The sequence below is a fragment of the Styela clava genome, chromosome 1 (assembly GCF_964204865.1).
Source record: "Styela clava chromosome 1, kaStyClav1.hap1.2, whole genome shotgun sequence".
Classification (NCBI taxonomy): Eukaryota; Metazoa; Chordata; class Ascidiacea; order Stolidobranchia; family Styelidae; genus Styela; species Styela clava.
In genome coordinates, this window is record NC_135250.1 from 24373194 (window position 1) to 24507443 (window position 134250).

Below are 134250 nucleotides of genomic sequence, written 5' to 3' on the forward strand. Positions count from 1 at the left end.
TTCACACGGAAACCATTTCATTTGTGAGTACGTTTGGTACCTAAATAGGAAAGTTTGGATACCATTTAAGGATTTGGATAATGCTTAATACATTAAATTAAAATATCGTTAATCATCTTTATCGACATACATGAAAAGAAGTTTTTTCACAGTTTGAAAGAAACCAGAACAGTTCCTGATTTCAATGCCGACCCGAAATGTCCAATCTGTCTCACAAATATTGACCAAAATTTCATTAATTTATCAAAATATAATTTGGCAACATTTACGTCACCCACACCGATTTTACCCAGCCCTGAAAATAAAACAGTTAAAAATAGGTAAATCCGCATTTTTCTTAATAGTAATCTACGTGCTCCAGCACGTCACGACGTTCCTATGACAACAAAACAAGCAGTATAATTACCGGAAAGTGTAAAATAACTTTCTATTATCAAACAATCAATAACTACTTCTAAATTGCTTTGAAGATATCACGGTTCCTCTCAAGTGCCAATCCCTTGCAAAATCTAGTTCAAATATTGGACCGAAATTAGTTACAAAAAGACAAACAAGGCGCGAAAATGTACTACTGTTCTTTCCTTAATCTAATTTGCTTGAAGCAGGCCCATAAAACGAATATATATATTAAAAAATATTATCTTATTAAAAACCAATTATTTTGTTATGCAATCTCTTTTAATAAAGAACCGTAATTTCACTTATTATAAAAATTGGTAGTAAAAATGACACACACCCAGGGGTGTGGCTAACACGTCGACCGCGATCGACCGGTCGATCGCCACATCGCAGGTAGTCGATCACGTCTGATGTTGAGTGAATTTAATATAGTACCTCAAAAAATTGACTCGAACCATTTCCATGCAGACCATGTGTGTTTTAAAACCCCACTATTAGCAATGTTTTTTGCGGAAATATTAACACTCACGACTAAAAATTAGGCAGGTGTTTGATCTGACTTGTATGATATATCTGCATATCCGGTACTCATTCGTTTTTGTATCAGAGGGGCTTAGTTTGGGGAGGGGGAGTTTTTAGGGTGTCTTTTATTTTAATTTATCAAAAAAAAATTGCAAAATAGAGAATTACGAGATATTCAAATATACAAAATATGAAAATCGATATCCATTTACTTATAAATAACACGTTTTCCACTCACATGGTTTTAAATGATTTATCATTTAAAAGGTGCAGAAGAGATTTCTTGCTATCGATTAGGTCTAACAAAAATTCGTGCTTTCGACTGGGGACCTAGCCAATAAGTCTTTTTTAAAGAAGAGGGCTCAGATTGAAATCATTTTTAAAATTCAGGCTAGATCCTTTTTTTTTTCAGGCCAGGGTTTATTTTCGAGGAAACACGGTATCTTCAGTTATAGGTTCAGAATTGCGACATGGTTTAAAAATTTTGCTCATGGAATGAATTGTGTATTGCCAAAAATCACGTCATATGTGTTTGTGAATATTTTTCTCGTGGGTTTGTTCTATTTGTTGATTTACACCCAGAGTCTTTTCTAATTTTAAAATTGCGGCTATATACGCAAAACCCCAAAATTTCAGTCTCTCCATATAGCAGCATACTTTATCTCGGTGAAAATTTATGGAGGTGAAGTTATGATTATGGCCGTGTTAGGAACAAAAGACGAATTTACCTCATAGAAGGAATTCAAAGAATGCAAAATGTCTGTTATTCGAATCATTCCGAACCCAAGCCTGAATGCGACCCCGATTTGCATCTCTGTCTCCAAAATACCGATATGAGTTAATACAGACAAATAACAACAGAAGTTAAATTAAACCTCGATTGAACCTTTTATTAAGAAGATCTTATTTCTATTTATTTATTCTGGATGGGCGTGACATCCCCCACGCCATATATTGCAGTATTAGCCACAGTGCAAATAAAATATGGCGCGCCACCGGAGGCAAACCGATTACGTCATAACGGATTAATAACAGATATAATATTTATTACATTATGAAATATGAAGAATATTAAAATTTCCTTCTCGTTTGCCCCGATTCACAATATAAGCCCGCGAATTCAGGAAATCCCAACGGTCAAATATCCGGTAAAAACAAGACTTTTGGTTGAGTACTCGTAAGGTTGTGAATTTACATCAAGTGGATTAAATATAAAGCAAAAAATGAACGGTGATGGTCTCTCGGTGGACAGTGTTTCGACTCTCAGAAATAAGCAATAAGGAGGCTTCTGCCAATTCAATAGTCAATAACAATGGTTTGGTGAGGACCGCGCTGTGACTATCAGTGTTTACCAGTCCAATCCATCGCAGCATCAAGTTAGCTGACTTTATGTCTTCAGTTACAAACTTGCCCTTACCTTTCATTTATCCCACAGAACCCATGCGGGTTAGACAATATCAAAAATTCCTATGATTTTCCCAGTCGAGAATGAATTTGTTGTTGTTCAATTAGCATAATATACTTTGCGGTTAATGTGTTCTCTAAATGCCGACATTGAATAGAAATTGACGAATTCTTCAAATGGTCAACGTGTTTAAAGTATTGAGAACGGGGTTCTGTCCCAAACTGTTCAATTCATTAAATCGATTTGCGACCGAACATGAAACTTGTATATTTGTTTTGACCTTCTTGGAACTTCATATGTGGGTAGTTAAAATTTCTCCTCATATATGCAATAAGGTTTTGTGTGATTCGACTGAGCAAACTTATAAAGCATATTGAAATTTAGCCAACGTCGAGATGAGGTAGTATGTATGAATCATACACAATAAACGCGACCGACCAAATAAAACAAACAAACTCTGGAGAAATGAAGATTTGTTGTGTATCTTACGTAGATAATATGATTCAATACAATATAGATCATCAATAGGAATATGTGAACAAGTAGGGCTTTAGGGAGAATTATTCCGAAAATTCATTAACTTATCATATTACATAACATATCATAAACAAGAGAGCAATGCCCGATGTACCTGGATGGAAGGCTATAGATAACGGTGAGCAAGGTTTTTGAACCAGAGGCCAAAAATTTTGCTAACCTAAACTGCCGGGTCATGTAGCCTAAGTACGACGTAAAAGTTACATTTTATGAACAATATTTACAGTGTTGCAAATAGAAAATTGGAAAATAATAAGCCTCTTGCCAAAACTAAGTTTAATAGCAATTTTAACAAACTCCCCAGGCTATTTTTTTCTGAAATATCAAAATTTGATTTTAGTTTGAATGTGGCAGCACTAGGCGGGCCAGATTGAATTATCCAGAGGGCCGAATTTGGCCCGCGGGTCGTGGTCTGCCAATGTCAGCTATAGATTGTGATGCAGACAAGGCTGCGGAGATGGAGGAAATTTACATCCTACCCCAGTCTTCAGGTTGGGATGAATTTTAACTTCAACACAGATATCCGACTCCGACTTCACTGACACCGACTCTTCATCGATAAAAAGTCAGACACCGACTTTGTCATAAAAATGTTGACGTATGCAAGAGTTCATAACAGGCATTAATTAAAAACGATCGGTTAACTTATTTTTCATGAATTTATCCATAAAATTGTGGCATTTTATCAAAAGTCAGAAAATGCGACTCCGACGAGCTTGATGAGGCCACACAAATCAACAAATACAAACTGCAACTCCGAACTCCACAAACCTGGATGCAAGCAAGATGGCAATTTTGCATTACAGACAAATTGAAATTTAACTTTAATAGCAATTAGCCCACACGCACGCCATATTTTTGAACCCATAGCGTACAATTACATAAGCAGGAATAACATTAATAATTTATATAACAGATATATCTCTTGTCATAAAGTATTATTAGAATCTAATATTTGAGTAAACGAGTTATTTTCGTGATATTACCAAATAAGATTTAGTAATGAAACCACAAATTGGTGTCTCCTATGGACGCACCCTAAGCAACGGCGCCATTCAATAAGGTAGAGTCTACTTTCGAATGTAGGACGTTGCGTCAAAACATCACGCAAATTACGCGTATATTGCTACCGTATACAATGTCACTCATTGACGGTACGATTTTGGGTACTCCCGTAGTGTGTGTTCCAAGTTAGGGTTAGGCCATAATTTTATTCCTATTTTTCATATTTTAGTTCTATTACGAGTTTGGGGACTGTCTGTGTTAGCCAAGTAAATATACCCCCTGCCTATAAGTTTCAGTCCTCTTACACAACTTGATGTAAAGTATACGAACAAAATTAGTTTGATCCATTTTGATACACACACTTTTGGAGCGCTTGATTTTGTTCCATATAAGCATCCACCGTGAGGATTATATCTGCGGTCGATAAATAGAGACAATTTTCATTCAACGCGACTATAAAAATTCTCAAAGTGAATGAAAATACAGGTTGTTGGCATAGAAACCATTTGTATTTGTTGTGAGTAACCAAGCATATGGAGTGAAGAAATAAGCATGAATTGTACTTGCATGTGTATCCACAAGTAATTTGTAACGAAAGCATACATCGCCAGAATATTGATATATATAATAATAATTGCAAGTTTGACCATTAAAAGGAAAGACCAAAAAATACCGATTGGATTAGCGAAAAATAGTCGAAGATTAGGGTATTCTGTTTTTATTACGATATTCCATTTCGAATTTAAACATATTTCCTAAGATTTTTCATGATTGGAGACATACTCCGAATCTCCGATTATTAAAGTATAGCGAACATATATATATATATACAATGTTCTTGAGTTTTAACTTGAGAACCGACATCTCAGAACATGAAAAATCGATATGTTTTATGCAGATGCATATATATATGGCTTGCCACTGGGCTCACAACTGGCGGTCACATTAAATGATCGGCTATGAAAATATTGTCTCTTTTTATTGAGTTGTGGCAACGACATTCTTTGCATTACATGTATCTATTTGAATAGTGGCAGTGGGTGTACCAGGTTAGGGTTAGGCCATAGTTTCATACCGATTTTACTTATTTTAGTTCTATTACGAGTTCGGGGACTGTCTGTGTTAGCCAAGTGAATATACCCCCTGCCCATAGGTTTCAGTCCTTTACACAACTTGATGTGAAGTAGGCAATCAAAATTCGTTACCTCCATATTGGTACACATACTTCTGAAGCGCCGAATAGTGCACGTGGCTTCCAACAAATCAGAAGGAAGTAGACTATATGTGTAGTACATTAGGATCCCAAACCATAAGTCGACTTTTGTAATATATATACATATATATTTTGTTCGCCTACTTTACACCAACCTATGGACAGTGGGTATATTTACTTGGATAACAGTCCCAGAACTCGTAATAGAACTAAAATAGAGAAATTCGGAATAAAATTATGGCCTAACCTGAACCTGGTACACACACTACCGGAGTACCCAAGTACCCAAAAGTGTTTTATTTACTACAAAGATGAGTTCCATTGCAGCAATAGTATTCATTTTGAATAAATTGAATAAATAAACGATACCAGGTAATATTACTGAACATTCCAGGAAATCTGAATATTTTTATTACCGTTCCTAAAATAGAATTACCGGATGGATTTTTGAAGGTCAAAAATATTAATATCATATTTTATTAACTATAGCTATAACCAAATATAGGACGAAATTAATTAAACTTGCCGGACGAATTATCTTATAATTTCGTATTCCTTGGTTATTTTTGCAGACACTTTCATTTAAATGAAATTAATTGTCATATAAGCAGATTATAATCATAATCACCCGTTCACAACGTGGAAATTCAAATAAATATGTCTTCTTTAAGTTATGAATGAAGATGTTTTTTCTTGGTATAGAATAATCATAATTGGGATGCACTTTTTGTGTCGTGGGTGACTCCATTAATTTAAGTAAAAAATAAATTCTTGTATTTATGGACACTAATGTCATTAAAATCCCATGCAATTATTTAAAGAATTGTAACGAATGTCATATGACGGTGCTTTGTAATTATATAAACCAGAAAAAATAAAGATAAAAGCAATAACCTTTTATCGACTTTAGATAGTGAAAATTCGGTCTCCATTTCTCAGTCAATTAGTTGCTACCAAAATCCATTTTTCGCCATCCAAACAACAACATCAACAACAATTTTACAAAACGACTTCTAGGCACACTTGATGAATAGAAGGCACATCGTTCCCCAAAACTGACCACGTTTGTTTCAAGATCAACAACAGGGGTTCATTTCCAATAACGTACTTCATATTCGCGATTCAGTAGCCTAAGACATACAGCTTTTACACTTTTGTACGATGTCTATTGTCTATGAGGTATTCACTTTCGTTTCAGGTGAATTTTCCAGGATTTCACTCCAATAAATTTTTACTTGAGAAAAGAACACAATCACAGTTCACAAAATAATATTCGCATGACTATTACAATTCCCTTTATCGCTATTATGAGCCTTAAAGTAAATTTATTTCTATAAATCTTCTTTGTCTTTGTGCAAATAAGGGAACATAAATTTCTTGTCACATTTTGATCGAATTAAATAAACATGACGTCACCAAAACATCGTAAAATTTAGTCATATCATATATCAGTTCAAAGTCGGTACTGATATTATTAAAATTATTGGTATTTGATTTATAGATTATTCCTGCCATTGTGATTGTTAAAAGTTTTCAAAACAAATAAGTAAGTGGACAATCTGCCAAAGGTCGACTTAATATTTGAAATTACATATAATGTACACATAAGTTCTGTTCACAATTACAGTATTTGAGAAATTGGCTTGGTGGGATATAGCTTTTGCAATAGCATTTTTAGATTGTTGGTTGTGTTATTATTGACATTATATTTATATATAAAGATTTGCCATAAGTATGTCATAAAAATTATAATATATTATATCGCCGACAACCTGATTGTATTTATTCATTTTAATGTGGTTGTGGTAACAGAAAACAAATGTAAATGGGTCAATAACGAGTCACCTCAGGCAACACGCAATTTGGCACGCTTGTATTTTGAAGACATATATTTATTTGTCTTTATTTAGTCGACCATCACATAGTCATAGACCACCCGCTTAAAGGGAAGATCCTACTTTTATTCAGACAAATTAATCGAACATTGCAGATGTACGGCCGCAATAAATTTATTTCAAACTAATTAAAGCGTAATACTGTACTTTTATCTTGACTGGTTATTCCGAAATCACTGAAAGGAGAGAAATGCATCAACGCGAGAAATGCAGTATTGTGCAGAAACCCCTCCAACTCGTCGTTTCCGTAGTGTAGTGGTTATCACGTTCGCCTAACACGCGAAAGGTCCCCAGTTCGAGCCTGGGCGGAAACAAACTTTGTCTTTTTAATAACTAAACAATTGAGATTTGCCGAAAATTTCTATACTTTTAGGACGTGCTTAGTTTACAAAAAAGAGGTTTATTTAAATACATAATTTAGAGTTTCAAATTTTGTGAATTAAATCGGTATTATTTCAAAGGGCTCCGTTAAATAGCCTACAAAATGGTAGCAAAATAGGGGTCTGGTGTAGTTTCGTACCTAAAGTACTTCTAGTGGGCGTAGAATAACAATTTTTGCATATGTTAATAGACAATTTTTTATATTTAGTTCATGACGGTACACCATAATTTTCTGACGTGATGCACAGATTGTGATTGATGACTAGGCCTGCTTGTATTTTAATTAGCGTGAAAAGGATATGAATATATCTTCATTTCCAAGCTACCGTACATCGCAACAAAAAGAAAGCAATTGGCTATCTATCGATACTAATTGCTTGTTCTTGTAGTCAATCAGTATTATAAAACGTTACAAAAATAATATTCCAGCAGTAATATACTGCGATTAGAAACACTGTCTTCCCCAGTAAGTTTGGTCCTACTGGCAACCCAGTGCAATGAATGCGCTAATAGTAATATTCTGCAATTGTTTTTGTGATTCAATTTCTTCATTACTACGAACCATTGCGGTCCCTTTCAAAATGCATATTAAATATATAAATAAAACTATAGCAGTAAATACCGAAATCCCAGTAAAATTACAGCTTAAACGAATTAAATTCGTTTATTACTACATATCCATGAGGTATGTGACAAAACTAGGAATGAATGCTGGATACGGTAAATATAAGGACTCAATGTCACAAAAATGTTAAAACACGTGAAGGGAATGGATTGCCGGTCTATTTCACATTTGTAATTCTGGATTTATGATCGAAATCGGTCAAGTTTATTCTAACAGATTGCAATCAAATCTGGTATGGATGCGAACAATAAATTTTAGCGAAGCCTCCATCACAAAATGCCAACTTTTTACTTCAGTAAAAACACATTTTTTTCTAGTGGTTTATAACAGTTTTACCACGAAACAACTGATGAAAGATTTTATTCTCATTTTTTTATTGTTAAACGAACTCGGGGAAATAAAAATTCTTGCGTTACGAAATAACAAAAACACTTGCCCCAAACAAATACTTATTGCGCACTCAAGTGGAGAACGCAAGTATGTATGACGTCAAGAGCATCAACATATCGACTTTGTGACGCTAAAGTTGAAATTTATTAGAGAATAATACGACAGAAGTGAGCTATTTTAGAACCCAATCCTCTTTAGCAAGACGAAAGAGCGACTTGATTGAAGTGATAAAGTTCTGTCAGATATATTATTTGTGGTTTGAGTAATCTCTTTTAACTACTTTTCGGATCTTGTTTTGAACTTTTGTGAACCTTAAAAACAATGTAATTTTACGTATGGTTTCTATTTTTGAAGGGAGTTTTTTTTTTTTTTTGGGCATTGCCTACTAAAATTCTTCAGAAGACAACACCATTTTGAACAAAAAAGTGCTAACCAGCAACAACTTTTGTGGGATTTCTCTCTCGCATTTACGGCAAAAACATGCATTCGAATATTTTCATCAACACAGCAGTTTTATAAAAATATTTAATCAAATTGTGAGAGGTTACGAAAATTTAATTTCTGCATATAAATCTAAACGTTTTGGTGGGTAAGTTCAAGAAACACTTTAAAAGATTCGACAGCGAATCACGATGCCTATTTGACATACTATACCCTGAAAATTTGTTACATATATATATGCAAATATAGAGTATTCACATGTTAAATATACAGATATTTATAGGCCATACAAAATGTTAAATTGTATTTGTAAAGAGTGTCATTCAGGCTGACCTGATGACAAAATTAAATACCGACTTTCCAACATAAGAGACTATCATTGTATTTAATCCTTTCCACTCAGGCTAGTATTCGTTCCGTAGATGATGTTATTGAGAATCCCTTGAAATATTTTCACGTGATAATCCCTCCCTATAAAAGCACTGAAGCAGAACTATAAAACGAAATTGATTGTAACTCTATAGAAATCAATTTCAATAAAACACCGAGGACCTGTCAATTTTAGTGTGACGTATTGAGAATTTTTAGTAAAATTTTCGTCACGTTAGAGTGAGTGATAAATTTGTCCTAAGGTGACATAACCTATTTTTATCTATTTGTTAATATATATGTTTTTTTGGTATAAAATATCGATAACAATACGGTCAAAAACAAACTATCATTCACTTGTTTATCGCTTCACAATTGAAAACGTTACATATGTTTTTCATGTTCTTATCTTATTTTGATAACATTTCTCTTTCTACGCACCTTTGTGCTTGACAATTTAGATAAAATCTTTGTTAATGTTAGTCATAGTATTCCGGGTATAAATATGTGTTTCATTTTTTGTAAGAAAAACAGAATAATTTAAATTTATTCACTGTAAAAAATATATACAATATACTGTGCTCATATTTACGAATAATCGTTTGAGAACCCGTGTCAATTCAATAATATTATTGTCATATGAGAAGCAATTATGGATGCATTGACTTTCGTTATGTAGTTCTCTCTCTCGACGTTAGTACATTATGTTAGAAGGTCTTACATTTGTTGTGTCACAAACGAAACAAGGACGATGACTCAAGTTGTGAATGACTAAGTGAAACATTTGTTTTTTAAAAGTTATTCATTTTTTCTCATTCATTATATCTAAACAACACGGAAAAATGACTTTGTAACAGTTATCTGATCTATATAAATATATATTCTATATATATATTTATATACTCTTGTCAAACAAGGGGTCACAGTTATTTATTTTTCATTCCAGCATTTAAATAAAGAAGATCCACAGTCAAAATCAAGTGAAAATGAGGCAATTAGTCGTCCGGAATATCTCTTTCATTTCATGCCTCAAAACTGTATCAGAAGTTTTTCTTGCGTGAAAAACGTTACTGTGAGTTGTGGTTACATAGCGCTCTTTAGTGTCAAAAGTTTTTGAAATATGAATAATAAAGATACCGCGATTCAGCCACATTGGTTCACTTCGAATAATCCCACTAGCAATTCCCTTGCGTAGGCTTGACAGTAAATTGACAATACATTAATCATTTCAAGTTTTTTCAGTATTTTTAAGACAATTTTTCTTAAGGCAATATTTGTATATTACCTATACATTATTATAATGCCTATAGGTTGCTCCTGACAATTTATATAACAATTGTGCAACATCGAATTGGGCTTGAACTTATTGATCTATCTCGCGATGACATCTGTCCATTACCTCGTCGAGGCTATAGTTTCAATATGGCCGTGTAAACCGGAAGACTAAATCACCACGAAGTATAAGCGCAATGTCCATATTTCTTTCGAATATTTGACAGTGATAGATATTTTGTTTTAATTGCATGCGATTGATTAGACTTGGTAATTTTAGTTCTATAAATTCTAATTCTCATTATTTTGGTAACAAGATGTAAAAAATCACAACAATCTTCTGTATATTTTTGACACTGAGCTATTCCTTTTAAAGTGGACTAATATATTGCATTCTGTATTATAACAACGTCGATGCGTTGTGATATATTGAGCTAAGTCCGATACAGGTCAGTGATAGACGCGTAGATTTATATAATATGTCCAGCATATATATATATAACAGAACACAGACATAAATGGTAATTGTTTTATTGATATACAACTGGAAAATGTTTTGTGTGTAGCGAATAGCGTGTCTTCAAAACATAACTCTTGTTCTTCGTTCAGTAATCAGAGAAAAATTACTCTCATGTTAAATTGTAAACGATGTAGTTATGTTATATTTGCGGTTAGACTTGTAAACGGAAGGAGTTTTTGGTCCATATCGTGTCAGCATCATAGTCATAGTTAGGCGAAGCGCCAGCGTAGTTGAGATTGAGTGTAGCTTTGTGTTGAATGTGTGTTTGCGGTTTCTAATTCGCCGAAGTTACAATTAAAGAAAGGATGTAACAAGAATTGTATTGCAGAATCAATACATACGAAGCAAGGGAGTAGTACGTAAAGATAGCTTTATAACATCGCTGAAAGAAAATATCGCCGGCCAGATTCGGCTTCATTGTAGATGTATCTCACGAAATGTTAGTATTGTAGAGTAAAGAAAATTACTGATATATATATTTACACAAATGGAGATGTTGTACGTCTCCGGATAGATATTAATTCTGAAAGTCCTCAAGTCTTTGTCTATATACTGTCGATTGTCTAACAATGGAATGCGTTACTACAGGGTAACGTAAAAAACAGAATCCAGGTCGTATGGAACCTATTTTAAAAATGGCATAACTTTTGTACAAAGATCCTTAGATTACTGAAACGTTTGGGTGCATGCAAAAAGTCTTAAGTCTTAAATAATATTTTATTATTTTTCGTAGATTTAATTGAGAAATTTATGGGCTTCGTTTTACTTGGTCAACCTATAAATTGTCAGTATTCTTATGCGCGAAATTGCAACGACGATATTGTTTAAAATATTTTTAGTTTCAACCAACACTTAAGCGTATAGTCATTTAAATTGGTCTATTGCAATGAAGCTAATATGTGCAGGACTTCCGAAAACAGGCACGAAAACTATCGCAGAAGCTTTAAGAATACTTGGATATAACGTGCATGATGTATTCGAGCAGTTTATGAAGGACAGGGAACTGTGGGACAAGGTGACGTTAATCATAGTGCAGTGTAGGGTTGTGGAGGAAAATTTGCAATCGACTACGACTTTCAGTTGAAAAAAATTGGACACCGAATACGGATTGTAAAAAAATTGGTATTCCCTTTGTATGTGTACCAGGTTAAGGTTAGGTCATGATCTTATTCCGATTTTCTATATTTTAGTTTTATTACGAGTTCGGGGACAAAAACCTGAGCATATGCAAGTCTCCTTTAATTAGTTCTGGGTACCTGTAAGAAAATTTTGACTTCTATTTTCATCATTGAATGTATGAAATTCCGACTTCCAACCCGGGTAGTTTAAAACTACGACTCTAGCTCCGACATAAGTAAGAACATCCCAAACCTTGTCTCCACAATCCCGTTACTCGGCTCCGGTCGCGACCTTTTTAATTTTATCATTACCTAATCAGATAGTCAACAACACAGTTACCACAGAAGATTACCAACGGGTTCTTGGAGACGTTGATGCAGTGATGGACTGGCCTGCAGTTGCAGTTTGGGAACAAATTATGGACGCATTTCCCGATGCTAAAGTGGGTAATTGGTAAAACTAAATACTTTAACTAGAATTCTCCATGAATTGTATCTATAATAAAAATTGGATTACGGATACTAGACGTGTATCTACGTAGGTGGGCTATAAATGTGCTGAATAAACGAGGTTGTAGTTAAAGGTCGTCCCTCTATCACAAACTATATTAAATTGCATTGGCTTAAATTTCACCTTATAAATAAACTATTCTGACCCGTTTTGATGTCCTAGTTTTCGCATTTTCTTTTAATTGCAATGTTTATTAAATTTGTTTTTAACAGTCATTTGTTTTGCGATGATTTATTAATGTTGTTTTTACCTATCTTGACTGTTTTACATACAGGTCATACTGATGGTCCGTTCAAGCGAAGATGAATGGTACAAAAGCATGAAACGTCACTCGGGAATCATTAATAAATATGTGCCGTATGTAATATCTTTATTCATAGAAAATAAAATAAATTAAAGCGACGCAATTGAAACCGACAGTAGGAACTTTCGTTTGAAGAGTAATGCAGTTCTAGGGCCAGGATGGCATATGATACGATCTATCACTTTTTTGCCTATCGTTATAACAGTTGTCAATGTAATGTCCTAATAACAACTCGATGATACATTGCTCACTTCGATTTTATATAGAGTGGTAAGAGTCGCGATCAACAATGTCTGGTTTGACTTCACAGTGTTAATACATATCATAGAAAAATCTTAGTCTTCTTTTAATAGCTTACCTAGAATGAATTTCATAAATAAAGCGCATTCTTTCGAATTTCTTGTTCGATAGAAGAGGTTTTGCCTAACCTGCCAATATAAATGTGCTACATCTACAGATAAATAATGAAAGCTAATACACTCATTATGAGCTTGTCAATAACAAAAATACCTTGAAATCTTATTGGGCACGAAATGAATCTATGATGGATAGTTTTGTTAAATTGTTATTGTTGTTGTTAGCATTCCTTTTTCTTTTGTTGTTGTCTCTTTAACTAGTGGACTCCACTTTGAAATTTAGCAGCGGTCAAAGATTGTTGTTGTCGCCCGAAGGCAACCACTTTATTTCTTTCAAAAATGTTTCAAATCGTTTTTTAAGTTTTGAAGTTATGTGTAATGCTGTCATCAAAATTATAATTCGCAATGTGTGGTAGTTTGGCCAACGCATTGCAGCGATTTGTTGTCCAGAAGTTCTTTGATAGGGAAGACTACCGGTAGTGTAGGATACGATACTACTTCGTTTTGATGTTCGTGTATGTATATTTGAGTACATCTGTCTTGTTTTCAGAACAAATGAAACAATACAGCAAATTCTGTTTGGCCTGGTGTCTGGACCAGTTGCAAGTCAATTTTATAAACTCGAGACAGCGTTCTGTTCTGCGTGCCTTGGTATACCAAGGATGTATGGATCCGTTGTAACAGAAACATTTCTACGGTAAGAACATTGATATGCATTTCATGTTCGTTCTCCGCGTGGTGGAGCTCTTGACTCGGTATATAAAAGAATGTGAAGGGGTTTGGTATCCCCTCAATCAAGGATTGTTAGCAAACCCGTTCTTGTTTTGTTATATACATCATACCACGGCAGCAAGTATAGGTAACGTGCATCGTAGCTGGCGACTAGCGTGTCATGTTAATGCAGCTTACGTGGTGTTTCCCCGAAAATAAGACCTAGCCTTAATTTTAATAATGATTTTAATATAAGCCCTCCCCTTAAAATAGGACCTAGTCAATAGCTCACATTTATTTTTTTGACCTATTCGATAGTAAGAAATCTCTCCTACACTTTTTAAATGAATAACAATCTATGTTTAGCGGTTATTTCATGAAAAACGTGTTATTTATAAGTAGATGGATATCGGTTTTCATATTTTGTATATTTAAAAATCTCGTAATTCTCTACTTTATAAATAATTTTGTTTTTGATAAATGAAAATAAAAGCCATCCCCCAAAATAAGCCCTAGTGTTGTTTTTCGAAAGAAAATTGAAATAAGGCCGTGTCTTATTTTCGGGGGAACACGGTATTCTGAAATGAGGGAACATGTTGTTCTTTAGTTGATACAAAAGAGAATGCGTTCTTAAAAGTTTTAATCCCACCACTGTATATAAGTATACAACGTGTATAGAAAACCGGATAACCCTAGAGAAAATAAATATTTGTAACACGGCTCTGAGAACTTGCTTAGAAAAGAAGCAAAAAGAGTTGGATCTAACGTTTGGAATGAATATATCTATCCTGAACGTTTCACTTATTCGGTATGTTTCAGATCTCGGTATCGCCAACACAATTCTTACGTGAAGTCGACTTGTCCTAAGGGAAAATTACTGATATACAACGTTAAAGAAGGCTGGGAACCACTTTGTCAATTTCTGAACAGAGAAATCCCAGATCAGACGTTTCCAAAAGTTAATGTTAAAGGAGATCTCACTCGAAAAATGGTGAAGAATAATTGGAAATATGATTGTGGTTTGAAACAAACAATCAGTAAGCAAAGGAGAATACGACTGGCTAAAATATGCTTTGTACTTATTGCGTTAATATCTTGTCTAGTGTACAATCTGATGAAATAATAATAAATTTTACTGCCGAGTAGATTTACAAAATTCTCTTGCGAACTTGCTACAACCGGCACCTTATAATGTTACTGATCACCGAGCTAGAAATTCGATCGTTCTGTCCTAGGCTAATTTAATTGATCAGCTACCTGATCCTTATTGGCGTGTATAGTACCACGGTACAATTTTAATCAATCAATATGTTTGCTGGCCAACTTTTTCAACCAATATTTCAATAGAAGCATGTCAGATATGGTTTTCTTCAGTTTTCTCTCTCGGTATTATATTATTCATTTTAATAAGTTATACATGGTAAATTATGTAATGGTTATTCAATTTAAAACAGATTGAAAGTATCAGCCATACCGCCGTGCTCGAATTGATTATTAGACTTGAAATTTCCGCGCTTCAGGCCCGTCGAACAATTATATATATTATAATATGTTGCGTATACGTAATGGTCACGTCAACCGCCTGGAGGTTGAATAATTTGGTAATCTTTGTACCGGAAAAATAGCTTAATGCTGGCATAGTATCATGGTAGTGGCATAAACATCTTCATCGCTGCTTAAATAGTTCAGTTTTTTAGAGGCAAGAGATAAACTTAGTTAGCTCGAGTATCAGACTATCTTATTATATTTTGGTTATGCCCAAGGGATTTATTCTATCGTCCTTCTAGTTTTTAGGCTACGGAGACTGTGCGGAGACATTTGAAGTTATCGGATGATTTACTAGCACATACATTTCGTTGAAGCTCCACTACGACAGGGTGTTCAAAAAATAACGCAAAATTAACAGAAGTTAAGATGAAATGCTACCTAAAACATTCAACGAATGACACCTTTTAACAGTATTGAATTACAGTGAAAAATGCCATTCAAACATTTCACGACTGACGCTTTTTAACAGTTACTTTTTTAACGTTGCCATGACGAAAAATTTCACCTTAATTTTGCGTAATTTTCTTAACACCTTAGTGCGGTCTTAGTGCGGTATTTCGTTACCCAGCGATCCATGATCGTCTGAAAATTCGGCAGTGTAAACAAAACTATCGATCTGTGAAACTTTCTGTTGTTCTGAAGCTCAATATTGACACAAATTGTAGTTTGCAGGTCATCGGCTATTGAGTAAATATCCTAACCAAACGAAAATGGACAAAGGTTCGTTTTAATAAGTAAAGGGTTCGGATAAAGAATTCGGATCACGAATTCAATCCTGAGTAAACTTAGTGGAAATAGTCTATCGCTATGAAGGTAATATGTGCAGGACTACAGAAAACTGGCACAAAAACTATCGCAGAAGCTTTAAGAATACTTGGATATAACGTACATGATGTGTTCGACCAGTTTATGCTGGACAGAGAACTGTGGGACAAGGTAACGCTAGTCTTGGTATTGGAAGTATCGTGAGTGTAACTTTGGTATGCAATCTCAGCGTCATGAAACTACTTTGGTACGTGATTTCACTTGCTTAACGTCATTGATTAAGGCATTCTTATAGAATTCAGTTCCTAACCCTGTCATCGCTGGGTTAGGATTAAGTCAGAGGTGGGCAATTACCCTTCTGAGTGGGCCATTTACACATCCTAGACTTGATTACTAGGCTCAAAACTATGAATAGAAAACAGTTTATTTACAAAAGGTAGTCCAACAGCTAGGCTAACGTTTATATTAATAAGAAGCACAATGTAACAATTGGGTTCATTTTGACGTTATTTTCATCGATATTTTCAACGAAAATTTATATCCACGAAAGCATAGTCGAAATTTTAGCACACATAAATGGGCCGGGTGAAACACTTCGGTGCCGTAAATTGGCTACCCGTGGGTTAGAGTAATACTAAAATCACTGCGACCATACACTGAGATCGCATACCGAAGTCGCACCGTTTTGGGTTTCAAGCGCGACGTCTTAATTAAGTTGATGTATCATTTGAAACCTAGATTGTAGCCAACACAGTTACTGTGGAAGATTATCAACGAATTCTCGGAGATGTTGATGCAGTAATGGACTGGCCAGCAGTTGCAGTATGGGAACAAATCATGGAAGCATTTCCCGATGCTAAAGTGGGTAATAGGTCAAACTTAACAATTTGTTTATTTACTGGTAGGTGGTACGCGTTGTTATGCAGATAGCATCTCTAAATCTTGTCCAAACAAGATTATTATTATTTTCAGTAGATAACGCATGACAATGTGAGATATCTTGTTTATTAGAGAATTAATCTCAACTATGCCTGCCTCGCTTGTTATATTCATTCCACTTCAAGGTGGTATACGAAACACAGCTGATTATTCAAATGCTCAAAAAGGGAATTGGAAATCAAATCTTACCGCCATGACAATTTGTATTGGTACCAGGAAGGCCACAGTTGAGTGTTCTCTGTCGGAAAGATGTTCGACTAGTCTGACGTCACAGCATTGTCACGTGACCCAATATTCACATGGTGAAATAGGGTGATTTTCCACACAACGACAATTTAGTTAATCAATCCATTAGTACTCTTCGTGTCCAATACTATAGGATTGGGTGTCTTCACTCCATCAAATATCTCGCGGGCTTTTGTCTGTGTTGTTCCTAGTTTATAAAGTTAAGGGTTTACATAATTGAAATCTTAAAATGAAATCTTTTCTTGAAATCTTTCATCGATACTTTTCGTTTTTGTTATTTTCAGGTTATATTGATGATTCGTTCGAGTGAAGATGAATGGTACAAAAGCCTGAAAAATCACTGTGAAATTATAAATAAATATGTACCGTATGTATTATTTGTCTTTTTGTAAAAACATACCTATCCAAGGCAACGTTGAGGAAACTAGTCAATTGGTTAATTATTAAAGAAAGTAGTTGATCCAATTGAATTTGAACTAAATCAAGAAGCGCATTACGTTTTGATAAAGGCTCGTTACAGTATTTCAAAGGCGATACTTTTGCGGTTCATTTATTCGGTTAAATATTATTCTAAAATCAGTTTAAAAAGATACGGATTGAATAATGAGTCCGTACAATAATAATTATTTATCTATAGAGCAATGTTAGTTGGATAATTTGCCAAATTGGCATATATTTAAAGCCATAATAATATTTGAAAAATCCTTATAACTGCCTGATAAAATTTTTTCTATGATTTATAACATTTCTTCAATTGACCCTAGAAGTTCCCCATGTATAAGACGTTTTGCAACTTTGCCCTGGAGAAAGTTCTGTATGAACAGCCTCATAGAACTAGAAATATACCAATTGTGGACGATTATTTCTTTTTCATTCACTGTATTTAGATGGGAATCTACCTGACACCACATTCTATCACCTGCGATACCAGTATAATATACTCATAATTAAAATTATTATTTTCAGATCAAACGAAACCTTACAGCAATTTCTATTCCATGTAGTATCTGGGCGGGTTGCAAGTCACTTTTATAAACTCGAGACAGCATTTTGTTCTGCGTGCCTTGGTATACCGAGAATGTATGGATCCGTTCTGATAGAAACATTTTTAAGGTAAGAATATGGGTATCATGAAACCTGGCACCTTGATCCAAGGTTGCTTTTTCTATTATCGGTTGCGATAGTTGTCCTCAAATTGTCCAGATTTGATAATATTTCTGCATCATATCTTTCCGGGCGCTCCAGAAGTTCTAATATGGAGGTAACTTATTTTGTTTGTCTACTTTACATCAAGTCGTGTAAAGGGACCGATGGGCAGGGGGCATATTCACTTGGCTAATAATTTTCCGCAACCAGATACCCACAAGCGCAAAAATACGAAGTTACTCCCGAAGAGACCGGAGTGATAATTTATGTTGATATATTGTTTCAGATCTCGGTATCGCCAACATAATTTGTACGTCAAATCAACTTGTCCGAAAGAAAAATTATTGATATACAACGTTAAGGAAGGCTGGGAACCACTTTGTCGATTTCTGAACAAAGAAATTCCAGATCAAGCGTTTCCGAGGGAGAATGTTAAAGGAGATATCACAAGACAAATGATGAAAAATAATTGGAAATATGATTGTGGATTTCAAGAAACAATGCAAAAACAAATGAGGATACGATTGGCAAAAATATGCTTTGTGATTGTGGCGATTATATCGTGTTTAGTGTATTATTGGATGATATAATGATTAAGAGATGCATTATTAGCAGTTGCAACCTCCTAATTTTTTTAATCAACTTGTAGTCAATTTTTATTGTAGTGAGGTGCAATTTAGTGAGATCACACATGATTTTTATTTTTGAAAAATTATAATTATTTTTTATTGGAATTATTTGATTTTTGACACAATATTAAAGATGTCATTCTGCTTGATTAAATTAACAATTTCGCTCCAATTGTGAGAGTTGCTGTAATTGGTTCTTGTCGAACGCAATATTTTAAACAGAAATGCATGTTCACAGTAAGATGGTACAAACATATATATCAGTCGAAAAAAACACGAGTACATTTTACACGCGACGAAACAAACATGAGCAGTTGCAAGTCTATATTTCTTTTAGGAGTTACTCAAATATGCTACCAACAAGCATCAGGTTGTAATATGTAAAATGTGACTATTGTTTCTGAATTGGTAGAGAGTGACCGCTTGTGGATGCCAGGTTTATGTAAGCCTTTCTATTAGAGTCTGACAAATGATACCCGAAAATGATATATGTTTGCATTAAGACTTAATTGAATAAATCAGGCTAAAAACACAATTCCCATTTTGTATCCAGTCATTGCAGCTTCACACCCAAGCCTCATCCTGCCAGACAGTTGAAAATTTCTTTAATTTTAAACTTTATTATTTTAACCCTTTTACACCCATTAATATATCATCAAATAAATCATACATAAATTTAACCTTACATTATATAATATACCAAACAAAAAATAGCGTGATGAGAACAAAACAGATTTCAGCCATCCTCCAAAGTGTTTGTCTTTCTACTGTTTTTTGGAATCCACAGTCGTATTTCCATTTATTGTTCATAAGTTTCTTCATTATTTCTCCTTTAACATTTACCTTTGGAAACGTTTGTTCTGAGATTTCTTTGTTTAAAAACCTACAAAGTGGTTCCCAACCTTCTTTAACGTTGTATATCAATAATTTATTTTCGGGACAAATAGATTTGACGTACAAATTATGTTGGCGATACCGAGATCTAAAAAAGATAAAAAAAAATAGGCTTGGCATCTATTACATAGCAGGTGTGTTCAATCTTTAATACAGAGAGGCCAGATACAAATGACTGCGTGAAGCCGCGGGCCGCACCTTTATTCAAAGTTGCAGGCACACATATTTTGGTTATTGATCTTATGACAAGCGTTCGGTTTGCAGGTATGAACATAGGAAATGGAATTACTCGCACATGCCGGATCGAACTAAACTAAAAACTCGTTTCGCGGGCCGTACGCCGTTTGTACAATTTTTCGCTGCGGGCCGCAGGTTGCACACCCGTGAAGTAGAAAATGGAGACTAACCTCCGTAAAAATAAATTTTCATGAATGTCAACACATCTAAATTAATTGGCAGAAACTCTTACGTAAGTATGGGTCGGAAAGAATTTACCGTGAACCGACTTTTCTATCTCTTAAATTCGAAATCGGTTGTACATTTTTACCAAGAGATATTTAGCAAAATATCCACTGCGTGACCAGTAATCATACCCTCACCTCAGGAATGTTTCTGTCATTACAGAGCCATACATTCTCGGTATTCCAAGACAGGCCGACATAAACGCTGTTTCAAGCTTATAAATTCAGCTAGCTAATGGACCAGCTATTACATGAAATAGGAGTTGTTGCATTATTTCATTCGTTCTGAAAATAAAAGATAATATTTCTTTAATCGTTGATTTGTAGACCATGCGCTGTTGCTGCGTACGTACTGAACCCTCATAAGTGAGAGGTTTCATTATTTTTGCAATCAGTACATTTGCACCAGCGTACTTTTGCGTTCGCGCACATGTGCAACAATAGACAAGTGCACCCGCAGTTTTCAGCACCCACATACAGATTGCACCCATAACCGCTCTCAGGTACATTTCCATTTACGTAGACTACTTTTGCACCAACAGGCATCAGCACTCTTGGCTGCAAATTTACAGTCAAGGTGCTGAATGCTTTCATCTTTCAATGTAAGTAAAATGACAAGAATACATTTTGTCCCGGTTTTCTGGAGCCCTGCACATATTATTTTCATTGCGATATCGGTGATATAGGTGAGAATACACAATTTTTAAAACAAACTTGGTTTTGTCAACATTTCTACGTATCACTACAGAGCTTCCGAGCGTATAAGCCTTTATTACCTTTCACGCAGTCCAGTCACTATCGATATTATCAGCTTAGCAATAAAATTGAAGGCTGCATAAAATTTCACAATCCTGTGACAAGTATCAAATGCATGCAAATTACAATACCAATATATACTGTGTACTGTATATGACTTTTGTAGAGACACGTGAAGAAATCATTAGTTTGAATGTCACTCTACCTTACGCAATAAAAATAAAAGTTACGATATCAACTTCATAATGTAATATACAGGGTGGCCCAAAAGTAGGTATACAGTTATTAAACTATTTTATATGCTTTGAAGCTACTTGCAGTTCACTTTATGTTACTTGTTAAGTACCACAAAAAATGCTTATTTTTTAGATAATAAATCTAGTGTGAATTTTGCATTAGTTTTCTAGCTGCTTGGAAGGTAATACATTTTGTAAATCTTTAGCCAACAGTCACTCATCATAGAGCGTTCATTTCTTCAGTATGGATAAGTAGTTAAATTTAGGTATGATTTGCATTTTACATCAACCGACAGAATGACAAGGAGATTAACCCACGAAATGAGGTGCAAAATTGCTGTTTGGCAAGAAGCATATAAATCAGTAAGGAAACTCGCTATGATGAGTACCAGAAAAGCAAATAAAAATTAAAAGTGTATACTTACTTTTGAGACACCCTGTATGTATACATATCACATTGTCCTCACTCCTAAGTTTTTTGAAACAAAATTTTATGGAATGACTACTAATTATTAATATTATTTGATGATTGTTTTATAGTCATTACAAATTTTGATTATTTTCATACGTTCCAATTCAATTTTTTTTGCTTCGGGCTACTATTGTCGGACTCGGCCACGGTTCGCGCTAAAAAAATAAACCGATTATGTTTTGGCGTTCGATTTTCATTGACAAGCACGTTTTTGAATTCTTTATAGCATGTATTGCTACTGTTATTAAATTAAACTGCTTTTTATATCCTGTGGGCATAAGCGTGAGGCACTGATTGACCAGTTCGTGTGAGGCTTTCTTTCTTCAATCGAGTAAAGTTTCATCCCTTGTTTTGTAGTTTGTAAATGAAATTTCTATCTGTGCCTTTTCACAATAAAGATTATATGCACTGGTCTTCAGAAAACTGGCACAAAGTCTATTGCGAAAGCGTTGAGAATACTTGGTTATAATGTGCATGACTTGTACGAGCAATTTTTCCGCGAAAAAGAATTATGGGACAAGGTAACTGAAACATTTGGAAAAGGAAAATAACATTTAGTTTTATGTAAAGCCTGGCAGGATAAAGTATCTCTCATGAAAATATACATTAGTATGACGGAAGCTGTTGTTAATGGCTTCGATACAAAAGTGGACTCAGAATAGGTTACGATTTGCATATTTATTCCGGGGGAGAGGAAAGCCGTTAGGACGGCTCAACCATATGACGAACCTCGGCCAGCGGTTACGTAAACCCACCTACGGCGGCGAGGAGTCCAGCAATCCTCTCGCACATGACCATCCCACATGGGATTAGAACCTGCGAACCCACGCATGGTAATCAGAGGTGCGGTGGCGAGCGTATTCCTAACGCTTAGCACGATGAACCACACCGCCGTGTCGGTTCACTGTCGGTTGTACTCGAAATTTTTTATCCCATCACTGCCTTCATGTTTGTTGAACAGGTTGTTAACACGACAGTTACAATAGATGATTATCAACAAAGTCTAGAAGATGTTGATGCAGTAATGGACTGGCCTGCAGTTGCAGTGTGGGAACAAATCATGGAAGCATTTCCTGATGCTAAAGTAACAATGAGGATTTTGGTTATTCTATGTATATCCTCATTATCTTTTTGCCTACATGGGTATATATTTCTTACAAAGGCCGAAGTTTATATGGCCTGCCTATAATGTTTCCAAAGGGCACATCACACATCCACAATATAAAGATTCGGTTCATGCATCTGAAACTAATACCTGATCAAGATTCCAATACTCGTCACGAACTGGTAACCGGACAAGATGTCGCTAAGTTATTTAACTGTCTTATCAATCAGACCAAGATCAGACTTCTTCAGACATACATAGTTCAATATATTTGTGTTAGTGTGCAGCAAGAATCTGGAATCACTTAGGATAGGTATCTGAACTCTTGCTACAGCATCCTTGCAATATATGCATACGGATCGGCCGGCACAAAAGCATAGAAGAAGGATAAGTAGTATAGTCTCGCAAAAACCAAATCATTAATACATTTTTGGGTAACGCTTTTTGCATTACCGAAGATCAAAATTACAGAACTATATTTTTAACAGGTGATTTTGACGATTCGATCCAGTGAAGACAAATGGTTTGAAAGCGTCAAATACCAGTATGAAGTTGGAAACCAATACGCACACAATACGGAAACCAGTGGCGTATTTAGGATGTGGCAGTCATGGCTTGTGCTCGTGCCAAAACAGCGAAAAGTATTAATCATAAAAATCAACAAAATCATTTCAAATTGGGAATAACTGAAACTCGTAGTTCTAATCAAATAAATACGTACAGGTATCTCAATTCAATAATTGTCATTATAAATTGCAAACAACTATCAAAGGAGCGCATTTTTAGACTTTGCCATGGGCGCCATTTTACGCCATTTTTACGCCATTTTTACACCACTGATTACAATAGAAAGAGAGAAATGGAAAAGGACACAAGGGTATAGTGGATAAAACGTTAGACTTAACGATGATGAAATCTCAGGTTCAAATTTTGGGTTCACACGTTCACCCCCTCACCTAGGGTGTAATAACTTGGGTAGGCAGTGGCAAACCAGAACCTATATTGTAGCATTGAAGACGAATAAAAAGTTGAGAGGAACGAGATGAAAAGAGAAAAGAAAGAACACGTTGATGAAGGATGTAGAATGTACAGGGGCCTCCTTTGAATCAATTCATATATATTTTCATTTAAATTTTTTTTTTTCAGAAAAATTGATTTACTCTTGAAAATATATCATTTGATTGTGGGTTCAGTGTATCGCAGATTCCTAAAACGAAGCTTTCTATTTCTTAATGCTTGTCTTGGAATTCAACAATTTTCAGGAACACCAATTGAAGCTTTTATGAGGTCAGTTGCTGCTAGGCTTGCACGTAATTGACAAAAATCAATTCCGTAATTACGGCAAAATCAATTACGTAATGACCCCGTAATTGCGATATTTTTCCACGCATTTAAACCTATCGTAACAACCAATTGAATCCACTTTTTTTCCGAATGGGACATTGAAGTTGGGTTTTCCTATTCTTGGCAGTACTACACGCCGGCGGCAGATGTTAAAGACAACTATCAAGGAGTGAATTCAAATTAATTTTATTCTGATTTTTATCTTTTGTGTTAGCTTTGGTTTTTCTTTATCACCTTCGCAAATTAACCGTCCCATTTTTATGCGATCAATTTTATTTTATCATTACCGACACTGGTATACGGATATTTATGGAAACGATAGTTTTTTAAAACCACCTGAGTACTGAATAAAAATTACGGGTTTCTAATTTATTAACCAACAACGATTTCCTCGCGACGAAGACTTGTTTTTGCAGCGTTTTCTGCATTATCCGACATTACTGCCTTGTTAGCATTTTTATAATAATAATTATTGATGTCGACTTATTGACGATATTCCTATTACCATGCTTCATTTTACATTCAATCATTTCGCGGACTGAATGTTTATAACATTATTTGCGATAAATTTAGATCAAATATTATTTATTTGCGTATAATTTAAATACCGAACTTATATGACATGCCTTCTCCGAAAATACAAAGTTATATCGCAAAACAATGCATTTTGCGACATTTATTTTACACTCACAACATTTATTTGCTAACTCAAGTCGGCGATCCTATCGGCCAAGATTGACAAAAGTTTGGTCGAGTGCCGGTGGTATTCAAGTCGACGATAAATCAAAATAAGTTGCCGCATTTGGTAAGACAGTTAATCATATATGGCCGAAATATTGAGAGGAATTGTGAAAAACATCATGAGCAAGGCCAAGTCCGGACTGATATATAACGATAAAACCGTTAACAGAACATCAAGATTTTGTAATAGAAAATGGATCTCGCACAGAATAAACACACAGGCTCATATTTATTTATATATGATAGCAGTTAAATTTTCAACGGTCCGCGAGGAATCCGTCGTTTTGGTTCATTACGCAATCTCTCTTTTGTCGTCATATTGCTATTTGATAAGCGCGACATTAATTATCATGGCGAGGTATTGGCGCGAGTGATCAATCGCTCTTTTCGCTTATTTGGTTCCAATTCGTCGCGAAAGCTCTTCGTTAAATTTCACAAGATAGTCGTGTTGAAAGGTTATGGATATTTTCCTGTTTATACCCCAAGTCTGAAATGAAACAGCCAAAAATAATATGATATTCCATGTTCATATATCCAGTGTTGATATTAACAATAAAGAATGGTTAAGCATTGCTAATCCACACTTGGTGGGGAATTCCCACTATTCAAACGCGTGACTATAAAATAGAATAAAATAGAAACGGAACATATATACCATAAGTAACGGAAAACTGGAACAAGTAAATAATAAATAAAAGTAAAATGGATACAAATGTTTGATAGACCATGTTTGATAGATTGATCTCCTGCGTTCATTAGTCATTTCACCCGAAGAAGTTGAAACCGGGCGTGTTAGCGTCCATCTGTCTTAACACAATTCTTCCCCCTATCTACGGTTATATGTACATTGGCCATGGCCATGCTAGATAAGATGCGAGAGAAGTTGAAACCAGGTGTGTTGGCGTCAATCGGTCTCAACGCAATTCTATCCCTTATCTACGGTTAAGTTGCGGGAGAAGTTAAAACCAAGTGTGTTGGCGTCAAACGGCCCTACTCAGTTCTTGCCCATTAACTACGTTAATAATTTACATTGGCCACGCCAGATAAATTGATAATAGGTTAGTAAATGGCAACGCGTCATGCCTTCCTTCACCTACGTAACAAGAGAGAGAAAAACGGCTGCGAATACCGGAACTCTAACTTCTTCTACTTGTTGAGCTTTCATTTTCGCAATCGACGAAATTGACTGCTTTGAAGAAAGCTCGTTTCAATGCAATAATTACGACTTTACGTAATTCGTAACTTCCCTTCCGTAACTCCAAATAATTACGTAATTCCGTAAATCCGTAAATTACGTGCAAGCCTAGTTGCTGCTATTAGATTTCTAACCAGTTCAAGTCGATCTCATCTCAAATTAAGGTGAACAATTTCAATTTTAATATGGGCTTGATTTCGTTATAACAATAAAAATTAGGTACATTGTGTCCAGAAAATATATGACCAGAACCTTTTTGTGCTACCTAACGGTTAAAAAACAGAAATTTTTATTTCCCAAAATGAAAGAATATTAATTTCATTATTTTCAAATTTTTCTCCTATGAAGTCCTAAGGAATTTGATATTGGGAAGTACTTGAGAATCCATCGTTGCATCTCTCAGGCCCTTACTTTTAGCGCATCACTTTTCAGGCAATCAAGTTCTTTCCTTATAAAGTCTAAATATTGCATCTAACATTACAAAATGTATCAAAGCATCTAACCCAAAAAGTATACGACGCGGTAACAGACGGTCACGGACAGGCCCGGTGTTTACAGACCACTGCAATAAACCAATCAATTTCTCACCCGATTGGTTCTTACTTTATCACGTAAAGTTCGACGCACAACGTAATTCTACATATGAATATTTCACTTGTACGCTTTTGAAATCAATATCATTCTTTTTCATCAGGTCCCGATATCGGCAACACAACTTATACGTCGAGTCAACATGTCCGAGTAGCAAACTTTTGATTTATAACGTTAAGGATGGCTGGGGACCATTGTGCAAATTTCTAAATAAGAAAATCCCGGACAAACCTTTCCCAAGGGAAAACATTAAAGCCGAAATGACCCACAAACTGTTGGCCAATAAATGGGAACACGATTGTGGATTGATGGAAGATTTACACAGACGATTCACAATACTATTGGGAACACTGGTTTTCCTAATAATCGCGATTATATCTTATGTTGTTATGAAAGATTTTGAAAATTAAAAGTCCCTTTTCAAATATATTTATATATACATCGCCAATTCTGAGTATTTATGAACAGTGCTTCATAGATTCAAATGATTCAAGCCTCAAAGTGACTCTCCGACCACCTGAACGTGATTTAACTTTTTCAATTCCGCCGGGACCTGAAATTAAGGACCGATCCTGAAAAGTCGTGCCGAAAAAGCATTGGGATGGGACAAGATGGTATTCTACCAGAATAGCTAGCTTATATATTTATCCGCCAGCATGTCTGGAACTGCGGTCAGAAATTTTCAAACGCCTGGTAATATGGATTTCTGTTGTTCAATCCCACTGGGACAATCTCAAGAATAAATACCGTTAGCACACATATGTTCCAAAAGGGAAAAATATGATGAGAAACAACATTAATCCATGTCAGATACCTTATACACTCAATCTGATTTGTTTTCAATAATTATTATAAATCGGCATTGGGAGGGTATTAAGCCTCGGAAAAAATTTTGGGAAAGTTTTTGAAGAGTAAAATTTGATTTACCTCCCCGATTAATGTCGTATTAAAAATTGTCGAAAACTCTCTAACTTTTTTTAGCTATAAATTTTGATAAAGAGTAATGATACCGATGTATATGTTGTCGAATACATGAGTAATCCCAGTTTGATATGATGAAATAACGTTGATTAACGTGAGATGGAAAGTTTCGTGTCATAATGTGAAGGGGACTCATATTTTTTTCTTTCGCTCGAGCCTCTGACTCATTTAACTCATTAGTATTCAGTTGTATTATGGCAAATAAATGGGATGTCCCGGGAATTTACAAACTTGTTGACCGTCTCAGACTTTCAAGCCGCGAAAATTAACTTTGTTTTCATAATTTCAACATGGAATTGGGTACATTTGGGGATTAATTGCTACAGTATTAAACTCGTTACAATAATGTGATGCAATGTTTAAAAAATAAATAAAATTAAAAACATAAATACAAAACATTTTATACAAAATCATATTAACATCCAAAAATATTCATTGGAATTGTAACAGGAAAATTTGACAATTAGTGGTATTTGTTTAATTAATGTAAATTTATTTAAATGCAAATCTAAATCAATAATTGTTTCTTTAATGTGATTCTACATATATATTATACAATTTTCCTCCCCCTTTTATGCAGATATTGCTATTAATCTAGGGCACTCAACATTATTGTTAGATTTGAGAACATATTTATGTTTGCATGGATCGGAATCGTCAGGCATCGCTTCTTACTCGTCTGGAAGAATGGCAGTTTGCATGCTGAAAAACATAAACATAGACAGTTATTGTTGCGTGCGCTACAGCGGTACTAAGGTTACTAATTTTACATTCGGTAAAAAGATTATTTATGACAATCATCATCATAACTAACTGCGTGTAACCTATCCAATAATTAAATTTGATAATCACTTACTTGTTACAGCAAGATGTGGCAACAGTTTCAATTATTCGATAAACTATGAACAGTTGAGATGGGAGATGTTCATTGGAATTTTTTCATTTTGGTGAAACCGGGTGGACATGATGGTGGAAGATTATTACGATCAATATCTTCAAATAAGGTTTCAACTTCATCAGGTCCAGGCAATCCATATGCTGTCAGTAGCGAACAGTTTAGATGAATCTGTATAAATGTAATAAACAAATGTGTTTAAAAGGTTATTTTTGTTAAACAGCAATCCATGAAAGAGTACAAATACATACGTGATAAGCTGCAATGTTGCATCGACATTCAACGCAAGGTCCGACGTTCCACACCTCACCAACTTCATAGAAATTCGTAAATATACCTAAAAAAGATGTTGGAGTGTATTTACACCTTTTATCTCCTGATATATCGTAGGTACAACTGGCGCTGATGCATCCAACAATCGCAAATGAGATCAAAGTTATGAAAACAGCTTTTAACAGAGTATTTCATCTTGTTTGTAAGAAACAAATTCAATATTTCGAGCAAAACAAATTTTGAATCTTCAACACAGTTCAGAAATCAGTGTGGAGAGAACTAATTTATACAGAAATAATTTCAATTGTGCTGTGTTGGGCATAATCACTGTCTTAGCGATTTTCTCTGTTTTCAGTTTGTTCACAAATCACGAGAGTGCAAGTAGTCACTTTTGTTTTTTGAAATAGATACCTTTTACGATGAGCTGACGGAAGTAGTTTAGAAAGTCCTAATTTATTTATAGAAACATATCTCTGTATTACTAATCTGTTTACCAAAATTTTGTAATTTCTTTCTGTCGGTTTTATGTTTTTATCCTAATACATTTAGCTTTTTATTTTCGATATGGAAAATTCCAATCGGATGAAATCTCGTAAACAACTTTCATTTGGGTCAATTATTTCACTTTTTGTAAATCTAATTAATACTGATCACTACTAATTTGAACCGAAAGTAAAAGCTGGAAATCTAGTATAAAAGTTATTTATAATAATCTGTAATTCTGTTTATTTTTACACTGTAATGTTTAATTTGGGAATTAAAAAGAAATTGAATTAAAAAAACACATTCCATCATACAAAAACATTCTCGTCAATGAAATCCAAAAGCAAAGTCGGTTCATTTCTTTGGCGCCAACATCAGCCGAGCGCAACAACAACAGTCCGAGGCCAAAAATGTTTCATTGGAACATGTGAAAACAATCAAAATTTGTAGTAACTAATAAACAATCACAAATATTAATAATATTAATTGTCATTTTGTTTCACAAAAATTCAGAATGAGAACAATGTAATACAGGGTGGGCCAAAGTTGCGAGGTTGAAGGGCCGCAAAAACTTTTGAATAGGTCTCGCGGGCCGCAGTCGTAGAAAACCCAAAAGTGATCAAAACATGGCGAGTTTACTCACTGTAGATATATTTAGGAATGAGAATTTAATGGTTCTAATCAGTTTTTCAAGGAAACTATATAAAGCCTTTAGTTATTTTTAAAAAAAATTCCCGAGAAATATCGTGGTATTTTCGGTATCTTTCGTGTTTGCTTTTGTAATGTCGCTTAAAATTATATTCTTTCGTGACAAATATTACTTGAAAACACACCAGACACTGTGGGTAAGGAAATACGTTTACTCTCAGTTTACTTCGGTCACCTTTTTGTACACTCATCGCGTGATGAATGTTTTACTTATAGCGTGAGCAGGCCTAGTGCTACCGTCAAAAAACAACCCAGTTCGTCTAAGTTAGAACCTCGGACCCGGATAAAAAAAATAACTGGATCGCGCGGCGCTGAGTCAGATCTGCGGTTTGTCACTGCTTTCACATGGCCAACGCTTGAAAATAGAGGAATGTTTTAGACGTTTATAGATACAACAATGGAATTCCGTAATTTTAACAAACATCAATCCCGACATCTGATCAGGAAAAGGACTATTCCTAGTTGGAATAGTTTAAAAATTATTCAAAATTGTTCTGCTAATTAATACAAGTATCTGTCAATGGTTTAGTAGTGTACGCTAAAATTTTTCTGCGGGCGGCACGGAATGTGTCCGCAGTTTGGACCACCCTGATGTAATATATATCTATATTAACTCAATTCAGATTCTACCATTATTATGAACATGAAGGCTTGAAGTTTTAGATATGCAGTAATCTAGTTGTCGCTGTATAGTTGTTTTATTATTATACTACTAAAAACGAAACGAAGACAAAAAATTGAAACTTTTCCATAATATTTCTTCAGTTCTGACGCTCACAAATAAATCTAATTTCGTATCTTACGTGAAACTAATTGGAATGTAACTAAAAGTAGTCGCAACTATAAAATAAGAAACTATTTCTAATTTATGGAAAACAAGTGAGTAACGTTTCATTTATTAGAAAAGTTCTTATCCCAGAAACATATAAAAAGAATAAGTGTTTTTACTTTCGTTATCGTGAACGAAAATAACACGACAGACCGAATCGCATTTATTTTTTTCCGTTCCGGGAAAGGTATAAGAGGCTGCGAATATGTCAAATACAACACAACTAAACTTTTCTGTGTAAATTGAATAACTTCAATAGTTTTCAACTTTCTGAACTGTCTTATATAATCGAAATCCTATTTGCTTGAGTTGCTGAATTCGTTTCTTACAAACAAGATGAAATACTCCTCGATAAAAGCTATTTTCGGATCTTTGATCTCATTTGCAATTGTTGGATGCATCAACGCCAGTTGTACCTACGATATATCAGGAGATACCTGGTGTAGACACACATCAACTACTCCTACAAGTAGATTTACAAATTTTTATGAAGTTGGTGAAGTGTGGAACGATGGACCATGTGTTGAATGTCGATGCCATCCCGTAACTTACAGAGTATGTATTAGTAAATATTGACTAGTATTGGACACAAAGTCCATATGCACTTCCTATAAATTGTTTTGTTTTTATTATGTTGATTTTGTTGTAAAAAAATCTCCTTTCTCAGCAACTACAGGTACAATTGCTTTGAAATTTTCGGAGGTTAAAGATTGTTGTAATCATTAGAAGGCTAAAACTTTTATATTCTGTGGGCTCTATGGGATTCCTTTTTCAATCTGAAGTTTTAGGTGATAACGTCATCAAATTTAAAAAGTGCGCATTAGGCCGCATTTCAGCGAATTAGGGAGAACTACCGTTAAAGATTTGATACCGATACTACTCCGTCTTGGCTTTCGTGCCCTTATCTTCTGGCATTGTTCTCTTGTTTTCTTGAGAAAATATAACGTTTTTAAAATGTCATTCATTAACTTTGATACAGACTCATTTAAACTGTTCGCTACTCGTGGAAGATGGAAAGACTGGACCGGATGAAGTTGAAACCTACTTTATAAATCTTGGCAACGTCTATCCAACATCATGTCCGTTCGCCTTCACCCAAGTTACTGACTCCAACAAACATCTCGCATCCCAGCTGTTTGTTGTTTATCGATTTGTTGACACTGTTGCCACATCTTGCTGTGACAGGTGGGTAAATCTAACATTTAATGGTAGAGTTACGTGCGCTTTAATTTAATGCAATTAATTCTGATAGACTATGAAACTTATTGTATTAGTGAAGTATGTGTACAGTCTAGGCTTGCACGTAATTTACGGATTTACGGAATTACGGAATTATTTCGAGTTACGTAAGCGAAGTAACGAATTACGTAAAGTCGTAATTATTGGTCGAGTACTTTCGCGATTGAAACGAGCTCTCTTCAGAGCAGTCAATTCCGTTAATTGTAAAAAATTAAGTTTAATAAGTAGAAGTTAGAGTTCCGGTATTAGGAGCCGTTTTTCTCTCTCTTGTTACGCAGGTGGGGAAGGCATAACGCGTTGCCATTTACTAACCTATCATCACTTTATCTAGCATGGCCAAAGTACATATTAAACTTAGATAAGGGATAGAATTGTGTTGAGACCGATGGACGCCAACACACCTGGTTTCAACTTCTTCGGGTGAAATGACTAACGAATGTAAGAGATCAACTTATCAAACATGGTCTATTTGTAAATGCCGTGATAATTAATGTCGCGCTTATCAAACAACAATATGACGACGGAAGAGAAATTGCGTAATAAACCAACGCAACTTACTTAGGTAGTTTTTTCGGCATCGGTAAATCGATTGAGACGGCAGAGAAAACGAAACGACGGGATTTCCCGTGTTTATTCTGCGCGAGAACCATTTTCTATTACAAAATCTTGATGTTCTGTTACCGGTTTTATCGTTATATATCTGTCCAGACTTGGCCTTGCTCAATATGTTTTTCACAATACCTCGCTATATTTTGGCCAAATATGATTAACTGTCTTTACCGAAAGTGGCAACTTATTTTGATTTATCGTCGACTCGAATACCGCCGGCACTCGACCAAACTTGTGTCAATCTTGGCCGATAGGATTGTCGACTTGAGTTAGAAAAATAAATTAATATTTTCGTGAGTGCAAAATAAATGTCACAAAATGCATTGTTTTGCGATATAACTTTGTATTTTCGGAGAAGGCATGTCATATAATTACGGTATTAATATCCGTATACCAGTGTTGGTAATGATAAAATTGATCGCATGAAATTGGGTGATAAAGAAAAATCAAAGCTAACACAAAAGATAAAAATCAGAATAAAATTAATTTGAATTCACTCCTTGATATTTGTCTTTAACATCTGTCGCCGGCGTGTAGTACTGCCAGGAATATGGAAACGAAACTTCGATGTCCCATTCGGAATAGAAGTGGATTCAATTGGTTGTTATGATAGGTTTAAATGTGTGAAAAAAATATTGCAATTACGGGGTCATTACGTAATCGATTTGGCCGTAATTACGGAATTGATTTTTGTCAATTACGTGCAAGCCTAGTGTACACATCAAGTCTATAGAGGTTTTACAACACTTTTTGTCGATAATTCATTTAATATCTGGTTTATGTTTTGCAGAATGCAACTTGCCGTCCTACCAGACGACTGCGAAGCAATACCTGACGATTCCGATCAATGTATATTTAAATTTGTTTTGAAATCCAACAATAATATTGAGTGCTCTGGAAATATGGCAATGTCTGGATAAAAGAGAAAAGTCAAATTTTAAGAAACAATCAATTTACATTAAATAAATAGTGTTAATTATCGCACATTTTTTAGTTGAAATTTGTGTGTAACAATATTCCTTGGTTCGTACGTTGATATATAGTACATGTGCTCAATAAAATTAACAACAATAACATTATGAAACAATTAAATACCAGTGAGTTTTATATTGTAATAAAAAGAATAGACTTTACATTCATTTTATCTGTTCAACGTAGGATTATTTGTGTTAACCAGTGTTTGTTTGAAGGTATTAAACGCCATTTCGAGTCACAGGTTATCAGCGTGTCGAGTCAAGTCAGGGTCTAGGAAAATTTCGATTCATAAGTTAAGTCTTTTTGCTCACACGATTCAAGTAGAGTCGCAAAAATCTCAACTGACAGGTCGAGTTAAAGGCATTCCAGACTGATCGAATCACTTCGAGTGTTTAAATAACGTGACTCGAGTCATTCATTCGAATCACTCCAGTACTATTAATAACCATTAGAAATATGAGTTAGGGCTGATAGTTTGTTATATATTTATAACATTTAATCTTCAAAATATCTCATAACATCATAAGAAATAATTGCGATTATCAGAAAAATCAGTGTTCCCAACAGGGTTTTAAATCGTCTATGAAAATCTTCGATCAATCCACAATCGTGTTCCAATTTGTTGGAAAACAATTTGTAAGTCTTTTTAATGTTTTTCCTTGGGAAAGGTATGTCCGGGATTTCTCGGTTTAGAAATTTGCACAGCGGTTACGAGCCATACAAATAAAACTTGTTTACGCAATTACAACCATCTCACACATTTTGTTACTTTACACTTATAGTTTCAATTACTGCTCTTTCTAGATTATCGCTCAAGTTTCAAATATAATATTCTATAAATATGAAAATGAAAGCCTTTTTTTTTATAGATATACAAATGAGAGGAATAATGTTACAGGCACAATGCTTCTGATAATCTACGTTTAAACATAAAATAGGCAAAGAATGGATTTCAAAATCAATAAATATTCAGTTATCTATAGATTGGATAAATACAGAGTGACGCCAGAAAAAAAACAATGTTTGTGTATAATTGTACCAAAAGTTATATTAGTCTAGAACGCTTCGCACACGCTTTGTTATGATCTCTATAGAATAACCTGGAGTCTGTTATTTTATTTTTTTCTTCACCCTGCAGTAATAAGCTATTATGTTGACGAATCACGTAATAGAAAGTTGAAATTGTAAAATTTACAAAGCTGATTGTGGGATTAGCTACTTAGAATACCCGGCTATAAGCTTGAGTCGCGACTCGCCTTCTAAGGACTTCACTCCAGTTCTACTCCACCTCCACTGAATATACATTCTCCTAAACTAAATAATTTAAATAAATATAAATTCATATCTATTTTATTATATGTAATATCTAATTTGATGGTATTTAACTGTTTAATTAAAACAGTTGGTTATAACAATGTGATACAATGTTAAAAAGCAAATGTAGTACTCATCAACATACAAAACAATAAATACTGTTATAAACAAATATATTTATTGAAATTTTAACAGAATAAACGAGAATATCGGTCGAAGACAGAAGACTTATCGATCAGAGATTAGGGGATCCCCAAAACAGCGCTCTTACTCCATAGTGACACCGTGTGTCCAATCACTAATTAATTAATAACTCGCTAATTATACGACATAATTCATCGAAAATCAATAGGCTTCTGTTCCGAACTATGATGAATACACATGCCAAATTTGGAGCAGATTCAACCTCGCTTCCGTGAGATATCGCGTGTATCTAACAGACAAACAAACAAACAGACAAATACCTATCAACATACTTACCGATCTTAAGATCGATAAGTAATAAATAATTTAAAGCATTCGTTTAACGTTAATTCATTCATATTGAAATTCAAATAAATCTTGTTTTCTTTAAATGCAATTTTTTCTAACGACTGTACATGTTTCTCCTCTTTTTATAAGGACATTGCCACAATCCCAGAGCACTCAATATTATTGTTAGATTTAAGAAAATATTTATTATTGCATTGATCTGATTCGTCAGGTATTGCTTCACATTCGTCTGGGAGAATGGCAGTTTTCATGCTGCAAAACATAAACGAGATATCTAAAGAGTTATCGACAAAAAAGTTTTTGAACAACTTTATAAACTTGTACTCCTATTTTTCTAAGATACTTAGTTTCCTATTTCAAATCCGAGTTTGGTCATAATATATAAGGCTACTTCGATCGACCATGCCTGGATTTAGGTGTTCTTGAAAGCCAACCGCATATAAATTGAGTTAGATCAGCCAAAATATCGATTCACAAAAATCAAATCTTCGTTTCTTGCCCTACGTGAAACAAATACAAGCGAATAGAAGCAATTGGACAAATTATACTGTAGCGGCTTGATAGATATCTTGGCTTTTATTGCATGATCGTTATTGTGAAGATTTTTCCAATTCTGCTGTGGGGATTGCAGTTTTATTCTCGAGCTCGTTGTAGACGACATAATTGAATGTTAAATTTAAACAGCGAAGTTCCAATTCGGGTTAACCATAATATAAGTTCCTCCTCTATAGGTTTGCATACGCTACTGCAAAGGTCATCTTTCCTTGGGAAATTCCTATTAATAACCATAGTTTTTCCAGTCAACATTCGGAAATGAGGATTATTTATCGCAATTATCATCACATTTAACTGAATTACTCTGGCGTTAAATTTTATAATTACTCCCCTGTTACAACAAGATGTGGCAACTTCGTTAATAAATCGATAAACTACGAATAGTCGAGATGCGAGATGTTCAGTAGACTTTTTTATTTCAGTGAAGCCGACAGGACATGACGATGGAAGATCATCATCATCAATATCTATAAATTCGGTTCCAACTTCATCAGGTCTTGTCATTCCTTTTTTTACAAGTAATAAACAGTTCAGATGAGTCTGTATAATAAAGGATTTATTAAATGAATGCGTTAAAAACTCGATATTTTCTCAAAGTACCAATACATACGGAATAAGGTATGATACTGCATCGATATTCAACGCATGGTCCATCGTTCCACACCTCGCCAATGTCATACCTATTCGTAATTCGAGTTGTGATTAAAGTATACAAACACTTCGTATTTAATGATATATCATAGGTACAACTGGCGTTGGTGCATTCAACAATTGCAAATGAATGCGATTCGTTTTGTCGTGTTATTTTCGTTCACTATTTTTGTGACTTCAAAGCGGGACGCCTCCAAAGACAACAACCCCTTAGCTGTGATTTTGTAACTTTACATTTTTCGATTTCACAATACAAAGGCCTACATTTAAAGCAGAGGTGACCAACCTGAAACCCGCTAAGGAATTTCATGCAGCCCGCGAATCAATCAGGCGATTCGGTGTATGTTTGGCTTGAAGTCATAAACCTTTAGGGCTGTTCAGAGAAAACAGGAGCCCAGGATTACTTATATTACTGGCAACGCTATTTCAAATAAATCTTCAAATCTTGTTTTGTTGGATCCTCGATATCTTTATCAATGGATCAAAATAACCATTGTCTTATAATAGTTCCGCAGTTAGGCAAGCGCATCGAGATTAATGGAGGTAGGATAACCTTAGTTTGTGAAAATGTGATGTTTTGGCGCACGGGACATCTGGAAGTAATAAAAAGTTTATAACTTTAGCTCAATGATTAAAACAATGAAAAATCTTGAAAAATGACTACGTTTTAAAAACCGGTTAATCGCCACAGGATGGATTCGTTTAAAATTTCTGTATCCGAAGACTTGCGAAATACGGATCTTTTGTACAAAGCCTTCGCCACTAATGTGAAATTTGAGAAAATTTGAGAGTTTCTAAATCGTCAGTTCGTCCTAATCAAAAACGCTTAGTGAAGCAAAAAAGTTTTCATCTCACTAAGCAAAACATGTATTGAATGTTCTATTTTTATTTTATGCTGCAATATATCATTAAATAACTTCAGGATGGATGGATGGTATGTATGGATTAAGTTGTTCGTTTTCGTTAATGAAAATTAATAGGTATTACCATAGTATGACTAAAAAGTTGTGCGGCCCGCTAAGTCAGCGTTGACTGATAAAATAGCCCGCGAGAGCAGATGGGTTCGTCACCCCTGATTCAAAACAATCCCACCTGTCTTCATTGACCATATTGTCATCGAAAGTTTATGTGCATATTCTCTGTCTAAATATCGGGTTCAGTTCGTAAAATAAAAAGGAATTAACGTTAACGATATAAAATAATTCGAATTTAGATTTTTTATGTACAACAAAAGGAAGAAAGAATAATGAAATAGTCTGCGGCTTTCAAGCACTGAGAATTCGCCTAATCATACTTTTCTGTAGATAACACCTTCTTTAAAAAGACGTTCAATGTTACATCCACGTAAAAGTCAGAGCAGGACCACTTAGTATTGATTTTACATGTGATAGGTTCGCTAACTACGAAACAAACAAAATAACGCATTCACCTTCAGATAGTAGGCTAGCGCTGCGCTGCAAAGCAACAGCAGTAACGAGAACATGTTATTGGTAATGTTCGTGTATTATGCTGGATGGATGAACGCCAAAGCGGGAATTTGACTAAATTTCAAATTGCTTATCATTTTAGTTTTGACTACTTTCGGTTATATTCCAATTAGTTTCAAGTAAGTCACGCAAAATGTATCGGCGAGCGTTTAAAGTGAAGGTTTAAGGACCAAGTTAAGACACCTATATATAAATCACACGTAAAATTAATGAAATTTGTCGCAGCCACCATCCTTAACGAAGTAGACAAATACATAAATTGAAAATTTCATTTCCTACGGGATATACAGCATTGTAATTTCATATTTCGTCGTCATTAGCGATGCCACAATGCCGGTCATAATTGATAGTTATTAAATTCTCCATAAGAGTTGAATAATTAACACGAATGAAAGTTGTTTTCGAGATTTCATGCAATTGGAAGTAGTCACATCGAAATTAAAAAGCTAAATATATTTCATACAAATTTTTCAAGACGAAAACATAAAATCAACGGAAATAAAATAAAAAACTTTGGTAAACAGATTAGTAATACAGACAAAATATTTCTATAAATAAATTAAAACTTTCTACATTATTAAATAAACTTGTAATCTTGTCGTAAAAATATCTATTTTTTAATCACGAATGTGAATACTTGCACTCTCGTGATTTGTAAACAAATTGAAAATGGAGAAAATCACTTTATCATGTGCTCAGAAAAGTATATAAGACTGTGATTATGTCAGATACAGCACAATTGAAATTATTTCTGTAGAAATTAGTTACTCCGCTGATTTTCAAATTTCTACGTTGTGGTTTAAAATCGAAACCTTATTTGCTTGAATTATTGAGTTTGTTTCTTATAAACAAGATGAAAAATGTCGCGATCAAAGCAGTTTTTATAACGTTGATCTCATTTACAATTGTTGGATGCATCCACGCCTTTCCGTGCCTTTCCCACGGTACAACAGGAGGTAGAAGGTGTGAACACACTCTCATTAGTGCTCCAGTGTTTGAGGCTACGAAATTTTATGAAGTTGGTGAAGTGTGGGACGATGGAATATGCGTTGAATGTCGATGCCATCCCGTAACTTACAGAGTATGTATTGGTACTTTGTCATGGATTGCTGTTTAATCAAAAATAACCTTTTAAGCACATTTGTTTATTACATTTATACAGACTCTAAACTGTTCGCTAATGACACGTCATGGAATTCCTGGACCTGATAAAGTTCGATCTTTTTATGAAGATATTGATATTCTTCCATCATCATGTCCAACCGGCTTCATCGAAATGAAAGAATCTAGTAAACATCTCCCATCTCTAATGTTCCTAGTTTTTCGAACAATCGAAACTGTTGAAACAAGATGTTGTAGTAGGTAAGTGATAATAAAACCTAATTAAATAAGTTACACGCGCCTAAATGCAGTTAGTTATGATGATGATTGTGTTACATAATCCTTTTACAGAATGTAAAATTAGTACCCTCAGTAGCGCACGCAACCATAACTCTCTATGTTTCTGTTTTTCAGATACCAACTTGCCAGTTTCCCAGACGAGTGTGAAGCGATACCTCACGATTCCGATCCATGCAAAGACAAATATGTTCTCAAATCTAACAATACTGTTGAGTGCCCTGGAGTTAAAATTTTTATATAAAATAAAATGCTTTGAATTTACATATAAATATTCAATTTGTTCAATTTACAAACAACGTATGTATGTTGGGTAGGAGCCCCAGGAAGCTCAGTCGCGAGTCACGGGTTATCCGAGTCTTGAGTCAAGGCTGCGTCTATGCAAAGTTTCAAGTTCTCGTCGAAAGTCGTTATAACAGATTTTATAAACAACAGGAAAAGGAATAAATATGAGTCGCATTTGCAATATGGCATGAAACTTCCCATCTCACGTTAACCAACGTTATTTCGTCATATCGAACTAGGATTTGATCATGAATTCAACAACATTCACATCGGTATCTTCACGCTATATCACAAGTTATAGCTACAAAAAGCTAGTAAGTTTTCGATAATTTTTAATACGATGTTAATCAGAATTTTCTCCAAATTTTAAATCACGTCTCGGGTGGTCAGTCGAGTCCTTTGAGGCTTGAATCATTTAAACCAGGGGTCACCAAACTTTTTTGACCGCGGGCCGGGTATGACTCAAACTGTGTTGAAACGGGCCGGATGAATATTCTTGTCAATGCAATATAATAAATTCACAGAAGTTGGGAAATCCATTCAACAATATATCTTCTACATTTCTGAAGACTTGATTCAAATTCTATCTATATCGCAGAATATAGATCAGGAACATCCTAGGAAAACAAATATGGAAGATTTCAATATCTAAACAACTATCCTGAGTTTAGCTGGTATCAAAACGTTTCTGTCGTGAATTAGGAATTTTCAAAATCCGCTTTTTCGCGCCAAAAAATGTACGCATCATGTCTGCTAAGTACCGTTATGCAGTGTTGGAAAACCGCTCATAAAAACGACTACGGACTGCTTGCTGTAGCTTAGAATTCCATGAAATTTTGACATAATTTAGATCAAATAAACATCTATTATCTGGTATTTAATTTTTTTCATTAGCGCATAAATTTCCCAACATTCGACGCTTTTAAAAATTACGCTCCAGTTATATGTAGTGCAAATTAATGATATTATCTATGGACAGCAATAACTTTTATATGTACGTGTGTATTTCTTTCCTAATTTGATACTTACCAATTTTTATGACGTTTGCACAATCAGAACATCGTTAAATAGTACTCACAATGAACCACTGTCAAACTATCATGCACAACTCCAGCGTTTATTTGTGACGATCTTTCGGCGGTGTCAATGACCGTTGCCAGAATAAAATCCAGAAATAGTCTCAATATTCCATAGATGTGACGCACATCGAAATATTAGTGAATAATATGTGTTCTTTTTTCCTATTTATTACAATTCTTATCAAAAAGTAATACAATCTTTATGGAAAAAATTGGCCTGTCGGGTGGTACTAAAGTTCCGATATTTTCGTTATTTCTTGACCGTTTGTTATAAACTTGGTATTATTTTCTATTTTCACTCAGATCTATCCACTGACGCAGTTTTTATTTATATCGGAGTTAGTGTGACTTGTGAAATTGGAGCTGTACGCGAGGGATTACAGTACTGTTAGCGCAAAATGCACATTCGATGTTTATTTTAGCACAAGAAACGTAAACAGTTTCGTCGAAAGCACGCGCTACGAGTGTACAAGAGCATTTTTCTCAGAAAACGTTGCATACCGGTAGAGAATTTTTGCCTATTATGTCACAGCTATTCCTAGACCAATTTTTCCTTACTACTATTAAAACTACAACTCCTAAGGACGCAAATGATGATTGACTTATTTGATTCATACTTAAATTTCCGAAACACAACCAAAAACTAACGAATAGCATTTAAAGTCGCAAAAACGAAATATTGTTTACAACCACGACTGAAAATCTATCAGGGTGAAAAAAGTGTCTGAGCGAAAGCGAAAAGACCTATTATTACGTCACGTTTTTGCATCTTGCTGATTGGCCAATGTTACAAATTAAACAAGGAAGACGATGCTCGGGAAAATCTCCCTTGGAAAAATATTTAGCAATTTTTGCGTGTTATTGCGGGCCGGATAAAGTGACGCCGCGGGCCGGATCCGGCCCGCGGGCCGTAGTTTGGTGATCCCTGATTTAAACCTCTGAAGCGCTGTTTATAAATACTCAGAATTGGCAATACATATATATACATATATTTAAGGACGGACTTTCAAATTTTCAAATCTATCATAGCAACATAATACGCTATTATTAGGAAAACCAGTGTCCCCAAAAGGATTTTAAATCGTCTGTGTAAATCCTCCATCAAGCCACAATTATGTTCCCATTTGTTGGCCAACAGTTTGTGGGTCATTTCGGCTTTATTGCTACCATACCATTCATCTTCACTTGAACGAATCGTCAGTATTACCTACGTACGTATAGAAAGTGTATGTAACGCCATAGCTATAAAAATTGTTAGTATGCATAAGTAAATCTCCTCCCTCCATACCAACCTCGTACAAACATCGTAGAAAACGGACCAGCAGACCACTTTGGCGTCAAAGAAGCCATAAATGGTGGCCACTTTACAGTATATGATAAGTTAAGTTGTGAGTGAGAAGCATAAACATTGACACATTTAAAGATATGATTTTGATGGTCGACTCGATAAGCTAAAGGCTACGTTTTTTCTCTAAGCTGCCAACTTATCTGGCAACAAAACCTAGAAGGTAACTTTTCAATATTTCCTATGCTGCGTTGTATTCGTTAAAACTTTCAATAATGAAATATACTTTATTCTGTATTTCCGCAATTTTAGTTTGCTATTATTACTCCTTCGATCAATTTTATGCCAATCGTGAAACTAATTATACCAATATCTTTGAAATTTTCATCAAAAATCCTAAATGATTCTATTTACCTACTTTAGCATCTGAAAATTCTTCCATGATTTGTTCCCAAACTGCAACTGCTGGCCAGTCCATTACTGCATCAACATCTCCGAGAATTCGACGGTATTCTTCTGTGGTGACTGTTTTGGTCACAATCTAATTCTAGGTTATAAATAATACCCAACTTAATTGAAGACAACGTCGAATACTAAAACTAACTTTACCTTGTCCCACAGTTCTCTGTCATACAAAAGCTGTTCAAATGCATCGTGTACGTTATATTCAAGTATTCTTAATGCTTCTGCGATAGATTTTGTCCCGGTTTTCTGGAGACATGCACATATTATTTTCATTGCGATATCGCGGATATAGGCGAGTGCGTCTAACTAAATATGCTGGTAAGTAATGTATAAAATTAAATTGGTTTTGGGTCTAATTTCTATTTCTCACTGCGATTTGGGCATTAGTTTGATTTCAATACTCTTCACACAGTCTAATTAGTAGCGATTAATCAAAATCAAGGCTGTGGAGTAGTAATATTAATTTCACAAATCTGTAACAAGTGTAAAATGCGTGCGAACTTCAATGACGTTATAGGCTATGTATATGACTCAAGTAAAAAGACGGCGTTTAGAAACTCATACTAATTAAATTAAGTCGCCATTTGAATATAGTGTTGATACAGTCTCTACGTCACCCAATAAAATAGAAATCACGATATCAACTTCATAATTTTATTTTATATGTACCAAACAGCTCAAATAACTGATCTGAGAGAGTCAAATCTACAACCAAACACATTTTGTCTTTCTACGTATTCTTAACATATGTTGGTGTCGTGCAGAAGAAATAGTAGCCTACCGTTACAGTCAGCTCCCGGTGCTCTGAACACACTAAAATATAAACCGGAAGAATGATTTTATAGTTAAATCTTATACAGGGAATTCTGTTTATATGTCTACTGATAATTTCGAGAACTATTTTGTCGTTAGAACGATAGGGGTTCTGAATGGTTTTTATTTGTTTACGAACGTTTATTGTTAGGCTTCGGGCTTTCCATTATAAATTGCGTAAGACTGGCACTGAGCTCGCAATGAAAACAACGCAGGGCGTTAAAGAATATCGGTACAAAAATCCATGGCAGTTAGCAGTCTCACGTTAGCAGTGTCACTGTATTGTTTCCAATGACTCGAAACTCGAATAACCTGTGAATCGCGACTAGGCGTTCAGGGACACCTATTCAACACTGAATATACATACATTCTATCAAATTAAAGAAATTAAATATATGAAAATTCAGAGCATTTTATTATATATACTATTTAACTCACTAGTATTCAGTTGTATTAAACTCGTCACAATGTGGTACAATGTTTAAAAACACACAAATACAGAACATTTTATACTAATCATATTGACATCCAAAAATATTCATTGAAATTGTAACAGGAAAATGTGACAATTAGCGGTATTTGTTTAATTAATGTAAATTTATTTAAATGCAAATCTAAATCAATAATTGTTTCTTTAATGTAATTCTTTATATATATTATAGAATTTCCTTCCCCTTTCATTCAGATATTGCTATATCTACAGGACACTCAATAGTATTGTCAAATCTGAGAACATATTTTTGTTTGCATGGATCGGTCTCATCAGGAATCGCTTCACACTCGTCTGGGAGAATGGCAGTTTGCCTGCTGAAAAACATAAACAAATTATTTAGAGAGTTATGATTGCGTGCGGTACCAAGGTTACTAATTTTACATTCCGTAAAAAGATTATTTATCACAATCATCATCATAACTAACTGCATTTAGGCGCGTGTAACCTATCCAATCAAATTTTATAACTACTTACTTGTCACAGCAAGATGTGGCAACATTTTTAATTGTTCTATAAACTACGAACATTATAGATGGGAGATGTTTATTAGATTCTTTCATTTCGGTGAAGTTGGGTGGACATGATGATGGAAAATGAAAACGATCAGTATCTTCAATTACGGTTTCAACTTTAGCAGGTCCAGGCAATCCATTTTCTGACACAAGCGAACAGTTTAGAATCTGTATAAATGTAATAAACAAATGTGTCCAAAAAGTTATTTTTGTTAAGCAACAATCCATGACAAAGTCCCCATACATACTTGATAAGATGCGATGTTACATTGACATTCAATGCATGGTCCATTGTTCCACACTTCACCAATTTCATAAAATTTCATAATTATACTCATGGGAGTAATTGAAAAGTGTTGACACTTTCTAATTCCGGTTATACGGTTTCCACAACTTGCGTTGATGCAGCCAACAATTGCAAATGCAGTCAAAGTTATGAAAACATTTTTTTGTCGCGGAGCATTCCATCATGTTTGTAAGAAACGAATTCGATATCTCAAGCAAATAAGGTTTCAATTTTATACCTCGACGTAGAAAATCAGCGGAGTAACTAATTTCTACAGAAATAATTTTAATTGTGCTGTATCTGACATAATCACAGTCTTATATACTTTTCTGAGCAGATAAAAAGCTAATTTTTTCTCTATTTTCAATTTGTTTACAAATCACGAGAGTGCAAGTAGTCACGTTTGTGATTTAAAAATAGATATTTTCTACGACGAGTTGACGAGTTTTTTTAATAATGGAGAAAGTTTTAATTTATTTATAGAAATATTTTGTAAGTATCTGTTTTCAAAATTTTATAATTTCATTTTTTTCGATTTTATGTTTTCGTCCTCAAATATATTCTATGAAATAAATTTAGATATTTAATTTAGATATGACTACTTCCAATTGCATGAAATCTCGTAAACAACTTTAATTTGCGTCAATTATTTCACTTTGGAGAAATTAAAAATTATCAATCACGCCGAGCACTTTTACATCGCAAATGACATGGAGAATAGGAAATTGCAATGGTGTATATCCCGTAGGAAATAGAACTTTCGGATACGTATTTTTGTGCTGCGTTGAAGCTGAAAGTTGCAACAATTTTACAAAACTATGCATTCATTTCATGTGTGACTTCATAGATGCTCCATGAATTGTGTCAGGATTTGTTTTCCACAACCAGTATCTTATATGAACAATATCTTGCATTGGGATAGCTTACAAATCACCAAGTATCAGATTGATATATATTGCCATAAATAATCAGGAATTGTAGTATAAAAAAAATTCAATCGTCTATTTTCAGTAGTTTTTCCTTTCAATTTTTTGGAAATAAATATAAAACTATTTTACTGTTCGTCCGCAACTCTTCGCTCAGAAATCAGTCTCCTTCATGTTAAAGAATTGAAACGTATTTAGAAAATAAATTTTTGCAAAGAAAAAGTTTTTCAAATTCGTAAGGCGTCGTCCTACTATAATTGCTGTTACCTTTATATATCTTTACTCTCTGAATCCCAGGCAGTAATATTTTCAGAAAGCAGGATAGTTTAAATTACTCTGTGAGAAATGTTAGTTGCAGAAGAGTTCAACAAAGATTTATAATTAGCGCTTCATCACATATTTTCAGATAAAAACCAAAAGAACCAAAATAAAATTGAAATAAAAAAACACACTCCATTTTACCAAAACATTCTCGTCAATGAAAATCGAAAGCAAAGTCGGTTCATTTCTTTGTCGCGAACCTCGGCCGAAACCGACAACAAGCGGCCCGAGGCCAAAAACGTTTCATTGGAACCTGTGAAAATAATCAAAATTTGTGATAACTATAAAACGATCATGAAATATTATTACTCGTAATCTTTCTATAACATTTGTTTCTCAAAAATTAGGAATGAAAACAATGTAATTATATGTAATCACCCAGTTCAGACTCAACCATTATTCTGAACGTAAAAGAACATGGTTTGAAGTTTTGGATATGCAGGAATCTAGTTCTCGCAAAAAATTATTTATGATTATAACACCAAATGTAAAAAATGAAAACAATTCAAAATTTTGCATGAAATTTTTCAGCTTCAACGCTCGCCAATAAATCTAATTGCGTAACTTACGTGAAACTAATGGAATGTAACTGGAAATAGTCCCAACAAAACTAAGGAGAATTTCTAATTTGTGGAAAACAAAACACAAATAAACTACTAAATTTAGAAGTTATCGAAATAGCTGCAAATCTTCGGTGACATTCTTCCAGATCTGAGTTGTTTCATAAAACTATCTAAAAGATTGATTACGTATTTTAGATTTATGTTTGCGCTGTATGCATCAGTGAATAAGTTGTCTTTAAAAAAATGTATTTGCAAACATAGAAAAAAATAAGAGTGTTCACTTTTGCTATAGTAAACGAAAATAGAACGAATCGCATTCATTTTTTCCGGTCTCGAAAAGTATGAAACGCTGCGAATATGTTAAATACAGCATAACTAAACTGATTCGATTCCAACTTCCAAGGTTTGTTTCATCGAGTCTTTTCGTTCAAACTTTTAGCAAAGCATACTAGATACTAGTGTTTTTTTCGCCTACGTTTGTACCCTCTAACTGTGAACACGCATTCCTTATATATATCCTTCCGGGCTAATTCAAATATTGTGCTCGGCAAAAACCCATTAGAATAACTCCTGCTATTGAAGCTGAATCCGTAACTTATTCAGGCCGAAAGACACTTTTATTATTGTGTCACAAACCTTTAATCAAAAATTACATTTTATTAAGAATAAAAAATCATCTAAAATTTCACTAAATTACACCTCACAACAATAAAAATTGACTACAAGCTGATTATCAAAATCGGGAAGTTGCAACTGGTATAATGCATCAATGACTGAACCCACCCCAACTCTGCCGACTATATCATAAAATAATATATACACTAAACACGATACAAATGCAACAATAACAAAGCATATTCTTACCGTATGACTGCCTATTCTACAGAGTTCCATACGCTACTGCAAAAGTCATTTTTGTATGAAGTTGCTGATAATAACCGTAGGTTATTATTGATTTTACATTCGGAAAAAATTATTTATCTTAATGATCATATCACCATCATCATAACTAACGGCATTCAAGCGAGTGTAACTTTACCATGAATGTTTTTAATTACCCCTCTGTTACAGCACGATACGACAAGAGTATCAACAAATCGATAATCCACTACAAACAAATCAATTAAATTACTCAGTAAAAAGGAAAATATACAAACAAATGAAAAAAAAAATGAATAAATTTTTTTTGCCACACCAAATTAATATTTTTATGAGGATTGCCAAATTGGATACCGAATTAGTCAACAAGAGTAATGTATTGTGGATAGAAAAGTATTCCTCAAAAGATATCGCCAAGCTGATTATAATTGGAGTCCCCTAATGCCAAATTGCCCAATCAGAATTGCCAAGTTAGATGTATGAAGAGGTGGGCTAAACCTGCTTCACTCATCCAATAGAAGCCACAACAAGCCAAATAACGTCCAAATTATTTCAAATACTATTAATCAATAACAGTACCGGAATCATAATTAAAATTAATTAGGGCGGTATTTTACAGAGGTAGGTAAATTGCTCAAGGGAATATATATGGTGTTAAAGGTTTAAGTAAGGTTTCTAAGGTCATGGATTATAGGCAAGTAAATTTAATTGAGGTTGTTGATCACTGCGGTCAGTTAAAAGATTTTCAGCGTTCAGTATATTTTTTTTATTTCGGTGAAGCCGACTGGACACGATGATGGAAGATTTTAAATATCAATATCTATAAATTCGTTTCAACTTCATCAGGGTTGTCATTCCTTTTTTTACAAGTAATTAACAGTTCAGATGAGTCTGTATAATAAATGATTTATTAAATGAATGCGCTAAAAACTCGATATTTTCTCAAAGTACCAATACATACGGAATAAGGTATGATATGATAAGGTAGGTTTTATGAAAAACTCTGATTTGGAGGAATGTCACCGAAAAATTGCAGATATTTCAACAATTAACAAATTTAGAAGTTTTTTGGTGTTTTGTTTCAATTTCTATAAATTTGAAATTGCTTCTTTCTTTAGTTTTGACTACTTTCGGTTATATTCCAATCAGTTTCACGTAAGTTACGCAAAATGTATTGGCGAGCGTTTGAACTGAAGAAATATAATGGAAAATTTCAATTTTTTGTCTTTTTTTATGTTTAGTATTATAATCATAAACAACTTTTAGCGAGAAGCGAAAGCACCATCCCTTAATTCAGAACGTGAATAAATATGTATTTAAATATTTGATTTTTTTCAAGCGAATTCCAACTTTTATTTTCGGTTTTATTTTAGGTAATCTGATTCAAATTTCCAAAATAGTTTTATAATAAAATATGTTGTGAATTTGTTCCAATTTTTAAAATAAAATGTATCAAAACAAAAATGACAAATTATCTAAAAATATGCGATAAAGCACTAATTATAAACCTTCGTGAAACTCTTCTACAATTACCAATATGATAATTATCAATATCATATTTGGCGATTTGCAAGCTATTCAAACCAATACAAGATATTGTCCATGGGATTTGAACAATCCACTATGACACAATTTAAGGACCAATTTAAATCACCTATATATAAATCACACGTAAAATTAATGAAATTTGTCGCAGCCACCATCCTTAACGAAGCAGACAAATACATAAATCGGAAATTTCATTTCCTACGGGATATACAGCATATCGTCGTCATTAGCGATACCACAATGCCGGTCGTAATTGATAGTTATTATATTCTCCATAAGAGTTGAATAATTAACACGAATGAAAGTGGTTTTCGAGATTTCACGCAATTGGAAGTAGTCACATCGAAATTAAAAAGCTAAATATATTTCATACAAATTTTTCAAGACGAAAACATAAAATCAACGGAAATAAAATATAAAGCTTTGGTAAACAGATTAGTAATACAGACAAAGTATTTCCAAAAATAAATTAAAACTTTCTACATTATTAAAAAAACTTGTCATCTTATCGTAAAAATATTTTTTTTAAAATCACGAATGTGAATACTTGCACTCTCGTGATTTGTAAACATATTGAAAATGGAGAAAATCACTTCATCATGTGCTCAGAAAAGTATATAAGACTGTGATTATGTCAGATACAGCACAATTGAAATTATTTCTGTAGAAATTAGTTACTCCGCTGATTTTCAAATTTCTACGTTGTGGTTTAAAATCGAAACCTTATTTGCTTGAATTATTGAGTTTTTTTCTTATAAAGAAGATGAAAAATTTCGCGATAAAGGCTGTTTTTATAACGTTGATCTCGTTTCCAATTGTTGGATGCATCAACGCCGCTTGCATTTACCACGGTACAGCAGAAGGTAGAATATGTAAACACTTCCCCAATATTACTCCAGTGTTTCGAGTGGCGAATTTTCATGAAGTTGGTGAAGTGTGGGACGATGGAATATGCGTTGAATGTCGATGCCATCCCGTAACTTACAGAGTATGTATTGGTACTTTGTCATGGATTGCTGTTTAATCAAAAATAACCTTTTAAGCACGTTTGTATATTATATTTATACAGACTCTGAACTGTTCGCTAATGACACGTCATGGAATTCCTGGACCTGATAAAGTTCAATCTTTTTATGAAGATATTGATATTCTTCCATCATCATGTCCAACCGGCTTCATCGAAATGAAAGAATCTAGTAAACATCTCCCATCTCTAATGTTCCTAGTTTTTCGAACAATCGAAACTGTTGAAGCAAGATGTTGTAGCACGTAAGTGATTATAAAATCTAATTAAATAGGTTACACGCGCCTAAATGCAGTTAGTTATGATGATGATTGTGTTACATAATCTTTTTACAGAATGTATAATTAGTACCCTCAGTAGCGCACGCAACCATAACTCGCTATGTTTATGTTTTTCAGATACCCACTTGCCCGTTTCCCAAGCGAGTGTGAAGCGATACCTCACGATTCCGAACCATGCAAAGACAAATATGTTCTCAAATCTGACAATACTGTTCAGTGCCCTGAAGTTAAAATTTTGACGTAAAATAAAATGCTTTGAATTTACATATATTTAATTCATTCAATTTACAAACAATGTATGTATGTTGGGTAGGAAGGACGGACTTTCAATTTATTTTTCAAATCTTTCATAGCAACATCATATATAATCGCTATTATTAGGAAAACCAATGTTCCCAAAAAGGATTTTGAATCGTCTGTGTAAATCTTCCATCAAGCCACAATCGTGTTCCCATTTGTTGGCGAACAGTTTGTGTGTCATTTGGGCTTTAACCTTTTTTCCTGGGAAAAGTTTGTCCGGAATTTCTTGATTTATGAATTTATGATTTATGAACGGTTCCCGGCCATCTTTAACGTTATAAATCAAAAGTTTGCTGCTTGGGCATATTGACCTAACGTATAAATTGTGCTGCCGATATCTGGACCTGAGGATAAGGATGGTACTTGTTAAATGCGTGAAAGAGAAATAATTATGTGTAACTTTGCGTACTTCGATGTAATGGGTCGAAACAAATTGATTGAGAAAAGATTATGCGTAACTTTGCGTAATTCCACGTAATTCGTCGTAAATTACAAATGCAGTTTGAGGCACCTTGTGGCGTCTGAAGCTGCCGCAAAATCATGGCGGGATTTACAAACCATGGCCGCTATGGTCAAATCATTGCGGCTTACTATTTAGCTGCCACAAACAAATGGCGTGAGGCGGGGTACCACGACATCAAATTGAAAACCATGGCGGGTAAATTGTGCTGCCACAAACCAAGGCATGTAGGCTGTAATGGCAGGAACGCCCCTGATCGTGACACACTTTGGGTAAGTTACAACATTTTTCTTACAGATACAGTTTCGATTGATTTGGGGTTAGGTTTCAGATTTAGGTAGATATAATTTCGCATGGTGAACTAAAATCTGGTACATGACTTTGTGAATATACTGGTAATAGCGCCATAAAACCATATTAAGAGACGCCGCGGTTCGTTCGTAGCAGGAGCCGCTATGAGGTGGTAATCACTGCGTCTCGTAACTTACGTGACAAAGTCGAAACAAATCGATCTAGAAAAGATTAGTTTAATGGTGTGGTCGGTAATCACCGAACCTGCCCATAAAGAGAGAAACGTTTTGTATAGTTAGACGCAATATTTAGACATTATAAGAAATGAAATTAATAGTCTGATTTTTACGTTAAGGCTTGAGAGCCGAGTTTGAAGTGTTTAACTTAATTTGAGCTGAGATCGTTTTAAACTGGTTAGAAATCTATTAGTATCAACTGAACTCATAAAAGCTTCAATTGGTGTGTTCCTGAAAATTGTTGAATTCCAAGACAAGCATTAAGAAATAGAAAGCCTCGTTTTAGGAATCTGCGATACACCGAACCCAAAATCCAATGATACATTTTCACGATGAAATCACTTTTCCTGAAAAAAAAATTACAATATATATATATATATGAATGGATTCAAGAAGAGACCCTTGTACATTACACCCATTTCCTCAAAAATTTAACGATGATGAAATCTCTATTCAAATTTTGGGTTCACACGTCACTACCTCAGCTAGATCTACTAGATTTTAAAAATACTTTTATTTCGCCACTGCCTACTGAAGTTATTTCACAATCCTCTGGTAGAACGGCAAGTTGCATGCTGCAAAACATAAACAAAATATTAGAAAAATCATCGACAAAAAGTGTTGTAAAACCTTCATAAACTTGTATTCCTAGTTGACTAAGCCGCTAAGCTTCATGGTCCACCAGAACTGACAACATTGAAGTGCACCTAACTCTACCTTCAAATTTTATATTTACCCACCTCCTGTCACAGCAAGATGAGGCGACAGTGTCAACAAATCAATAAACTAAGAACATTCGAGATGCGAGATGTTTATTGGAATCAGTAACTTGGGTGAAGGCGAACGGACATGATGTTGGATAGACGTTGCCAAGATTTATAAATTCGGTTTCAACCTCATCAGTGCCAGTTCTTTCATCTTCTACGAGTAGCGAACAGTTTAGATGAGTCTGTACAAAAGTTGAGAAATGGAATTTTAAAAACTTTATTATTTTTCAAGAAAAAACAAGAGAACAATGCTCAAACATAAGAACACGAAAGCCAAGACGAAGTAGTACCGTAAATATATGCTACTACGGTAGTACTGGTATCAAATCTTTTATAGTAGCGGTAGTCCTCCCTACTTCGCTGACCACCAGATCGCTGGCATGGTGCGCACTTTTTAATTTTAAAGACGTCATCACACAAAATTTAAGATTGAAAAGCAAATCCCATGAATCCCACACATTATAAAAGTAATACATACCCTTGTAGCGACTACAACAACATAATAATATTAATAATGAAACGATCCATATAAATTTTTGTCCAATACTAGTCAATTATTACTGATTCATACTCTGTAAGTTACGGGACGGCATCGACAATCAACGCATCGTTCCACACTTCACCAACTTCATAAAAATTTGTAAATCTACTTGTAGGAGTAGTTGATGTGTGTCTACACCAGGTATCTCCTGATATATCGTAGGTACAACTGGCGTTGATGCACCCAACAATTGCAAATGAGATCAAAGTTATAAATACCACTTTCATCGCAGAAAATTTCATTTTGTTTGTAGGAAACGAATTTAATTATTCAGGTTTCGATTTTATAACACAGTTCAGAAGTTTGCAAACTATTAGAGTTAACCAATTTCTTTTGTTCTGTTTCTGTTGTTTTGTTTTGTTCAATTTTAGTTGTTCTGTATTTGAAATATTCGCCGCCTTTTATACTTTCCGGGACCGGAAAAAATGAATGCGATTCGTTCTGTCGTGTTATTTTAGTTCACTGTAACGAAAGTAAACACTCCTAATTTTTCATATAATTTCTGGAATAAGAGCTTTTTTGAAAAATGATAACTTACTCACTTGTTTTCGGTAAATTAGAAATAGTTTCCTATTTTATATTTGCGACTACTTTCATTTACATTCCATTTAGCTTGACGTAAGTTACGCAATTACATTTATTGGCGAGAGTTGGAACTGAAGAAATATTATAAAAAAAAACTTTTGTATTTTTTCGTCTCCAATAGTATAATCATAAACAACTTTTAGCGATAACTTAGAAATTACTGTATATCTAAAACTTCAAACAAAGTGCCTTCATGTTCAGATTATTGTTAGAGTCTGAATTGAGTGAATATATATTGTTCTGATTCCTAATTTTCTGCGAAACAAATGCTATAGAAAGTTAACTAACGATTAATATTATTTTATAGTTGCTACAAATTTTTATTATTTTCACAGGTTCCATAAAACTTTTTGGCCACGGACTGTTATTGTCGGGCTCGGCCGAGGTTGGCGTCAACGAAATAAACCGACTTTGCCTTCGATTTTCATTGACGAGAATGTTTTTGTATGAAATGTGTTTTTTTGGTTCAATTTCCATTTTGATTTAAAAATTAAATATTAAACCAGAAAAAGTGTAAAATGGACACGATAACAACCCATCATAAACCAGATTATGTTTATTTTTTCAAGCGATTTCCAGCCATTATTTTTGATTCTATTTTATGTAATATGATTAAAATTGCCAAAAGAGTTTTGTAATAATATATGTTTTAAAATTGATTGAATTATTAAAAAAGTTTTGTATCAAAATGAAAAGTTATCTGAAAATATGTGATAAAGCGATCAGGTTTCTTTGTGGAACACTACTACAACCAACGTTTCTTACAGATTATTTTAAACTATTCTGTTTTCTAAACATATTTATGCCTGGAATACCGAGAATAAAGATATATAAATGTAACAGTAATTATAGTAGGACGACTTAAGGATTTGAAAAAGTTACTCATTGCAAAAATTAAATTTTTAAAAGCGTTTCAATAACAAATACAGATATAGCCATGAACCACGTGGTATGATGAGCTGTGATTAACTGTGAGTTATTTGCGCTTCCGATATAAAACCAGAAGTTGAAAAATACTAATCAATAAAATGAAATTTATTGGTTATTCAATAAACATATATTTTCTTTACACGAGAGGTGAGTTTCAATAAAGCAAGGTTGTAAAAAGTGTTTTCGTTAAACAAAACCCAAAACTCGATACAAGAATTCATATGTAGAATAATCAATTTGCTTTTAAGTTTTTCGGGATATACAGCGTTGCAATTTCATGTTTTCGTCGTCATTAGCGATGTGACAGTACTTGGCGTGATTGATAGTTATTAATTTCTCCAAAGTGAAATAATTGACGCGAATGAATGTTGGAATTAGTCATAACGAAATTGAAAGGCTAAATATATTTCATACAATTTATTTTTAGACCAAAACATAAAATCGACAAAGATAAAATATTAAATTTTAGTAAACATATTAGTAATACAGACAAAATATTTCGTCGAAAATATATATTTTTAAATCATAAACGTGACTACTTGCACTCTTGTGATTTGTAAACAAATTAAAAATGGAGAAAGTCACTTTATCAGGTGCTCAGAAAAATATATAAGACTGTGATTATGTCAGATACAGCACAATAGAAATCATTTCTGTAGAAATTAGTTACTCCGCTGTTTTTCAAATTTTTACGTTGTGGTTTAAAATCAAAACCTTATTTGCTTTAATTATAATTATTGAAGTTGTTTCTTATAAACAAGATGAAATATTCCGCGATAAATGTTGTTTTTTGTGACGTTGATCTCATTTGCAATTGTTGGATGCATCAGCGGCAGTTGTGTCTACAATATAACAGGGGATAGAAGGTGCAAGCACACGTTTAATACTTCTTCAAGTGTAACTACGAAATTTTATGAAGTTGGTGAAGTGTGGAACGATAAACCATGCGTTGAATGTCGATGCAACATCGCATCTTATCACGCATGTATTGGTACTCTGTCATGGATTGCTGTTTAACAAAAACATCTTTTAAACACATTTGTTTATTACATTTATATATATATATAGATTCATCTCAACTGTTCACTACTGACACCACATGGCTTTCCTGAACCTGTTGAAGTTGAAACCTATTTTGAAGATATTGATCGTAATAATCCTCCACCATCATGTCCACTCGGCTTCACCGAAATGAAAGAATCTAATAAACACCTCCCATCTCTACTGTTAATAGTTTATCGAATAATTGAATCAGTGGCCACATCTTGCTGTAACAAGTAAGTGATTGTAAAATTTGATTGTAAAGTTACACGCGTCTAAAGCAGTTATTATGACGATGATTGTGATAAATAATCTTTTTACTTAATGTAAAATTAGAAACCTTAGTACCGCACGCAAACAAAACTCTCTAAATATTCTGTTTATGTTTTTCAGCAGGCAAACAATTGCCATTCTCCCAGCCGAGTGTGAAGCAATTCCTCACGATTCCGATTCATGCAAATATAGATATGTTCTCAAATCTAGCAATAATGTTGAGTGCCCTGGAAATATAATAGTATCTGGATGAAAGGGGAAGAAAATCGTATAATATACTGTATATGAAGAATTACATTTAAGAAACGACTATTAATTTAGATTTGCATTCAAGTTATTTTACATTTAACAAATAGTGTTTGTTATCACCAGCGCTGGACATTTTTGAATACCTGACGATTTCACAATCGAATCAAATAGTTTTTTCAACTCGAATCTCCAATACTTAAAATATGTGACTTTTAATTGTGATGTGTCCTCCATGCACTTAAACAGGAAAATATATATTTCATCACTCGAACGGTTCGCTGGCGTTCACAAGCATTAAGAAGCTTGTTTCATCCCTAACTCGCTAGGAAGAAAATAGTCATATGTCAGAATTGTATTATAAAAGCTTCAATGACAACAATTGAGAAATTCACCTCGACCTTTGGCGTCCAAGTAAAATAAACAAGATTGCGGCAATTCGAAATTTTCGTCTAAACCGATTCGAATAATTTACTATCCGATTCGAAATGCCCAGGCCTCATTATCACATTTTCCTGTTAAAATTCCTGTAGGTAAATATGTTTTGTATAAATGTTTTTTATGTACGTGTTTTTTAACATTTGTATCACATTGTTATAACCAACTGTTTGAAACAATTAAAAATAAGTGAATGAAATATTTAAAAAAATGCTTTGGATTTACATATATTTTATTTCTATAATTTATCAGAATGTGTATTCACTGTTGGGTAGGAGTCCCTGGGCGAGTCACTGGTTATTCGAGTCTCGAGTCAAGGCCGCGTCTATGCGAAGTTTTGAGTTCGAGACACTGAAGTCCCGAGTCATAACAGATTTTATAAACAACAGGGAAAGGAATAAATACGCGTCCCATTTACACCATGACACAAAATTCCTCATCTCACGTTTTTCAGGTTAAGCTTTATTTTGTTATATCAAACTTGGATACGATTAAGTGTTAGACTACAAAATCTTAGTGCCAATTTGGATCACTACAGTAACTCTGCTAGCTACAATGACTCTCTGTATCGATATTCTGGAACGCCTTTGCGTTGTTTTCATCGCGATAGTTCAGTGTCGATATGATGTAATACATAATGGATAGCCTGAAGCATAACAATAAACGTCAGTTTGTAAACAAACCAAAATCATTCAGAACCCATATCGTTCTAACGACAAAATAATTCTGGTAATATCAATAGACATATAAACAAAACTTCTTGTATAAAATTTAACTGTTAAATCATTCTTCCGTATTATATTTTAGTGCGTTCAAAGCATTGGAAGTCGACTGTAACGGTACTATTTCTTCGGCACGACACCAGCCAATGTTAAGATTACGAAAAAAGACAAAATGTGTTTGGTTGTAGATTTCACTCTCTGAGATTAGGTAATTGGGCTGTTGGGTCGATATATATATTACATTATGAAGTTGATACTGTAACTTGATTTTGATTGCGTAAGGTAGAGTAACATTCAAACTATTGACATGAATCATATGCGCCCGTACGGTACACAGTTTATATTAGTATTGCAATTTGCATGCATTCGACACTTGTCACGGGATTGCGAAATGTTATTATTTTCATTGCTCAGCTATTAATATTGGTAGTGACTGTGGATTGCGCGAAATGTAGCAAAAGCAATCCAACGCCCAGACCTCGCGCTTGGAAGCGTCGCAATAATAAGTAGAAACAAGAGAGCTATGCTCAAATACTATGACACGTAACGCCACCTAGTGGAAAATTGGCACGACCTCATAGCACACAGAAAATCAAATCCCATGCAGCTCACAAGAATATTTGAAATAAATAAAAGTGATAGCCTTCTAGCGAAAAATATAATTCTTTACTCACTGAAAATTTCAAAGCAAATGGTCCAGTAATCAATGAAAAAGCGATTTTTTCTTAACGATACCATAAAGAATACAAATAAGAACAAGAAGAGTGCCAGCATGAAATGCAAAACGATCGTTATGAGCAGTTTGCTTCAAACAATCCAGCAAAAATCGGGGATTCACCATCTTTATTCTTCTGACTCTCGGGTAAAAGTAGGATATAATATAAGTCATAGTAATTATCCATCTCTAGTATGCGATGTTAGTCAGATATTTCACAAAATCCAAATGGTACTCACCGTTAACAACAGTAGCCTCAATATTTTGAAATTTTTAATGTGAATATTACAACCGTGGGTGTCGCTGCTCGAAAATCAGTTTTGGTTTTCTTGCCCCAGTAAAACTGCAAAGCTTTCATTTTACTGTAATGATTAATTCATTTTCTTGCATGATTAATTTTCTTCAATACTGACTGAATTGTGTGTGTATATATATATATATTTATATATGTCGGAACAGCCCTTGCTATAATTAATTCTACTGAATTGGGAAATTCCCCGTCCAGCAGTTGGTTTTTCGACTTTTTAGTGCAATCTCAAAAAACTAACTATCCGTATTTAGCGATGTTAGATTAAAACAGTAGTCTCTTAAATCTAAAATTTCACTTATTCGAATTAGATATTTGAACCTTGAGTGTCGCTGCTCGAAACCAGCTTTGGTTCCTCGCGACTTCCCTTCCCCAATAAAACTGTAATTTTCATTTTTTTCTCGTATTTTCTGTGTTCAATTGTTTTTATTTATTTATAAATTTGACTTGATTTGACATCGTACTATTTTTTCAGCAAGCAAGTCACATATGAGAGGATAAAGAGTAGATGAAAGAGAGAAAGTATTTTGCCGAAGTCCATGTTTGACAACTCGATTGATAGTTACGAGTCAAAAGTTTGTCATTTGTTCACGTTCACGGAAATGATTGTCATTTTATCGTTTCTTACTCGATGGCCCAGCGCAGTGTTTCCCCAAATCTACAAATTGCGACCCAAAGCTAGGTCGCCGAAAAATCGTCTTGGATCTTTTCAACGTTACTAATAAGTTACTAATTCTATTTTCTAGTAAATTCTAAAAAATTGCAAATTTGTTTTTGGTATTGAAGTGTAATTGTAGTAATAATAACCGTATATAAGTGAAATATCACAAACATAAAAACTTGACGCATTTATTTTGCTCAAGTGAATAAAATTTAATATTCACGCATATCCCTGGGTCATGTGATTTTAAGAAAAAAAAAATTGAATTCAGGCCGTTTGAAAAAAGATTGGAAATCATTGGCTTAGAGCAGGGGTGGACAAATTATGGCCCTCGGGCCAGATCCGGCCCGCTGAAGAGTTTTATCCGGACTACTTGTACCTGCTGAAATCACGACTATGGTATTTATTATTTTTATGAACTTTTTGACTTTTTTCGTGCGGCCGTGAATGCTGCAACACATTTTCTTCTTCTGCCCGTACATTGATTTCAACACTCGAATTCAATTATATATACTGTCTATACTCCCGTTACCTGCTAATCTTTCAATGTTATTCAATGCATCTGCAGCAACAAATAACTATTGCATTACATCATTAAAACGAGCAGACAGCAATTGTTCATCAAAAAATGCTCAAGTCCATGCATCTGAAACGGATAACTGACTAAATAATCCCATAGCCAACATGAACTTGTAACTTGACGAGAGGCTGTGGTTCGCCATATAATTAAGTCATATTATCGGCTTTCTTCTCCCCCGGGTCAATATGAAAATCTTATTCTGTACTAAAGTCGGGCGATAAACACATGCATTTGTTATCACTGCACTCTAAAACTGATCCAATATTAATAAAATTATTCAGAAAAAAAATTAAAATTCATTATCAGAAACAAGGCAAAAACTCAAAGAAATGAAAATCTAAAATATACATAATAATTAATAATAACTAAATTATACAAAAATAATTATATTATTTCATAGCTCAAGTCAGTAGGATACAGTTCATTTTGACTTATTTGCCAACACAAAAGTTTATGTAACGGAAATTATGCATGTAAAGAAGAGTACAAGGGCGTTAGAAATGACTTAAAGTATGAGTGTCCTGATAATACAGATATGAAAATAAAGTCAAGAGTCAGCCTACCTCGATGATTAATTATTATTAATATTCATGTTTTCCATCCCATTACGAAAAACAATTCCGGGATGTGCAGAAGCTCAATAAAGTAACACAAAATCAAAATACAAAGAGAAGATTACAATGGAAAAAGGCAGATAAAAAAAATAAAATAAATAAAAGCACATTCTACTGAATAACGCAACCACCCAGAGTTACAGCGAGACCCAACAGTTTTATGAGATGGACGTTACATTCTCGTTACAATGTAATTCAGCATGAGGCAAAATATTGGGAGTATTCAATTGTTACTGGAAAGTTTTTATGTAAGTTGACTCGAAGCAAGGTTGCGAGAACACGGCCTAAATGTAAGTGATCACTGATAGAAGAATTGTAAACACACTGATACGAAATGTATCAATTCATCTGTGATATAGACATGTTAGTTGATATCAGAGACATCGGACTTTCATCCAATGCACTGTCTATGACTTCAACCACGCTTACTGGTTATCGTAATGTATCCACTGCGTAGGTTCACGAGTTTTAATCCGGCGAGGTACAATCATGTGTAACGGAATTGCTCGGCTCCTTATTGTCGCAGGATGGTTGATGTCACCTATGGTTGGTTCGGGCTTTCTCATTCAAGCCCATGCATCTGAAACTGTTAGGTCATCCCCATACATAGTGTGGAATGGTAACTAGATGGACTTCGAGGTTTGTCATATCATTGAGCCACCTCAACAACCTTGCTCTCATATGTGTTAAATGGAGAATATATCAGTATGCTCGGCGGCGTGGTTTATTGTGCTACGCGTTTCTTGACATCACACCTTTGATTACCCTGCGCTTATTTGCAGGTTCAAATCCCACGGTAGGTAATTATATGTGAGAGTATTGCTGGAATCCACTCCGCCACCTCTGGTTGCTTTGGGTTTTCCTATAATTAAACCAACTCATTAACTTTACTCTCATATAGATTTAGTATAGAAAGTCTTAGAAACTAAAATCAGCCGTGGAATCATAATGATTTGAATTGTTCCCACTGATTCCAAAGCCTGATTGTCACATTCCGTGTTTTGCATTAATATCTGAACTCAACCCCGGTATCAGCAATCAATGCTTTGAATCCTTCCAACTGATCATTGTTGAAGTCGCATCTATACATCCTCAATGTTAGAACCTGACATTGATGAACAATTTCACTGATTGTAGATAATCCTTCATCTCTGAGTTTGATGACTGAGTTACAACTCAGATTCAAGGTTTTAATCTGTAAAACAAGTTGATTTCGTTTTGTTTTTGAATATTTGTCATTGTCATTGACTGAGTCAATGCTAGAACTTGTTGAATAAAGGGGGTGGGAGATGTTGTTATTACACAGGATAGGCAGAATTGTTTTATATAGCTCAGAGTTTACAGTCAGTTGTAATGATTTCTTTGATTCACAGGCCTAATAAGAGGATTGGGAGATCACATAATTGCAGGTCGGTTGGCATTTCTTTCGTCATTCAAGTATGTATCTGTAACCAGTGAATGGTTGATTATTCCATACCTAATCAGGACTGGTAACTGACTAGAGCCCGGGGTCATGTGATTGCGCAATCTCATAGGCTCTGATTGAGTATGAGAATGTGATGTATCCCAAGTAAAACATAGATTGAATAATGGTTTCGCTTGAATTTTACAGCTACAATTTTAAATGTGTGATGTTTCAAATTCCAGTTATTTCAGCATCAACTAAAACCATTGGGTGGATTATCAGTAATTGGTTTATGTTTTCGCAAAGCCGTAATAATGAAAAGGCAAGGCCAGGTACAAGAGGTTACTTTTATCTTACGATGTGTAAGAAAAAACTATCATTTGGAAGGTCTTGAATTTTTCCAGTTCGGCATCGTCTACTCAATTTATTACACACCGGATGCGAGGGGGTGGGCACACGATTGGAACCTGTAATGTGTCACCTGCATTGCCATCACATTTAATTCCAATGCCTTATCTGCTAGACTAGAGCATTGTTCCAATGATCCAACTGCAGTGGTAAAAGAACTTATCAGAAGTTACAGCAAGATGAATCTACTAAAATACACACTCTTTGCCGAACTAAGTTACCCTAGCCATTAACACATACAAAGCTACTTTGTTCTGTAGAATCAAAAGATTCTAAATGATCACAACCTGCGTGATATGGTGGGCTAATGAAGTGTAACTGAGCTATGATGCAAACACAGTTTGGTCATTGCTCTAAGGTCATTGCTCTAATGCCCTCACTTCGGCAAGAATAATTATATTTAGTCTGAATGTTGATTTGGCTTTAAGCATGAAAAATGAACCAGAACTATCATGTTGGCAAGTGATCATGCGACACTGCTAGAATTCAATTTATCTTTTCAGCATTTAGATGAAATTTTGAGTTTACTTGCTACGATGCTAATACAAATCTGGGTGGATTATTCAAATTTAAATAATTTAACAATATATTACCGATCAAAGTTTTGTAACAAATATTTTTATACTTGACGTACAGTGCAGAGAATATTGCAAATGAACTACTACATGCTTAGAATTCTTGTTTTAAAATCTGTCTATTTTGTTGTCTCAATAATACTCATGTAACATTGTTCACTTGCATGCGAGGCGATGTGGACAATAGCATTTGCTTACATTTTTAGGCTTTAGATACTTGCGGAATTCATAATACTTTCGCAAAGGAGCGAAACCTGAAAAACACTAGGCGGCAAAACCACACTTGTGGAAAACCCAATATAACCACAAAAGTGAAAATCGCTTGAAAAGACAATTTTAACTTTGTCGCTTTGTTAATCAAGTGGTTACCCTGGCGGAAAATCAACAAAATATATCACAGACCAGCATCCACGCTTCGCGCATTGATACCGGACCAGCAGTTGGGAGCCACTTCTATGTACATTCTTTTAAATGTGGGATGAAGATGTGGAAAAACACTTTTGGCGAATTAACCCGCAGGGTTCCAGCGATAGCCAAGATGATTATCGGAGTTACAGCAAGATGAATCTACGGAGAAACTTTGAATAAAGCTGCCACGTTGTGAAATGGCAAAATTCTTTTTCAATACGGCATAGTTTCACAATATCAATTACACTTTGATTGTAGATTTGCTTTGAACATGAAATCTCCAACCTTGTGCATCGATATGGTTAAATAACACCACTAGGTTCGACCTAATGTACTGATCACAAGGTCATTATGTCCTTGAATGATCAGGTAGTTGGAAGAATGTGCGGGAGCCTCTCTCGAATAGTTCAGCAAGAACAAGTATATTCAACTCTAATGTGGGTTTGGTTTGGCTGTATTCATAAAATATAACCCAGAAATCCAAAAACCAAACAGCAATGTATTTTCTTTATTTCTTTTTATATGGCAGAGATAACACCATCGTGACTTAAACCAAAGATATGACATCTGCTGAGATCCTGAGATAGAATGCAATGGTTTTGCTGAGAAACAGGTTAATTAAGATTAGCTGGGATGCACCAGAGAATTTGAGAATATCAAACAACTCTGTTATAGAATTATAACTTTTGTTACATTAATGTTTGTTTATAGTGCTAGGATTATGAGAAATTCCATTAGATTCGTAATTGAGGCAAAATAGATTCGTCTTTTGTAAACTCCTACATGGTAGCATGAAATGACAGTAAATTTGCTTTACTCTTCTTCAAAGTATGTTTTTGTTAGAAAAACTCGTAATCTGTTTGTTCATACAAGATTGAGTGAAGAATGTATTGTTTGCTTCAATCTTGTCTATATATAAAACTCTCTTAATCCACCAGACACGCATTTTTATTTTTTTCGCCGATAAGACAAACCCGATTGCTTTGCTTCATACCTTTGCATTGTGAGTGTTTTCCTTGAATGCTTTCATTCCTTCTGCTGTCAGATTGCAATACTGAGCCTCCAATGCTTTTACCTGACATTGTAAAACAACGATTCCAACTTCACCAAAGCCAGCAGTGCCAAGATTGTTGCCAGCAATATCTAGTTTCTCCAACTGAAATAAACAAGATCAGTGAGCCAATCATAATAAACTTAATCATAAAGTGAAACTTTGTCAAATTCTGAATGCAGGACACAGACATTGAATGTAAGCAAAAATATAAATGTTAAAAAATATTTGGTTTGAGAATTATGCATGTCCATGTTATGATGAGTCTACAGAACTTGGATTTGATGAAACTTTACAGTCAGTTATTTTTTAAATGTATTTGTTTTCAATACTGTTATAAACATTCAGAAAGTCTTCAACCCATATCAATGTTGGGCAATATATGATAAGGTATTTATTTGCTATGCAGGACTTGTTCAGAGAGATTTAACAGATATTTCATGAAATGCTGGTTAATGACTCAATGACCAGTTTTGTGATATAAAATTACCATATTTCCCGACTATTAAGTCGATTTTCTAGACCCAAATTTTTGGCCTGATTTTGAAGGGTCCGTCTTATTGGGCAGGGATGTTTATTTTATTTTTTTCAGGGAGTCTAGTCATTTTTCCCAAGTCTTCTCAAACATGATTTGCATAAGCTTCATATATGAGTTGATATATTTTATAATGTAAAACAACACCAGACTGGAAAACACAGCTGTAAACTAACCCATGGACATACAGCACAATACTTATCACACCACATTCATAGGTTATTTCAACGTTTCAGCCAATGGGTTGTTCAAAATGATTGAAATTACCGTTTTAGTGTTAGGAATTAATGCTGTGAGTATTATTCTACCTGAAGTAAACATGACCTCATTCTAACCATATAAAATTATTGATACAATTCTCAGTCCCGTCGTATTTGATTATTGGCCGGGAAATACGGAATTTAGGTTCTCTTCATGGTTGACATCGACCACATTTTGTGGATTCCAAAGCAGTTGTGGAACAACTCATTAGGAGTTACAGAAAGATGAATCCTCCAAAATACACACTCTTTGCCCAACTAAGTTACCCAAGCCATTAACACATAATGGGCTATGATGCAAACACAGTCAAGTCTAACGCTTTAACTGCTAGGCCATTGCTCCAATGTCCCTACTTCAAAAAGAATAATTAGATTTAATCTAAATGTTGATTTGGCTTTGCTGTAAGCATGAAAAATGAACCGGAACTATCATGTTACCAGATGATCATGCGACACCGTTTGAATTCAATTTGCCTTTTTTTGTGTTTAGATGAGAATTCAAGTTTACTTGCTAAGTTGCTAATACAAATCTGGGAACCACTTTTATAATGCAATAGTTTTGCTGTAGAACAAGTTAAGATCAGATGGAATACACCAGAGGAATCAAGAATATCAAACTATTCTGTTTGCAGCAAATGTTGGAAAAATATTCAGATATTGCCATATCAGTAGTGTTCGTAGTAGTCCTATAAAGTTCTTTTTGATCATATCCTCAATTATGGAAAAATAGGTTTTATGTTCAGTAAGTTTTGAAAGTAACTCCTAATAAGTCCGTTTGTTACTGCTCTGGCTATCTGGGGGGTGAATCCACAAAATGTGGTCGACGTCAACCATGAAGAAAACCTATTTAATTTTTCACATGAAATAACAGTGAATTTGCCCTATTTTTTCTCACAGTGTGATCATACAGTTTGAATGAGGAAAACACAGAATGTGTTTGTTTATAATAGATCGAGTATGGCACCATGATAAATCCTAACGTTCACAATGGTACTTACTGTTCGGTCCATGCTTGACTATATAAATTACTCTATCAACCCAATTTAAATGCATTTTTAGTTTCTCCCCCAATAAGACAAAACCAAATGATTTCATCCTACCTTTGCATTGCGACTGTTTTCTTTAAATGTCTTCATTCCTTCTGCTGTCAGATTGCAATCCCGAGCCTTCAATGCCTTCACCTGACAATGTGTAACAACCAATCCAACTTCACCAAAGCCAGCAGTGCCAATATCCTTGTTGTGGCTGACATCTAGTTCATCCAACTGAAATAAATAAGATCAGAGATTTGGGACTAAAACTGACTGAAAACTTGGATCAAACAATTATGAAACTGGTATCAAGCATTCCCATTAAATTTCTATCAAGAAACACATCAATGTATTTCCTTGAATTTATGCATTTCATTTTTATTTGAGAATGATATCAATATAGTGACCCAAACCAAAATTATGGCATCTGGCGGGCTCCTTAGATATAATGCATTGATTTTGCTGCAGAACAGGTAAATTAAGATCAGCTGGGATATACCGAAGAATTCAAGAATTGAAATTTTACTTGCAGTAAATATTGAAAAAAATAAGCTTTTGATACATAACTGGTTGTTCATAGCAGTGCTATAAGGTTAGTTTTTATCAAAACATGATTTTTGGCAAAATGTTGAGTAAATTCAAATATTCAGGTACAATGAAATGACAGTAACTTTGCCCTATTTTTCTTCACAGTGTGATCATACAGTTTGAGTGAGAAAAACTCAAAATATGTTGATTAATAAAGGATCGATTATGGGTCAATGATAAAGCCCAGCATTGAGAAAGGTACTGTTGGGTCCATGCTTGACTATATATATATATTACTCTCTCAGTCCAACTTTTCTTTTGCATTTTAGTTTCTTCCCCTAATAAGACAAAACCAAATAATTTTCCTCCTACCTCTGCATTGCGAGTGTTTTCCGACTACCAGTATACTCAACAAGTACAATGAAATAACAAAATATTTTTCTTCTTTCACATCACAGTGTGAAAACACAGAATCTGTTTGTTAATACGAGGTCGAGTATGGGCTATTGATAAAGCTCATCATCAAGGAAAGGAATGTTTGGCCCATGCTTGTCTATATATAAAACTCTCTCAATCCAACTTAAATGCACTTTTAGTTTCTTCCCCAATAAGAAAAAACCAAATGATTTGCTTCCTACCTTTGCATTGCGAGTGTTTTTCTTAAATGCTTTCATTCCTTCTGCTGTCAGATTGCAAAACCGAGAAATGAACGCTTTCACCTGACATTTTGTAACAACGATGCCAACTTCACCAAAACCAACAGTGCCAAGATCTTCGTTGCCACTGACATCTAGTTTATCCAACTGAAATAAATAAGATCAGAGATTTGGGACTAAAACTGACTGAAAACTTGGATCAAACAATTATGAAACGGGTATCAAGCATTTCTATTAATAAATCCATCAAGTAAAACAGCAATGTATTTCTCTGAATTTGTGTATTTACATTCACTTGGGAGTGATAGCATTGTAGTGACTTGAATTAAAGATATGATGTCTGGTGGGATCCTGAGATAGAATGCATTGGTTTTGCTGAAGAACAGATTAATTAAGATCAGCTGGGATACACCAGAGAATTTGAGAATATTAAACTATTCTGCTTGTAAAATGTTTAAACAAATCAGATTTTGTTACATCCGAGGTAGTTCGCAGTGCTATGAAGTTGCTATCATTAGATTCTTAATTTAAGGCAAAATAGGTTTATGTTAAGTAAACTCTTACGTTAAGATAGCATGAAATGACAGTAAATTTGCCTTATTTTTCTTCAAAGTAGGTTTTTGTGAGAAAAACTCGTAATTTTTTTGTTCATACAAGATCGAGTGAAGAAGGTATTGTTTGCTTTAACCTTGTCTATAAAACTCTCTTAATCCACCAGAAATGCATTTTATTTTTCTTCCCAATAAGAAAAAATCAAATGATTTGCTTCCTACCTTTGCATTGCGAGTGCTTTTCTTAAATGCTTTCATTCCTTCTGCTGTCAGATTGCATTCCCGAGCTTCAAATACTTTCACCTGACATTGTATAACAACAGATCCAACTTCACCAAAACCAGCAGTGCCAATATCCTTGTTGTAACTGACATCTAGTTTATCCAACTGAAATAAATAAGATCAGTAAACCAATCATGATATCATAAAGTGGGATTTTATTAAATGCTAAATACAGGACACAGACATTGAATGTAAGTATAAGCATTGTTAAATATTATATGGTTTGAGAATTAGTCATGTCAATGTTATGATGAGTCTACAGAACTTGGATTTCGTGAAAAAGGACAGACAATTATTCTTAAAAAGTATTTATTTTTCAATTTAGAGAGATTTGATAAACATGTCTTGAATTACTGGTAAATGACTGCAATGGCAGTTTCATGACATGAAAGTAGTGAAGGTTTCTTCATGGTTAACTGTGACCACATTATGTGGATTCACCCACATAAAACAGATCAATGGTGAATAGACTTATTAGGAGTTACAGCAAGATGAATCTACTAAAATACACCCTCTTTGTCAAACTAAGTTACCCAAGCCATTAACACATACAGAGCTACTTTGTTTTGTAGAATCAAAAGATTCGAATTGATCACAACCTGTGTGAGATGGTGGGCTAGAGATGTGTAAATTGGCTTATGATGCAAACACGGTCAAGTCTAACGCTTCAACTGCTAGGCCATTGCTTCAATGCCCCCACTTCAGCAAGAATAATTAAATTTAGTCTGAATGTTGATTTGGCTTTGCTGTAATCATGAAAAATGAACCAGAACTATCATGTTGCCAGATGATCATGCGACACCGCTTGAATTCATTTTGTTCCTTTTTGTGTTTAGATGAGAATTCAAGTTTACTTGCTACGTTGCTAATACAAATCTGAGAAAATGCAATGGTTTTGCTGAAGAACAGGTTAATTAAGATCAGCTGGAATACACCAGAGAAGTCAAGAATGTTAAACAATTGTGCTTGTGTAAAATGTTGGAAAAATATCAAGATATTGTCATATGAGTGTTTGCTCGTAGTAGTGGTATGAAGTTCTTTTTGATCAGATTCTCATTTATGGCCAAAAAGATTTTATGTTCAGTAGGTTTTGACATTCAGGCAGCATGGAATAACAGTAAATCGACTTATTTTTCTTCACAGTGTGATCCTACGGCTATAGCGAAGAAAACTCAGGATGTGTTTGTTAACAGTAGCTCGAGTATGGACCAATGATAAATCTTGACGTTCACAATGGTAATGTTTGGTCCATACTTGACTGTATATATTATTAATCTCTCAACTCAACTTTTAGGTGCATTTAATTTCTACCCCAATAAGACGAAAACAAATGATTCGCTTCATACCTTTGCATTGCGAGTGTTTTCTTCGAATGCTTTCATTCCTTCTGCTGTCAGATGACAATCCATAGCCACGAATGACTTCACCTGACATTGTGTAACAACTAATCCAACTTCACCAAAACCAGCAGTGCCAAGATACTTGTTGTAACTGACATCCAGTTTATCCAACTGAAATAAATAGGATCAGTGAACCAATCATGATATCATAAGGTAGTATTTTGTTAAAGACTAAATGCAGGACACAGACATTGAATGTAAGCAGAAACATTGTTAAATATTATACTTTGGTTGAGAATTACGCATGTTCATGTGATGGTGAGTCTACATATCTTGGATTTGGTGAAATATGAAAGTCAGTTAAAGGGCGTTTACACTGGATGCGTCGCAACGTAGTATGCGTCCAAGATCGCTCCCCATTGTTTCAAATGACGCCGTTTACATACAAAGCGCCACGCTTTGCGTCGCTTCAATTTTCTCATGGCGAGCGATTTTTGTCGCGCGCCACGACGGCGCTTTTGGTCGAGCCACACATTATTTCACATTCATTTATTATTTTTGTAAACTGGGGCTGACATAGTTAGAGTAATATTGGTGAAATTCCACGCCCAAGGATATCATTTATTTTTGACGTATACTTATACTTGAAGTTAACCTTGACTGTTCAATGTTATTATACTATATGACCGGTTTGCTTTCCTGTGGGGGTCAAATCTAGAGTGGATTTGGTCATATTGAACTAAATAGCAATGGTATTTAGTTAGCAATATACTCTACATTGAAATCACTTTCTATTTGGCATACCCAGGGTGATGAATTCGAATGAATTATCCACAATTTTCAAAATTGGACAACTGCTCATGTCCAAGCACAAATGTATTGAATAATAAACTATTTTTGAAATTAGTTCAGTGCGATGTAGTGAATACTTGGTTAATTTTATTTAATAATCAAAATATGGCAACTGAGTTACTCCTGATGGTCAGCAGAATGAAAATTAATTCAACTTTTTTGTCAATATTCAACAACATGAATTGTAATAGATGATGATTTAGAATAAGTATCTTTATGTACATGTCCTTGCATAGTCTGAAATAGTCTTTTTATTCAATTTCTTCCTTTTTGTAATTAAGTTCGATGTTCAAACTTGCTTTATATTTTAAACTTGGTAAGTTTGAACTTCAATGTTCTTCAATGATTAATTGTATATATGAATTTTCCTGCTTCGTAAGACAAAACCAAATGATTTTCTTCCTACCTTTGCATTGCGACTGTTTTCTTTAAATGCTTTCATTTCTTCTGCTGTCAGATTGCAATACCAAGCCTCTAATGCCTTCACACGACATTGTGTAACAACTGATCCAACTTCACCAAAACCAGCAGTGCCAAGATACTTGTTACCACTGACATCTAGTTTATCCAACTGAAATAAATAAGATCAGTAAACCAATCTTGATATCATAAGGTCGGATTTTGCCAAATACTAAATGCAAGACACTGTCAATGTAAGTATAAGCATTGTCATATATTAGATCTCGATAAACAACTACAGGATTTTTTCTTTGCATAAAACGATGGACAAACATGAGAACCGCACTTTTTGCATATTATATATTATTTCATTTTTACACCGACAACAGAGTGTTGTATAACCATGAATATAAAGACTCAACAATCAATGCGAGGTGATTGGTGAAGTACAGTTCCAGGATTTTCTGAGTAGGCGTTATATATTTTCACTCAGAGCAAAAAATAAATAAATATGATTGTAAGAGTAATGGATTCACAAAGTGCAATATTGACACACGTACCCGTGGGTTTATGTCCACTGGGTAATGCAAGAGAGTAGTCACCTTCTGACTTTGGGTTTGAATCATGTGTTCTCACTTGCGTTCCTCGCGAGTCGCGTACTGTCGTGTAGGTTAATTGCCCGGTCGGCAGTCATTGGTTAGTTCTGTCTCTCCCGACATGGATATGTATTTGTAATAAATTCGTGTTTCTTTAAGTATAACAATTATCTGTTTTCTCACTGTTTAGAATCTATTGGTACTGCATTTGTTTATACCCGAGTGACACCATAATTAATTACTGGCTTTTTCGTACCTCACTAACTGTTTGGCGATTGTTATTGTGTTCTACCTTATTTTGCAATCCTTGAGCGACTGTTAAACGTTTTCCGAGTTATAATACATTTGATTGTATCCAGACAAGTAGACTGTTGTTTATGGGGATTTGGAGAAAACAGGCTGTAATATTCGTTCTTGAAGGTGCCGTCCCATCAGAGCATAACAAGAAAAAGACCGCGTCCACAATTTAATTTTAGTACCAACAGCTGTGGCACACTGTGATCCAAGTGGACACCGTTTTAGAGTTGGCATTGAGTGACCACCACTAATAGAATAAAGGAAATATATTTACTGAAACATATAGATAGATGGTATTGCATAATACCAAAGTACTTCTGGTGGACGTGTCCTAGCCATTTTTGCATATGTCGTTTCTGAACCCTGCCTGACGACGTCATCTGAAAATTATGTCATCTGGATTTCACAATGACCTTGTAAACTGACCAAAATCTAGACAGGACTTAAAATAACCAACGCATTTATGCATTGAAGATGTTAGATTCACTGTTTGGACAAAGAATATTGTGAACATTAAACAAGTATTTGGTAACAGATGTAGGTGTGGGTTTTAATCTCAATTAGATAACATTGATGTTGTTTTGAAAAAGTTTTTGAAACTTGTTTTATGAATGCTTTATTTTTTCAATTGCTCATTATGAATGGCGACATGAATGAAATATCTAGAAAGTTTGTATTCCTTCTCACCAATAATTAGTCGATATTTATGAAAATATAACCTTCCAATGACACAAAAATTGATGGTTACAAGTTGTTCTAGATATTACATGACAGACTTCCTTCTGAATTTTTATTAATGCATTGCCCGCAAGCCAACTACCCGTATATTTAACAAGTACAATGAAATAACAGTATATTTCTCTTATTTCACATCACAGTGTGAAAACACAGAATCTGTTTGTTTGTACAAGGTCGAGTATGGGCCATTGATAAAGTTCAACATCAAAGAATGGGATATTTGGGTCATGTGTGAATATATATAGTACTATATAAATCCAACTTAAATGCACTTTTATCTCCCCAAATAGGGCAAAACCAAATGATTTGCTCCTACCTTTGCATTGTGAGTGTTTTCCTTAAATGTCTTCATTCCTTCTGCTGTCAGATTGCAATCCCGAGCCTCCAATGCTTTCACCTGACATTGTGTAACAACCAATCCAACTTCACGAAAACCAGCAGCGCCAAGATCCTTGTTGTGACTGACAACTAGTTTATCCAACTGAAATAAATAGGATCAGTGAACCAATCATAATATCATAAGGTGGGATTTTGTTAAAGACTAAATTCAGGACAAGACACACAATGTAAGTAGAAGCATTGTTAAATATTAGATCTCGATAAACAACTACACAACGTTTTCTTAGCATAAAATGATGGGCAAATATAAGATCCGCACGTTTTGCATTAAGTGTTTTGATTTTACACCGACGACAGCGATGGATGTAGTATTACCATGTACATAAAGACTCAACAATCAATGTGAGTGATTAGTGAATTACAGTACCAGGTTTATTTATTATGCATTATATATCTTCATTCACAGCAAGGCAGTAAACAATCATAATGAAGAGAATATATTTACTGGAACATAGAGATGGGTAGTATAGCATAATACCAAAGTAGTTCAGTGGAAATGTCATAATAATTATTGCATATTCTATTTCTGATCCCCCCCTGATAACATCATCTAAAATTTATGTCACAAGAATTCAACAATGACCTTATAAACTGATGGAATTTAGAGACGAAAGGCCACAATCAAGCTACACATTCATTCACTTTTTCAAAATTTCGAGTCAAAATCTATTTCCCCTATGAAATAATTCAATATAATGTAAATAATGATAGGTTTTACAATATTGCCAATATTCGACATTCACAAATATTTGCTGGATGCCACCAAATTTATCAAAACACCAGGAAAAATTGTCTACGATTTGATGGTATCCTCCCTTTTCCAAAAGAGATTCAAAGATTCTAAATTGGAAAGTTTCAAGGACTTATATCGACACTAACCCTGGGCAACCTAAATATCAATAAGATTAATATTCAATTTAACGAAATAATGACAAAAGAGACAAAGGGAGAACTCTTAATGATTTTTGAAAGCAAAGTAACTCTATATCCATACGTAAGTAATAGTATATATAATAGAACATTCACAAAAATTCAATAATATCAAAATTTAGATTCTAAATTTCAAACCTTTCCACAGGTTCTCCATTTGCTCAGTTCTACCAGCTGCTTTTTATTTAGACGTAACTCTTCACATGGATCTGCCAGAAGTTTCTTGACTTCACTCCGAGTTGCCACTTTAGCGATTGTAAGAAATAGATTGAATGTGATCTTGGAGTTGTTTCGAACATCGAGAGTGTGAATCTGTTTGATTTAGATCATGTTGAACAAAAGAAAATTGAATATGCTGAGGAAAATGTACTTGATCATAGTAAAATAACTTATATTATGTAATAGGCCTTGAAAAAGAATGAGGTTAGATTATCGAGTGTTTCCCAACGTATTGGTTGTGGATCAAGCTTAGCAGCATCTATCTTAACCTTGGTATTACAATTAGTTACTGGAGATCTGAATAATGGAGCCATGCCACAATTTCCAAAATTTATTGAAAATATTCCTGGCTATATATAGTTCAATGAAAAATTATTACATTCATATTAGATGTTCAATCTTATGGCTATAAATGCGCTACTTGCAATTTTATATTTGAGCATTTCCTTAGGTCATGAGATTTTAAAAGATTTATTTTTCATTTTATGAAGAATTTGTTTCACTTGACAAAACGGTTGCGAACGATACCAAACCACTGGGTTAGATCATACCAATGTTTACATTTGCATCAATATATCTTAGTGGGCTGAACGAAATAATTCATGTTTTCCATAAATTTGAAAAGACTTGAGGAAGTTCGATAAATATTAGTTCACGGACAAACACCTAAAAAAAAATTAAAAAAATTTACAGTCTGAAATTTCAGACCTTCCCACAAGTTTTCCATTCGCTCAGTTCCATCAGCTGCTTTGTAGTCAGACGTAACTCTTTACATGGATCTGTCAGAAGATTCTTGGCTTCACTCTGAGTTGCAACTTTAGCGATTGCAAGAAATAGATCGGATGTAATCTTGGAGTTGTTTCGAACATCGAGAGTGTGAATCTGTGTGATTTATATAACGTTAGACAAAAGAAAATCGGATATGCTGAGACAAACGTACTTGAACATTGTAAAATAACTTATATTTATGTTACAAGTTTTGTAAAAGAATGAGGATTTTAATTATGGAATGTTTACCAATGTGTGGTTGCAAAAATTTGCATCAATATATCTTAGTGGGCTGAACAAAATAATTCTTATTTTCCCAAATTTAAAAAAAAAACTTGAGAAAACTCGGTAAATAATAGTTCACGGACAAACGACTCATGAAAAAAAATTGATATATATTTACAGTCTAAAATTTCAAACCTTTGCACAAGTTTCCCATTTGTTCAATTCCATCAGCTGCTCTGTAGTTAGATGTAACTCTTCACATGGATCTGTCAGAAGATTCTCGACTTCACTCTGAGTAGCAACTTTAGCGATTGCAAGAAATAGATCGAATGTGATCTTGGAATTGTTTCGAACATCGAGAGTGCAAATCTGTGTGATTAAGATAATGTTAGACGAACAAAAATTGGATATGCTGACTAAAATGTATTTGTATATCGTAAAATAACTTATATTTATGTCATAAGTTTTGAAGAAGAATGAGGTTAGATTATTGAGTGTTTCCCAAGTTGGGTTGTGACCCAAACTTACCAGCATCTATCTAAACTTCATGACATTACACTTATTTACTTGAGCTCTGATTAATGAAGTCATGCAACATTTCTCAAAATTTTCTAAAAAAATTCCTGGCTATATATAGTTCACTGAAAAATTACTGCGTTCATGTTGATATTTGAGCATTTTTTTAGGTCACGAGATTTTACCAATTTATATTTTATTTAATGAAGAATTTGTATCTCTTGGCAAAACAGTTGGGAGCGGAATTAAACCACTGTGTTAGATCATACCCATGTTTACATTTCCATCAATATATCTTAGTGCGGTGAACAAAATAATTCATGTTTTCCACAAATTTAAAAAGACTTGAGAAAGCTAGGTTCACAGACAAACGCCTCTTGAAAAAAAATTTAAATAAATTCATAGTCTAAAATTTCAAACCTTTCCATAAGTTTTCCTTTTGCTCAGTTCCATCAGCTGCTTGGTAGTTAAATGCAACTCTTCGCATGGATCTGTCAGAAGATTTTCGACTTCACTCCGAGTTGCAACTTTAGCGATTGCAAGAAATAGATCGGATGTGATCTTGGAGTTATTTCGAATATCGAGAGTGTGAATCTGTGTGATTAAGATAATGTCAGACAAAGAAAATGGGATATGCTGAGACAAGCATACTTGAACATTGTAAAATAACTTATATTTGGGTAATAAGTTTTGAAGAAGAATCAGGTCCGACTATCGAGTGTTTCGCAACGTATGAGTTGTGACCCAAGCTTAGCAGCATCTATCTTAAGTTTATAATATTACAATTAGCTACTTGAGCTCTGATTAATGAAGATGTACATATAATAACGTAGCTTGCTGCTATGTACTGACGATTGTAGCTATGTTTATGAAAAGATCCATTACAGTTTAACATTACTTTCCATTATGCTCAAGAAAAGCCATTCCACAATATTCTAAATTTACATACGTAACCAAGCGCAGCTTTAAAGTAATTCATGGCAATATAAATTTCAAATAAAAACTTTTTACTTTCATACTATCGTAGGTATTTCATTTTGAGGCTATAGAGGTGCTACTTGCAATTTGATATTAGATCATATTCTTAGGTCACAAGATTTTACCAAATTTATATTTTATTTTTATTCAGAATTTGTATCGCTTGTCAAAACAGTTGGGAACGATATCAAACCACTGGGTTAGATCATACCAATGTTCACATTTGCATCAATATATCTTAGTGGGCTGAACAAAATAATTCATGTTTCCTCTTATTTCAAAAGTCCTTAGAAAGCTAGGTAAATAATAGCCCACAGACGAACGTGTCACGAAAAAGTTTGATATAAATTTACAGTCTAAAATTTCAAACCTTTCCACAAGTTTTCCATTTGCTCAATTCCATCAGCTGCTCTGTAGTCAGACGTAACATTCTGCATGGATCTGTCAAAAGATTCTCGACTTCACTCTGAGTAGCAACTTTAGCGATTGCAAGAAATAGATCAGATGTGATCTTGGAGTAGTTTCGAACATCGAGAGTGTGAATCTGTGTGATTTAGTTAGACAAAAGAAAATTGGATATGCTGAGGAAAACTTACTTGAACATCTTAAAATAACCTATATTTAACTAATAAGTTTTGAAGAAGACTCAGGTTAGACTATCGAGTGTTTCCTAACGTATGAGTTGTGACCCAAGCTTATCAGCATCTATCTTAAGTTTATGATATTACAATAAGTTAATTCAGCTCTGATTAAAGAAGCTGTACAGACAATAATGCAGCTTGCTGCTATGTACTGACGATTGTAGCTATGTTTCGAAGAAGTTCCATTACAGTTCAACATTACTTCCCATTATACGCAAGAAAGGTCATTCCACAATTGCCTAAATTTACTGATGTAAACAAGCGCAGCTTTAAAGTATTCCTGGCTACATAAATTTTACTGAAAAAATATTGCTGTCACATTCGGTATTTAATTTTGCGGCTATAAAGGCGCTACTTGCAATTTGATATTGGATCATATTCGTAGGTCACGAGATTTTACCAAATTCATATTTTTTTTTATTCAGAATTTGTATCACTTGGCAAAACAGTTGGGAACGGTAACAAACCACTGCGTTAAATCATACCCATGTTTACATTTGCATCAATATATCTTAGTGGGCGGAATAACATTATTCATGTTTTTCACAAATTTAAAAAGACTTGAGTAAACCTTGTAATTAATAGTTCACAGACGAAAACATCATGAAAAAAAATTCCAATTCTATAATTTTCAAACCTTCCCACAAGTTTTCCATTTGCTCAGTTCCATCAGCTGCTCTGTAGTTAGACGTAACCTTTCACATGGATCTGTCAGAAGATTCTTGACTTCACTTTGAGTTGCAACTTTAGCGATTGCAAGAAATAGATCGGATGTGATCTTGGAATTGTTTCGAACATCGAGAGTGTGAATCTGCGTGATTTAGATAATGTTAGACAAAAGAAAATGGGATATGCTGAGACAAACGTACTTAAACATTGTAAAATAACTGATATTTATGTAATAAGTTTTAAAGATAAATGAGGATAGATTTTCTAATGTCAAAGCATTGGGTGAGATAGATCAGAGATCAATATCGATTTTTGAACATTACATTGTGAAACCAAGAGCAAGGAAACTACAAACTTCCCAATGAGTTGGAGATGTAAACTTAGTTCGTATTAAAAAAAATTAACAAAAACCTCAGAGATGCTTCTGATCTTTAAATTTTCTCAAGTAGAACTAGATGATCAAATTTTTTACGTGTTGTGGTTAAAGCGTTAACTTACTTGGTTACATATCTCAGGTTTATACCTTAACAACTCCAATATTCAGCCAGGAGGATTCTTCAAAGAATAGTATTTCCTGACATAACAGTGGTTTCATAAACTGGGTGTTCTTTGAAGTGAAAAAGCATCCTATTATAAAGTATTGAACTAATAACTGTTATTTTAGCTTTTATAGGAAATCGTAATGATCATTGTGAATAAATATTGCATTTAGACTCAAAAAATTCAAATTGAAAAAATATAGCCTTTTTCTACCAGGCATGACCTATTGAGGCTTAACAAACTTTTAATTCCGTATTCCTTCCCAATGCATCGATTTTATCTTTGGTGAGTCCGCACATTTGAAGTTTGAGTTCCATTTCTTTACCATCAATACTTGCCAAAGCAGAACCAAGACTTTTGAAAGCTTCTTCATTCATTTGATTTCCACTGATATCTATCTTAGATACCTGCATAGATGAAACAGTGTAATTAGAATAAAATTAGAAAAGGTGGTAGTGAATCATGAACCTGAAATTTTACTATAAAACAAGATTTGTTCTATTTAATTAAAAATGAATTATTTCACTGAATAGTTTGCCTATACTAAGAGTGGGCATGTTATTATTAACATAATTACAAACAAAATGTAAATAGATGCTTTTATATTGGTACACATAAGAATGGGTTATATTATCATGTTACTTCAATATTTGAAAAGACTGCAGTATGCTTGCCTTCACTCCAGACCCTTTCAAACTCAAATCCAAGCATTTCATCAGCTCAGCATTGAGGTCACATTTAACAAGACGAAACTGCCCAAGGTGACTACAACGTCGCATAACCGACGACATTGCGTACATCCCTGCAGCATTGAAAGACTCATCTTCGAAGTTGATTCCTCGTACATGGGATTGAATAAGTTCGGCATCATTAGCCTCATACAAGGCACCGAACAACTCCAACTTTTGATAGGATCTCGTACATTGACTCATTTTATTCTTGAGGCTTTCTCTAAGTAATGCTTTCTTTGCTTCTCGATCGATCACTAATAAAAAATCCATAAATTTAATTAACATTTAAATATATATTGTTGTAGCTCTACTTGGGCACATACTTACCAGTTGTAAGATCTTTCAGGAATTCAGTTTTAATATCTTGATTGAAAATAATTCCACACAGGAGACGCAGAACAACTGACCAGTGATCATCGTGAATCTCTTCAGCGATAAATAACTGGAAAGTGGCAAGATCCATGTTGGCAATGTATAGACTGGCTAGGATTTCTTGCAGGATTTGGTGACTGAAGAACATCAAATTGTCGCCTTCCATAAGATGTTGGCTTAGCATGTTATTTCCAGGCACTTTTATGATCAGATCGCGGACCTCGTCTGAATGAAGGCCAACCTTTTTGAGATCATCGATAGTAAAAATGACGCGCTTTTGTTTTGTGCCTTCAAATGACATTTCCATTAATTTGCGAATATTTTGCTTTATGTTTCCTCTTTCCTGAGCATGATCGGATCGCATAAAAATATGGAGTATTTGTATCATTACATCTGTCATGGTATCGGGTGGATTTGCAGGGTTGAACTTGTGAACTATCGCATTAAGAAGCAAGAATAATGGTACGCTCGAGAACTGGATGAGTGATGGTGATTGAACTGTTAAATTATTCCAGGATTCTTCACCTGTCTCACCCAAAACTGAAACGAATAACTTTTTGATGTCCTCATGATCTAAACCAGCAAGGGCGGTTATGAATGGAGGCCGTAATTCCAAAGGCAAGGAAGCAATTTTGTGTTCACGCGATGAAATAACAATTTTCGCTCTGGGGAAAAGATTTCTCGTTAAAATATTGTATATAATTGTAGCGGTACTTGACTTGTCAAAGTAATTCATCTTGTTATGGTTTCCATGAAGATCCCACATAGCCTGATCTAAACCATCAAAGAAGAAAATACACTCGTAATCATGCTCAATAAGCCATTCATATCCATCTTCTAACTCTAGATTTTTGAACCCAGGTGCAATCTTTCCAAAAAGCAAATCGCAAGGGCTCAGTGCATCTTCTGGTCTTGTAGCATAAGAAACCGGCATATCTTTAAAACCGAAATGATGAACAAATCTAAATTGACGTTTTTTCTTGCGGAACAATTGACTGAATGTTCCTTTCGCTTTCCTAGCTTTTTTCACCAATTCGTTTGCAACAACAACACTTCGAGACACGCGTTTCATAATTGTCGTTTTGCCACTTCCAGCCTGCCCAGTAATTGCAATGTATTTACAGCTTTCATCACTAAGCTGTTCGCTAAGTTTGTTCATAGTGATCAACTGACCAATTTTTTCAGATCCCTCTGTTACAGCAAATCCCTTTTCTTTATTGTACTCCTTTGCCATTTGGCCCTCATAGAAGTTTGGAACTTTCTTTAATTTAGGATGGACCTCAAAATCAGGCTCATTGAGCTTTTTGTAGTTTTCTGCAATTTTGACTTCTGTTTCTTCCCATGTCCTCTTGTTGAAAAAATCAATAAACTTTTTCACACGCTGACCTGAAGATTTGATGTTTTTCATTTCTCATTATTTATGGTAACAAGAGAGTTCTTCTGGAAACATCTTGTGGATAAGTGTCGATTGAGTAGCTACATTTTACATATTGTGGTAGAGCATCCAATTGTATGTAACATTGTGTAATTTTTGTTTCTAATAATTCCTCTAATAAAATATGTCTTTACAATCTAATGAAGTGTGTTTGGCAAAATAGGCATCGCTATCTTATTAACAGTTATGAGTGTAGTTACAATAAGGCTCGTAACAACAGACCACTATTTCAAAACTTGGTCATTATAAAGGTGAGTAACTTGGAGGTAGATTATTATATCAATGTAATTATCTATGAATTATTATTTCAAAATATGAATAAAACTAACACAACAAATATTTACCTTTATTAATTCTGCGTGAGACTTTATCGAGAACCCCTGAAGAGAAAATGGTAATAATGAATTTTTAATCTTACTATATGTAGATAAAAGCATAAATTTTCTATGTTTTTAATTAATAAAGATAAAGAGGTTGATCTAAATAGATTATTAATATTGGTGTTGTAATCGTATATTTATTAGTTTGTATAATTGCTAAATTGCATTGTGGAAGAGTAATAGCTGCAGCTATGTTGAACAAGGTGATGTATAAGTACGTACTTTTTCCTTTACAATTTACGAAGTGAGGAAAAAATAACTCTGGATGGAAGCACACATAGATCTCATCACTAGAGTGACAGGATTTATAAAGAACCTATTAGACTTCCATCAGATATTGGTCAACACACAGTCTGAAGTGTCTAGAGAGACTCTTTGTTATACACAGCTAAAATTCTCAAGAACAAAACTTTCTGCATGGAAGTTGTGATAACAAGTGAATGATGACAAATTTAAGTATTCAGTCAAAGAAGGTTCGTAATAAATAAGTAAACAATAAAGTTACATTTGCAACCAGGTAATAAAGTGCCATAAGTTTCTTTCAGACTTGAAATTTTGAATCTTTTTGTTTTAGGTGAATATCATCTCTGTGTTGTTTGACCCGAGATCTTCTCTCTCATTTAGACACACAAAGATCGTTTTCACCTACATTCAATGACCAATGCTATTCTACTTATTCTATAAACAAGCAAGGCCATTAGACAACCAGACTTACTAGGCCTCACATATATCTTATTCATTGTCTCTCAATCTAAATTTGACAGATTCTCAATTTTGCAAAAATTAATTTAACATTATTCAACTAATTCAGCATTTAATACAAAATAACTATGTTGGGCCTCAAATGCTATAATCCTTGCTCTACCTTAGCTTAATGAATTCTTGATGCATGTTTTGGGGACATTTTGCAATATGGCTGCAGAAATCACAGTATAAAGATTGCAGGTTAAATATATTCAGAGGTACTGGGACTGAATATTAGCCAAAGCATATTCTAACTACTGTAACTATCCTAAAACACTGTCTAAAAAGACTAATTGAATTGAAACTAGTGATTTGAAACTATAAGTTCAAACAAAATGCAAAAGTACTAACATAAATCATTTCCTTTTGGCTCGATGCACCTCTGTTACTTCTACTTGGGTTCGAAGGTTTGGATGTCTTGTAGCGTAATGACGCGATGCAAGTTGGTTTCATGTAATTTCTGGGTGATTACAGCTTTGTCTACCATCAAGTCATACAACAAAAACAAATAACTGACTAACTATTCTCTCACCCGGCATAGGCTGGTAACTGGAAGAAAGATTGTGGTTTACCATATGATTGGGCCGGATCATTGCCTACAGGAATAAACACGAAAATATTATTCTTTGTTCCATTAAGTTGCTGCTGATGATTTATTCCTTTAATAATAAACTAGAAACAGATACTTGGGAAGCACATGGGATATTGATAACAATAGTAACAAATTGTGATATCAGCAGAGCATTTATCTTCTAATCGACTACTGGTCACTGAAACTCAATTGAATGAATACTTGAAACTTTGGTGTTGTGGAGGAGAAGAAGACTGATGAGGCAGCTAGAACATATGGCAAATTATGTCTAGGAATAAGCCCATGGTCACTATCCCTACTGAGGCCACCTGCGCACATATCTGTTTTCCTCGTCCTTCATCAAGATCGTCCTGGAGTTACTTAACATATCATGTTATTCTCTCGATTAGCATGATGCAATGTCAAGGAATAAACCCATGGACATCATCCCTACTGAGGCCACCTAAGCTCCTATCTATTTTCTTTCTTCAACAATATGCCCTGAGGTTACTTAACATATCTTGTTATTCTCTCGATTAGCGTAATGCATTTTGCGGCGTACTAATGTATCTAATAATAGTTCAAATCCAAGTAATCAGTGAGACCGTTAGATAAATAGAATACAGTTTATCCTGAAAGAGACCTTTTAATTATTGCAGATAAGAAGTTACTCTTAAATCTGTCATTTCATGTCTGCAGTGTTATCGGTATTGCATAAAACAATTTGTCCATGCATTTTGATTTGTTTTTGATAAATTATCAAAGTCTTTGATAGTAGTTTTACGTTTAATATCTGTTTGTTTATAACTAATATATTCGGGAACAAAGACTGCAGGTCATAGATATTTCACCAATGACGAACTAGCTGTTGGATTTTTTTCACAAGTTCTATAGTCCTTGGTAGTTTTGAGCTTTACAAATGAAATGATGACCTTATATTTGAACTGAGGGAATTTTCAATACTAAACTGTATGAAATTAATGAGTGAAAATACGGATTCACATGCATACCGAAAAACAATTATATTGCAAGGGCAAATCTTTGTATTCCACTTTTGAGAAAATTATATATTTTATTTCGCTTTCAACTTGGCATTTAAGTCACTACTATTCTGCTCCGTTGCTGTTACCATTTTTGTGGTCATTACAAGTTAAGTCAATAAAATTCGTTATTCCAAAAGCCTTACAAGAATAAATAAACTGCAAATAAAATCTAATACTCATATACTGTCCAAAACATTCTGTGGCCCCTTTTGTTTCATGCACCTCTGAAAAAGAACCGGTGTTACAAGACCAGTTGCTAGTACCCGAAATTAGCTAATTAATTGTACTGATATGTCATAAGCGTTGTAGCCTAACAACATGATTGCCACTTGATTTTAAATTGAAAAAATGTCGGTTTATCATGAATTTTTATTACTGAAATTTTAGTATGTTTTTCCAATTATTGGTGACTCGGCGAGTTACGAAAAAAACTCAGGTCAGCGGCTCGCTATTCTTATTCTATGGCAATCAGTTTTTTTGTGTATTGGAGGGGGATTACTCTGGAATTAAAACAGTGTTCCAAAACTGAAATGCGTAACATTGTGAGGTATTTAAAGAAATAAAACTTTTGTAGTTAACAGCGAGCGGTTAACACTGGTGAATAAATTCCAGTATTGCTTGCACCCCGCCTAACTTCGCCAGTTTTCCTTCGGAGAAGAATTAGCCTGTCCAATTTCAAACATCTGCTCTCATCGACTATAACATCACATTTGTACTTTTTGCTGATTTGACAATCATTATTGATGGTTTTCGTCAGTCAAAAAACGAATATCTTTGGGTGATATATTTTTATACCACATCATTGTATAAATGAAAAAAATAACATTTGTATGTCATATATATGTGGCCCTGTGGGTCACCTGAATTTGTTTTATGACATACCTGATGGCGGAGGCAATGGATCTCCTTTATATACAGGATCAGGGGCTGTATTTGGTTGAGCAACTGATTCAGTCGGTCTTTGCTGTGTGGGTGATGAGAGACTTGAAGATGGTTGGTCTAAATGCAATTGGTGAGAGTGTGATGCAAACAAGGTTGAATTTATGACTCATTATTTATCAGATGCACACAACTGAATGTGTGCAATTGAATAACCAGATTTTGCAGTGGCCCGAAGTAGGCCATGGCCCAATGGCTGAGAACTAGAGGACTAGACAAAAAGCTTAGGTTACGGTAACTAACAAATGTGGGAGATATTCTTCAAACATCCATTAAACAGGTATGGAAATGTCCAAAATACAATTAAAAACATTGTAACATTGACCAAATTATGATTATTCATGATAAGTTCAATAAAACATGACTGTGTATTTATACAACCAAATGTAAGTAATCAAATTAACAGATTTTCTCAAGCCTACTAAAATTCTGAATCATTGGTTTGGGATTGAGATCTCTTATTTGACAAACCAACTTAGATTTACTGGTTAAGTGTGTAACAAACGAACTCATTGATGCTGAGGCCAGCTAAAGCAGGAATGCAGAACAGAAAACAGATTAATGGAGTCGAGTAGGATCATATATTTCACAAATTTATTATGTGATATTTTCTTGAGCGCTACGCAATGATGTGTCTAGAAAGATGCCTCCCAGTCAGAGAAATTCATTTACTAGTCACAGATCTACCAGTTTATTGTATAGGCAAGGGGAATCTGGAACCAAACCAATTCTTAATAAGAGAATAAGAACCTATTTGATTAATGAGGAGCTGAAAACAGAAGTGTGGAAATACCAGACTGGACCCCAGAGATATTTTAAAAACCATTTTCCTACATTTCCCAGATTATTATTTCTATAAACTGATGCACATCAAAAGATGAGCTTAAAGCTGAAAAAAATAGTTTTTTTAGCATTCTGTTCTCAATTCCATTGACTTATACTATGCCATAGAGATAAGATTTGTTTTGCAAAATAACAGCCAACTCATATTGGGCGTCACATTACCCTAAGTATCGACTTAAAAATATCTCATAATTGTTCTCTTTTTCAAACAAAAATATTAATCTAATTTACTCCCTTTAGAATCAGTTGTTGACTACTTTTTATATTTCATCCAATTTTAACCTGGATATGCTGTGGACATGAAAGTTTTACACAAATTTTGTAAAATAAGGGAATAAATTTTTTACCATGAGCTTGGAAAATGTTGTATACTTTGTTAACAACTTTGTGCTTCACATACACTTCCTTGGGACTGTTGAGGACTGTTTCTGTGGAAAGAAATTGTTGCAAAACATCAAATATAAAAGATCTAAGAATATTGAAAGCTGAGTATAAGAGATACTCTTGTCAATAAAGCACTGATTTTTTCGAATAAGTTCATGCACTAAAAAGGAGAACTATCGTATATTCTCGCATATGAGACGACCCTCTAAAAACAGCCATAAAACGGTGAATTTATAAAAAAATGCATATAAGCCGACCCTGCAAATCGTATAAGCCCATACGCACCTATCATAGCCAAGGATGTTCAATTTGAATTTAATATTTAATATCGCTATTCAATACCTTCAGAATATCCTTTTTAGTGATTATATTAATATCGAATATCACATCCTAGCGCCCCCTCCATCCACGTTTAGATTAAAAACATTTTTTGATTATTATATATATATATATTTTTTCGTAATTGAAGACAGCCCATTGCCGTGTGACGAATGGCAATTAATTATTGCCGGCATGAAAGGCCACGGCGGTGTGGCTCATCGTGCTAAGCGTTAGGAAAACGCTCGCCACCGCATCTCTGATTACCCTGCGTAGGTTCGCAGGTTTGAATCCCATGCGGGGTAGTTATGTTCGAGAGGATTGCTGGACTCCTCGCCGTCGTAGGGTGGTTCACGTAACTGCTGGTCGGTTACGTCTTCCTCCATCATCAAGTCCATGCTTCCGAAAAAACAAGTAAATAAAACTAATCCCATACCCCACATGGACTAGTAACCGGACGAGAGGTCGTGGTCGTCATATGGGTAAGCCGTCTTATCAGCTTTCCTCTCCTCCGGGATAAATATGTAAATCCTGTCCTAAATCCTAAGCAGCGCCGACTTGAAAAGCTTTTGACACTTCAAATATTTTTTCGATTGAAAATATTTTACAATTATTATTGTAAACTGTATTTTAACGTAGTCAAGATATCCCGAGCGACCACAGTAATAATTCTAAAAGCAAATTGTGTCCTAATTGTCTTCATACTTACCGTAGTTTCGATAGTGGCGAGCATATTGGAAAATTTTTGCGTTTCCAGCAATTTACAGTGTATGAAATATCTCCTAAATGTGATTTAGTATTTATTGAGGATTTTATTCTTAGACTCGACTTAAATGCGAGGATATACGGTAGTTAGCTATTGTCACATAATATATTATTTGAGATTATTATTCTATTCAAGTAAACCCTAACTAATGATAACAAGCGTTGGGTAATTTTCTCAAAATTTTCTCAACATTCAAATCATCTGGAAGCCAACCCACCATTTGTTACATTCTGCACAACCTTCTCTGCATGAACTTCATGAATCTGCTCAGTTCGAACTTCTTGAATGTGAGAGTCAGTAATGTTTGTCTCTGTAAAAAAAGAAATTATTTTGTTTCTGGAAAATAGATTCAAAAATCTGGTATTATTGGGTGAAGAAGAAAATTAATCTACACCCATATAGCGATTACATAAATATCACAATAAGGTGAGTGACCAGAGTGATGCTCGTTAAAAATAACCACCTGAACTAACTTTGTGACAAAAAATATGTAATTCTCAAAAGTATGATAGGATCATGGAATTATCCAATTGGGATTTTCCACTCATCAACTATAGGTTTATGGCAATCATAAGTAGCAGCGTATGATTGTTTTGTCAAATTATTGTCATAAACTGGATTAACCCAAAAAAGCTCAAGTTCTAGTTGTTTACTCCAGTGGTGCACCACTCAAATATAGTGCTGTGCGTCTGGTCGGTAATTTTGTGCAAACGATATGCTGCAGCTGATAATTAAAATAAAGTTCACTAAAATTACCCCCAGTTTATGGACTATCAAGTAAAAAGATGGCATGTGAGAAAATTTTTCTTCCGCGGAGGTCAGCTTTCCTGGAATTTCAATATTCGGCTTACTTAAACAAGAAAATTATAAAAAAAAAATATGAACAATTCAAAAATAACAATGATCAGGTCGTTTTTTCGCTGCTGTCATGAAAATGAAACATCAACCTAAACTTTGGCTCAATCACATAATATATACTAAAAAAATTCATTCACATCAGCCCAGTCGTTTGGACATTACAGCTGGACACTCAGACAGACAGATAAACAAACATACAGAACGACTGAGAATGAGGGTCTAATGGAGTGGAGATCCAATGATTATCACGGTTTATCTACCTCGCTCGCTACTGATTAATTCTAGCTACTAACTTTTAACAACACGGCCTGAGCTAGCAATACTAGAATAGGCATAGTGATTCAAGTTTATTTCGATATAAATGTGAGATAGTTTAGTTTTATACCAAATAATTTTCTTGAAACAAGTGTTGGTTCATTAGATAATTTTCAGATATTTCAACTCTGAAAATTCTGTAGAATCAAACCTACCATCAATGTTTGTTACATTCTGCACAACCTTCTCCGCATGAACTTCATGAATCTGCTCAGCTTGAATTTCTTGAATCAGAGAGTCGGTTATATTTGTTTCTGAAAAATCAATTGTATTTTATGTATATAAGATAATAGATTTTCAAATTGTTTGTAAGCTCGTTTGTCATTTTGTCATAGGCCATATCTTCATTTAGTGAAATATCAAAATATTGTATGTGATATTCAATAATTGAGACCACTCATGGGAACTTTAAGGAACGGGAAATAGGTATGGTTGATAGTTTTAGTGACATGAATATCAAAACTTTTATCCCACTCTAAGTTAGTGCACCTGTCATTGCTTTGTGCAAATTCATAAAGATAAGATATTTTCCAGCTATTTTAAAATCACAGCAATGCGCTTAAATTGCATTTTATCGCGACATGTCAATTAATCCAAAATACAAAATAAATATGAATCATAAAACATAATGCAGGTATCTTCACTTGTAATTATAACTAAGCATCGATTATTTGTGCTTTATAACAAACAATTTTATGAAAAATTGTTGGGTTATAGTTATCTTTATAATTTTACAACTCTGGAAATCCTGTGGAATCAAACCTACCATCAATATTTGTTACATTCTGCACGACCTTCTCAGCATGAACTTCATGAATCTGCTCAGCTCGAACCTCTTGGATCTGAGAGTCAGTTATGTTTGTCTCTGTAACAATATTATAATGTGTATATGAAATATTTCATCAACTGTATGAACGACAATTTATAGTTCTATAATAATCAATATTATCGAGAAGAGCCGCAGAAGAACTCTTGCGAGCAGCGGTTTGCCCACCACCACAGCTTGGGAGGGCGTGCTCGGGTAAGTCATTGCCCTGTCCGTAACGTCCTGCGGCGTTTCCAATAGTTTATTGACTATAAAAATCTATAAAACGAGTTTTTATGCATTTTTCTTGTTTTAAGATCAATCTACCAAATCAGCTGCAGATATAAATGTCTTGTTGGAAGATAAAAAGAAAAGCTTTAGATAATTAGTAAGTTAATGGGCTGAAACATTTGTTTATTGGACACTCAACCATCCCAGGTGTTTCCTCTTTAGATGAAGAAATAGTCTTCTGGAAGCCTAGCTCTTTTATTGTCCAAAAATGTGCAGGGAGGGAAGGGGAAATGCGGGTTATCAACCAGAAAACATACGCAAAACATGTCTAGCAGTTTGTAATATAAAAATATGCAGAGACAAGTATTGTCAAGCAGAAAACATGTCACAAAATTGAAGAAAAAGGTTTACGCTACAAATGGAGTGTAGATATATAAATATAAATGAAATCCTTGCACAATTTATTGACAATTTTTAATTTTTGTTGAATAATTCTGTTTGTCTTTGGTCGGGATATGTTAGATCAGGTTATTTCGCAACAACTAATTGTACTTGATTGTGCTAGATAAGTTAAAGTCCCACCATCAAATTCATGTGCTTATCCTGGGCAAGTTAGATAAGTTAAAGCCTCACCATAAAACTTATCTAATTATTCTAGGCAATTTAGATAAGTTGAAGCTTCACCGTCAAACTTATGTGCATATCCTGGGCAAGTTAGATAAGTTAAAGCCTCACCATCAAACTCATGTGCTTATCCTGGGAAAGTTAGATAAGCTGAAGTATAAGTATTAAAATATTGACACTCAGTACCTTACATTATCGATGAGTATGATTTTGATCAATTGAAAATTTCATCTCATAGATTTGTAAAGGTAGCAAAAAATATTTAAAACTTTCAATCCCACTCAGTTCTCCGCTTTGAACAAATTTTGAAAAATATCACATCTCAAAACTCTTCATAGAAAAAAATATTCAATGACCTCAAGCTGAAAAGAGTGGCAACACATTCCAAATCCCCATACAGAAATAATTCATGTTAAATTTATGAAAGTGGCAAAGTGCGCTGCAGAAGCAAGCATTGAATTAAAAAATGATTAACTTTCTGTTTTATATTCACACTTTGCTAAAAACAAGTGTTGGTTCTTAGTCAATATTCATATTATTTCAACTCTGCAAAACCTGTAGAATCAAACCCACCATCAATGTTTGTTACATTCTGCACAACCTTCTCTGCATGAACTTCATGAATCTGCTCAGTTCGAACTTCTTGAATGTGAGAGTCAGTTATGTTTGTCTCTGTACAAAAAGATTATTTTATATATGAAATATTAGTTTTTCAAAATGGGCATTCAAGCAAAAAATAAATAAAATTGTGCTATTTTTACCTCCTCAATTATTTGAATATTGAAATAAGGTACATTAGATTTGTAAATTAAAAACGAAATTGAGGTGATCAGAAATTCCTAATTCTTCAATCTCACAATATTAGTGACAGAAGCAAATATGTGTTGGATGCAAAATATGTTAATTCAAGTTCTAGTTTCGGTTTTATGATAGGCAATTTGCTAAAAACAAAATTTAGTTTATATTTATTTAACTCCGGAAATCCTGAAGAAGCAAACTTACCATCAATATTTGATATATTCTGCACGACCGTCTCAGCATGAACTTCATGAATCTGCTCAGCTCGAACCTCTTGGATATGAGAGTCAGTAATGTTTGTCTCTGTAACAATAAAATAATGTGTATATGAAAAATTTCATCAACTGTATAGACGACAATTTAAAGTTCTATAATAATCAATGTTATCGAGAAGAGCCGCATAAGAAATCTTGCGAGCAGCGGTTTTCCCACCACCACAGCTTGAGAGGGCGTGTTCGGGTAAGTCATTGCCCTGTCCGTAACGTCCTGCGGCGTTTCCAATAGTTTATTAACTATAAAAATCTATAAGACGAGTTTTAATCATTTCTCTTCATTTAAGATCAAAATACCAAATCAGCTACAGATATAAATGGCTTGTGGGAAGACAAAGGATGCCTTAGATTAATAGTACGTTAATGGGCTGAAACATTTGTTTATTGGACACTCAACCACCACAGCAGTTCCCTGTTTAGATGAAGAAATACTCTTCTGGAAGCCTAGCTTTTATATTGTTCAAAAATGTGTAGGGAGGGAAAGGGAAATGGGGTTTACCAACCAGAAAACATCTGTGTGTCTTTGGTTAGGATATGTTAGGTTAGGTTATTTCGCCACAACCAATTGTACTTGAGTGTGCTAGATAAGATAAAGCCTCTGCATTAAACTCATGTGCTTATCCTGGGCAAGTTATATAAGTTAAAGCCTCACCATCAAACTCATGTGCCCATTCTGGTCAAGTTAGATATGCTAACGCGTCACAAACAAACTTATATGCTTATCCTGGACAAGCTGGATAAGTTAAGCTGTCACCATTGAACTTATACTCATCTTCCTTCAATAATCAGAGTTGAAATAAACGGATCAGATCCCTAATGGTGGGGTAATGTCAATGCCAAGTAACCAGAGTACTACTAAAAGATAGGCACTCCCATATTGAGTGTACCAGGTTAAGGTTAGGCCACAATTTTATTCCTATTTTCCCTATTTGTGTTTTTATGAGTTTGGGGACTGTCTGTCTTAGCCAAGTAAATATACCCCTTGGTCATAGGTTGCAGTGCTTTTACACAACTTGATGTAAAGTAGGCAAACAAAATTAGTTACCTACATATTGATACACCACTTCTGGAGCGCCAAATGATCACCTTACTAGAGGGACATAATGAAAATGGGTATAAAAATATAAGCATTTAAATATTGACACTCAGTACCCTACATTATCGATGAGTATGATTTTGATCAATTGTGCATTTCTTCTCATAGATTTGTAAAGGTAGCAAAAAATATTTAAAACTTTCAATCCCACTCAGTACTCCGCTTTGAACAAATTTTGAAAAATATCCCATCTCAAAACTCTCCATAGAAAAAAATAATTAATGAGCTCAAGCTGAAAAAAGTGGCAACACATTCCAAACCCTCATACAGACATAATTCATGTTAAATTTATGAAAGTGGCAAAGTGCGCTGCAGAAGCAAGCATTGAATTAAAAAATGATTAGGTTTCTGTTTTATATTCACACTTTGCTAAAAACAAGTGTTGGTTCTTAGTCAATATTCATATTATTTCAACTCTGCAAAACCTGTAGAATCAAACCCACCCTCAATGTTTGTTACATTCTGCACAACCTTCTCTGCATGAACTTCATGAATCTGCTCAGTTCGAACTTCTTGAATGTGAGAGTCAGTTATGTTTGTCTCTGTACGAAAAGATTATTTTATATATGAAATATTAGTTTTTCAAAATGGGCATTCAAGCAAAAAATAAATAAAATTGTGCTATTTTTACCTCCTCAATTATTTGAATATTAAAATAAGGTACATTAGATTTGTAAATTAAAAACGAAATTGAGGTGATCAGAAATTCCTAATTCTTCAATCTCACAATATTAGTGACAGAAGCAAATATGTGTTGGATGCAAAATATGTAAATTCAAGTTCTAGTTTCGGTTTATGATAGGTAATTTGCTAAAAACAAAATTTAGTTTATATTCATTTAACTCAGGAAATCCTGAAGAATCAAACTTACCATCAATATTTAATACATTCTGCACGACCGTCTCAGCATGAACTTCATGAATCTGCTCAGCTCGAACCTCTTGGATATGAGAATCAGTTATGTTTGTCTCTGTAACAATACAATAATGTGTATATGAAATATTTCATCAACTGTATGGACGACAATTTATAGTTCTATAATAATCAATGTTATCGAGAAGAGCCGCATCAATGTCAAGTAACCAGAGTACTACTAAAAGATAGGCACTCCCATAATGCGTGTACCAGGTTAGGGTTAGGCCAAAATTTTATTCCTATTTTTCTTATTTATGTTTTTTATAAGTCTGGGGACTGTCTGTCTTAGCCAAGTAAATATACCCCCTTGGTCATAGGTTGCAGTCCCTTTACACAACTTGATGTAAAGTAGGCAAACAAAATTAGTTACCTACATATTGATACACCACTTCTGGAGCGCCAAATGATCACCTTACTAGAGGGACATAATGAAAATGGGTATAAAAATATAAGCATTTAAATATTGACACTCAGTACCTTACATTATCGATGAGTATGATTTTGATCAATTGAGAATTTCTTCTCATAGATTTGTAAAGGTAGCAAAAAATATTTAAAACTTTCAATCCCACTCAGTACTCGGTTTTGAACAAATTTTGAAAAATATCCCATCTCAAAACTCTCCATAGAAAAAAATAATTAATGAGCTCAAGCTGAAAAAAGTGGCAACACATTCCAAACCCCCATACAGAAATAATTCATGTTAAATTTATGAAAGTGGCAAAGTGCGCTGCAGAAGCAAGCATTGAATTAAAAAATGATTAGGTTTCTGTTTTATATTCACACTTTGCAAAAAACAAGTGTTGGTTCTTAGTCAATATTCATATTATTTCAACTCTGCAAAACCTGTAGAATCAAACCCACCCTCAATGTATGTTACATTCTGCACAACCTTCTCTGCATGAACTTCGTGAATCTGCTCAGTTCGAACTTCTTGAATGTGAGAGTCAGTTATGTTTGTCTCTGTACGAAAAGAATATTTTATATATGAAATATTAGTTTTTCAAAATGAGCATTCAATCAAAAAATAAATAAAATTGTGCTATTTTTCCCTCCTCAATTATTTAAATATAAAAATAAGGTACATTAGATTTGTAAATTAAAAACGAAATTGAGGTGATCAGAAATTCCTAATTCTTCAATCTCACAATATTAGTGACAGAAGCAAATATGTGTTGGATGCAAAATATGTTGATTCAAGTTCTAGTTTCGGTTTATGATAGGTAATTTGCTAAAAACAAAATTTAGTTTATATTTATTTAACTCCGGAAATCCTGAAGAATCAAACTTACCATCAATATTTAATACATTCTGCACGACCGTCTCAGCATGAACTTCATGAATCTGCTCAGCTCGAACCTCTTGGATATGAGAGTCAGTTATGTTTGTCTCTGTAACAATACAATAATGTGTATATGAAATATTTCATCAACTGTATGGACGACAATTTATAGTTTTATAATAATCAATGTTATCGAGAAGAGCCGCATCAATGTCAAGTAACCAGAGTACTACTAAAAGATAGGCACTCTCATAATGAGTGTACCAGGTTAGGGTTAGGCCAAAATTTTATTCCTATTTTTCTTATTTATGTTTTTTATAAGTTTGGGGACTGTCTGTCTTAGCCAAGTGAATATACCCCCTTGGTCATAGGTTGCAGTCCCTTTACACAACTTGATGTAAAGTAGGCAAACAAAATTAGTTACCTACATATTGATACACCTACTTCTGGAGCGCCAAATGATCACCTTACTAGAGGGACATAATAAAAGTGGGTATAAAAATATAAGCATTAAAATATTGACACTCAGTACCTTACATTATCGATGAGTATAATTTTAATCAATTGAAAATTTCTTCTCATAGATTTGTAAAGGTAGCAAAAAATATTTAAAACTTTCAATCCCACTCAGTACTCCGCTTTGAACAAATTTTAAAAAAATATCACATCTCAAAACTCTCAATGGGAAAAAATATTTAATGAGCTCAAGCTGAAAAGAGTGGCAACACATTCCAAACCCCCATACAGAAATAATTCATGTTAAATTTATGAAAGTGGCAAAGTGCGCTGCAGAAGCAAGCATTCAATTAAAAAATGATTAAGTTTATGTTTTATATTCACACTTTGCTAAAAACAAGTGTTGGTTCTTAGTCAATATTCATATTATTTCAACTCTGCAAAACCTGTAGAATCAAACCCACCCTCAATGTTTGTTACATTCTGCACAACCTTCTCTGCATGAACTTCATGAATCTGCTCAGTTCGAACTTCTTGAATGTGAGAGTCAGTTATGTTTGTCTCTGTACGAAAAGATTATTTTATATATGAAATATTAGTTTTTCAAAATGGGCATTCGAGCAAAAAATAAATAAAATTGTGCTATTTTTACCTCCACAATTATTTAAATAATAAAATAAGGTAGATTAGATTTGTAAATTAAAAACAAAATTGAGGTGATCAGAAATTCCTAATTCTTCAATCTCACAATATTAGTGACAGAGGCAAATATGTGTTGGATGCAAAATATGTTAATTCAAGTTCTAGTTTCGGTTTTATGATAGGCAATTTGCTAAAAACAAAATTTAGTTTATATTTATTCAACTCCGGAAATCCTGAAGAAGCAAACTTACCATCAATATTTGATACATTCTGCACGACCGTCTCAGCATGAACTTCATGAATCTGCTCAGCTCGAACCTCTTGGATATGAGAGTCAGTAATGTTTGTCTCTGTAACAATAAAATAATGTGTATATGAAATATTTCATCAACTGTATGGACGACAGTTTATAGTCCTATAATAATCAATGTTATCGAGAAGAGCCGCATAAGAAATCTTGCGAGCAGCGGTTTGCCCACCACCACAGCTTGAGAGGGCGTGTTCGGGTAAGTCGTTGCCCTGTCCGTAACGTCCTGCGGTGTTTCCAATAGTTTATTGACTATAAAAATCTATAAGACGAGTTTTTATTCATTTCTCTTCATTTAAGATCAAAATACCAAATCAGCTACAGATATAAATGGCTTGTGGGAAGACAAAGAAAGCCTTAAATTATAAGTACGTTAATGGGCTGAAACATTTGTTTATTGGACACTCAACCACCACAGCTGTTCCCTATTTAGATGAAGAAATACCATTCTAGAAGCCTAGCTTTCATAATGTCCAAAAATGTACAGGAAGGAAAAAGGGAAATGGGGTTTATCAACAAGAAAACATACGCAAAACATGTCTAGCTGGGCAGAGACAAGTGTTGTCAAGCAGGAAACATTCACGAAACATGTCACAAAATTGAAGAATAAGGTTTACGCTACAAACTGGTGTGTATATAAAAATATAAATAGAATCCTTGCACAATTTTATGACAGTTTTTAATTTTTGTTGAATAATTCTGTGTGTCTTTGGTAAGAATATGTTAGGTTAGGTTATTTCGCCACACCAATTGTGCTAGATAAGTTAAAGCCTCTACATTAAACTCATGTGCTTATCCTGGTCAAGTTATATAAGTTAAAGCATCACCATCAAACTCATATGCTCATTCTGGGCAAGTTAGATACGCTAACGCGTCACAAACAAACGTATATGCTTATCCTGGGCAAGTTGGATAAGTTAAGGTGTCACCATTGAACTTATACTAATATTCCTTGAATAATCAGAATTGAAGTAAACGGATCAGATCCCTAATGGTGGGGTAATGTCAATGTCAAGTAACCAGAGTACTACTAAAAAATAGGCACTCCCATATTGAGTGTACCAGCTTAGGGTTAGGCCAAAATTGTATTCCTATTTTTCTTATTTGTGTTTTTTATAAGTTTGGGGACTGTTTGTCTTAGCCAAGTGAATATACCCCTTGGTCATAGGTTGCAGTCCCTTTACACAACTTGATGTAAAGTAGGCAAACAAAATTAGTTACCTACATATTGATACACCTACTTCTGGAGCGCCAAATGATCACCTTACTAGAGGGACATAATAAAAGTGGGTATAAAAATATAAGCATTAAAATATTGACACTCAGTACCTTACATTATCGATGAGTATGATTTTGATCAATTGAGAATTTCTTCTCATAGATTTGTAAAGGTAGCAAAAAATATTTAAAACTTTCAATCCCACTCAGTACTCCTCTTTGAACAAATTTTGAAAAATATCACATCTCAAAACTCTCCATAGAAAAAAATATTTAATGAGCTCAAGCTGAAAAGAGTGGCAACACATTCCAAATCCCCATACAGACATAATTCATGTTAAATTCATGAACGTGGCAAAGTGCGCTGCAGAAGCAAGCATTGAATCAAAAAATGATTAAGTTTCTGTTTTATATTCACACTTTGCTAAAAACAAGTGTTGGTTCATAGTCAATATTCATATTATTTCAACTCTGCAAAACCTGTAGAATCAAACCCACCCTCAATGTTTGTTACATTCTGCACAACCTTCTCTGCATGAACTTCATGAATCTGCTCAGTTCGAACTTCTTGAATGTGAGAGTCAGTTATGTTTGTCTCTGTACGAAAAGATTATTTTATATATGAAATATTAGTTTTTCAAAATGGGCATTCGAGCAAAAAATAAATAAAATTGTGCTATTTTTACCTCCACAATTATTTAAATAATAAAATAAGGTAGATTAGATTTGTAAATTAAAAACAAAATTGAGGTGATCAGAAATTCCTAATTCTTCAATCTCACAATATTAGTGACAGAGGCAAATATGTGTTGGATGCAAAATATGTTAATTCAAGTTCTAGTTTCGGTTTTATGATAGGCAATTTGCTAAAAACAAAATTTAGTTTATATTTATTCAACTCCGGAAATCCTGAAGAAGCAAACTTACCATCAATATTTGATACATTCTGCACGACCGTCTCAGCATGAACTTCATGAATCTGCTCAGCTCGAACCTCTTGGATATGAGAGTCAGTAATGTTTGTCTCTGTAACAATAAAATAATGTGTATATGAAATATTTCATCAACTGTATGGACGACAGTTTATAGTCCTATAATAATCAATGTTATCGAGAAGAGCCGCATAAGAAATCTTGCGAGCAGCGGTTTGCCCACCACCACAGCTTGAGAGGGCGTGTTCGGGTAAGTCGTTGCCCTGTCCGTAACGTCCTGCGGTGTTTCCAATAGTTTATTGACTATAAAAATCTATAAGACGAGTTTTTATTCATTTCTCTTCATTTAAGATCAAAATACCAAATCAGCTACAGATATAAATGGCTTGTGGGAAGACAAAGAAAGCCTTAAATTATAAGTACGTTAATGGGCTGAAACATTTGTTTATTGGACACTCAACCACCACAGCTGTTCCCTATTTAGATGAAGAAATACCATTCTAGAAGCCTAGCTTTCATAATGTCCAAAAATGTACAGGAAGGAAAAAGGGAAATGGGGTTTATCAACAAGAAAACATACGCAAAACATGTCTAGCTGGGCAGAGACAAGTGTTGTCAAGCAGGAAACATTCACGAAACATGTCACAAAATTGAAGAATAAGGTTTACGCTACAAACTGGTGTGTATATAAAAATATAAATAGAATCCTTGCACAATTTTATGACAGTTTTTAATTTTTGTTGAATAATTCTGTGTGTCTTTGGTGAGAATATGTTAGGTTAGGTTATTTCGCCACACCAATTGTGCTAGATAAGTTAAAGCCTCTACATTAAACTCATGTGCTTATCCTGGTCAAGTTATATAAGTTAAAGCATCACCATCAAACTCATATGCTCATTCTGGGCAAGTTAGATACGCTAACGCGTCACAAACAAACGTATATGCTTATCCTGGGCAAGTTGGATAAGTTAAGGTGTCACCATTGAACTTATACTAATATTCCTTGAATAATCAGAGTTGAAGTAAACGGATCAGATCCCTAATGGTGGGGTAATGTCAATGTCAAGTAACCAGAGTACTACTAAAAAATAGGCACTCCCATATTGAGTGTACCAGCTTAGGGTTAGGCCAAAATTGTATTCCTATTTTTCTTATTTGTGTTTTTTATAAGTTTGGGGACTGTTTGTCTTAGCCAAGTGAATATACCCCTTGGTCATAGGTTGCAGTCCCTTTACACAACTTGATGTAAAGTAGGCAAACAAAATTAGTTACCTACATATTGATACACCTACTTCTGGAGCGCCAAATGATCACCTTACTAGAGGGACATAATAAAAGTGGGTATAAAAATATAAGCATTAAAATATTGACACTCAGTACCTTACATTATCGATGAGTATGATTTTGATCAATTGAGAATTTCTTCTCATAGATTTGTAAAGGTAGCAAAAAATATTTAAAACTTTCAATCCCACTCAGTACTCCTCTTTGAACAAATTTTGAAAAATATCACATCTCAAAACTCTCCATAGAAAAAAATATTTAATGAGCTCAAGCTGAAAAGAGTGGCAACACATTCCAAATCCCCATACAGACATAATTCATGTTAAATTTATGAACGTGGCAAAGTGCGCTGCAGAAGCAAGCATTGAATCAAAAAATGATTAAGTTTCTGTTTTATATTCACACTTTGCTAAAAACAAGTGTTGGTTCATAGTCAATATTCATATTATTTCAACTCTGCAAAACCTGTAGAATCAAACCCACCCTCAATTTTTGTTACACTCTGCACAACCTTCTCTGCATGAACTTCATGAATCTGCTCTGTTCGAACTTCTTGAATGTGAGAGTCAGTTAGGTTTGTCTCTGTACGAAAAGATTATATTATATATGAAATATTAGTTTTTCAAAATGGGCATTCAAGCAAAAAATAAATAAAATTGTGCTATTTTTTCCTCCCCAATTATTTAAATATTAAAATAAGGTACATTAGATTTGTAAATTAAAAACGAAATTGAGGTGATCAGAAATTCCCAATTCTTCAATCTCACAATATTAGTGACAGAAGCAAATATGTGTTGGATTCAAAATATATATGTTAATTCAAGTTCTAGTTTCGGTTTTATGATAGGCAATTTGCTAAAAACAAAATTTAGTTTATATTTATTTAACTCCGGAAATCCTGAAGAAGCAAACTTACCATCAATGTTTGTTACATTCTGCACGACCTTTTCTGCATGAACTTCATGAATATGCTCAGCTCGAACCTCTTGGATCTGAGAGTCAGTTATGTTTGTCTCTGTAACAATATTATAATGTGTATATGAAATATTTCATCAACTGTATGGACGACAATTTGTAGTTCTATAATAATCAATGTTATCGAAAAGAGCCGCATAAGAAATCTTGCGAGCAGCGGTTTGCCCACCACCACAGCTTGGGAGGGCGTGTTCGGGTAAGTCATTGCCATGTCCATAACGTCCTGTGGTGTTTCCAATAGTTTATTGACTATAAAGACGAGTTTTGATTCATTTCTCTTGTTTTGAGATCAAAATACCAAATCAGCTGCAGATATAAATGGCTTGTTGGAAGATAAAGAAAGCCTTAGATTATTAGTAAGTTGATGCGCTGAAACATTTGTTTATTGGACACTCAACCACCACAGCTGTTCCCTCTTTAGATGAAGAAATAAATACTCTTCTGGAAGCCTAGCTTTTTTAATGTCCAAAAATGTGCAGGGAGGGAAAGGGAAATGGGGGTTATCAAACAGGAAACATACGAAAAACATGTCTAGTTGTTTGTAATATAAAAATATGCAGAGACAAGTGTTGTCAAGCAGAAAACATGCACGAAACATCTCACAAAATTGAAGAAAAAGGTTTACGCTACAAACTGGAGTGTATATATATATACAAATAAAATTCTTACACAATTTAATTACAGTTTTTAATTTTTGTTGAATAATTCTGTTTGTCTTTGGTTAGGATATGTTGGGTTAGGTTATTTCGCCACAACCAATTGTACTGGATTGTGCTGGATAAGTTAAAGCGTCTCCATCAAACTCATGTGCTTATCCTGGGCAAGTTAGATAAGTTAAAGATTCACCATCAAACTCATGTGCTTATCTTGGGCACGATAATCAAAGTTATGTGCTAATCCTGGGAAAGCAAGGTAAGTTCAGGCCTCTCATTACACTCATGTGCTTATCCTGGGCAAGTTAGATAAGTTAAGTCCTCTTTATAACCTTCATTAATACAATCGGAGTTGAAAAAAACATAAAGTTTACTGGATAGCGAAACAATGTTAGAACAGTTTCCAGACTACAGTTAAAGATTGCCTTCTTAGTGGGCCATAATAAGGTGGTGTTAAAATACGGACAGTATATATTGCAAAAAATATTGACACTCAATTATCATTGGTTGACTATAAGTTTGATCAATCGAAAATTTTACTCTAAGAAGAAAGAAGTTGATAAACAACATTTCAAAATTTCATTCTCAATGTTATGGCGATATGTAAATTATTCTAAATTACCGAATAAATATACAGTATTTCCCGGCTATTAAGTCGCTTTTCTAGACCCAAATTTTTGGCCTGATTTTTTTTAGAGGGGGGCGTTATATTGGCGAGTATGATATTTTCATTTCCCGGGGTTGACTTTATTTTTAATTAAATACTTCGTGGGCGATAACATGTCTCACTGTCAGGTCAGTTTAAATGAATCGGCATTCTCGCACACTCCAGATTTTTATGTCCACGGATTGCCATAGTATTTTGAAGTAGTAATAATACTTCAGCAAATCTTGGGATTTGCTAACGGCGATAACGAATCCGCAAGAACGAAAAAATATGTATCAACACGAAATATAATCGTTCAGTTTATCTCATACGATTATGTTCGCAGATTGCTGTGTTATTTTAGATTAGTAATGTATTTGTTTGATCGTAAGTCGACGCAATCGAGAGTTACGTTAAACACAATTAAATTAAAATAGAAAGACAGTGAAAATTCCCGTAATTGTCATGGATTGAATATTACGCGACAGAAAAAGTCTTTATGGGCTGTTTTGACAAATGCGCAAATAATAAATAAATCAATAACAACATAACGCAAGTAACAAGTAGATCATTGTGATGAAAACTATTGATTTATAAAGTTTTTCAAATTTGTGTTTTACAACAATTTGATTTAAATTTTTTGGTTCATATGCAATGTTTAGATTTTTTTCAACTCTGTAAATCTTGTGGAATCAAACCTACCATCAATATTCATTACATTCTGCACGACCTTCTCAGCATGAACTTCCTGAATCTGGTCTGCTCGAATTTCTTGAATGTGAGAGTCAGTTATGTTTGTCTCTGTAAGAAAGAAATGACTTGTATATATAAAAAATATTGTTATTTCAAATTAAGCAATAAATTTTAAAAGATGGCGATATTGTATGAAATAGGAAATTGCAGGAAGGTTTTGCTAACCTTACATTATCAACGAGTATGATTTTAATTAATTAGGAATTTCCACTCATTGGTTTGTAAATGTAACAAAGAATTATTAAAACTTTTATTCCCAGTCAGTCAGAACACCAATTTACCGTTGTTCCTGAGCATATTCGCCAAGCACGAACCATACGTACCGAGTTAACTCCGAGCATTCCCGCCACACATAATTACAAGCTGCTAGTGTACCGCTACCCCAGCGTACACTCAGTGTAGGCTGTCAAATCAATAATTACGTCGTTGCCGTTCTGTGGGCGCTGTTCGTACTACTGAATCAAAGGTGGACGGGGCTCCGTGGGTCGTGCGGCGGGCAGACCCAAAATGAAAATGGCCAGTCGAAAGCATAGTTTGACAAGAGATAAAATAAATCGTTTATTCTTTATTGTATTCCACCTGATGGTGGCAAAGATGCATCTACAAGACGCTGCAATGTCTATTGTTCACACTGCGACAAAAGTGACAAGAACCTGCGTGAAGAAACCAGATACTATTGTGCAGAGTGTGATGTGTTATTGTGTGTTGTACCCTGTTTTGAGGCGTATCACCAAAAAGAACTACCGAGATGATTATAGGTACTGAAATGGCAAAAAACATTGATAATCTAGTGTAAAATTTGGTGCATGTTACTGCACAGTGTTTTAGATGCATTTTTTTGACATACATGATGCTGAACATCAAATACAGCTATGATTTTATCGAATGAGACATTAGGTACAATTTGAAAAATTTAATTGCCTTGGGGGGAGAATTGCCAAAAAATTATTCATCGGTAAAGAGGTCAAGCAAATTCTGAAAAATATAACATCATGAAACTCTCTAAAGACACAAATATTTAATGCGCTTAAGGGCTATTCCAAGTGACTCTAGAGGACACTTACAGGAATTGTTCATGTTGTTAAATGCAATATATTTTTACATTGCCAGGTACATGTTTTGTATTATTGTCCAATCATTTGCCTTATGACTTACTTAGTGGATATAAAATGTATATTTAAATATAGTGTGACTCAACAGAAAGCAAATCCACCATGCAAAATTGTTGCGCTGGTATAGCGAGAGCCCTCGATATTTTCTGGGGCAGTAACTGAAGGACCCTTCTATGTGCCACTCAAGTTACTCAATGTAGCAATGTAGATCTAATGCATTTTGAAATGAGATGACTGTACCAAACAATCAAACACTTTTTGTACGAGTCGTCGCAAAAATATTAATTAAATCCAAATTTCTACATTTCAGGTCATTTTGTATAAACCATCAAAAACCTGGGTGAATTTTAACTTTTTCCATGAAATGAATGTAGTCCAATAGAATTCATGTATCTTTTGATTTAAAAAAAAAAATCTTTTAATGCTTTTTCAAAAATTTGATAAAATTCAACATTGGCTAGGAATGGCCCTTAAGATGAATGGTGTGGCAACACATTCAAAATTACCATACAGACATAATTCATGTTAAATTTATGATAGGCCAAAGTGCCCTGCGATAAGAAGCAGTCTTTTATTAGGTTTTTGTTTTATATTACACACTTTGCTAAATAGTGTAGGTTCATAGTCAATATACAAATTATTGCAACTCTTCAAACCCTGTGGAATCGAACCTACCATCAATATTCGTTACATTCTGCACGACCTTCTCAGCATGAATTTCATGAATCTGCTCAGCTCGAACTCCTTGAATCAGAGAGTCAGTTATATTTGTTTTTGAAAGATCAATTGTATTTGATGTATATAAAATATTAGATTTCAAATTGTTTGTAAGTGTGTAATGTAGAAAAAAAATTTCATTTTTTCAGTGAAATATCATAATATTGTATGTGATATGCAATAATTGAGACCACTCATACCAACTTTATAGAACGGGAAATAGGTATGGTTGATAGATGAATATCAAAACTTTTATTTCCACTTTGAGTTAGTGCACTTGTCATTGCTTTGTGTAAATTCATAAAGATAAGATATTTCCCAGCTATTTTAAAATCACAACAATGCGCTTAAATTGCATGTTGGGCGATATGTCAATTAATCCAAATTACAAAATAGATATGAATCATAATACATAATGCAGGTATCTTTACTTGTAATAATAACTAAGCATCGATTATTTGTGTTTTATAACAAACAATTCTATGAAGAATTGTTGGGTTATAGTTATCTTTAGAATTGTACAACTCTGGAAATCCTGTGGAATCAAACCTACCATCAATGTTTGTTACATTCTGCACGACCTTTTCTGCATGAACTTCATGAATCTGCTCAGCTCGAACCTCTTGGATCTGAGAGTCAGTTATGTTTGTCTCTGTAACAATATTATATTGTGTATATGAAATATTTCATCAACTGTTTGGACGACAATTTATAGTTCTATAATAAGCAATGTTATCGAGAAGAGCCGCATCAATGTCAAGTAACCAGAGTACTACTAAAAGATAGGCACTCCCATATTGAGTGTACCAGGTTAAGGTTAGGCCAAAATTTTATTCCTATTTTTCTTATTTGCGTTTTTTATAAGTTTGGGGACTGTCTGTCTTAGCCAAGTGAATATACTACCCCTTGGCCATAGGTTGCAGTCCCTTTAGATTATTACCTACAAAATTAGTTACCTACATAGTGATACACCTACTTCTGGAGCGCCAAATGATCACCTTACTAGAGGGACATAATAAAAGTGGGTATAAAAATATAAGCATTAAAATATTGACACTCAGTACCTTACATTATCGATGAGTATGATTTTGATCAATTGAGAATTTCTTCTCATAGATTTGTAAATGTAGCAAAAAATATTTAAAACTTTCAATCCCACTCTGGAGTCAGTACCCCTCTTTGAACAAATTTTGGAAAAAAAAACATCTTAAAACTCTCGATAGACAAAAATATTTAATGAGCTCAAGATGAAAGGAATGGCAACACATTCCAAACCACCATACAGACATAATTCATGTTAAATTTATGAAAGTGGCAAAGTGCGCTGCAGAAGCAAGCATTGAATCAAAAAATGATTAAGTTTCTGTTTTATATTCACACTTTGCTAAAAACAAGTGTTGGTTCATAGTCAATATTCATATTATTTCAACTCGGCAAAACCTGTAGAATCAAACCCACCCTCAATGTTTGTTACATTCTGCACAACCTTCTCTGCATGAACTTCATGAATCTGCTCAGTTCGAACTTCTTGAATGTGAGAGTCAGTTATGTTTGTCTCTGTACGAAAAGATTATTTTATATATGAAATATTAGTTTTTCAAAATGGGCATTCAAGCAAAAATTAAATAAAATTGTGCTATATTTTCCTCCCCAATTAATTAAATATTAAAAAAAGGTACATTCGATTTGTAAATTAAAAACGAAATTGAGGTGATCAGAAATTCCTAATTTTTGAATCTCACAATATTAGTGACAGAAGCAAATATGTGTTGGATGCAAAATATGTTAATTCAAGTTGTAGTTTCGGTTTTATGATAGGCAATTTGCTAAAAACAAAATTTAGTTTATATTTATTTAACTCCGGAAATCCTGAAGAATCAAACTTACCATCAATATTTGATACATTCTGCACGACCTTCTCAGCATGGACTTCATGAATCTGCTCAGCTCGAACTTCTTGAATCAGAGAGTTAGTTATATTTGTTTCTGAAAAATCAATTGTATTTGGTGTATATGAAATATTAGATTTCAAATTGTTTGTAAGTTTGTAATGTAGAAAAAAATTTCATTTTTTCATTGGCTACATCTTTATTCAGTGAAATATCAAAATATTGTATGTGATATTCAATAATTGAGACCACTCATGGGAACTTTAAGGAACGGGAAATAGGTATGATCGATAGTTTCAGTGACATGAATATCAAAACTTTTATTTCCACTTTGAGTTAGTGCACCTGTCATTGCTTTGTGCAAGTTCATAAAGATAAGATATTTTCCAGCTATTTTAAAATCACAACAATGCGCTTAAATTGCATGTTATGGCGATATGTCAATTAATTTAAATTACAAAAGAGAAATAAATCATGAAACGTAATGCAGGTAAATTTACTTGTAATAATAACTAAGCATCGATTATTTGTGTTTTAAAACAAACAAGTTTTGTCAGCAGAAAACATACACGAAACATGTAAAACAAGTTAAATAAGTTTAAGCCTCACCATCAAACTCATGTGCTTATCCTGGGCAAGTTAATCACCTAGGCAAGTTGTGCTGTTAAATTTATGAAAGTGGCAAAGTGCGCTGCAGGAAGAAGCAAGCATTGAATTGAAAATGATTAAGTTTCTGTTTTATATTACACACTTTGCTTGAAACAAGTGTTGGTTCTTAGTCAATATTCATATTGTTTCAACTCTGCAAAACCTGTAGAATCAAACCCACCATCAATGTTTGTTACATTCTTCACGACCTTCTCTGCATGGACTTCATTAATCTGCCCAGCTCGAACTTCTTGAATGTGAGAGTCAGATATGTTCGTCTCTGTACAAAAAGAATACTTTATATGTGAAATATTAGTTTTTCAAATTGGGCATTCAAGCGAAAATAAAATTGAGCTATGTTCACATCCCTATTCATTTAATAGATAAAATAAGGTAGCCTACATTATATTTAATTGTGTCATTGCTATATCCCTGTTTAGTTAAATATCAAAATAATGTTGGTGATATTTGTTAATTGAAATCACCCAAAATGACTTTAATGGACAAGAATTTACAGTTATAAACAGCTTGTGGGAAGGGGAGAAAAGTCTTACAATATTAGTAAGTTAGTGCGTTGAGACCTGCGTTTATTGGACCATCATTTTTTGATACCCAACCACCACATTTGTTTCTCCCTTTATTTTAGATGAGCAAATACTCGTACAGAAAGCTTTTATTAATACCCCAAAAATGAGAGTTGAAGGAAACAGATTGGATAATTAAACTCTTGAATCTGAGAGTCAGTTATGCTTGTCTCTGTAAGAATAGTATAAATTTTATTGCAAATATTAGATTGGTGTTGTGAATTGTGATGGCAAACTAATATTTAACAATAAATTTATTATATTATAATTGAGTTAGTATTTGATCAGTTGAAGCTTATTGGTGATTTTTATTAATTTGTAAATCTTTTCTAATTTAATATTGGTCCTTTGTTTCTGTTTATTAAATAGTTCTGATTATCCAAGGTTGGGTTAGTATTTCTCACCACTAAGTTTCGTAGATTAATTCAGCATGTGAGCTAAATTATTGCCGCAATGAAGCATTTACTGTTTATGCTAATATCAAATTATTTGCTAGAATATTTCTGGAACAATTAACATCTGGTTCTAGTCCACATCTTTATGTTTACAATTTGGACGCCCGAATACTAATTCGATATAAAAAGAAACAAGATGTGTTCGTAAAGAACTAATATTGTTGCAATCGGGTAATGGTAAAACGGAGAGTAAGCCGTTAATCGACACCAATAATATTAAGCAAGCTGTAAGAAAAAACCCGAAAACCGTGCAACACGCGCCATGGCCAACCGGGGTGTGTCTGTTTTGAATGTCTAACTCTAACTTGTTTGAGTTTGCAATTGATAAAAATCATGCGCGAGAGATGCGTGTGCGCGCCGCAAAAGAATTCTGCTCTCTGATGTATAATTGGATATTGTTGACTGAATGAACTGCAAGCCCTTTTCATTGTCCACTTTCACTTCCTTGTTCCTTCCTTCACCATTGTTTACTTGCTATTTCTTGTAAAGAAATTATGCTATTCTAATTTATAATAAATAAAACACTCGAAATGCTGAAATTGTCGCACACTACCGAAGACTCATAAACCCTGTCATCGAATCCTGTTGAATTCCTCCTTTACTATTTCCGCATTACTAGAAGGTTAATATAAAATACAAGAGTGATCTTCGTTGAATGAAACCTTTCTAGCTCAACTCAACTCAATTGGACGAAAATACCTAATTCCGTTAATGAAGACACAATATCGGCCACAGAATTATAATATGTGCCATAATTTTCGGCTAAGCAGTATCGTATCGGTGTGTGTCAATAGTAAATGAACATAATTCACAATTTGATTCCGAATAACCAAAGTTCATCGGGCAGAGGAGAAATTCCTGACTCTTAACATTCTGATTCTTCGTATTGTACGTTCACCTCAACAAAGCCCAGGACAAACAATAAATACTGGAGTTAAAAATGTGTGATCGGTCAAATCAAATCAGAACAAATTTAGTGACTACCTACAAACTCGACAATGGGTTACTAAAAAATCTTCAAATGAAATATTAAATTAAAAGCATATGCACGACATTATAGGACCGAGCAAACCGAGGATAGCAACCCTATCGCTATAGTTTTCACCAATCACGGAGAATGTATTACGAAAGCTTAGCCGTGATAAAACGCCGGAGACCGTGGACTGAAAATCGAACACACAAGGAAACCGGCATTCTTTTATGTATAATGGGCACACAACATGAGAAGAAATAATGAAACGAGTTTCCTAAATTAGTTCAACAGCTACTTGTCACACCGCTTTGCGAGAAAATACGAAATAGGATTTACGTGTAAGAGCGCGCCGTGTTGTTACACATTCTGAAACGTGTTTTTCTCTGTTTCCAGCATGACGTCACGGACTCGAAACATTCGACCTGATGCTTTCATCTTTTACTCGAATTTGCCGAATCTGACAAATATGGAGAACTCGTGCTGGTCATTAGTGAAGTTTTCAATGTGTGATCGATAGCGCGATGGAGATGAAATTTATTTGACAACGTTGACTCGTGAATATTATTTTAGTGTGTTTTTAGATATCTTATCATATAGGTCTTGACTACTAAGTCTACTATTGAGTTCTATAAAGTACATAAAGTAGGTCTACTTCAGTGCAGGGGTGTACATCCTCTAATACAGTAGGGCAAGATACTAATAACTGGGTCAACCCGCTGGCCGCACCTTTATTCAACATAGGTTTGCTAGTAGTTGCAGGCCCAAAAATTTTGGTTTTCGATCGTATGACATGTGTTGTTCATTTTGCACTTGCTCTTGCAGCGCAGATGCATTGAAATTATTCGCACATATATACTATATTGAACTAAATTAAAAACTCATTTAAACGGCACGCCATTCAAAATTAGCACTTGTCCACTGGCCGCACAATTTTCTTCTGTGGGCCACATTTGGCCCGTGGACCGCAGATTGCGCACCCCTGATTTAGTGAATAAACAGAGTGGTGTCGACTAGATATCGAATTAGAGTTTCAAAAGTGACGACTCGATTCCGATTCAGGTTCCAAATCTCTTCCTATCCCTACATCTGAGACGCCGATACATCGACTGAGATTGGAACTGATATTGGGACTTGTTTGTGTTGACACTGATTTATTTATGAAATATTTACGAATGATCTCAAATACTGAACGCTAGTAATATCAACTAAAATTCAAGATATCTCACCCGTAATGGTTGAAACCGATGCTTGAGCTTGACACTGATCCGCCATTCAAATCAATATTTGTCATCAGATTATAGAATTATGACTGTGAAGAAAGATTGTTACATTGCTTATTATAAGTAGAATAAGGAGGATTGTAGCTACTGCCGGGCACAGGAGATTTGCCATAAAATACGTTTGCACCCATTGCACAGGAAAAACGGTTTCTAAGCTTGCTGTCACATTTTTTTAAATTGATATTTCGAAACTGAAAATTTCGTACATCAACCATCTTGCCTCTCGCATTGCTGCAAAATTATCATAGCTTTTGTGCTAGACGTTTTGTAAGCTTTTACCTTCAACCCATAATCCCTAACCCATGCCGAGCAAGCCCAAACCTTGGAAATTGTAACTACGCAATTTTAAATAACCCAACATTTATCTAATCCACTACCTGCTACAACCTAAAGTAAACACGGGCGTTGTTTCTTTCTGTGACGTAGGGGATGAGTCAAGTCATTTAAGGATATGGAGGATATGAATATGTAGGAAGCCAAGATTTACATAAAAACCAATAACGTGTATGGTGATCATGCAAATCTGAACGCACCGCGTTCAACAAATTCCTCCAAATGCCATTGATCATTTTATCCCGTGTGGGATAATTATGTGCAATAGGATTCTGGACTCGTCGCCGCCTTAGGGCGGTTCACGTAACCGCTGGTCGGCTAGTCCATGCATCCCAAACAAATAACTGGCTAACTAGTTTCATACCCGACATGAATTGGTAACCGAACGAGAGGCCGTCGTCGCCATATGACTAAACCGTCCTAACGGCCTTCTTCCCTCCGGGATAAATATGCTAATCCTATCCTATCCTAAAAGTTATCTTATCGTTAGAATTGCAGACTGCCTTAATATCGCGAATTAAATAATGAAGACAGTTGAAGGCGTTGGCGGGGCCAACTTATACTAGGGATTACCACAAGACGATAATATACACACTTTCATTAGAGTTATGCTATAGTTAAAGGACAGTGAGAAAGTTGCCGGAGAGCTTTTTTCATATAAAAAAAAATGCGCAAAACAATGGTCAAGGAGGCTCAAAGACACTTCTGATTATAACCATAAAAAATTGAAAGTGATTATTTAAATATAGATACAAAGTAAAGTGATATTTATCCCAACAACATGGCATTTCAATACCATGATAACTATCCCGCAATTAAAATACAGATATTTAAGATTGCTTATGTTTCTGAGACTTCGAAAATTCCAAGTTACGTCATAAGGGAATTCCAGATATCTCGTTTTCGTAAACAGATATATGGAACTCGAAAAGTATATCTTAAACATTCACGCAGTATACGTTTATATATTCTCATTTTTTGCCACCACAAACTTCAGACATTTCGACAAGGTTTTGTCGAAACTTACGCCCGAATCCGCCAAAATCTGTCTTGCTAACAATTCAACCGTGATTCCAAAACTCACAAATCGTCTGAAACAGAAAAACTATCCAGCTGCTGACGAAATTCCCACTGTGCGTTACTATACTACACGATCGCTGCCATCAATCATGCTGTACTGCACCCTAATATTTGCCCAAACGGAAATTGTCGGTGAAGTAATGAAATGTGATACTTTCAACAACATCTATTGTTGTATTATGCGGGTCCAGGCCAAAGCAACCGTTAATTGTTCTAAGAACTAATGAATGGCGTTACAAAAAAAAGGAAGAATGTTTTCGTATTTTCAGTCATTATCTCGGATAATAATAATTATTTTAATTTCCTCGCAAAAACGTAAATAGAACAACAACGAACATACAACAATAATAAAAATGAGTTAAAACGGGAGAACATTAAAAGTTTGGTTTGAATGGGTAGAATCCTGTGACAGTGACCTTAAGTAATGGATTCAAACATATATCGCCAAATGTACCATACATAAAACACTAATAGAAACTCACAACGGTTGCAACACTTGATTTTAGGTCAGTACGAAATGAAGGCCTTGCGCCAATTAGTTGCTCAGGATGAGTCTCCTTTCTTCTGATTGAGTACACAAAACTTTGCTCGGAGATGAGTCGTTTTTACATTTAAGTGTGGACACGTAACTCAGATCAAAGATGAGTCTCCTTTATTTCAGAGTGGCCGCTCATAATTTTACCCAAAGATGACTCTCCTTTACTTTTGAGTGAGTTCCATAATTTTGCTAAGAGGTGAATCTTTTTTACTTCTGAGTAAGTGCACAAAATTTTACTCTGAGATGAGTCTTATTCATTCCTGAGGGACTGCACAAAATTTACTCAGAGATTAATATTCTTAACATCTGAACGATTGCCCTTAATTTTAATCGTGGATGAATCTTATTTACTTTTGCGTGATTGAATAAAACTATATTCAGAGGTAAGTCTCCTTTACTTTTGAGTGACGGCAAAAAACTTTTCTCAGAAATGAGTCTTTCTTACATCTGAATTAGTGTACGTAACTTGCCTCAGAAATGATACATCTTTACTTATGAGTGAGTGCCCGGAACCTTGATTATAGATGAGTCTTCTTTACTTCGGAATGAGTGCACAGATATTTGCTCTTAGATGAGTATTATTCACATATGAGTGAGATCCCGTAACTTTGCTCAGAGGTGAGCCCCGTTTACCTATGAGTCAGCGCCCATAACTTCGCTCAGAGGTGAGTCCCTTTTACATCTGAGTGAGTCCATGTAACTTTACCTAGCAGGGAATCTCCTCTACTTCTGAATGAGTGCACAGAACTTTGCTATTCACTTCTGAGTGAGTGCACGTACTTTGCTCACAGATGAGTCTTTTTTACTTCTGAATGAGTGCACAAAACATTACTTAGATATGAGTCTTATTTACATCTGAGTGAGTGCCCGTAACTTTGCTCCGAGGTGAGTTCCCTTTACTTTTTAGTGAGTGCCGGTAACTTTGCTGAGAGATTAGTTCTATTTACTTCTGATTGAGTACCCATAACTTTACTGAGAGATGAGTCTTCTTTAATTAGGAGTGAATATCCATAACTTTTCTCATAAATGAGCCACCTTCACATATGATTGAGTGCTTTTGACTTTTTGAAGAAATGAGTCCTTCCTGTTGAGTGACCATAACTTACCTCAAAGATGAGTCTTCTTTAATTCTTAGTGACTGCTAAACTTTTTTCAGAGACGAGTCTCCTTAACATTTGAGTAAGGGTGAAAAACTTTTCTCAGAGATGAGTCTTCTTTGCTTCTAAGAGATTATTCGAAAATTTGTTCTGAGATGAGTCTGCTTTAGTTCTGAGTGAGTGTCCGTAATTGTTCTCAGAGATGAGTATCCATTTTCTACAGAGTGGGTGCCCGTAATTTGGTTCAGAGGTGACACTTCGTTACTTCTGAGTGATTGCCCGTAATTTTCTGAGTGAGTGTCCTTTATTTATATATTTGAGCCAAAAATGTATTTCAATATCAATAGCTTTAATTAAAAGTGTTGAAAACCATATATTTAAAAATAAAAGGAGTTTTTCAACCGTCTGTCGTGAGGGTGAGTGTTGAGCTGCAATGGTTGAATAAAAAATGTTAATTGTGTTTAAACTTCAAATATTCGATTACGTCTTACTGCAAACAAGTATCATAGAAAAACCGGCGCACCAGAAGTGTAACACCAACCAATAAGGAGGTAACTAATTTTGTTGGGATAATTTACAAGTTGTGTAAAGGGACTGGATCCTACGGACAGAGGGTATATTCACTTGGATAATACAGACAGTCCCCGAACTCGTAATATAACTAAAATAAGGAAAATCAGAATAAAATTATGGCCTGACCCTAACCTGGCTCACACACCACGGGAGTTTCGAATAACCTTTACAATAAACCCGGTATCCACACGCGTTCACGCACTACCAATTTAGATACAATACCTACATTTTACATAATAACTTAATGCCAGAGTTATGTTACGATACATGGGCTATCGTATGCAAGATGGGACAAATGCTATTGTTATAGTTTCCATCTTGTTTTATATCCACTAATATATTACAGGAATTGTTAGCAATATCAGAATTTCAACATATCATAGCGATATCTAATATCCTTATTGATAGCGTATTTCAGTAACTCCTAATAGTGAAGTATATAGACTTGCAACTGCTGAGGTTTATTTCATCGCGTCTCTCAGTCCAAACTTTTAGCAACGTGTACTCGTGTTTTTCTAGTTTAAGATTCATTTGTTCTGTGAACATGCGTCCCGGTTATCCCTACGATATAAATTACGTTTAGCAAGAACCCTCACAACTGAGACAAAATTGATCGACCTCAAACATTTATTATTGTGTCAAAAAAAATGGATTAATAATTTGATATTTTTCAAAAATAAAAAATCATCTGAAATTTCCCCTAATTGCACCTCACTACAATAAAAATTGACTACAAGTTGATTAAAAAAAGGGGGAGGTTGCAACTGGTAATAATATTGCATCTCTCAATCATCATATCATCAAATAATACACTAAACACGATATAATCGCAACAATTACAAAACATATTGTCGCCAATCATATTCTCATTTGTTTTTGCATTGTTTTTTGAAATCCACAATCATATTTCCAATTGTTTTTCATCATTTGTTTTGTGATATCTCCTTCAACGATTTCTCTCAGAAACGCTAGATCTGAAATTTCTTTGTTCAGAAATTGACAGAGTGGTACCAGCCATAGTTCCATAACGTTGTATAACAATAACGTTTCTTTCGGACAAGTAGATTGGACATACAAATTATGTTGGCGATACCGAGATGTGAAACACAATATATATCGACATAAATTTTTGTGAAAAAAACTCTGATTTGATGGAATGTCACCGAAGAATTGCAGATATTTTATTAATTTTCAAATTTAGTAGTTTCTTTGTGTTCTGTTTTCCATAAATTATAAATAGTTTCGTATTTCATATTTGCGACTACTATCAGTTACATCCATTTAGTTTCACGTAAATTACGCAATTATATTTATTGGTGGGCGTTAGAACTGAAGAAACATTATGGAAAATTTTCAATTTTTTCGATTTTAGTAGCATGGTCATAAAACAACTATTAGCGATAACTTAGTGATTACTGTATATTTAAACAGTAAAGTTCAGATTAATTGTAGAGTCTGAATTGGGTGAATATACATATATATATATATATAAGTGAGGCATTTCTTATCAACTTGTCCTCTATTGGCTATGAAGAGCTGGGGAATTTTGATAACTTTAAGTCATATTTCAACAAGTATAAGAAATTATGTTTACCAGACTGGGCTACATGTTTGAAGAGAAGACGTAGCATGCCTTATCAACACCCCACGCCAAAAAAACGACTCATAGATACTTTTGTAAGTTTCCAAAAATCCCAATCTTGAAATTTTATTTGAATATATTTCTACCTGACAACCGTCAACCGCTCTCGTTAAACTATTATGCTTTATAATTGCAACCAAGGCTTATATCTAGGAATGAAATAATAACCTTCTACTTACTTATTGTTGATTATAATTTATAATTGCAACTAAGGCATATATCTTAAGAAAAAAAAATTTCGACTTACTTATTGTTGTGCCACCTCCGTGGTACGGTCATGGTACTGGAGTATCATATGAATTTAATTCAAATTGAACAATAATAAGTCAATTTTAAACGAGTTGCACGATCAAACAGACCAAGTAAAGCTAGTGTTAACATAAGTATAGATGACATAAGTATAGGTACTCCCGTAGTATGTGAACCAAGATGGCGGACACCGGAACGTAGTATGTGTACCAGGTTAGGGTAAGGTCATAATTTTATTGATTTTTTCCTTATCTTAGTTCTATTACGAGTTCGGGGACTAGCCAAGTGACTCCCTTTGTATTTGTACCTGAAATTGAGGCCTAACTCTAACCTGGTACTCATACTACGTCCCGGTGTCCTCCATCTAAGTTCACATACTTCGGGAGTACCTGAACGTAAGTATATGATAGAGCGAATATTGGAGCGTAAATAATTTGGACATACAGTGCCTGTAGTCATTTTACCGGAAGGCTTGAATAAACGTCGCATAGAATAAATCCAAGTCTTTCCCTCCCCAACCGGTCGTTCATGGGCCATTTTACTTGGGTTATGTTTTTGTTAACCATAAAACCCTGAAACTTCACTCATGGCTTTTTAATGGCGTGTGCTATAGTTCTATTCAGCAATATATGTTTAAAACTCACTCCTTTAAAAATATTTTTTCTATACGCAAAAATTCCAAATTTCTATTTATCTTGCGAGATTTTGCGTCTAGTAGAGCAGTGGTTCCCAAGCTTTTTTTTATGTCGCAGCACACTATTTAGCTCTTTAAATATTCGCGGCACACTTATCACAAAACACGAACATTTTCTACTCATAAAAAGTGCGATAGTCGAACGCGAACAAGTAGTTAATAGTTACCGATATTACAACTTTTTTCTCACGTTAATGTAAACGAGGGCGTCTTCGGAGCACCTCACATTATTTTAAAAGTTGCGTAGCCGCACGGGTAATACGTGGTCTTCAAACGCACCACCGATCACGCGCTCGGTTTTGCTCAAAGTGAATATAAACCAAGTGAGGACATGCATTGGTAACGTTATAAGCGCTCGTGTGACGTCACACCAGCCATTTTGTGTTCAGAGTTCTATCGCTGTATGATCCTAACTAAGTGATTTAAACCTGCGATCGTTAAACAGCTGAATAAAAAAAAACGATGCTCAATAATTTGAATCAAGCTTTCGCAGTGGCAAAACGAATGAACATTCTTCTCAAAAATTAATTATCCACAGATGCTTCTCGGATAACTCGGCTCGGCGGTATGGTCAGCATCAGCATATATGAAGTTAAAGTCATCCAACTTCACTCGATAAATCAACACCCAATGATACCATTTTATTATAAAATTCCTGATATAAGTATCGCTACTTGCACAGAAGCTATTTTAACAAACTGACAGAACTACAATACATGTTATACTCCGCACTATTTTTTGCGGTACATGTCATGATATTAAAATATGCGTATTGCAAATTTTTAACAAGGTGTACATTGCCAAAATAATATCAAAAAATATACTACATGCATGGAATGAAGGATAACGGCGTATATCAAGTTTACAAGAACATCTAATAATCTGGAGTGTATAAGATAATATATTATCTATTTGACTTGAGCTATTGCCGCAGGTCTACTAGCATACCGTTTTTCAATAATTTTATTTGTCTCCTCTTTTGCGTGAATATTTAACCTTAAATTGAGAAAACGTTTCAAAATTTCAAAAACGATATTGTGGCAAGATGGGAAATTATATTTCAAGCAACTTTATCTGTCAGAAAAGTAACAGGCGAACATATATTATGAAAGACGTTATTATTTGCGCGAAATATAGTTTATACTTCGCGCAAAAATACGATTGCTTTTTTGGAGGGGTGGCATAAATATTGGATAAAACTATCAATTTTCAAATATTTATCAGGTGTGTAAAACCTAAAAAGAGTTAGTAACGATTGTGGGCATTAGTCGGGATTGACACTTTTCATAGAAACAAACAAACAATTTGAGCCCCGTGTCTTTATAGGGTTCTCCCGGAAACATCAAGGCTAATTTTTCACTGTTGGATATCGATAATATTACGAAAGCGTCGCTAGATTACCTAGTAAATATTTTACATTTTCCGACGCCAAAGAATCGAAATATCCTGCCAATAATAAGTTGATAAGAGCTGCAACACCAGTCGCGGAGGCTGGTTTTTAAATTTTGTACCTTATAATGTACATGCTTCGATGAAATTCATTAGGCCGCATGAGATGAGCCATGAGATTGTTTACATTCTATTAATAAAACATTTTTCCGAAAAAATTCATTTCATCAGCTTCTGGAATGATTAAAGTAAAGCGCAGGCTTTAAACTTTCGGCATGGTGTGAACAGGTATCATAATACCAGTTCAAATAGTACCTGATTTAAACGTATGCATTAGGTTAATGACGTTTCACACTTGCGTAGGAAGGCGATATGTATTTTTCATACGGAACGTTGCTACGTTGCGACGTAATTGCGTAACGAAGTAATTAGGGAACGTTGTTTTTTAACTCAAGTTGGCGCAGTGGACATGTCAAGAATTGGTGAACATTGAATGAAATAACTTATACAATTTTACTGGTGCACGACAAATTATATCTAATGTCGAAAGCTATTCTTAACCTATGCAAATGTGTCGATGTCATATTAGGTTAAAACAAGCAAATCGAAGTATTTGTTATTTAATTTAAAAGCTTTTCAAAGAAATTTCACGCTTTTCAATTTGGCCGATTTTTGTACGATAATCGCGACATTTTATCTCCATCTCATAATTATAATTATTCTCCTAGACTGTCTTTCAAACAATATAAAACTTATCTGTATAGAAGATAAGGTTCGTGAGATATGAGGTTTCAAAGTTGCATGACTCACACGGGATGATAATATAACTATCACAACTTTCACGAAACCGCACGATACCAGTATGATTCCACGAGGCAAATAGCAAAAGAAAAATAACGAATGTACCCGAATAAAATGCAAAACAGTAAAAAATCTTCAAACAAATTGACGAACGAGATCTTCTGACGAAGCTAAAACAAACCGACGCTGCCGCGTTCCCCCGATTCGCTGGACACAAAATGACGTCCGAAATGCACCATTGCACTCGGTGTCTCCACTTGGTTTATAGTCACATTGGTTTTGCTCGCCCTTCCCCGTTCCGCGTTACGCCCTTATTATTATCTCATGTATTCTCACTTGTATTCTCAATTCTTCACAACCTAATTCATTTTTGTTACAATTTAATATGTTTCTCCAATTACTAAAATCATTCAATAGTGTTATTGTCGGCACTTGCGAGAGAAATGAAAGAGGCAGACAAACTGTATTTCATTATAACAATTAATTATTATCGCTTAAACAGGTTTAAGGTTGCTATAAACAAATTTCACCGCTGGACGTATCTTTTCACGTTATGAATTTCGTGCAAGGCCCGAGCATAATTTGATGACAAAAATCATAGCATTTACTATTTCGAAACGCTTATTCGACTTTTTAGACTGCAGAAACTATCCAAAAAAGATAACCGTTTTTGTGTTTGAGATATGAAATAATCGTCAATTCCACCACGCTTTCGTGAAGTAGTGCAATTTACTCAATTTATGAAGGTTTTATTAAGTTCCATTGCATCAGTGTTTTGACTACCACGCGTTTCGCCAGATTACTGTCGTGATTACAGATCGCAAGGGTGGGCTAAATAGTATATTTTCATCGAATCGAATAATTAACGAATTGTCGAATATCGGGTTGATTCAAAATTTTATTCCGATTTTTATCTTTTGGATCGGCTTTGATCTTTCTTGTCGTCGTTTGTAAATTAACTGTCCAAAATTTAAGAATATCTTGTAAAGTGTTTGACTGTAAAACAAATAATGATTATTATGCTGTTTTATGTACAAATGAAACGAAAGGCGGAAGCCTTTATAAAAAAACGCTATCATTATCTAACTTTCTTTAGTACCACCCATAAATGACTGTTTTATGAAAATTGCGACGATCGATAGTGCGTAATATCCAGAGGAGCCACATTATCTTGTTCTCGTGGTCTCTCACTCTCTCTGCATCTACCTAGCATTGGTCATACTTGAATACGATTTTTATTGACTGGCACCCAATTACATAGTTTACCATTGACTGTTTTCTGTGTATATATTGATCACCCATATCTTGATTTCTATTAGACATATTTTAATTGATGTAAGAATCAACAGATTCCCGTTTATTTGCTGAACTTCACAAATAAAGCTTGTAATAAAAAAAATAGCATTATCGAATGCATTTGGTTTCGGTTTCAAACATCAAAAATAGTAAGGTATATATCCACCTCGTCATTTTTTAATGATTTTATTGTTATTCTTTTATCTTCAATTGTTCCCCAATTCCGACTAAAAACAGTATTATTAAATATAATATGGTAGGGTATTTTAATCACACTGACGGTTGTTATTACACGAAAAAGTTGAAAAAAAGCTGAACTACATATTCAACTTTTAAATTTCTAATAATATTAAAACATTAAGAATAATTTATTTATCATTCTGCATTAAACATTCGTTTTAATTGCATTATATAAAAATTCTACTTACACCCGCCTCTTCCGCCTTGGCATGCAACCATGCCTATTGCTTGCAACAAAATCAGCAATGAAATTATCAGAGAGAGGGACAATCCGACAGAGCCCATATTACTATAGTTATTATTCAACTACTAAATTATTATTCAACTATTAAACCAAATTGAAATAAATAATTCTGTTTATTGTTATCACAAGAACAATCTTACCTTGCATCATCCACTGAAAACCACAGTAAGCAAGCACATCATATTTAAATGATTTCCTCTATTTGGAAATATTGCTTTAAAACGGAATGTGGAAATTCCTATTAGAAAATGCTGACTGCCCGCTTCAAACGACGATTGGTGCCCGTCATTTCATATCTTGGAACACAAATATAGTTGTTTGCTTCCATAGGAAGATCACCCCTTTGTCCTAATTGCATGCACACCGTCGAGAGGAGCTAACGATGCAGATAAATTATATTATGGATAACTTTCCTCTTGATTCCAGAAACTCCCTTTCGTGCTTCCCATATATATCCACGGCTATTGTTTGATAATTACGGCGAAAGGTCAATGACAAACAATGTCACATTCTCTTGTTCTCGAAATCTCTTCCCATCTATCTTTTCTGACATTTTTCATATTTTTTCGTTTACGATCTCTTATTTAATATGTTACTGACTATTTAAGATTTTCGTGGTATTTTAATTCCGTCAATTTTGAACGTAGCCACGGTAATCCGTTAGATTCAAAAGTCCGCATTTATACAAATGTAAAATTATACAAATTAAATTCATAACCACGCGAGGTTTCTAGCATATATTGCAATATTGCAAATTGCACACAATATTTATATTATTATTTTTGACTTCCTTTTTGACTTACTTTCGGCCGTTAAATCGCGCGGGATTTTCGCCGATTTATCATAATTTTATAATATGTATCTTTTTCAGTCGCCATCAAAGTAATAAAATCCAGCGTTGAATTGTTACAAAACTGCTGAGCAGTTGAAGAAAATATGTTCCAATGTAACAGTCATTATGAATTGATTGATATTCAGTCTTATTTCTACTGACATTCAGACATATTTCGGTACATGCTCAACTGGCAACTTTCCTATAGATTAGTTCCTGCCTACCGGCTTAGTCAAACTTGAATTAAATTAATATAGGGCTGGATGAGGCTTGTACGGGACAACCAGTGGCCTATGTCCTAATTTCATTTTTGCATAAAATACAAAATTGCAGTTATATTTTATGTGACTAGTAAAATTGGTCACGTGTGAACACTTTTCACTTACGTAAATGTTATTGAGTGCACAAGATTGCGTTTTAAGCAAATACGCTTTTGGTCACCGTCTTTATTGTGAAATCATTTTCCCCAAATTTTGATTCATCTTAAAATGACCCTCAAATGTAATTGAAATTAAAAATAGGCTGACAGAATATGAGTTTTTTCGCACTGTCCGCAAAAAAGGTTATTTGGTATGTATTTTTCTTGAAATTGAGTTTTGGTCAAGATTGATGACATGGGGCGCTTGTATAGTTTAGTTATAACTGAATACGGTTTCGTAACCTGAAAGGAATGGAAGAGGATTTTACTGATATATTTGAAAACAATTTAAAAAAAATTTCTATCTTAAATAATGAATGTTAACTAGCATCTTTGCTCTTGCCTTTAAAACTGAGTGAATAAAACTAAAAATGAAATTTATATATTTTTACTAATTCTGTCAATTGGATTATAGGTTTAGTATTAAAAGTTATTCAAATGCCTAAGACCTTTTCGTTCGAGTGGAAATTTCTACATTCAGTGAAGAAGTCCGAAATTTTAATCACCAAAGACGAAAAGTTCAAAGAATTTAAAAATTCGTCTCATGTTCCAACAAAAATGTAAAAACGCCAAATTCTGTCGTGCGAGTCCGTTGACAGTATTAATATTCTCTCCTTTTCATCATTTTTCTTTTATCTCTACCTCTTTATTTTGTTTTGTAGCTAAATCGGTTTTTTCTTCTTTGTGATTTTTGTTTTCTGTCATTTTTTATTACAAATTTTTACTTCCATTTAACCATCCAATTTTATTTTAATCTAATTTCAATACTGGGTATGTTTCTTTGATTATTTCAACTCGAAATGCCTTAAATCTACCATGATTTCCCCTTCATAGTTTCATCAAATTCATTAAGTGATTTGAAGATAAATAATGGCGCTGTTAGCATAACTATCTGAATAATTTAATAATTTTAAATTGGTTTTATTGACTTTATTAGATTATTGTAACTTGTGCGAGATCCATGATCCGTTTGCTTGCGTAATTTGCGCTTCGATTAAACCTACAGAGGAAAACACGACGTGACTTTCATAAATGAGTAAGAGCAGCACCATCCAATTGATTGGGATATTTCAACTAATATGTATATACATTATTTGGCTTTAAGCAAGTATCCTAACATAATCAATTTTAACAAACAAGCCAATCGTGGCTAGGGTTCTAAATGGTGACTGTCAAAACAGCAACTGTCATAATGGTGACTTCGTAATAGCGACGTAATCAAGTGAGCGACTGTCAAAACAGCGACAAACCCTAACCCTAACGACCTTACAATTAATGTGACACGACATAGCATTACCTTCCAACGACCGACCAGGAAATTCGACTCAGTGAATTCAACTCAGTGTATGATCGTGCACACACACGCACAGTACGAATATTTTTGGTATGTTTGGTTTAATGACGTTAGAGTATAAACCTCTTCATTCTTTCACATGACTTACCAAAAATTGGTCACGCAATGTCACTTCTCCACGCAAAATTTATTGTCGTACGCAAGTATCAATACTTTTTCAGTGATTGTTTAAAGTTTATGATTATGATCACAAAATTTTGAATGAACCATCAGCCAACCATTTAGGTCATCGTATTTTAAAATTTAAATTTGAATCAAAGAAGTTGAATTTTATTGAATCAAAGTTTTTCAATTGTTCTATGTTATAGTAAATTTCAGAATGGCATAAATTCAAAAAGTTATCATCCAAATAAAATAGTAGTAGTCCAGGCTTTGCTCCAGTATTCATTATGCAAGACAGTGAAACAGTAACTAATATCTAATAATAATTAATAATATCGTTTAACAAATTATAGGATTCAATTAACAATAAAGATTTTTGCTGGATTTACAAGAAGCAATCATTCTTTCTTTTTGACACTCACTGAAAATTGTATCGCCAAATAAATACAATGAAATGATTCCCCATAATGGGGAAATCGAGATATTGGTTTGAAATCAGTGGAATACTTGATTTCCTCGGAGGAAATAACGAAAGTTCAAATGATTGAAACGTTTCATTTCCTTCTTGTCCCACGCTGGAATGTTCACATAAATCCACAATCAGAAATACCAGCCTTATTTTTTTTTTGGTCTTTTTTTATTTAAAGGTAAACGGCCGAGCAACTCAGTTTTAGCATGGTTAAACATGATCACTTAAATTTATTTTTAATTTTTCTTTTTTGTTTCCTCCGGATATCTTTACGAAAATACATTGTCAATTTCAAGTTCCATAGCACAACAAAGTTGGTGTGTTTTATTTTTAATCCAGATAAAATCTTGAAAAACTCTCCTGGTCTGCTGGCAACTCGGGAAGAGAGAGCGACGAGGCGTGACTGACAAAATCTCCTGTCCTTCTCTCTCGCGAAAACTCTTTTCCATTACTTTATTTGTAAATTTTTGTTCTAACTGAATTAAAGACTACTTCACGATTCTATGGTACTTTGAATTTCGATATTATACACATTGAAAATTGATGAAATTTGCCGGATCAATTTTTATTTCATTATTTTTTACTATACCACAGGTTGTTAGGTTGCTCTTTTTCTGTCTTGCCAACTTGCATTTATTTCGAAGCAGGAATATTTGAAATATATTATATCAAGCTTCTTTTGCACTTGACTTTTGACTTGAAGAAAGGTCACACACAAACATTTCTCAACAACTCTAATGTCATATAGTGATACAAAAGTAATTAAATCTCAAAGACTGTTTTCTGAGTATATATTGAAAATAATCAAACTGATGAAACATCGCAAATCAACTCATTTCAATGCAGGTTTATTAACTGTAATAAATTCATTAGCCTCTAACAATTTATCCTCGATAATCGTGCATCTCCAACTGTTCTTTGAATCCATCTGAAAATGCAGAATCGACATAGAGTTCATTGGGCGTTTTTGCACAGTTCACAACGAGTATTTAATTAAGCACTTTTCTGGAAATTAAGTTTCGTTTATCAAACAAGTACAGCATGAATTAAATGGTGGGTTTAGATTTTCAATTTTTGAAACTAAAATGAGAATAAGTCCGAAAACAAAACAAAAAAATTTCATAAAAATCTAGTACTGAATATCAAATAAAATGAATTGAAACGATTTTCATGTGTAACTTTAGAGCATTATATTAATTCTACTTACGACTGCCTCGTCATTTTTGACACACAACCATGAATATGGTGTGTAGTAATATCAGTATCAAATTGATGTACACGATCAATAGTTTAGCATTCACTCCGAAATGCAAATTTCGAGTATGACAAATACTATTCAATACCTAGTAATGAAGAAATTTGACAAATAACGAGAATCAAGTTGCAAAATTGAATGATTTGTATGTAAACTTCTATATGACGATCATGTACTTCGATGCAAAACAGCGCTAAACTTATTCTCATCTGATATTGACGGGAAATCGTAAACACGAGTGCTACATACATCTTGTTGTAAATTTTTGACTGTGGCAATTTTTCTGTTCAAATTTGTAAAAATCTGGGAAACTCCTCTCTTTATGGTGATCATAAAATACAATAATTCAAAAATTACAACGTTATTATGAGTATTCACCGAACACCACAACAAACAAGGACATTATAACAAAATGATTTCTTTATTTAGGGATATTGATTTGAATCCGAATGTGAAAACTTCCTGTTGGGAAATGATGTCTGGCTGCTTTTGAATTCTTGACAGGCTTCGGTTTCATATCTTCGCACAAAAATATGGTAGTTTGCTCTCATTCAAAAATGGCCGCTGTCTCTTTTTTTTTGGCACATGGTTCAATAAATGTAAATTTTATTATGGTTAAACACAACCACGGTCGAGTATTTTATATTTCCATTTTTTTCATTTTTTTGTCGAATTACCTAAAATATCTTTTCTAGAATAATTTGCCAATCATTTCATTATAAAACAAAAAAACAAAATTCCTTCGGAGTTCCCGTGCCGGCGGCACCTTGATAAATTTCAAAATCGACTGCTCGCCCAGATTTACCACAAATAACAAAATTCTTGGGACCAACAGGATTGGGTTTACCTTTGACGAATCGCTTAGCAGGTACTCTACCAGTGAAATGAATCATTTGCTCATCAACTGCATTAAATTCTTCACGAGGCAACTGGATGCAACGATTTCGAACTGCATTAATAACTGGTTGCACCTTCCAAAACTTGCTTTTTTATCCAGTAGGAGGTTGTCTAGCGCATTCATGTGTAAGCTATTTTGCAGCAGGAAGTATCTATTAACGGGCATGGATTCAGCAATTCTGTCAACACGGTTCACTTTTTGCCAATACATCCGAAGTCGTGGGAAACCCAAGTTTGCCATCACATTCGACGCCCCAAAAAAGCGACAGATTTCGACTGAATCGGTTCCAATAATTCTACCCTTTGCTTGCAAGTGATAAATATTTGTTTGATCCGCAAAAAATTGAAATAGTTCTGGTTGGAAGTAGTTGAAGAAATATTTTGCAGGCGTATCTAGAGCAGGGTGGTTCAAACCCTGGCCCGCCGCTTCATTATCTGTGGCCCGCCTCGCATTTGCGCGAGGGTAAACCAAAAATCGCATTTGGTGTTGTTTCGTAATACAAATAACCAGAAAAATCTTCTGACATATTGTTACATCACTAATAAATGTCACTGAATTGACTGGTGTTAAGGCTAGTTGAGAAACTTGAGGTAACTAGCAAAGTTGAATAATGTGTTTGGCTAGTCTAAATTGTTAACTAGTATTCTATTTTTTGGTCGGGAATATATGCTAACAAAATAGGCTTAATTAATAATAGGCTTAATTAATGGAAAACTAAAAACCGAATGAGGAATCTATTTAATTAGCCTAGGTTGGCTATGCCTGATGCCTATATATTAATGTAACGGCGGAACAACATAATTCTTGGCGGGTGTTTTTTTTGTCAACCAGCCTAAACAGTAAAAAATGCTGCCTATATGTCAGAAAAGTTAGTATTTACTCTCTCAAATTTGGTAAAAGTAGGTAATCAATCAATCTGCAGTTATTTTGTAAACATGTCTTCAAGTTGTAAACGTGACATTCTAAAACGACATTTTCTTCGTTATGAAGAGTTTGGAATCCCACACTAAATGTAGATATAGTAAGATTTTTGCACGTTTTTGTGAGTTTCTGGTGGTTTTGGCATGTTTTAGCTTGATAAATAACAAATAATGATCAATGTGTTTATGAAATAAAAGTGTTCGTTTTGTATTGCAATGTTCACCTATTCTTGGCACTATTTTGGCCCGGGAACAATACAAAAATAATACTGTGGCCCGCGAGGCCGTCAACCTCGGACCACCCTGATCTAGAGGATCAGCAGCAATTGGCTTTTCTTGCCAGGTCAGAAATCCAGGCTGAAATGGATTTCTATCTGGGGAATGCCACTGTATTTTGATCATTTTCTTCTGTTGCTTATTACTGTTTACAGTATCAGCTGGCTCCTCACTCTCTTTCACGCCTTCATTGCTGGTCGAAACTACCAGCCTGTTATTGATACTGCAAAAATTTGGATCGTAGTCTTCTTCCATATAATCTTCGAATCCAGAAAGGTCAATGTCTGACTCATCTAGTCGATCTAACACCTCTTTTGCATTCAATATCTCATGCCTCACTAAAACAAAACATAATTTATTGCCAGGGTTGGTATAACACTTGCTATTTTACAGCCTGGAAAAATATTTTAGCTTCAGTTCTATAAAAGTATACCTTTAAAAATTAAAGCTTTTTCTATTACCATATACGTTTATTATCTCCTAATCACTGTTCTATAAAACTAAGACCTTGATTTACATTACCTCAAGCTGTACTGCGCTACCATAAAAATACCAAGTTAGGCTACAGTTTGGGATAATTTTAACATGAAATTTTCTGCTATAATCAATATAACAGAGAGGCATTTGGTAACAGAACTTTCAATAACACTGCAACACATGATTATAAACTTTCCTGGTAAAATTTATAGTCCTAGAAACATATAAAACAAAGTGATTTATTTTATGAAAGTCTGTGCTTTTTCTCATGTTTTTCACGAAAGGTACCATTGTACACACCAATTTTTAAAAAATTATACCATCTACATATTAGCTCAATCGAAACCAAAAACTGGATAAACGTCACCCCAAGTAGTCCTAATTGCAGTCTAAGCCTAATTTATTAGCTCTACACACAAGAAAATGGTAAAAAAAATACACCAACTTACCGCTTGTTGAGCATGCTTCAGCCATCGCAATTTCCACGCTGCAAGAGGACTCACCACTAGGCGGAGACATAAAACCAAACTCATAGAGCGATAGAACCGAGAAAGCTCAATTGAACAAACCGTGACTAATTTCGGTTAGGTGTATCACGTGAGCTATAGCGACCGCAGAAAGTCGCTGGTACAATTATACACGTTGTGACCGAAGGGAATAAATTGAAATTGCCCATATTGATACAAATCATAAGTCAATTTATTTTAACTCAGCTTTTATATATCGCTCATCAGATACATTTCAAATAATGTTATACACATCATATTTTCATGTATATTCTGAACCTTATGTAAAACACCTGGAATATAAAAATATATAATGAGCAAATATGCAAATATGAGTAGTTTAAACTTGAATATATGATCACCTCATTATTCTTCGGGGATTTCATCCTCCAACTGTTCCACGTAGCCTGATGAAACAAACAAAATTGACTCAAGAGTTCAAGGGAGGTTTTCATTTGGGTTGGCAAACACGATATTCAATTCAATCAATGATATTCGAGAGGGTTTAAATTTTCAGTTTGACCAACAAAGATTTAAACTCTGGCAACAACCTAACTACCCACCCACTCCATCCACAATGGTTTAATTTCTTCTTTTATATCTTTCATATGCCGCGTTACTGGAATGTTTTCAAAGATTTCATACGTTTTACTATCCTATACTATTCACAATCAAGCTGAATTTGGCATATTCCCCCAATTTCATAACTTCAGCATTAAAAACTTTACTCACCCCCTGCGAATTCTCCTCTTGGATAAACTCCTCCTTGACATGCAACCATATTTACAGCTTGCAAAAGCATCAGTAATGAAATAACCAGCAAGAACAATAGTCGGGCATGATCACCAAAATTCATATTCCGAGTCTGGGAGAAAACTAAGTTTGTATGTGATGGAACTATTTATGAAAACAATATAATACAAAAAAAAAGAAATTCGTTATTTCGTGTAAAAAAGTGATTGCATTGTCAATGGTTTCACACAAATGTCCCACTACCGCCTTGAGAAAATAACACTTCCATTACAAGTGGCAAAATTGTTTTCTGGCGAGAGGCTTTCTGTAGCAAGGTTGAAGGATTCTGTCAGAATGGCAGTAAATAATTTTGGGTGCTCCTGAAGTATGCACACCAAGATGTCGCATAACCTGAACCCTAACCTGGTACACAACCTGAGTTCAGGTTGTGCGCCATCTTGGTGCGCATACTTCAGGAGGTCCTAATTTTGTTTATTATTATGCTAAGATATAAGGAATTCCACATTACATGTTTTTATGCTTGATACCAGGATCACAATACGTAACAAAACAATAAACTCAGTTTTACCAGTCGTCGCCAAGATGATGCCTCAGTGAAAGATCAAAAGAGCAACAAAAGTGTTTGGACCTGTAATTTTCTGTTTTAAACAGTCTTTTAAACAGTCTAGCTACATAAATTTGAAATAGAACAAGAACTACATGAATTTTAGAAAATATACAAATTAATTGATTATTTTTGAAAAATAGCATTTTTATATAAAAGATCTGTTTAGATAAATGATTCAATATGAAGCTAATGCATGTCTATCCTAAACATCAGTATGCATATTCTCAAGCTCATACGTAAAAGCAAATTAATCTTGCAAAGCCCGTCATTACAGTTTCTGCTCAACGATATTTTACTTTTTAAACATTTTACAGCTTTTCTCTTGTGTTTTTGAGTATAAACAAAAAATCTAGACCAGGGTGGTCCATGGTTGTCGGCTCCAGGGGCCATAAAATTATTTTTGCATTGTTTGCGGGCCACAATATTACGAAGAATAGGTAAACAGTGAAATACAAAACAAACTCCTATTGTGCAAACACATTGATCAGAATCTGTCATTTATCAAGCTAACCAATGCAAAAACCGCCAAAAAACTTACTAAAACCTGCAAAAGTTTATCTATATCTACATATAATGTGAAAACTTCCCATAACGGAAAAAGTGCTTCCGCAAATGTAAGTGCTTTCAAACATCGATAAGATTTTCAAAGCAAAATCCGATTTTTGAAAAACGCTCATTGCTCACAACATTCTAAAATGCCTTTAAACTTCAATACTTTTGTCACCAACACAACTTGCCGACATATCAAGCAAGCATTGTGGTATATTTCCTTCCACATCCAGTTTAAAAAATATGTTTGAATTCGTCAGCTTTCTTTTCAAACTCGTGTTAACAAAATAACTGCAGATTAATTGATTATCAAATATGAGGTACAGATGGGTAATTAATAAATTTTATGACATGATAGGTAGCATTTTTTGTAATACTGTTTAGACCAGGGGTGTGCAACAGGTGGACCGCGGGCCACAACCCGGCCCGCCAAGACATTTAGTGTGGCCCTTGTCAATACTCTGATTTTTACCCATCAAGCATAAAATCCCAATCCGACAGTTTAATTAGACCTGGCGATTAAGACCTCGTGTATCTTTTTAGTAGCTTAGATAGAAACAGTAATTTGATTATGACAGTACGTGACGTGAGCATTCTTTGGATTTGTGGTTTAGACTCGTTCAGTTATAAGCTCTGTCTAGCAGATTAAGTTTTTAGATAAAATGTGTTATCTTACTAGCCAGGAATTGTTGTTAACCGTCATTGCCTTTTCACTTGATTCGCTTGTTTACAACAGTACATTGTGATGTAATAATCCCTCATAGTGATTGCTAGACACTTTCCAGTTACTAGCTTTCAAGAATTTGAAGCAGTTCAGTAGCCTATTTTGCTAGTTTCGTGAGGGTAATATTTTTTTGATGATTTCAGGGCTAGTAAAATGTCGGCAGCTAAGAAGCAAACAATTGATGAAGAAGGAAGGGTATTCAACAGTCAATGGTGTACAAAATATTTCGTTGTCCCACACAACCAAGGTGCTGTCTGCCTCGTTTGTCAAAGTACTATTGCAGTTATCAAAGAGTATAATGTTAAACGTCATTACATAACTAAGCACTCCTCCCAGTTTGATAAAATTCTCGGCCAGGCACAAGTAGACAAAATGGAACATTTAGAAAAATCCATTGAAAAACAACAAAGTGTTTTTACCAATTACAAAAAGGAGTCAAAACTGGTGACAAAGTTGAGTTTTGAATTTTGTGAATGTATGGCAGAAAAGGGAAAGCCTTTCAGTGACGGAGAATTTATTAAAAACTGTTTGACAATATTTACAGAATATGCATGCCCAGAGAAAAAACATTTGGTGGAGCAAACCAGCCTTTCCCGCTTTACTGTTTCACGCCGAACAAATGATCTTTCAGATAATATCAAAGAAACCTCGAAAAAGAGGTTGAAATCGTGTGAAGCTTTCAGTCTGGCATTGGATGGGAGCACTGATATCAGTGACACAAGTTTGCGTTCAACTCACTATTTCTGCAAGAAACCCTAATATTGCCGTAAGATAACTAGCAAAAATAAACAATTTCTGTACCAGTAATTACGAGAAAGTCCATATTAAATAAAGGTGCGGCCCGCGGCTTCACCCAGTTACTTGAATTTGGCCCGCCGGTGAAAAAGGTTGCACACCCCTGGTTTAGACTGATTGTGAAAAATATCTATGCATGAGGTATATTGTTAGGCCATAACATCAATATTTGGTTATCAGGCATAGTCTAGCCAACCTAGGATAATAGCATCCGCATTTGATTTTTAGCTTTCTATGATGCCAAGATTATTAGCGTATGTTCCCGACCAAAACGATAGAAAGCCAGATAACAATATAGACTTTGCTCGTTGTATAAGCTAGCCATAACACTAGTCAATTGGGTGACATTAGTGATGTAACAATATGTGAAAAGATTTTTCTTGTTCATTTCAAGACTAAACAACACGAAATGCAATAAGTTGTTATAAAATCCTTTTTATTTTCAGAAAATTCTGATATCAACCAAACTCTTAATATATATCTTTTATATCTTCAAATAAAAACAAAACAGCCCACGAGGCTTTCACAAAAAATTTTTTTTTCAGTCTATTCTATAGGTATTTTATTTTTAATAATTTTATCGGCTTTTATTTTCTCACGGCATGAGGAACGGCAAACTTTGGCCCACAACTGTATGCGAAACTATTAATATCCAGTAATGTATATTATAGCTTGGGCGTGTTGGCTGGTGTTGTTTAATGGTATTATAAGCCCTACGTCATTTTTTTTTGTTTATTAGCGAATCCTTATTCATAGCTCTAGGCGTATTTTCTTAATATTGTTTGTTACATTTTCGAGTTTACGTTCCGACTTTCTGCTTTAAACAAGGATTTGTTGTTTCAAAACTCCCAAATATCTATTTCACATCACCAAGCGTATACATATTTAGGAGAAACTTTAAACTGCTGCTTACAGTCATCCTCACAACTGTGTGCGATGCAATCAATATCTAGTAAGGACGGAACTGAACAAATCATGGAGATATAATTCTGTCTATCGTTATCACAGAAAACAACAAACCATACATTACATGTTTCTTACTAGCAGTTTGCATTAGTCAGTTTTACCAGTCGTCGCCAAGATGATGCTTCAGTGAAAGGTCAAAAATGGTAACAAAAGTGTTTGAACCTGCAAGTTTACTGTCTCAAGTGATTTGTGAACAAAACTAAGCACACCCGCTTTGAAACAGTCACGTATTTTACTTAGCAACAATAAGGCTTGAACAGTTCTCACAGTCGCGCTATTATGCGACTACATGAATTTTAGATAAAATATATATTAATTGAATGTTTTTGAACAATAGCATTTTGAATGAATTAAACATTCCATAGTGTATAATAGGAAAAATATTTCTTCCTTGGGCATTGCAAAACCTATGAAGCTATAACGAAATATTATGATAAACATCACTATGCTCATTCTTTGGCTCATCCTTAATTAAAGAACAAATTAATCTTGTAAGGCCTATCCTATCGATTTTTGCTCAACGATATTTTACATCTCAAACATTTTACACCTTTTTTCTATGAAATTGAGTTTAAACAAAAAATCTAGATATTTCATTCATAAAAGTCTAACTAAGCTAGTTTTATAACACCGTTTATGTACGATTGTTATATTTAATAACAATGTAGTCATATTTCATAGCTTTAGGCGTGTATTCAGTTCTAAATTTTATTTTCGGCTTAATCTCATTTTTAGTTTTCATCGTAGTAAATTATAATACTTCGTAGCCTATGACGTGTCCGCTTAATATGGTTTATCAAATTCCAAGCGACACAAGTTAGCTTCAAACAAATTAATACTTTCAGTTTTCAGAAAATATCAGTTATCAACCAAATCCTTCCATATATCTCTTTCAAATATCCGAGCAAAAAGGCAGTTCACGGTGCGTTTTACAAAATATAGTTTTTTAACAAACAATCCATACATGTCATTCATAGAATAAAGTTGAGTTAAGCATATTGTATAAAGCATCTAATGTACAATTGATGTAATCAACAAAGTAATCATATTTCATAGCTTGAAGCGTGTAAGTTCAAAATTTCAATTCTAAATTTTATTTTTGTTTCAGCGTCCATTTTGTTTTGTTTTTCCTTAGTGAATTATAATACTTCGTAGCTTTAGACGTGCCCGCTCAATATAATATATTATATTTTAGGCGCCACCATTTAGCTTCAAATAAACTTTAACACTTATTATTTTCAGAAAATTTTGATATCAACCAAACCCTTCCATATAACTCTTTCACAACTCTAAAACAAAACAAACAAAAAACAGCCAATGATGCGTTTTACAAAAAACAGTTTGTGTTTTAGTCCATTTTATAGGTATTTTTTTATTCTTATTATTATTCTCGACTTATTGTCTCACGGCATGAGAAACAGCAAACTTTGGCACACAGTCAAGCCCACAACTGTTTTCGAAGCAATTAATATTCAGTAATGTAATGTTATATTATAGCTTGGGCGTGTTGGCTGGTGCTATTTTAAGGTATTATAAGCCCTACGTCATTTTTCTTTGTTTATCAGGGAATCCTTATTCATATTTTTAAGTTTAACGTTCCTAGTTTCTGCTTCAAACAAGGTCTTGTTGTTTCAAACTCTCAAATAGCCATTTCACATCACCAATCTTATACATATTTATGATAAACTTCAAACTACAGGTCGTTTTTCTCAATATATCTTTGTTGGGTACTGACACCAAGCCTTGCCTACATTGAGCAAAATCTCTGTTTCTTTAAGTACTACTTATCCTCCCCATTTATCATATTTTTTTCTCTCTTTCTATTTTATTTTATAGCTAAAACTTTTTCTCTCCTTCTTGATTTGTGTTTTTTGCGATTTCTACCTCAGATGTTTACTTCCATTATACCCTCCAAATTTTTTTTCAACTAATTAGGCAAATGGAAACTTCAATACCAGGTATTTTCTCGTGATTGTATCAACTTGAAATGCTTAGAATCTGTCGTGAATTTCACTGCAATATCTTGATTGAATTCACTAAGTAAATCAAAGATGAATAATAGCGTTTTTAGCATAACTATCTGAAATAAATATAAACGGTTTCATTCAGTTTATTATGTTATTGTAAATCCTGCGTGATCTATATTCGCTTACTTGTTTAATTCGCGTTTTATTAAATCTACCAAGAAAAACACACTACGTGACTTTCATAAATACGTAAAAGCCGCTTCATTCAATTGATTGGTATATTTCAACTAATATTTATATTCTAAAAAAACTCTCTGTTTTAAAAATATTTATATTCTGAATAAACTCTTTGTTTTAAAAAACAAGCAATCGTCAATAATGAAATAGTGAATAATCACTAAAGTAGACAGCGGCCAAGTTGAATGATTTGCATTCAAAACTAACATCAATCCATTAAACAACATTCTGATATTTTACAAAATATACCTTGCGTTGATCAGACTAAAACACCTCTCACAAATTCCCATTCGTTGTGGCTCAAGAGTATTGAATTTCTCATATTGATAAAATCAAAAGTTGATTTCTTACAATTCAGTTTTTATTTTCAAGCTTTATTTTTATAAGATATGATATAGATAAATGTTAGACCTAGTTTATATAATATGAATAGCATTCGATATAGTAGGATTCCTTGTATATTCAGAAATCCGCGGAAAATACCTGAAAATTAATGAAGATAATGTCAATTAAGTACCGATTGCATAC

General features: G+C 34.2%; 9 protein-coding genes, 2 long non-coding RNA genes and 1 other non-coding gene across 16 annotated transcripts; 9 read left to right on the plus strand and 3 right to left on the minus strand.

Annotated features, from left to right (window-relative positions):
* Positions 1-7217: 7217 nt before the first annotated feature.
* Positions 7218-7290, plus strand: Trnav-aac (transfer RNA valine (anticodon AAC)). The gene has a single exon. It is a non-coding gene; the product is annotated as a tRNA-Val (tRNA).
* Positions 7291-11692: 4402 nt separating this feature from the next.
* Positions 11693-15455, plus strand: LOC144422694 (uncharacterized). Its single transcript, XM_078112421.1, has 5 exons — positions 11693-11989; positions 12413-12535; positions 12878-12960; positions 13814-13960; positions 14794-15455. Exons 1-5 carry the CDS (start codon positions 11861-11863, stop codon positions 15095-15097), a joined length of 786 nt encoding a protein of 261 aa, XP_077968547.1. The 5' UTR covers positions 11693-11860; the 3' UTR covers positions 15098-15455.
* A 624-nt stretch (positions 15456-16079) lies between these two features.
* Positions 16080-19419, plus strand: LOC120339496 (uncharacterized). Its single transcript, XM_039407637.2, has 5 exons — positions 16080-16458; positions 17026-17148; positions 17757-17839; positions 18439-18585; positions 18905-19419. Exons 1-5 carry the CDS (start codon positions 16330-16332, stop codon positions 19206-19208), a joined length of 786 nt encoding a protein of 261 aa, XP_039263571.1. The 5' UTR covers positions 16080-16329; the 3' UTR covers positions 19209-19419.
* Positions 19420-22324: 2905 nt separating this feature from the next.
* LOC120339519 (uncharacterized) lies at positions 22325-28184 on the plus strand. 3 transcript variants are annotated; one of them, XM_078112439.1, is made up of 4 exons: positions 22325-22587; positions 23660-23894; positions 24318-24458; positions 27146-28184. In XM_078112439.1, exons 2-4 carry the CDS (start codon positions 23782-23784, stop codon positions 27450-27452), a joined length of 561 nt encoding a protein of 186 aa, XP_077968565.1. In that variant the 5' UTR covers positions 22325-22587; positions 23660-23781; the 3' UTR covers positions 27453-28184. The 3 variants fall into 3 exon arrangements, with proteins under 3 accessions (XP_077968565.1, XP_039263609.2, XP_077968574.1); XM_039407675.2 differs by lacking the exon at positions 22325-22587 and adding an exon at positions 23026-23150; XM_078112448.1 differs by lacking the exon at positions 22325-22587 and adding an exon at positions 23075-23178.
* A 3259-nt stretch (positions 28185-31443) lies between these two features.
* LOC144427186 (uncharacterized) lies at positions 31444-34277 on the plus strand. The gene is made up of 3 exons (XM_078116004.1): positions 31444-31766; positions 32191-32396; positions 33850-34277. The coding sequence occupies exons 1-3, from the start codon at positions 31548-31550 to the stop codon at positions 33977-33979; spliced, it is 555 nt and encodes a 184-aa protein (XP_077972130.1). The 5' UTR covers positions 31444-31547; the 3' UTR covers positions 33980-34277.
* Positions 34278-39175: 4898 nt separating this feature from the next.
* Positions 39176-40190, plus strand: LOC120339535 (uncharacterized). The gene is made up of 3 exons (XM_039407687.2): positions 39176-39614; positions 39696-39895; positions 40049-40190. The coding sequence occupies exons 1-3, from the start codon at positions 39387-39389 to the stop codon at positions 40173-40175; spliced, it is 555 nt and encodes a 184-aa protein (XP_039263621.2). The 5' UTR covers positions 39176-39386; the 3' UTR covers positions 40176-40190.
* A 3590-nt stretch (positions 40191-43780) lies between these two features.
* Positions 43781-46529, minus strand: LOC144425605 (uncharacterized). 2 transcript variants are annotated; one of them, XM_078114932.1, is made up of 3 exons: positions 45112-46529; positions 44826-45031; positions 43781-44662 (listed from the first exon to the last, which is right to left on the minus strand). In XM_078114932.1, exons 1-3 carry the CDS (start codon positions 45199-45201, stop codon positions 44536-44538), a joined length of 423 nt encoding a protein of 140 aa, XP_077971058.1. In that variant the 5' UTR covers positions 45202-46529; the 3' UTR covers positions 43781-44535. The 2 variants fall into 2 exon arrangements, with proteins under 2 accessions (XP_077971058.1, XP_077971055.1); XM_078114929.1 differs by having other exon boundaries at positions 44302-44665; positions 45112-46524.
* Positions 46530-50032: 3503 nt separating this feature from the next.
* Positions 50033-50955, plus strand: LOC144422710 (uncharacterized). Its single transcript, XM_078112456.1, has 3 exons — positions 50033-50374; positions 50456-50655; positions 50809-50955. The coding sequence occupies exons 1-3, from the start codon at positions 50150-50152 to the stop codon at positions 50933-50935; spliced, it is 552 nt and encodes a 183-aa protein (XP_077968582.1). The 5' UTR covers positions 50033-50149; the 3' UTR covers positions 50936-50955.
* A 293-nt stretch (positions 50956-51248) lies between these two features.
* LOC144422725 (uncharacterized) lies at positions 51249-54828 on the plus strand. Its single transcript, XR_013475346.1, has 2 exons — positions 51249-51723; positions 54207-54828. It is a non-coding gene; the product is annotated as an uncharacterized LOC144422725 (long non-coding RNA).
* Positions 54829-54943: 115 nt separating this feature from the next.
* LOC144422717 (uncharacterized) lies at positions 54944-57012 on the plus strand. 2 transcript variants are annotated; one of them, XM_078112464.1, is made up of 3 exons: positions 54944-55782; positions 55870-56078; positions 56239-57012. In XM_078112464.1, the coding sequence occupies exons 1-3, from the start codon at positions 55582-55584 to the stop codon at positions 56366-56368; spliced, it is 540 nt and encodes a 179-aa protein (XP_077968590.1). In that variant the 5' UTR covers positions 54944-55581; the 3' UTR covers positions 56369-57012. The 2 variants fall into 2 exon arrangements, with proteins under 2 accessions (XP_077968590.1, XP_077968586.1); XM_078112460.1 differs by having other exon boundaries at positions 54957-55782; positions 56236-57012.
* Positions 57013-59153: 2141 nt separating this feature from the next.
* LOC120335173 (uncharacterized) lies at positions 59154-109462 on the minus strand. Its single transcript, XM_078114237.1, has 36 exons — positions 109388-109462; positions 106331-106429; positions 105500-105598; positions 105071-105169; positions 97468-97566; positions 97039-97137; positions 95267-95365; positions 94838-94936; positions 93928-94026; positions 93500-93598; positions 92592-92690; positions 90557-90655; positions 90128-90226; positions 88661-88759; positions 88050-88148; positions 86939-87031; positions 85601-85681; positions 84354-84470; positions 81078-81113; positions 79254-80684; positions 78870-79180; positions 78438-78602; positions 77624-77797; positions 76716-76889; positions 75788-75961; positions 75047-75220; positions 74567-74740; positions 73778-73951; positions 72627-72791; positions 70687-70851; positions 69435-69599; positions 68029-68193; positions 67238-67402; positions 66141-66305; positions 64189-64350; positions 59154-61593 (listed from the first exon to the last, which is right to left on the minus strand). The coding sequence occupies exons 1-36, from the start codon at positions 109431-109433 to the stop codon at positions 61405-61407; spliced, it is 6051 nt and encodes a 2016-aa protein (XP_077970363.1). The 5' UTR covers positions 109434-109462; the 3' UTR covers positions 59154-61404.
* A 17845-nt stretch (positions 109463-127307) lies between these two features.
* Positions 127308-128017, minus strand: LOC120335130 (uncharacterized). The gene is made up of 3 exons (XR_005568625.2): positions 127857-128017; positions 127487-127531; positions 127308-127417 (listed from the first exon to the last, which is right to left on the minus strand). It is a non-coding gene; the product is annotated as an uncharacterized LOC120335130 (long non-coding RNA).
* Positions 128018-134250: the final 6233 nt, after the last annotated feature.

Coding starts and splice junctions, on each gene's coding strand:
- LOC144422694 (XM_078112421.1), top strand. CDS start 11,861: ATGAAGCTAATATGTGCAGGACTTCCGAAAACAGGCACGAAAACTATC. Junction 12,536..12,877: donor ACGCATTTCCCGATGCTAAA/GTGGGTAATTGG, acceptor TTTTACATACAG/GTCATACTGATGGTCCGTTC. Junction 12,961..13,813: donor ATCATTAATAAATATGTGCC/GTATGTAATATC, acceptor TCTTGTTTTCAG/AACAAATGAAACAATACAGC.
- LOC120339496 (XM_039407637.2), top strand. CDS start 16,330: ATGAAGGTAATATGTGCAGGACTACAGAAAACTGGCACAAAAACTATC. Junction 17,149..17,756: donor AAGCATTTCCCGATGCTAAA/GTGGGTAATAGG, acceptor TGTTATTTTCAG/GTTATATTGATGATTCGTTC. Junction 17,840..18,438: donor ATTATAAATAAATATGTACC/GTATGTATTATT, acceptor TATTATTTTCAG/ATCAAACGAAACCTTACAGC.
- LOC120339519 (XM_078112439.1), top strand. CDS start 23,782: ATGGCTTGTGCTCGTGCCAAAACAGCGAAAAGTATTAATCATAAAAAT. Junction 23,895..24,317: donor AATCAAATAAATACGTACAG/GTATCTCAATTC, acceptor TTTTTTTTTCAG/AAAAATTGATTTACTCTTGA. Junction 24,459..27,145: donor CCAATTGAAGCTTTTATGAG/GTCAGTTGCTGC, acceptor CTTTTTCATCAG/GTCCCGATATCGGCAACACA.
- LOC144427186 (XM_078116004.1), top strand. CDS start 31,548: ATGAAATACTCCTCGATAAAAGCTATTTTCGGATCTTTGATCTCATTT. Junction 31,767..32,190: donor GCCATCCCGTAACTTACAGA/GTATGTATTAGT, acceptor ACTTTGATACAG/ACTCATTTAAACTGTTCGCT. Junction 32,397..33,849: donor GCCACATCTTGCTGTGACAG/GTGGGTAAATCT, acceptor TATGTTTTGCAG/AATGCAACTTGCCGTCCTAC.
- LOC120339535 (XM_039407687.2), top strand. CDS start 39,387: ATGAAAAATGTCGCGATCAAAGCAGTTTTTATAACGTTGATCTCATTT. Junction 39,615..39,695: donor GCCATCCCGTAACTTACAGA/GTATGTATTGGT, acceptor ACATTTATACAG/ACTCTAAACTGTTCGCTAAT. Junction 39,896..40,048: donor GAAACAAGATGTTGTAGTAG/GTAAGTGATAAT, acceptor TCTGTTTTTCAG/ATACCAACTTGCCAGTTTCC.
- LOC144425605 (XM_078114929.1), bottom strand. CDS start 45,201: ATGAGTATAATTATGAAATTTTATGAAATTGGTGAAGTGTGGAACAAT. Junction 45,032..45,111: donor GTAACATCGCATCTTATCAA/GTATGTATGGGG, acceptor ACATTTATACAG/ATTCTAAACTGTTCGCTTGT. Junction 44,666..44,825: donor GCCACATCTTGCTGTGACAA/GTAAGTAGTTAT, acceptor TATGTTTTTCAG/CAGGCAAACTGCCATTCTCC.
- LOC144422710 (XM_078112456.1), top strand. CDS start 50,150: ATGAAAAATTTCGCGATAAAGGCTGTTTTTATAACGTTGATCTCGTTT. Junction 50,375..50,455: donor GCCATCCCGTAACTTACAGA/GTATGTATTGGT, acceptor ATATTTATACAG/ACTCTGAACTGTTCGCTAAT. Junction 50,656..50,808: donor GAAGCAAGATGTTGTAGCAC/GTAAGTGATTAT, acceptor TATGTTTTTCAG/ATACCCACTTGCCCGTTTCC.
- LOC144422717 (XM_078112460.1), top strand. CDS start 55,582: ATGTTGTTTTTTGTGACGTTGATCTCATTTGCAATTGTTGGATGCATC. Junction 55,783..55,869: donor GCAACATCGCATCTTATCAC/GCATGTATTGGT, acceptor ATATATATATAG/ATTCATCTCAACTGTTCACT. Junction 56,079..56,235: donor GCCACATCTTGCTGTAACAA/GTAAGTGATTGT, acceptor TATGTTTTTCAG/CAGGCAAACAATTGCCATTC.
- LOC120335173 (XM_078114237.1), bottom strand. CDS start 109,433: ATGGCGGATCAGTGTCAAGCTCAAGCATCGGTTTCAACCATTACGG. Junction 106,430..109,387: donor ATCGGTTTCAACCATTACGG/GTGAGATATCTT, acceptor CTTTTTGTACAG/AGACGAACATATCTGACTCT. Junction 79,181..79,253: donor CCTGAAAGATCTTACAACTG/GTAAGTATGTGC, acceptor ATTTTTTATTAG/TGATCGATCGAGAAGCAAAG.